General features: G+C 41.2%; 1 protein-coding gene across 4 annotated transcripts; it reads left to right on the top strand.

Annotated features, from left to right (window-relative positions):
- The first annotated feature begins 38214 nt into the window (after positions 1-38214).
- On the top strand, positions 38215-120245 carry ADGRL4 (adhesion G protein-coupled receptor L4). Of its 4 annotated transcripts, none has more exons than XM_083444887.1 (17): positions 38217-38396; positions 38682-38929; positions 40539-40703; positions 76267-76419; positions 82532-82687; positions 85758-85831; positions 86652-86831; positions 86940-87123; positions 89044-89160; positions 90252-90445; positions 93126-93302; positions 95852-96055; positions 96763-96983; positions 98497-98563; positions 116197-116288; positions 118746-118914; positions 119744-120245. In XM_083444887.1, the coding sequence occupies exons 2-17, from the start codon at positions 38803-38805 to the stop codon at positions 119804-119806; spliced, it is 2343 nt and encodes a 780-aa protein (XP_083301013.1). In that variant the 5' UTR covers positions 38217-38396; positions 38682-38802; the 3' UTR covers positions 119807-120245. The 4 variants fall into 4 exon arrangements, with proteins under 4 accessions (XP_083301015.1, XP_083301014.1, XP_083301013.1 ...); XM_083444886.1 differs by having other exon boundaries at positions 38217-38416; XM_083444889.1 differs by having other exon boundaries at positions 38215-38929; positions 85761-85831.
- The last annotated feature ends 23934 nt before the right edge of the window (positions 120246-144179 follow it).

Raw genomic sequence — 144179 nt, 5'->3', positions numbered from 1 at the left:
CATACATTCTTCTATTCCATCTTCAAAGAAACGTGCAAGGACAACTCACCATAGGTTTACGGAAATCAAGGAAATGCAAATAATCAAGGAAATATATTCACAAATGAAGTTCCCCAACATTAATGTGCTCATAAAAGGGAATTTATTTTGTATAGTGTTGTGTCGAAACTTGTCTTCTGATTTTCTCCACTGCAAAAGTGGTTACCATCTGTCTGTGTCATTCCAGGGCACAGATTTTCAAGGGTTTTCGATTACCTTACCCTAACGACATGCTCAGTTTTGTGGGGTGCACGTGCCTTTCTTTCCAATAAACGTTTCTGAAGCCTCCCCAACTGCCTGTGCTTCCTGATGTTGAAAAAGATTCGTGAGAGAAACTCCTGCATTATGTCTATCGGAGAATAATAGAATTTCAGAGTTGGAAAGCACCCAAAGGGTCAACTAGTCCAACCCCCTGCAATATCCCTGTGACGCGCCTGGAACCACTGTCAGAGGAGAAGGGGCAGTCATGCCTGTTAGAGTGGTGCCAGCATCAATGCCTCACAAACATCAGGACACCACCATACCCACTCCACTTGTGATCTCCATTCTGGAGTCGCAGGATGGCAAATCTGTTCCATACTGAATGTAGCTGAGTCCCAGTCACAGACTACCAAGATAGAGTTTGTATTGATTCCAGAGGGATATTTCTATAGTATCATTTGAACTGTATTATATCATTTCCATTATTACACAAAAAAGAGATAAGTAAGAGCATCATGTAACCCATGATAAGTGATGTTAAGTCGTATTGATTTCAACAGCACCTGCGCAGAGAGGGGATGTCTTGGGACTCACTGGAGATGAAAAGAAAGTTTGTCAGCTTCACTCTGCTTTTTCCAATTAGTGCTGAGCTTTCTATAACCAGCAGCTGGAGATGCAAACTGTTGCACAAGCAAATAAGGAAGAGAAAATACAGCTTTTCTGGCAGACACACAGACACATCAAGTTGTTTGAGAATTTTACAGGTGTCTGAGGTGCCCCTCAGGGTATCTGTCAATATCTGATAACATGGAATGGAATAGCGCAAAACTGCACAGAATAAAGGGACAGATTTGACTCTTCAATACATATATGAGAATGGAAATTACTTCTATATATTTCTTATCTCAGTCAAGCTACACCTTCTGTTGTCACTGAAGATGGTTAATATATTATAGAAAGAGTGAAGAGGTTCTTGGGGGGGAAATCACACAGATATTGCAACTACTGAGCATGAATCACCTCATCCCAGCTGAAGAATCTCCTCTACAGCTACACATACACACCCTTAATAACATAGCTTCTGGAATCCCAATACTAGCAAGATCAGGTTTTTTAAAAAACAAAAACACCAGTATGCCTTATAAGTTTAACATTCCAGTTATAAGTTATCCAAAAGCAAGCATGTAGATAACTGAAAAGATATAAACTAGCTCCCTTGAATTGTAATTTTGACCCAGCTTCACATGAGATTTGTCATGAGGGTGCTGCAGAACGACATCTTCAAGGCAATTTGTCTCTCTGTAACATTTAGGAACAATAACTCCATGATTTATATTGTTTCCTTCCTTGCACTCCATATCAGATAGGGTAAGTGTTACTAGGAGAAAGGAGAGAGCTCACAATGGGAATGCTATTTTTGACAGCATGTGGTCATCCAGAGAGGAGAAGGGAGTGAACAGTTCACCACTGCTCTTTGAAACTTTTGTGTGTAGACTAGGTAATCCACGATTAGTGATGGAGACATCAGAAGAGAGAGAGGAAGAGAGTGAGGCAGATGGGTGAAATCAGGAATGGGTCTTGGTGCACCTCTCCACTGATCTGCTGTCAAGAGAGAGATGGATGTGTGCAGTCTTCCCCACCAAAGGCTCATGGTCACAAGAACACCTCCCAAGTGCAATAAACACCAGGTATATGAAATCAGTGTTGTTATTATTTAAAATTCTATCTCATCCTTCTTTCCAGAGGAGCTTCATGAATCTATTTCCAGCAGTGTAACTTAGTGATCAATAATAATTCCTTATCAGCTTGATTGAGACATTTCAGGGAAAGTTCTGATTTTAAAAAACCAACCAACCAACCAACCAACCAACAAGCAAACAAACAAACAAACCACATATATCTAGATACATGTGCAAGAGAGTGGGTGGGGGTCCTGTTTAGGTTAAAACACTTAACATACTTAATATATAGGATGAAAATATTTATCATTGGCTTAGAGATCATTTTCTCCACGACATGAAAACAAGCTGAGAAGCAGGATGAAATCAAAACCATCAATGCAGTTTTGTTTTGTTTTAGGACCTGGTGGATTTGCTTCTTCTGTTATTTGAGTGACATTTATTTGTTAGGTTGAAGGGCAAGGAAGAAAGTTGAGCACTGACCTGAAGAAATGGAGGATGTCATCAGAAGCACATGAAACATAAAAGAACCCTTCTGACTTGGGAGGAATCAGAATAGATAATGGAAGTTTGAAGGAGAATGTGTCATAGAATCCAGTGACATGTTGAACAAAGGGAGGAAAAGAAATGAAAGACAAGAGACTCGATTTATTGTTGCTGGGTGTTCACATTTTTAGTTTCTAACAAAGAAAAGGTCATTGTTCAGGGTTCCCAACTACCTAACCAGATCTTTTATCTTTTCTACGCTTTCCTATAACTAGGGGGGGAGTAGCCTTCTTCAACTGAGAGAGGTTGCAAATGACCAGAAAGTGGATGGGAAACACAGGGACATCCCTCTGCATTATTCACTGAATGGAGTTGCTTTGCTGCTGGTGCTCAGTCTCAATGGCTCTGTCCTGCTGAGAATTCTATTATATATTGAGGAAAACAAAGTCATGATGGAGAACAAAAGTAGGTAATAATTTTAGGTCACTAAACATGGAAAGGAATGGTATTTAACTGAGATACTTAGAGACTGGATATTGTGAATCCTTCCTTTTTTAAAAAAAAAAAAAAAAAGCTAAATAACACTGAGATCCATTTTGCGTGTTCAGACCCAGAGACCTCCCCCTAAATAAAGACACATTTGACTCAAATTTTAGTTTTGTTTCTTTGGCAGAATTTAGGCCACAACTTTATTGATTATAGAAAGTGAGTGGTTGCATAGGCTCTGGTTCAACTAGCTCCCTGCACCCTTGCAGGTAGCGCCGACCCAGAGCTCTATCACAGGTCAGCCAAGGGTAAACACCTGAGGTAGGTGGAAAGCCTGGGAATGGACTATGTCCACTCCCCAGATGCTCGCCTGGACTCAGGCACAGGCACAACCCCCTCTTGGGGGTTGACCAAACCAAGTTGAGTCCCTGGATTCCTTTAATGGAATATCCTTCACATAGGGATGGTGAGACCGTTCCCCCATCCCTATTACCTGAACCAGTGCCTATCCGCAACCTTACATGTTGTGACGATTTGCTATGCAGCAGGCGAAACCCAAATGGCAACAGCCAATCAGCCAAGTGGGGAAAATTCCTGCCATGCCCCTGTCCCAATGACAGACGACGGCATAAGCAAGGTCAATTGCAAAATGCCCTAAATATAGGGAGAGGTGGGCGGGTGTTCCGATGCACAAGCCGAAAGAAGAAGCTCTGGGTCATGTGCATAGGTATTTATTGGTCCCTCGATCCATTTTGACAGCACCCCATTGGCCAGATTAAACCCAGCAATGAGGGACCTACTAATAGGGTGTTGTGGTTTGTCCAATATTCCCACCCACAACACAGGAGGTCAGTCTCCAGGTCTCACTGCAACACGTGCCCTCTTTTAGGGAGGACACGCTTTAAGTTATGACATTCATGTAACAGGTAAATGGCCACCTTGCAGCATGTGTGCTATATTTCTGGCGAGTTTAAATAGAACAGCTCCAATTTTTTCACCGTCCTGGACGAGCTGATCATTGGATTATGAATTATCCAGAATAAAACCCTCTTCCTCCCATGTTTACAATCGCATTGAAGTTAGCTGCAGTAAAGGCTAGCCAGTTTTCCTGCTTAATGGCTCGTCCGCACTTGCCTAGAAAGCATAGGTCTGAGAGGCTTTCCTCTTGTCCCATGCTATGGTTTTGCCTTTGCCACACTGTTTTCCTCCAGAAAAAAAACATTTTAGCATTAAATCAGAGCAAAACATTAATCCAAAGAAACCCAGTTGATTTTTGCTTCGAATCAGCAGTAAACAGTGGGTTTTCTTGGGGGAAAGCGGCAGGGCAAGGGGATTTCCATATTGTTGTCGAAAGCGGTAAGTAAGTATGTTCACCTATAAAAGAACCAATTCAGTTTCCCTCCCCCAACCAAGTAAGTTCCAGTGAGTTCAGTGAGATTTACTTCCTTTTCAGTGTTTAGGACTACAGCCTTATACACCTACACAAATTGGAACAAACCTGTTTTCACTGCAGTAAGTAGTAGACTTCAGTAAGTCTCAGCCTTTCCTGACTTCCACACCAGCACTGCTCCTTATAAACAGAAGGAACTGGAAATTTGGACATAATGTCTTTCCTCTTCTTTCATTAAAGGCTATTTCTGGGAGATTTATATTAGGTTGGGAGACTTGCATTAGCTAGCCTGGAAAATTGGGTTCCCAGTTCTTACAGTCATGCATGAGAACAGAAAGCTACTATTTACATATCTAATTTGAATTATATTGGGGGATCAATACTCCTACCGAAGCCCCTAGATTTAAATAAATCATATCACCAGTATAAAATTTCCTCAGCTTGTGAGGTGAAATACACTAAGAAGTAGGAATATTTAAGGACGGTAGGTTCAAAGAGTCACAGTAACATGCAATATTGCTTTTAATAAAATGAAATGTAAGCCTGGAAAATCTAACATGGCATAATACCAATAATATTTTTGATTAAATTTGACTTCTAATTGAAGATGAGACTAAGAGAGAGCTGGAAATACCAACTGAGCAAGATTCTCAATGTGTTTTTGATCATCTCTTCACTTTATAGACGAGCGGACGACTCCTGTTTTACTGCCATTTCTTCCTTTAAAAAATAATAAATAAAAAGATAAAGGAGTTTTGTTTTGTCTCTGTTAACCAAACTGTAATTCCATACTTGTGTCATGTGGGGAAAGGCTTGTATATAATTCCACTTCAGAAGGAAATATTATCAAGCTATCTGTACATTTCGACCATGGCACAGCAAAGACAAGAGTATTAGTGACTTGGCCAGAAAACGTTAAGAAATCTTTATTAGCCCATTTCTTAGTTTGTACATGGAAGCAGTTCAACCTGGCACCATTTTATTTTAAATGCTTTTACCTACTGCCAGATTTTTCTAAGACCGATGGAATTCCACAAAACCATTATGTCATATGAAGTGAGTGAAGTTTTACTATGCTGTGTTGCTTGTTTCAGTATATGCATTAATCCCTATTTTAACACCACATGATCCCGTTGAAAGATGCCAAAAGCAGTGGCTGCCAGGAATGTGCTTCACTGGTAGGAAGACTTCCTGTGTAATTGGGGTGTCCATATGGAGAGCCATTTCCAAGTTTTACAGCCCCACAAGGAGTATCACAGAAGCATTTTTCTGCAGCCACAATGTGCAGGCAACCATATTTGACATAGCCTTGGGGCAAATGATTCTTCAGCCCAATTAACACATTGCAAAGAACACAACTTGGCACCTGAAAGGGCACCCAGTGAATATCTTAGTGGATAGGTAACAAATAAGGAACATCCATCCCTTTCCTTTCTGTTCACATTTTACTGGATTTGGAACTCTCCCCAAGCTCTGACATTTTGAAAGCAGACATTACATAATCATCTAGTCCAGAAAACTCCTGAACGTGGCAAGTGTATGCCATTAATTTGGCATTTGCTTTTAATATCTTATTCAGAACGAGTTGGGGCGGGGGAATTGGTTTCTCTAACCGACATCCCAGCATTGTTCTTCTTGTTAAAGTGCTGAGGTGAAACTATTATAGGGTAAGTGCTTATGTTATCCAACCCAATATGTTTCAGTTCTTAGGGCAATTGGCATAGGACACTCAGACTGTTATTTGTGATTCACAGCTGGAAAAGCAATAGATTTATTTGTAATACAGCCATGAACCTCACCACAGGCCTTTCGAGCAAAGCTGAAGCATCTGTGAATCAAACTGTTCCCCAGCTGTTCATTCACTACCTGCAGATTCTTCTAGAATAAAGTTCCTATTAATACTGATGGCTACACTGCACCCCTGTTGAGCTCATACCACATTCTTCCTCTCCCACTACAGTTAAATGCATTAATTCAAAACTAGAACAACAGTGTTGATTCTTCCATATAAATGTTCTTGCCAGCTTTTGATGGTGTTCCTGTGGCAGCTCTCCATATTTCAGACGAAGCCCTTTTCTCTTGCATATGTATTTCCCCCTGAACACACATAGCACACAGAGAGCACAATCATCCTTCCAGACAGAAACACCCATGGTGCTTTTCTACACAAAGCATAGGAGGGGAAATTTCCATTGTAAAGGGAAAGAAAAGATTCCAGAGCTATAAAGAATTAATATAAGTGCCAGACTAATGTTGTTTTAGTGCTTATCTTCAAAAGCACCATTGCTTCAGGAGCCCTTAACAAACAGCCTTATTAATAAAACCATAAAAATGTTAATTTTTTTTTACAGTGGCATACATATTTTAGGTTTTAATTAAAAGCTCTTAGTGATACTAATTTGAATCATTGTGGCAAATTTTTTCCCTCCAAGAAACAAATTGCATTTACAAATCATTTGATATTTTATATATATATATGAGAGAATGAGCTGGGAGTGATGAAAGAAATGTATAGGCATATTTAAAAGCCAACAATACTTCAATACAGTGTTCACACATACAGCGATAACTTTTTTAAAATCACGTGTTAATTTTCATTTGGAGGGATCAGAAAACAATTTTGCTTTAATGGCTGGCTGCAGATATTATTCTGACTCTTCACGAACCACTATCAAAACGTTTGGGAGCTTGTGAGTCGAGGCCCTGCTCCCCGCTTGGTGATCAGATAGGATACATGGACAAAAGTATTTAGGTTAATGAGCTAAAAAAAGGCCACAACTCTATTGGTTACAGAATGTGAGTGGTATTGGCTTAGACAGTGCCAATCTGCCAAGTGGAAAAAATTCCTACCAGGCCCCTTGGACAACCAAGGCGTCCAACTGAGGTCCATAGCAAGGTCAGGAGCTGAAGCAAAACCTAGAGGGAGGGAGGGCAGGTAATCCATGAAAGCTAGAAAAGCAAGGGAGAGCTCATGGGCCCACGGCCATTTCAATCCAGCTAAACCATGCCCCCCAGTGAGCCGGATTGGCTAGCTGAGGGGCATGGTGTGGGCCCAGGGCTCCAGTAACACAGGGGACCTAGCCACGCCCCCTGCAACCGCGGGAAGAGATTTTCGCTCACAACCCCTCCCCTCTGGAAAGAGGAGAGGCTTTCTCAACAACTACCACCACCCTACCCCCAGAGCCAGCCCTATGATTAGGAAAAGTAAAATGGCTTCCTCACACAGCAGATGCTGGGAGATGGCCAGCATCAGCAAGGTTTGGGTGGATTTTAATTTTTTAATTTTTTTTTACTAACATCTCTTTATGTCTATGAAACATTTGTCCATTAGATGATTTTGATACATATGCTTCTTATTCATAACATATATTATATTTGCATAAGTAATCTCTTTTTTTAAAAAAAAATATTTATTACTTTTCCAACAATTTAGACACTACATAGAAGAAATAAAAATGGACAATACAATACAATACAAAACCACTACATAACACTAACACTAACACCTAACACTAACACATTAAACTAACAAAACAAAACAAAAACAATTTAAAACACATCAAACAATTTCAATATCTTGTCTTCCATTCACTTATTTCAACGACCTCCTCACACCTCCCTTTTTGTATTCCACTTCTATTAATTATTTCAGCAATTCCTTTCCATCTTCCTCTGTTTTCTATCCTATAATTATCTTAAGACATTCTAACCTTATTTTTTCCTTTAACACTCTATTAATCTATTTATACTTAATTCCTTATAACATTTCTACTAAAGCCATATAACTTCATTCCAACTTTGTTCTAACAGTCATTAATTTTACAGTATTTCTGTAGATAGTCTTTAAACTTTTTCCAGTCTTCTTCCATCGACTCTTCTCCCTGGTCTCGGATTCTGCCAGTCATTTCTGCCTGTTCCATATAGTCCATCAACATATTTGCATAAGTAATCTCTGTTAGATTGTGTTTCTTTTCCCTATTCCCCTGCCCTTGTCTGTCTTCCTGCTGGTAACTTCAAACTATTTCTAACTTCAAAGAGCCCCTTTTAAACAGTAGTGATTACGTACACGTGAGGCAGTAATTCACATGTAATCATTTTCTTCTTTCCAGTAATGATATTTTGCATCTTACCGTTCATTTCTTCTATCACTTATGCTACTCTTTGAAGTATTTTTTTAAGGTATGCTGATTGAAACTGAACATTTGGCATTTTTTTGTGCTTACTACTAAGCATCCTGTTTCATTTCTCTCCTCAATCCCCCAACTTTCTATCTTGTCATGATTTAGCATTGGTCAAGGGGCATTTGGGGCATGGAACATGGAAGTCTCCAGCCACTAAGGATACTTCTGCAGCTGCCACTAGTAACTAAAATAAAACAAACAAAATTTGCTGCTACCAAAGATAAGCTACTCTTTGCTTTGCTTTCTTGAGACATGCAACTCTATGCTGCTTTTACATGCTCTTGGAATAAAGCACAATAGACTGCTGTTATATACTGTTAGAGGACAGGCAGCTTTGGTCCTGTAGAGTCAGCCCAGGATGATACATTTACAAAATACACCAAAACATAGCATGCATAACATCAGGAAATTTAGTTTAGGGCCATATTCACACCATCCATTTAAAGCCTCGTGATTCCGCTTCAAGGAATCATGGTTTCCCAGAGTGGTTTAACAATCAATACCATTCATAGCAGGATCACCACCTTTGGTTGGGCAAAATACAGGACAGTTCAGGGGATGGGAATTGGGGGGATAAAAATTACTTTACTTGGTGCAGAAATGACTTCAAAGTAATTCATTACCATGGCACATGGGGGCTACAGTGGTTTATTCACCAGGTCTCTACCAGGGCTGTGCAAACCCCCTCTCTTGCTTTCCGAGTTTGAGCCACTCCTGCCCCCTCTGCTCAAGCTAAAACTCTCTCCTTCACTCGACCAGGCCCCTGCAACCCACCTCTCTCACTCTTTGACCCTTCTGCTGCCCGCTCTGCCCATGCAAAACCCGAGACTCCACTGTAGCAGCCCTCCTCTCTCAATCTCCGCAGCCCACTCTCTGCCCGCACAAAAAAATTCTCAAACTCCTCCTCCTGGTTCCACCTAACCATCTGCCCACACCCCCAGATAGCTCTCGCTGTCATTCTTGGCTCTCTTCCTCATGGACCCACCCTCTCCTCACACAAGCTCCTGCACGCAGGCTCCTGCTCTCCTCCTCCCACTGGACCCACCCTCTGGGCACACAGTTTTGAGAAGGAGGAGGATGAGCTTGAATATGTGAAAAAAGGTGTCCTGTTTGAAGTCCCAACAGAACAGGGAACCCTTTTCTCCAAGGGGAAAAAAAGGATTGTCATGTTTTTCGAGGGATGGGTGTCAACCTTATTTCCCAGGGAACTCTGGGAATTGTAGCTTTGTGAGGAGACTAACAACTCTCAGCACCTTTAACAAATTTCAGTTCCCATAATTCTTTGGAGGAAGCCATGTATCTTTAAAGTTGTACCAAAGTGTTTTAAATGGATGGTGTGAATGTAGCCAAGTCACATAAGGGCAACCCAGGACCACACATGCCCCTCAGAGGCTTTCACATAAATGTCACACATACATACACACGTCACCCAACCATTGTATATCATGCCCCCAAAGCCCACTAATTAAACTACTCTGGGAATTTTGGAATATGCGTAAGGGCCATTGGCCTGATCCGACAGACTCTTCTTATCTTCTTAAAAGATGTCTCTGTATGCAAAGCATTAAACAAAATGTAATGTGTAGTTTGGCCTTGAGTGGAATGCAAGCAAAGTGGAGCAGTCCATTTTTACCACCAGGCATGTTTTTAGCCTTCAGCTACCATTACCCATCCTCTAAATTCAACAATTGCCCAGTGCTTTGTCCCCTCCCTGGGCTCAGCCATTTTTAATGTTGTGTGGCTTTTCTGGCTCACCCTCTATGGTTTTTCTGTGTACCTTCTGAGTATCTCTTCCATAAAAAGGACCAACTCCTTTTCTCTCCCTAAACATATTTGCATGTGAGACAACCACTGTATTAACAAGAGATGCGTATGTTCCTCAAGCGGGCATTATAATTTCAGAACATTATGTCTGGTATGTTACTGTCTGTCCCTCCCTCCATCGCTAATCACCTTTATAATTATGAAAACTCCAAGAATAACATCTCTTAAACAACATAACAGTTTGAAATATTCATAACTAAGAGTGCAATTGCTAATGCTCATAAACAAAGTTGTTTGGAGACCCCTTTATTAATTTTTAATTTATTTTTTCCGTCAATTTCTTATTGCTTCCAAATTCCTGGAGGGGATTGTGTTAATTAGTCATGTGTAAAATATTCATTAAAATAGCTTCTTAATTTTTTTTCTTTTATTGAAATTTTACATTTCTAATCTCCTAACTGAAATAAATGCCACTGGGTAGAGGGAGTATATTAATTTTGATCAACTCCTCATAAAAAAAGGAAGCTGACACATTAAAGGATCAGGTAATGAAATGTTTGGGTGCTGCGTAGAGAGTGATGGGAACACAAGTCGCACACTGTTTCATTGTCAAGGAAATGAAAAGGAATAAAGATCAATTTGCATTATGGAAAACACATTAGGAAGGCCTGATCTGCGTGCCTTTTTTCTATTGTGTTGAATACAGCGGTTAAAGAGGAACGCATGGATAGTTTATGAATTAGGGATGAGCTGCTGGCTGAATGCAGTACTACAAACAGTTATTCATCATATCTGTGGATTAAGTAGACCTTTTTTCATATGCTCAAGATCTGGATCACCTGTCACTGTTGACCAACACCTAAATGCCACTTTCCATCTTTCTGATGGGGGCAGCTGTCAGAATGGGGCTGGCGCTGGTCTATAGACCTACCCCAAGGAATTTCCTTTTTCTTCTCTTCAGCATCCCAGCAGCCCACCCTGGGGCGTGAAGTATAAGCAGCCACTATCAACACAATGTTGTAGGGGCAGCATTGTTTTCCCAGCTTCAGAATACTACATAATGCTGTCAGTTACCAGGAAGGGGAGAGGAAAGTCAGCAGGGAGCATGGCAAGTTCAGGTGGTGAAGCTAATCCCATGCTCCTACTGCCATGCCCACACCACGCCATGCTTTCCACTTCCCATCCTCCCCAAGGGGGAGGCACCCGCCCATGCAAGAGTTGTCCCAATGGGGCGGCACCCACCTGATCGAGCATCCCAAGGGAGAGGTGCCCACCTGTGTGAGCCGTCATCCCAATTGGGTAGGCGCCCGCCCATGCGAGCATCGTCCCAATGAGGCAGCACCGCCTGCCCAAGCGTTCCAAGGGGGAGGCGCCCGCCCACGCAATGTCACACCCCCCCAGACTAGCACCCAGGGCAGACCTCCCCCCGCCCCCTTCCTCCTCCACTGCCTCCTGGAGAGAGGATTAGCACACATCCTTTTTCTTTGGTGCTTCCAAACAAAAAGCTCGTACAAAATGGGTGCCTACAGATTAACATATGCCTAGAGCTGTAATACAACCATTTTCACATGATGTAAGTTAAACATGTGACAGACCTAACAGAGACACCTTCCCACTAATCATTATTAGACTCTCTGCAGCTCTACCTTAGCACAATGGAAGTTTCCATGCTATGCTTTTAGCAGTGCACATACCTGTACAGACAGAGTTACCGTATTTCCCATTTCAACGTACAACTAAACAATAATACTTAACAGGGTATTTTTCTGTTTCTGTCCCATGCTGGTTTGTATGTGCACAAAAACACTGCTCCTGTGCATCCTGTTTGTGGGATTCACCCTTTTAAAAAAGTTATTATCATATGACCTGAGGGCTGCCTTTAACATTTTACAGCTGTTGAGCAAGCCTCCATGACCATGGAATAAAGTATTTTTTTTAATGTCTCCAGAAGATGACCGTACATCACAAGGTACAAACCCTTCCTTAGGAATTGTACTTATGGGGGCAGCCCTCTTTTCTTTTTACCATACTTATAAGGCTAACCAGGGCAGGGTAAAAACAACAACAGCAACAACAACAACAACAATAACAATTTATTATTTATACTCCGCCCATCTGTCTGGGTTTCCACAGACACTCTGGGTGGCTCCCAACTGAATATTAAAAACATGAGGAAAACACCAAACTTCCCAAAACACGGCTGCCAGAAATCATATAGTTGTTTATTTCCTTGAAATCTGATGGGAGGGTGTTCCACAGGATGGGCACCATTACCGAAAAGGCCCTCTGCCTGGTTCCCTGTAACCTCACATCTTGCAGTGAGAGAACTGCCAGAAGGCCCTTGGAGTTGGACCTCAGTGCCGGCCTGAACGATGGGGGTGGAGATGCTCCTTCAGGTATACTGTGCCGAGGCCGTTTAGTGTATGGTAAAGTACTATACATATCTACTTTCTAATGCACACTTTGGGACCATAGGTGGCATGGGGGTAGATCCATTCCAAGATGAGGAGCACTCTGGAGTTCTCCCCATCACTACTGTACTTGCAGAAAACAATAACAAATTTACTGATCTTCACTCTGTGCATGAAAAACTCATACAAAGTGCCAAAGGAATTTCATGGATATTGGCAGAGCACATGCAGGAGGCAGGTACAAGGGAAAGGTTAGTGCTATAGTAGTCAGCCTGTGTTGTCTGTACTTCGGTGGGGAAATGACTCCATTAAAACAACTGAATTCAAAGATGAATGCATATCCACATCAAAGTACATCATGCAGTGCCAACACCTTGGGGATACCTCTGAATCAACTCCAAAATCTTTTACAGAGCGTTTTACAAATGTAATGTAGGTTTGAATGAAGTTGTGTGTTAAACAAGGATAGCGTACTGAGTGTTCTAAAATGCATAATCTGAAGTGAATATGTCCTCCAAAAGCCCTTAGCAGTTTGGAAACTGGCCAGATTATCCGTCACAGTCACATTCTCCTAGTTTGCTCCTTAAGACAATTGAACCCAGACTGCATTTTTTCCTCTTTCACAGCAGCCTAGCTTCCAAAATGTGTCAAATATTACTGCTAATGGTTCTGCTAGTTCGTCAAGCAATTCTTTCAACTCCCTAGGTAGGAGACACGCTGAACCTAGAGTCTTCTTTTGTTGACTTCTCTGAAGAATTTACTGACACTTCCCTTACTATAAATTAGTTCTATTCTGCCCTGCTTTGGTTTCCTGAGTTTTCCTCCCAATGCATGTCTGCTTCCATTTTTTTTTTTCAATTAAACATATACCAGAAGTATTTATCTGAGCTTTCTGTGTCAGAATTCTTGCTACTTGTTCCACCTTTTATTATGTGGAGATTGTATTTTATCCTTTGGGTTTTCTTTTTCCTCTGTCCTTTGATATAGTTGAAAACTTTCCTTTCTTTACAACAGTTAACATGAATTGATTTCATTTTAAAGTTTTTCTTTTCTTTTTTTTCTTACAGTGCTTGACCGCTATCATATAATTTATTTTTTTCTTTGTTTCCCTTGAACAATATTTTATGCAAATCTTCCTAGCATTCCTTAAACTGCTTATTTCCCCCTCAGTAGGGAACATTTCATGTTTGGATTGAAATTATTCTGATGCAAAAACTAGAGAAAGTAACATAATGAACTGAACATAATGTATAATGAAAGTAGCAGCTTCACTATTAATCAGAGCTGGGGTTTCAAGAGAAGAGGAAGGGATGAATATCAAGTTCAGTTTATTTTGCTATTATTATTATTATTATTATTATTATTATTATTATTATTATTATTAAAATTTGTATACCACCATATACCCACAGGTCTCAGTGTGCTTCACAGTTATTGCAGTTGTCCAATCTTCAGTTCGGTTCCTCGCACTTGCAAATCAGTTTGTGATTTTTTAAATTTGTCACGATAATTTGCCAGCATTTTAGTGTTTGTTTCTTCTAATATACATTTCTGTGCAAAATCCCAGAATATAAACATTTTGCAAGCAATTACCCCAATAAACAATAACCCAAACTACTCTAGCAACTTTATAACGGTATGATACACTGTTGTAGGGACGCAGGTGGCGCTGTGGTCTAAACCACTGAGCCTCTTGGGCTTGCCAATCAGAAGGTCGGCGGTTTGAATCCCCGCAATGGGATGAGCTCCCGTTGCTCGGTCCCAGCTCCTGCCAAACTAGCAACTTGAAAGCACGCCCAAAAAGTGCAAGTAGATAAATAGGTACCACTCCTATGGGTAGGTAAACGGCATTTCCATGCGCTACTCTGGTTTCAGTGTTCTGTTGCGCTACAAGCGGTTTAGTCATACTGGCCACATGACCCGGAAAAACTGCCTGCAGACAAACGCCGGCTCCCTCGGCCTATAAAGCAAGATGAGCGCTGCAACCCCAGAGTCGTCTGCGGCTGGACTTAACTGTCACAGGTCCTTTACCTTTACCTTTTACACTGTTATGAGACACACAGAGAGACTGACTCCATAGCTCTGTCACCACAATCAGGTTTCACTGCTTCTGACCTATGTAATGACTGCCTGCAATGAAAAACCAGCCAAGCCTCAGAGACAGTTTAGTAATGCATTGCAGAAAGTGTGATTCACTGCTAACTATAAGCAGTGCCGCCTCATCCAATATGTTGTGACCCCCTGTCTCTGTCTCTCTCCATATGTGTGCATAGTAGCACACTTCCTTTTTCTCAACCCCCATTGTTCAGCTCGGACACTGAGGTCCAGCGCCAAGGGCCTTCTGGCAGTTCCCTCATTGCGAGAAGTGAATTTACAAGGAACCAGGCAGAGGGCCTTCTCAGTAGTGGCGCCTGCCCTGTGGAATGCCCTCCCATCAGATGTCAAAGAAATACAGTAAACAACTGACTTTTAGAAGACATCTGAAGGCAGCCTTGTTTAGGGAAGCAGTTTTCCTGACTCCTTTCCCATGGCTTTGCACACTACCACCAATCACCCTGGTGAGCTAATCTTATGAATTTAAGGATACAGGCCCATTGATAGGAACTAGCTATTAGATAGCTAAAAGCAGCAAAGAAATGCAGTTTGATGGGAGAGTACTAGACAACCCTCTGCAAGCAGTCGTCATACCTAAAATAAATGAACACAACAGCTATTCAAGAGCTGAGGAAGAGGAAATGTGAATTAACTATAAAATCCATGGATTTAAATGAGATAAAACATCCGTAAAATTGACAAAGGACACGGGATGCTTGATCATCTGTACCATCCATCCAGGGTTTACAAAGGGTATTGGCCCACATGAGGTATGTAAGATATATGACAGTTTTTAAGCACAATTATGTGTGAGATTAAGGAAAGTGGGTTGGTAAACCCACCCTTAATCTCATGCATAATTGTGCTCAAAAGCTGTGTCATATATCTAGTTCATTGTCATTCTCAAGACAGACCTCTGACAATCATGAAGGTGGTGTTTGTTCTCTAAATAGGGAAGCAAGAAAATAAGTGTGGTCTCTGTGCTCTTCCCTTAAGTAGCCCAACAGCCTTAGGATTCCCAGAAAAGATCACTGAGGCACAAACAAACAAACAAGCCACCCTGAAGCTATACAGACTGCATGCCATATAATAATCAACAACAGAGACTCAATCCCAAGACTTCCAATTAGATTAAATAACAAAGAAAGAGTGTCATAACCTTTGTTCTGCCTGATGCAATTTCAGTTGCGGTCCCCAGGATTAGGCATGGTTTGTACGGCATGGTGTTTAATGTCTCACGCATTAGCTCTTTAAACACTACCTTTCATCTTGAGCCTATCGATTTCAGCAAGTACAAACACACAGTTTCTGAGTCGTCTGCCTACTAGTTCCTGATGAAAAGAGGATGCTGGAATACTCAACAAGAGTGGAGCCGACACAGTATGAAAATAATGCCTCCAGCTTACTGGGTCTCATGTTTTCTCCTGCTGCCTTTCAGACCTGCCCCTTTCCTTTTCTTTGAGTATGCAAGTGAGGCTACAACTGCCAAAGGGAATTCTTATTACAGAAGCCTGTATTTCAGAACTGATTAAAAATAAATTCTCCATGCCCTTCTAAAACTTATTCCACAGAGGGCCTTGTTTTGTGTCCATGCAAGTAAGAGGATCAGGTACCCGGTAGTTAATTTGATTCACCTAAGTCTTACCTCAGCAGAGTTAAAACAAATCATAGTAAGGTTTTCATTATATTGCATGCTTTAGCCATTTTGGTAAGTTTCATCGGGAACAAACTACAAGGAGCACAGCTTTGAAGAGTTCCAACATCCCGACCCCTTCCCTCCTTCTTAAGTAAATCAGAAAGATCTTGGAACAGTTATGAGGAAGCTTATCTTTTTAACTGCTTTGTAACATTCAGTGTTTTGTCTCATTCTCCAATGGAAAAATGCTGAGGAGTGTTACAGAGTTTTTAAATTCTAGCTGTCCATGTGGGGATAGATCCTAGGAACCTGGGGGGGGAATGAAAGTTGGCAGAGTTTCCATGTGGAAATTCATTTCATCTGTTTTCGTTTTAAGACATCTGTCATGTTGTCTTATCAGTAAATGAAAAAGAAAAGTGAAATTCTGCCATATGCATTCTATAAATTTCAATTTTGCTCTCAGGTGTCACACTTGACATAACTACGCTATTTGCTGCATTTCAGACAACAGGCATAATCATTCGCTTGTGGTTCTGCATTGTTGCCTAGTGGGACATCATTTATGGAAGCATTTGCAATAAAGCTCACTAACTTCTATATACATAATACGCCTAGCGCTTGAAATATAGACAGTGGCATCAACCTCTCTATGGGAAACATATTGTATCAAGTTAATTAATTGGCAAAATTTATACCCTCTGCGCTTCAGCTGACATGTTTTGTGCCTTTAAAATTGACTGCTAAGACGTTTCGTAAGAACCCCCACAATACAGTTTATTGTCATTTTACTTTACATTCCATTGTGCACAGGAATCCTAGACTCTATACTTCATGGTCTTATGAGGACCTCTCTTGATAGTTAAGCACATTGTTTCAATCAAGGACATTGTAAATGAGTGGCTTGCAGAGGGGAAGCCAATGCCCAAGTGTTTTGCTGTGAGACCCAAATCACTTCTACCTCCCCCCACCTTTTAGACTTAAAAAAAGAAAAGGAAAACACTTTGCTTGTGGCAGTGGTAGAGAACCCAAGGGCACATTTCCTTCTGAGCACCTTCACCACATACATAGTGGTGGACGTGGCCAGAAGCAAAGGTGGGTGGAGCAATAGGTACAATAAGCTACAATCCAGCCATGCAACAGTCAGTGGATTCTAGAAACCTGTTCTCGTCTCCATCCAGGCAAACCAGAAACACTGTAACTGTTCAAAGTTATTTTCCTTTTATATATATATATATATATATATATATATATATATATATATATATTCTGTTTTATAATTTAAAATACTCATTTAAACATCCTTAAAATGTAAATGACTTCCCTTCTTCTCCTTCCATGGTTCATTTTGCATATCATTTCTTGTTGTTGTTTAGTCGTTTAGCCGTGTCTGACTCTTCGTGACCCCATGCACCAGAGCACGCCAGGCATCCCTGTCTTCCACTGCCTCCCGCAGTTTGGTCAGACTCATGTTTGTAGCTTCGAGAACACTGTCCAACCATTGCATATCATAAATCCCTGCATATTTTACAAAAACTAAAGCATTCAGTATTCCATTATTACATCCATCAAAACTTATTTATTTACTTACTTATACTGTTGAACTTAGGGGACGCTGGTGGCGCTGTGGGTAAAAGCCTCTAGAGTGAGATGAGTGCACAACCCTAGAGTCTGTCAAGACTGGCCCGTACAGGCAGGGGTACCTTTACCTTTACTGTTGAACTTATCTTAGTGCTGCCAACGTTTTCAAGTGTACATAATTTCCCCCCATGTATTCAATAAACCTTTTCCAATCCTCTCTAAACGTATGTTCTTCTTGTTCTCTTATTCTGTATGTTAAATCTGCAAGCTGCACATATTCTGTCAGCTTACGTTGCCATTCTTCTTTGGTTGGGACCTCGCTCGTTTTCCATTTGGGGACTAACGCAACACGGGCTGTAGTAGTAGCTTAAATAAATAACCTTTTATTTCTTTTCCAGCCAGGCAAAAGCCCTCAAGGTGGGTGTGGAACACAACCTCTTATGGCGTGGGGCCTGAGGCCCTCCAGGGAGGATTGCTACAGCTGGGCCACCTATACAGCCTCCCCACACAGCCACTGTGGAACAAATAGTTGTGTGTTCAGACCCAGAGACCTCCCCCTAAATAAAGACACATTTCACTCAAATTTTAGTTTTGGTTTTTGGCAGAATTTAGGCCACAACTTTATTGATTATAGAAAGTGAGTGGTTGCATGGGCTCTGGTTTGACTAGCTCCCTACACCCTTGCAGGTAGCGCTGAACCAGAGCTCTGTCATAGGTCAGCCAAGGGTGAACACCTGAGGCAGGTGAAAAGCCTGGGAATGGACTATATCCACTCCCCAGATGCTCACCTGGACTCAGGCACAGGCACAACCCCCCCCCCTCCTTGGGGGTTGACCAAACCAAGTTGAGTCCCTGGATTCCTTTAATGGAATACCCTTCACATAGGGATGGCGAGACCGTTTTCCCATCCCTGTCACCTGAACCAGTGCCTATCCACAACCTTACAAGTTGTGATGAATTGCTACGTGGAAGGCGAAACCCAAATGGCTACAGCCAATCAGCCAAGTGGGGAAAATTCCTGCCATGCCCCTGTCCCAACGACAGACAACACATGACGGAATAGCAAGGTCCAGCACGCAAGCCCTAAATATAGGGAGAGGTGGGCGGTTTTCCGATGCACAAGCAGAAGGAGGAAGCTCTGGGACACATGCATGGGTTTATATAGGTCCCTTGATCCTTTTAGACTGCAATCCATTGGCCAGATTAAACCCGGCAACGAGGGACCTACCAATCGGGTGTTGTGGCTATCCAATAGACCCACCCACAACCAGGAGGTCAGTCTCCAGGTCTCACCGCAACACGTGCCCTCTTTTAGGGAGGACACGATTTCTACAATTTGGAATTAATGTGGTAAAAACCTACTGGAGACTAAAGATGAACGTCCAGTTTACCCAACAGGAACCAGAAGTCCATGTGACCACTTTGTAAAAATGATTAGATGCTGTTTGGAAAGATGCTTTGCCCAGGATCTCTAAAACTGTTTTCAATACTAAATATTAACATTTTTCTGCTCTTCCCTCTGTTAGGAAAAAAATCTGCTTGTTCAAAGCATGAGAGCAATATGATTAATGGAGCTATTTATGAAAACTTCCTGTGATCTGTAAGCAAAAGAAGAATTGAAGATCAATGAGGACTTTTGACCATTAGCTTTCTGTGTGTATTAGGCTTTATGTGGTTTACTTGAGTGGCATTGTTTTGATATTTGGATAATGGTTTTATATATATCCCAAATAATCTGTTTTCTGTTTTATTGTTCTATAAGAGCTACTTTGGGTGGCTCTGCCTTCAAAGATGGCATACAAATGTCAGAATGAATGAAGAAGAAAACAAAGAAATGCCACACAGATAAATATGTGGTAGAATTCTTCTCAAGCCTTGGCAATATTGACCAGACTTCCAAGTCGCTATGTGCACTTTCACTTACAGTGAATAGTTTTTGCCTATTTTGTATATACAGGGAAATGTTCAGAAAGATCCATAAGAGTTTTTTTGCATGATGATTACAAAATATAAGCACCGGGTCTCCATCCCTCTGTGAAATCTAGCCGTTTCCAATAGAAACCGCAAGAAGCACACAAATGAACATCTGTAGGCTTTTCTGTCAAAGTCATATTTTGTATAGCATGGAAAGAATACATAAAGTGAGTGTTGAGAAAAGGCTGAAGACCTTAGCCACTTTATATATATTTTTACCTCATATCACTTCATTTCGTTTCTCACCATTTCAAATCCCATGCACTTGGTTACCTCATGTCTGACAAAGATAACAACTTTTAAAGGAAGCATTTGTTTGCTGTAATTCTTGCCAAGATAGGACATATTAGCACTTGTGTGTGAGAGTGTGTGTGCCTGTGTGTGCAGTATAAATGTTAAATGGTAGAAGAAGCATAAGCCTTAAGAAATGAATAAATATAAGGACAATGTTAAGTGCCAGCAACCTCTGTTTTTAGTAGATAAAGGGCTCAATCTGGAAATACCTCTGCATGAAAGGGCATGCCAGATGTCTATGGCCATGTGTGGTATTTTGATATGGACACACATTTGCATCTGCATTAAGATGCACGTAGTTATACAGATCCACCTGTGCAATGAGATATACACATACAACAGTGATATCCATACAATACAACGGTGTCCATTTTATTTCTCAGTGTGGAAAAGAACTGCAAATTCACCCTGCCTGTTTCCATGAAATGCATCTAAGACATTCATGCAGTGGCATTCTGTGTGGGCAGCCCTTTTTTTCCTCATGTGATGGGATCCAGTAAAAAATCTTAGTTCACAAAAGAGATTGCCTCCCCCAAACAACAACAACAACAACAGAGAGTTAGTTTGGGATTTGTGAATATATTATTCCTGGTGTGTGGAGGAACAAGTCTACATCAAAGGATTCCATCTCCACAGGTGAGTTTGCAAGGGAAGTACTTTTATTGAAAGGTAAGAGGTTCTGAGGGACGCAGGTGGCACTGTGGTCTAAACCACAGAGCCTAGGGCTTGCCGATCGGAAGGTCAGCAGTTCGAATTCCCTGCAACGGGGTGATCGCCTGTTGTTTGGTCCCAGCTCCTGCCCACCTAGCAGTTCAAAAGCACTTCAAGTGCAAGTAGATAAATAGGTACTGCTCCGGAGTTAAGGTAAACAGTGTTGCCATGTGCTGCTCTGGTTCGCCAGAAGCAGCTTTGTTATGCTGGCCACATGACATGGTAAGTATTCTTTAAAAATTCTCTATTCCTTATAGACTATTTGTTTTGTTTGGCCTCTTATCCTTCCTGTCGCCTTTGCTAGCTGCAGGTATTCTACCATTAGGATTTGCCAATCTGCCATGTTATGTGTTGTATTTTTCCAATGTCTTGCTACTAAAATCCTGGCTGCCGTTATCCCATACATGAACAAGGTTCTTTTCGATTTCCCTATTTCTTTTGGCAATTATGCTTAATAGAAATGTTTCTGGCCTTCTTCTTTTTTTGAATTTTTTGATTTTTTTAAAAAATGTATTTAAATATTTTTTTAAAGTTCTTCATATATAGTATTCCAAAATGCACAGATGTCTGTACAATTCCACCACATATGCAAGTAAGACCCTGTTTCTCTATTACATCTCCAAACTCCAGAAAAACTTGCTAAAATGTATAAAAATAGATCATCTATATGCCAGGGTAACATTTTTGATACCTACCCTGCACTGATCAGCCATGTAGCATAGCGACAAGGGCCCTTAAATAGGTTTCCTTACTAGTAATGACCACACAATTTATGTATTTATTTAAGCTGTAGAGCCCTTGCTACTATGGAAGCCCATTTTACAGCCCTTGTCCCTGTGTTATGTGGGTGATCTGTGAAGGTAGGTATCAAAAATGTTAGCCTAGACTTCAACCCAATTCTACTGTGCTACGAGGCTTTGTTTCTCCTTGTCTGCTCACAGGCACACTGAGGAGCTCTAATTCTTGCCATTTTATACTTATGAGCTTTATGAACCACCCTTCCTTTGTTTAAAAAAATGTCTGCTTCACGGAGCTATTCCATACATACAGTATAATGTGTGGGATTCCCAGAATAGTCACTGCATAGCTCTTAAAATCTTTTTTGTTCTACTGATGGCAAGCTTAAAAAGAAAAAGAAAAAAAGCACCATATGGCCTATCATTTGCGTATAAAATTAAATACTGCCTATTTGTGCTATGTCTCCAGCAAAGCCTAAGTGCCATGTGTCTATTAATAAAGTTGTCATACCAGTCAAGTATTTCTTAAGAGTATATCAGTTACACTCTTAAAAACCAATAAATGTTGTCTGTTAAACCTCAAAGCACCATTCAGTGGGCAGTGCTTGTGCTCAACATCCATTATAGAAAGTACTTCCTGTCACACTCTTAGAGAAGCCTGATTGGTAGTGTATTCTTCTGACTATCCTTAGGCTGCTTAGGCGTAAGTTTCATTACTTTATGGAGTTCAGCAGGCATATTGCAAGCTTCTTTGGTAATCTTAAGGACTTTTTATGTTTGTGTCATTCTTCTTAAATGTGTGCAAACTTCAGTGGCCTAAAAGTAAAATAAAAAAGTTATTAGTATATTTTCAGGTCTCTGGAAACAAAGCAGACTCTTTCTTCAATGCAATTATTCCATCTGATTTCATATTCTACAAAAGCAAGGAATGAACAATGGTTAAGAGCCAGTTGTCCTAGGTGTTATAGGGACGCGGGTAGCACTGTGGTCCAAACCACTGAGCCACTTGGGATTGCTGATCGGAAGTTTGGCGGTTCGAATCCCCACGATGGAGTGAGCTCCTGTTGCTCTATCCCTGCTCCTGCCAACCTTGCAGTTCAAAAACATACCAGTGCAAGTAAATAGATTAGGTACTACTTTGGTGGGAAGATAAACAGCGCTTCTGTGCACTCTGGCTTCCGTCACAGTGTTCTGTTGCGCCAGAAGTGGTTTAGTCATGCTGGCCACATGACCCAGAAAGCTGTCTGTGGACAAACGCCGGTTCCATTGGCCTGAAAGTAAGATGAGCGCCACACCCCATATTCACCTTTGACTGGACTTCACCATCCATGGGTCATTTACCTTTCCCTTACTATAGGTGTGCACAGTTCATCTCATTAGGGTGTGTACCTAGCTTTAAAAATTTTTGTTATTATTTAAATGAAGGAAGAAGGAAGAGGGGGATGACAAGACAAACAAGGAAGGCAGGAAGAAAGATGTAAAAAAGACAAAATAATTCACAAAACAACCACAACAGAGGGGATTAAGAAGCCAAAATGGGAGAGATTTTCTGCAGAGAAAAAGATTCATGCCAAACTGACTGCGGGGCTGAAAGCAGGATGTCTCGTCCACTTCCTTCCTTGCCACAAAAGAAGCCCCCTTATCTATCGCCACAATTCTTTGTCCACAGAATCATATGATTCTATGATTAAAGGCCAGTTTAGCTGTGTGGACTATATTGGCTCCACAGAGGGGCATCAGCTTCACCACGGTGCTGCCCTGAGTCATCATGTAACAATGCTGGTGTTGGGAGGGCAAATCTGTGTCCCTGCCCCACTGCAGGCTGCTACTGGGGGCAAGACTGCTGCCAGCATCCACACCGGCAAAATGTGGGGGGAATGTAATAGCTTGGCAAAACTCTTTGGGACAGTTGTTTTAAACCATTTCATTTAGAATTTTGAAGAGATGTTGTTTTGTCTGGCAAGAGATACCCATAGCATAATAATTTATTTCAAATCTATATTTGGAGCTTGTTTTCCTCAAAGGTTTGCAGCAGCATGTCCAAACACTTAAGACAATGTAAATTATGATGACACAGAACCTCTCATTTCCAAGCCATTTTATAACTTTGCACAAAGATCCATGTCAAGGGGATAAAAAAAAAAACCCAGTAACTTTCATTTCTTCTTCTTTGGGGTTTAAGTCAAATAATTCCCATTATTTTAACATTATTGTATATGCATGTGGTAAAGAATAATAGCCTTTCTAGATGGCAATTTTTACACAACAAATTGCTTGGGCAGCACTTGTGGAAAATTAAGCAATATTCCCCATTTCAGCTACGCTGACAAAACTTGCATTTTGCAAACAATTTTCTCCCAGTTTCAATGCGTAGGGTCTCAGAACCCACTGATAGGCTCATGTTTAAACTATTAATCACATGCCACGATTTGTCATTATCTTGTGTCAAAGGTCAAATCACAGCTTGTGTTCATGGGGTATGATCCAGCCAACCCACTCTTCTACGTGATCCAACCTAGCAATTCAAAAGCATGCCAGTGCAAGTAGATAAATAGGTACCACTGCGGTAGGAAGGTGAACAGTGTTTCCATATGCTCTGGTTTCCACTGTGCCAGAAGCGGTTTAAGTCATGCTGGCCACATGACCCGGAAAGATTTCTGTGGACAAACACTGACTCCCTTGGCCTGAAAAGAGAGATGAGCGCCACACTCCATAGTCATTTTGACTGGACCTAACTGTCCGGGGGTCCTTTACCTTTACCCTATGTAATAAAGAAGTGGAAAGGTGTCCAGCCAAATGCAGAGTGTTTACCTGAACTGATTTCACCAGATAAAAACTTTATCACTCCACCTTCCATTGGAGCTAATAAGGAAATTTCCACTGTTAGTAATGGAGCTTGATAAATTGTGCCCATTGACAATATCAATTCACCAGGTGTGTGAATAGTCCCCTTAGAATGACATTTGAAGCTGAAGTTTCTAATACATTATTTTTCTCCCTATTCTTCCTTGATTATATGAGGCATTGAGGGAAGACCATGAAATTATAATTTAAATATCCTGATAAGAATGGATTAGTTGTGTGCCATTTTTAGCTCTTATTACATTTTTGTCACTAGCCTAAGGCTGCAGATTGCGTATAAAGTATATTGGGCTTTAAATTCAATGATAAGTCATTCTTAGGAGAAAGAATTTTGTGATAACACAGGCACAAGATTAATCCACTCTGATGACAGCCTTACAAGTCTATCAGAAACAGAATAAGGTGTGAGATTTATCCATCCTATTGACAAGGACAGTGAAGGGAAGGGGAAATGGAACAAAATTAGTCTATTTGCATGACAACCTAAGACTATAATCATATGGTTCCACTCAAATCCTACAGTAATGGCCCACAAGGAAGCAGCATAAACAAGGCACATCACTTAAATCTGCAACGTACCCATCAACCTTTCCAGTCTTTCTACAGAAAGTTATCACCAGTGAATAAAAATTAATTGCAACTTTCCCAAATACATGATAAACACAGATGAATGTGTCCTACAACAACATTCTGTCTAGACTTCTTTTTACAAGTTTCAGAAAGGGAAAATCCTTGCAATGTCAGGAGGGGAAAGATGGCACCCTCTTTTCAATGGGCACAACTTAGGAGAGCTTTATCACTCTAATCAGCTTTTGGGCATAGCCCTAAATCTCCAGTAAGAGAAGCTTGGGCTACATGGAAATAAAACAAAGAACTTAGTTTATGAGGAGTATGAGAGAAAGAGAATCTTTCATATATGAACTAAACAGGTCACAGAAATGCAAACAATTTGAGAAAGTGAGTTTGACAATATGCTCTCCAAATCCCACCAAGCTATCAAGAAGGCTCTTAAATAAGGATAGAAGGGAAATTTGATTTGGTTCATGTTTAAAGACAAACATATCCAACTCACATTTTCTGAAACAGATGAACCGAGGAACAGTGGTACCTTGGGTTAAGAACTTAATTCGTTCTGGAGGTCTGTTCTTAACCTGAAACTGTTCTTAACCTGAAGCACCACTTTAGCTAATGGGGCCTCCCGCTGCCGCTGTGCCGCCGCGCAATTTCTGTTATCATCCTGAAGCAAAGTTCTTAGCCCAAGGTACTATTTCTGGGTTAGCGGAGTCTGTAACCTGAAGCGTCTGTAACCTGAAGTGTCTGTAACCCGAGGTACCGCTGTACAGCAGGCCTTAGTAATCTGCACTTCTCCGAATTTTGCAATGTGGTTCTCCAGCAAGATAATGTTTACAGAAATGCATAGACAAGGGTAAAGTAGCAAATGTTCATGAAAATAACATGGGAACATGCATTGCATTAGGGAGAAATTGCTTTACAAAAATGTTTATATTAGGAAAAATTGCATAAAGTTGCTGCTGAATTTTCATTAAGCTTTTTGCTTTTTGTAAAATAAATAAGTAAAGTAAGTCACAAACTGACATGGAAGTGTGGAGATCTGAATTTAAGATTGGAAAAATGAGAAGCTGAGGGAAATGAAAACTGACAGATTGCTCATCCCTAATCTTAAACACTTGGATAGTCCAGCTAATAATAATATCATTATGACTAAAAATATGATATAATTGCATTTATAATGCTTTCCTTGCAAGTTAGCATTTGTGATACTTTAAAGAATATGGGAACTTGACACTTGGTCCTAACTGGAGTTACTTGATATCACAAAGAGGCCTCTTAAATGGCTGAAACGGAAAGAGGCAGGAATAAATTAAAGCAGCATGAACAGTGCTCAGTACTAAATTCAAAAATGGAAAACTCAACTCTTATCAGCCAGGACAAATCTAGATAATTTTGGAGGCAGTGGTGCAGTTAGGTAATAACAGTCTCCGGACTTAATGGTCTCATGGGGGTGGAGATGTTCTCAGATAATTACTTGCATTACTTCACGTACTTCAAAATGTGGAAATCCAGCCCAGCTGCATTTGACAGCCCTCCTGCTAATTCTCGTGTGCGGTGCTCCATACCTCTGCACTGAAAGTCCTGCCACAATGCACACCTGCATGTTTGGGCAGCAGTTTTCCATCCTTGGCTACGGTTGGACTGGGACCATCTTGTTTTCCCTTAAAGCAAAGGGAAGGAAATTGGAGTATCTGGAGAAAGCGCATTCCACATAAAATTGTTTGCCACACCATTTTAAAGTGTGATGGCTGGTGAAGAATTTTGTACGCTATACAAATAAGAGTCGTTGTCACTGTTAATAAATACCAATGGCAACAACATATTCAAATGTAATATCACAGTGCAAATAGCTATCAGGGCAAGACTTCAGGAACTGTAAAACCAAAATATGTATTTATCAGGATCTTTATAAACAGCAGTGCAAGATTGAATCCAGTCAATAACAGACTATCCCTTGAGTGACTATAGGCTTTAAGTTACAATCCTATGCAGTGCTACTTGGGAGTAAGCTTCTGCTGCATATTCTTCAGGTCTGTCTCTCGAGAGGATACATTATTTAATAAGTAAAATTTAATAGCACCTCACACTATTTCTACATGGTTCTGTACGTCTGTCTGGCATTTCCTGTGTTCTTTTGTTGGGAGCTATAGCAACAGGCATGAAAAAGAAATTATTAAAATCACAACTTTTTTTCATAAATAGATGCTTATTTAATTTAAAACAGATCTTCTAGCTGAATGTCTACAAGATTTTACAACTTGAATTATAACTTTCTGAAACCTGGAGTTTCTTCTGGAAATGATGGCAGGCGCAACAATGCCAAAATTGTGGGTAATTGTTGTGCTGTTTGAGAGGTCAGAATGGCACAGTTAATAGGGGTAAAGGTAAATATTCCTGACACCTATTCACCTAATCAGTGAGGGGGAAATGGTGAGGTAAATGATGCTTTAAATAGAAAAGTAGTATGTTTGTTGAGAGGCTCTTTATGTGGGCAAGGAGCAATAAAACACAAAAGGGACTTTTAAAAAGCGCAAAAAAATACTGGGGCCTCTTGGATAGTTCACAGAAAACATCAGCTCAATAAGCTGTAGAAGTCGATATGGCAAATGGAATATGACAAACTATTAGAAAAGAAATTCAGAATATATAGCATCACTGTACAAATTTGCAGCTGTGCAAACTGCAAATCCAGTACCAAGTTAGATTGTGGTTGTCTAAATTTAAAGGTATGTGACACCCCTGGAAAGTTACAGGGGGGGGGGCTCTTGTAAAAAATCAGTCCCATGCCAACATCTTGTATACAAAAAAGCTAATACATCAAAGAGTAAAAGCTTATTTTAAACAACTAAGTACCACCACTTTTATGCTACATCCTTATGTACACTTGCTTCAAGACTAAGCCCATCAAAACAACTTATATTTACTTCTGAGCAAACATATGTAGGATTATGCTACTAAAGTACTATGAAAGGTACAAGAGTCATGTTTCTCTGGTAAAAATGACACATAGGATATGTTTGTAGATGTAAACGAGTTATAATTGTGGTTCGAGGACCCGACCCCCGCCAAGTGGAAAGAACACACACGGAGACGTGATATAAGGTTTATGGGCAAGTAAAGGCCACAACTTTATTGATTACAGCAGTGAAAAGGTATTGGCTTAGGCATTGGATGTCCAAAACAAGGGGGGTTTATTCACCAGTAGGTGGAGCCTGTTGATGCTAATCCAACTATAGGCTCTCCCCTGATGTCACCGAGGGTCGTGCCATGGCCTCCTGCCAAGCAGGCATCGGACAGAATACACGACCGCCAGATTCCTTTAACGGAATACCCAAAAACTGAAGGCATAGGCGATGGCCACACCTAGCACTTCGACACACCACAACACATTATTCCAATGCCTAACCTACCCACCAATACCACAAAAGTTGTGACGATTGCTACGAGGTAGGCGAAAAAACCAAAAAGCCTAATGCCAAATGGAAAAATTCCTACCAGGCCCCCCAGACAACCAGGGCGACCAACCTAAGGTCCATAGCAAGGCCAAGTAAACCTAACCCTAAGCTAAAGGGAGTGGAGGGTGGGTGACTTGCAACGGGTCAGCGAAGAGTGAGGGCGAGAGCGAGGCTGGCGCAGCGACATATGGTCCACTGAACACACCCCCCTCAGCGGCGCCCGATTGGGTGGCCGCCGGGGGGCGTGGGCGCCAGCCAGGTGAGGAGGAAGGTGGGCACTCGGATTCCCGCCCACAACCACTCCCCTCCCCTAACGGGAGGAGAGTCCTTATGGATCACAGAAATCTATTATGAGTGGTGTCCAATTGGCTTCACCCCGTCAATAGAAGGCAACAGTCAATGGGAAAATATGGCAGGCAATTTTCAGCAATTCCCCTTCACCCCTGCAACCCTCTATTTAAAAATGATTTCATCAAAGGTTCTTCTCAGAGGCAAGTGACATTAAATCCAGTACAGTCTTTAAACTAAGATCTCTTATACTGCTTTGTCCAAGGTAAACACAGACACTGCACATATAATTTCCTGCTTGTTCTTCTATAGATGTATATCCATGAAAAATGTTATCTAGCCTACAGTTTCAATTTCTATAATTCAGCAGTACTAACTGTGCCTTATCCAATAAATACTTATTTCTCTTATTTTTGGTATGAGTCCCTTTGCTCAGTAACGTGTTGTTGAAATTTGGTTCATTTAATATGCAGTTTCCTACATTGCAAAGCTAACAACAACAGCTACCAATGTTCATTCCTGTGTGAACAAAATTATGGATGTACAAATGTCATTGCAAATTCATGTTTAATTGGTATTTAAAAGTACCTGCTGTAAAAGTGATGTGTAATTCCCCCTTGAATAAAATCAATCAGTAGGGACTAACTTTATTCAAATGTCCAGGCACTCATTAAGAATTTGCTGTACAATTTTCAATAGTAAGCCTCTTTGTGATTAATAGGACTTGCTCCCAGATAGGTAGGTACCGGATAGAAGCTTATTCTCCTTTTTAAGATTGGTATTAGGGAAAACAAGGCTTTTGTGCCTTTAAAAGCTCTATTTCCAAAATCAGGACCACCAGGACATAGCTAACCTACCATGGTAAATATAAAGTTGTTTGGGGACAGCGGGTGACAAATTGGCAATAACTATATCTGAAACTTTAAGTTGTGTCATTATCCCTGGCAGCCATTTTGTTATGCCATGCTGGGGTTGCCACATGTCAGGGAAATCCCAGACATGGCCTCTTTTGGGAGGGCAACCCGGCTACTCAAGGGATTTTTTCCATTTTTAACAAAAAGGGGTTTGTTTGTTTGTTTGTTTGTTTTTTAAAAATGTGTGCAGGCAGCTCGGGCTTGAGAGCAGTGGCTGGGCTCTGACTCTGTATCGGCTCTGTTTTTTTGGTTTTTTACTTTTTTGGGCACCAGCGTCTTGGGTTTAGGCTTGGGCTCGGGCTCTGTATTGGGCTCTGGTGGCTCCAGTTGTGGGGGGGTTGTGGGAGGGCGATTTGGGTTCAGACTCTGGCTTGGGAGCAGGTGGTTGGGCTCTGGCTCCATATCATGGTCTGGCGTGGGCGGGTGATCACACACAAAAAATTCAACAAGTTAGGGGCTCAATAACTGGATTTTTTTGTGTTCAGACCCAGAGACCTCCCCCCTAAATAAATTCACACTTGACTCAAATTCTAGTTGGGTTTTGGCAGAATTTAGGCCACAACTTTATTGATTATAGAAAGTGAGTGGTTGCATAGGCTCCGGTTCGACTAGCTCCCTGCACCCTTGCAGGTAGCAGTGACCCAGGGCTCCAGCATAGGTCAGCCAAGGATGAACACCCAGATAGGCAGAAAGCCGGGAACAGACTATGTCCGCCACCCAGTTATCCCCCTGGACTCAGGCACGGGCACAACCCCCTCTCAGGGGTTGACCAAACCATTTGAGTCCCTGAATTCCTTTAACAGAATACCCTTCACATAGGGATGGTGAGAGTGTTCTCCCATCCCTGTCACCTGAAGCAGAGCCTATCCGCAACCTTACAACTTCTGACAATTTGCTACGCAGCAGGCGAAACCCAAATGGCAACAGGCAATCAGCCAAATGGGGGAAATTCCTGCCGTGCGCCTGTCCCAATGGCAGATGACACACAACGGCATAGCAAGGTCAAGCGCAAAAGCCCTAAAAGTAGGGAGAGGTGGGTGGGTGTTCCAAATGCACGCGCCAAAAAAGGAAGTTCTGGGTCAAGTGCATGGGTATATATAGGTTCCTCAATCCGTTTGGACTGTGCCCCATTGGCCAGATTGAACCCAACATCAAGGGACCTACCAATTGGGTGTTGTGGCTGACCAATCTTACCCACCCACAACACAAGAGGTCAGTCTCCAGGTCTCACCGCAACACGTGCCCTCTTTGAGGGAGGACGCGATTTACTTCTTGAAATATGGCAACCCTATCATGCCTCCATGACAGCCATTTTGTGACTGACTCCCTTTCTCACAATGTACCACCAGGTCCAAAATGGTTGGAAACCCCTGAAATAAACTTATAAATCAACAGAAAGCATAATTGAATGCACTACAAGCAATAACATTAACAATAACACTAACTGATGACAACCCAAAACAGATTGCTATGCTACATAGAGGGATGGACAGCTCTTTTTCTGGTCTGTATTTTTACACGATTCCATTATTTGCTACTTCCAGATTAATCTGCATTAAAAACAACAGCCCTCAAACTACTTTGAAACCCAAATTAAAATGAATTGTGAAGTGTGCATTCTTTCCAAATATATATTCAAATGTGTGTTTTCTCTCAAAATAAAGTTTTAAATTCATCTTTTGATACATTTAGACTGCTGACAACTGTTTTTCAACATTAGCTCAATTAGCTAAGTGACAATTGACACATTATTCTGAGATGTGTAAATCAGGTAATTTCATATGGGAATTTGCAAAGGCCAGATTCTGCATGTGTTGTGAGCTAAGTGAGTATCTCTCGTTGTTTGATAAATGGGATAGAAACTCTCCCTTGAGATTGTGAAATTTAGTTTATTGAAGCCTGGGCTTATTGGACAATCACCATCAAACATTTTCTCTGAGCTGGCCTTACTTTCTGAAGAATCTATACAGAGTCTCAAATTAAAGGTAGCAATGAAGTGGGCAAGAGACTAATGTGAACAGATGTTACTTTTGTTTTTCACAGAATTTCTACTGTCTCTGGCAATACAGTTGTCCCTTGCATTTCCTAATATATAATTAACCTTGAGACCATTTTTGCAAAAAATTACACAACTATTGGAAATAACTCTCTTTCTTTCTCTCTATACCCAAGTCTAAAGTTTTGCAGATTCTGACTGCATCAGGGACTTCCCCCCCCCCCCCATCAGCGGCTACTGAGATTTCACAGCAATAAGAAAGTCTTGGCAACATTGCAGATTTCGAAGGCATTTTCTCACATGGTCTACTGTTCCTTCTCATGTGTCACTCCACTCTTTATCCCTATATACTGGTAGATATTATCACTAAATCCAGGTGGTTTTATCTCCCAAATGTCTCTAAAATCTTCCATTTCCTCTTCATTCTCACCACAAAAAATATAAAACTTGTCAAGTCCATCATCCTCTTCATCCTTGATTACTGCGACCTCATTTTCTTCAGGCTCCAGCTGATACCCTCAACATTCAGTTTTACCACTAATCTGTTGTGAAAATAATCCTCCATTAAGATAGTGCTCTGACATTCCCTAAATTGTCATCTCTGCTGGCTCCCCGTTGCCTGCTAACATCTGATGTAAGCTTCTCATATTATCCTTAATGGTTTTATGAGCTGACCCCTTTCCTGCTCCTCTCTGCTTTTCACCTTTCATTCCTACCTTCTCAGCTCATCTAAGCTCCTCATCAAGATCTTCTCTCTTTTTTTTCTCCTTTTCACCTATGAGCTTCTTATGTGCTTTCCTCCTCTTTGTCGGTCCTCAAAAAATACTGTTGAAATACTACTGAAAATACACAGGGAACAGTTCCTGTGCATGTGTATATCTAACCAATATGGTAAGTTTCCCATTGCAAAAGAGATTAGAAATATGTCTGTCATGGAGCACAAGAATACGTGATTCCTTGGAGAAATCTTTTTGTGGAGAGACACAAGCCAATTCTAGAATCATAGAATCATAGAGTTGGAAGAGACCACAAGGGTCATCGAGTCCAACCCCCTGCCAAGCAGGAAACACCATCAGAGCACTCCTGACATATGGTTGTCAAGCCTCTGCTTAAAGACCTCCAAAGAAGGAGACTCCACCACACTCCTTGGCAGCAAATTCCACTGTCGAACAGCTCTTACTGTCAGGAAGTTCTTCCTAATGTTTAGGTGGAATCTTCTTTCTTGTAGTTTGTATCCATTGCTCCGTGTCCGCTTCTCTGGAGCAGCAGAAAACAACCTTTCTCCCTCCTCTATGTGACATCCTTTTATATATTTGAACATGGCTATCATATCACCCCTTAACCTCCTCTTCTCCAGGCTAAACATGCCCAGCTCCCTTAGCCGATCCTCATAAGGCATTGTTTCCAGGCCTTTGACCATTTTGGTTGCCCTCCTCTGTACACGTTCTAGTTTGTCAGTGTCCTTCTTGAACTGTGGTGCCCAGAACTGGACACAGTACTCCAGGTGAGGTCTGACCAGAGCAGAATACAGTGGCACTATAACTTCCCTTGATCTAGATGCTATACTCCTATTGATGCAGCCCAGAATTGCATTGGCTTTTTTAGCTGCCGCGTCACACTGTTGGCTCATGTTAAGTTTGTGGTCAACCAAGACTCCTAGATCCTTTTCACATGTACTGCTCTCAAGCCAGGTGTCACCCATCTTGTATTTGTGCCTCTCATTTTTTTTGCCCAAGTGCAATACTTTACATTTCTCCCTGTTAAAATTCATCTTGTTTGTTTTGGCCCAGTTCTCTAATCTGTCAAGGTCGTTTTGAAGTGTGATCCTGTCTTCTGGGGTGTTAGCCACCCCTCCCAGTTTGGTGTCATCTGCAAATTTGATCAGGATGCCCTTGAGTCCATCATCCAAGTCGTTGATAAAGATGTTGAATAAGACCGGGCCCAAGACAGAACCCTGTGGCACCCCACTAGTCACTCTTCTCCAGGATGAAGAGGAACCATTGATGAGCACCCTTTGGGTCCGGTCAGTCAGCCAGTTACAAATCCACTGAGTGGTAGCATAGTCAAGACCGCATTTTACCAGCTTCTTTACAAGAATATCATGGGGCACCTTGTCAAATGCCTTGCTGAAATCAAGGTAGACTACATCCACTGCGTTCCCTTCATCTACCAGGCTTGTAATTCTGTCAAAAAATGAGATCAGGTTAGTCTGACATGACTTATTTTTCAGAAATCCATGCTGACTATTGGTGATCACAGCATTCCTTTCTAGGTGCTCACAGATTGTTTGCTTAATGATCTGCTCCAGAATCTTCCCTGGTATTGATGTTAGACTGACTGGGCGGTAATTATTTGGGTCCTCTCTTTTCCCCTTTTTGAAAATAGGGACAACATTTGCCCTCCTCCAGTCTGCCGGGACTTCGCCTGTTCTCCAGGAATTCTCAAAGATGACTGCCAGTGGTTCTGAGATCACATCTGCCAGTTCTTTTAATACTCTTGGATGCAGTTCATCTGGCCCTGGAGACTTGAATACATCTAAACTAGCCAAGTATTCTTGTACTATCTCCTTAGTTATTCTGGGCTGTGTTTCCTCTGCTGAATCATTTCCTCCAAATTCTTCAGGTCGGGCATTGTTTTCTTTATCGGAGAAGACTGAGGCAAAGAAGGCATTGAGGAGTTCAGCCCTTTCTGTGTCCCCTGTTTGCATTTCACCATCTTCTCCTCTGAGTGACCCCACTGTTTCTTTGTTCTTCCTTTTGCTACGAACATACCCATAGAAGCCTTTTTTGTTGCTTTTAACCTCTCTAGCAAGCCTGAGTTCATTCTGTGCTTTAGCTTTTCTGACTTTGTGTCTACACGTGCTGGCTATTTGTTTGAATTCCTCTTTGGTGGTTTCCCCCCTTTTCCATTTTTTGTACACATCCTTTTTTAATCTTAACTCAGTTAAAAGTTCTTTAGATAGCCACCCTGGCTTCTTTAGGCACCTTCCATGTTTCCGTCTCATTGGTATTGCCTGAAGTTGTGCTTTTACTATCTCCCTCTTAACAAACTCCCAGCCATCATGAACTCCCTTTCCTTTTAGTATTACTGTCCATGGGATCTCACCCAGCACTTCCCTAAGTTTTATGAAGTCGGCTTTCTTAAAGTCAAGAAATTGAGTCCTAGTATGCTTGGCTGCTCCTTTCCGTTGTATAGTAAACTTCAGAAGAGCATGAATTAAACCTAATTCTTAGAAGGCTCGGAACAAGTAGCGTCAAAATTGATACAGTCTATTGAAATGGCACATCAGGCTAGCGATAGTTGGAGCTGTGGGTAGATTGGATATTAGTGCAACACCCACCCAGACAGGAAGCACCTATCAGAAAGTGCTTTTGTCATGGGCCAGCAGTCAGCTTCACCTGCTGAGCAGCAGCCTGAAGGAGCAGAAAGTGAAGTGCCTCCACCTGCTGCTAATCAGTCTTCTTGCTCTTGATGAGACCCACCTGGCTCCAGCTTTCTTAAGCAGGGTTTCCTACCTCAGTCAGTTGCTGGTAACAGCATTTTGATTCCATGCCAGACCTTGCTGCTTCTTGCTTCTTGTGATCTTGGCTCCTCAGCTTTTTTTGACCCCTGGATTGTCTGGCTACGTAAACCAAGATATTCCTGACCTTAGGACTGGACTGAACCTTGTATCCCAGGTGTAGGCAAACTCGACCCTCCAAATGTTTTGAGACTACAATTCCCATCTTCCCTGACTACTGGTCCTGTTAGCTAGGGAGTTGTAGTCCCAAAACATCTGGAGGACTCAGTTTGCCTATGCCTGTTGTATACAGACTCTGCCTCCAGGTGAATACCACCTGAGACTCGGCTGGTTGGCTGGCTTCTCCCTCCATTGAGCTCTGCTGTGGCTGGCTGCACAGGACTACCACAGCTTTCATCCCAGAAGTAGAACTTATTACAAAGAACAACTTCATGTCCTCTAAACTTCCTGGTAAAGTTGAGTCATTTCACTTCACATTTATTTGCTTCTGCAAGTTCCAGACAATCAAGCAAAGCAGGGATGGGAAACCTGGTGCAGAATGATGTCATGTCACATGAGTCACTATAGTCCCATCCTAGATCCCTCACTTGATGAGGAAGAGTTGGGATGAGCTAACTTCATCCTCCCAGGCTGTCTTCATCACCCATCCTGAGGTGTGTTGGGGGGGGGGGTTATGTTCTGTAGTTGGGAGGCTGCTTACCTATGTAGGTTACCTTTTCAATTTAGGGCCATGAAAGATCATGGTTCTAAAATGTGGAAGGAGCTTACACAAGCAGAAAGGCTCCCAATTTTAGATGTCCCCATCATGGTGAGAAATTTATAATGTCTCAAGGTTTATGTTATGAGAGGGGAAAGGGAAGGTGAGGTGTGAAGTTGCTGCTTTCAGCATCCTCCATAACCACACCCATGTACAGTTGGGATATTATGGTTGAGAAGATATTTTACACAATACTTTACACTATTGCCATAATAACTGCCAACAACAACCTTTCTGGTTCCTGGGGAAATAAGAACAGTTCACTGCTGCATGATGTGAGGACACATTAGTGCCTTGAGGGGGGTAGTGGCAGAGAATTAAGTACATGACAGCATGCCCAGCACCTGCCCAGTTGTGTGCTGTGGTGCAGGGGGACAACAGTGTGCCACCAGCAGATGCCGTCCCATCTTCTGGCTAAATAATTCAACCCTGGGTAACATGGCTGGTGTTGCAACCTCAGTAAATGGAAGTAGAAATGGCTTCTCTCCACTCTATGCCTGCAGACTACACTTTAGTCTGATGCAGGCAATGAGAGTTTTGCCTTCATAAAAATAAAGCTGAATTTAAAAATGGAGGGAAATGTGCTTGCAGCCTCCAGCCTACCAAGTAGGTGTGGAAAGAGGAAACACTGTTTTCATATTACTTTCTAATATTCTCTTGCAAAGAGAGATTTCCTGTCACTGTGGCTCTTGCCTGCTGTTACAGAGTTGGCAAACTTCCATGTGTAGTGACAGAATGGCTGCAGTTGTGAGATGTGTTTTGTCTCGCATAGCCTTTCAAAACATCTTTTTTCAGAGAAACAGTAGTGCCCTCCCAAATGGGCTCCTGTTTTCCATAAACGTAGGAGAGAAGGTCATGTAGATGGATCTGAGAGGCCTAAATTCTGTGGTGACCAGATGGATATGGCTCTCAGAGATCCAGAAGGAAGAACTCTTTCACCTCAGCAGGGAAAACTAACTAGGGATAAGTCAGGTTTAGGGGCATAAGCTATGGATGTTCCAGGAGAAAGTGACTCAGCGGATGGAGCCAAGCTTACCAAGACAAGCTGTTAGGTGAAGAGAGCACAGGTGTGGTATTTCAGGGTCTGCCTACCACACCTCACGTTCTGCTGCCTGAGGCGCAGATAACACTGGCAAGCTGTAAGAAGACAGAGCTGTGTGTACCATGTAGACCATAAATGCCCCATAAGCTAGCCTTCAGGTGCAATGGAAGAAGGCCTACAATGTTGAAGGCCTACAAAGTCTAAAGCCTGACCTGCCATCAGGACAGGAGCTTCCAGCAGTTCTTCTTTTGGAGTTATAACTAGTGTGGTTTTCACAATGCAAAGTCACCCATGACTGTGAAGCTGGTCCACACCTAGTTCCACACCCAGTTGATGCCTATCCTCAAAAGAAAAAGTTGTGTGGTTCTATTCTTGGGAACTGTGAACTCCCTGATAATAGCATTTATTGACTTCATACACTATTTTCACTTTGGATTTTTAAAAAATCCAACACAGTACAGAAAAATTCTGCATGTAGGAAAAAATAGTGTGTGTATATATATATGTGTGTGTGTGTGTATACACACACACACACACGCATATATATATATACACACACACACACACATATATATATATATATACACACACACACACACACACACACACACTACTATTTCAATAGATTGAGACACTCAAGTAATCCTAAATGTTCTAAGCATTTCTTTTCCACACATCATCTTACCTTGAGCACTGCATGTTTTTGCAGCTGAGTTCCAGTGAAATCAAAGGTCCAGAGATAATACTATAAGATAGCAGCAGCAGCAGCAAGGTCCTTTTCCACCATAAACAAGTGGGATAGAAATATATTTTCAATGATAGTAATAATAGAATACAAAATTTGAAAGAGGTGTATAGCAGGAAGCAAAATATATCCAAGTGAAAGAGAGTGGACATGTTCTTGCCTGCATTATGTTGCCATATCTCCCCCCCCCCCATTCTCTGTTAGGTGTAGCAAAATTCATCTTCTCCCCACCCCCAATAATCTTTGCCACTTATCCTCTAATTATGATTACATCACCCCTTTAGGGCCTTAACACGTACCTCCCTGCTTTGAGCCTCCCTGCTGGTCCTGAAATTCCTTGCTGCACATTTGGCTTCCTGCCTCCTTCCTCCCATGGCTTTATATCTTTGTTTTCCACACAAAAGAAATCTCAGTGGATTTCCTGTACCTCCTTCTCATGCTGCTGCTCTTAAAGTGACCGAATTTCAGCCAGTGATTGGGACATCTCTGGATAGCCAAGGAAAGCAGTCGACACGGAAGCAAACTACAGATTTCACCAACTCTTTTGGGGTGCTAGAATTCTGATTTGCTCAACCTACTTCAGGCAAGGCTGGTGGGATCCTGGTAACTGCCTCACCATTTCTTACTGCTCATTTTTCATTCCTGGTCTACTCCCCACAGCTTTCCAAGTCCATTGTGATCTCCATTCGCTGTGCTATCCTCAGTCTTTGGTTCTATCCCTGTAACTTTCTTAAATCTTCTTGTTGGTCCCTAACGCTCCATCTCCTCAAATTCTGTACTCATGCCTGTCTCCTGTGACTATCCACACTCATATTCATTCATCTGTTTGATCAAACTTTCTATACAGTTCCTTTACTTTGCTCTCCAGCTGATTTGCTGTTCAGCATTTTAGCTCACTTCATCCTTCCTTCAAAATATTTGAAGAAGCATACAGACAGGCAAATGGCAGAATAAAGAGCTTTGGCGTTTCGCCGCGATCCCCTCTTCTAATGGGCATGTGCAACCCTTTAGCCCACGATCATACATTTTCCAGCAGGACCAGATATTTTGTCACAAAGGGATTCAAGACTGAGCACTTCTTAGAAGCACCACCCATGAAACTTCTACTGGTCCTAGGTAGGTAATTTTATTTCATGAATGGTTAAGCTGGATGTAAGAGACAAAACTGGTGGGCAGGGTGTGGAAATAGGGAAGAGAAAGTTTGGGAGATCCATGTGGGGCAGCCAAAGCACAGTAATAGAATGGCCCCCGCATCTTTAAGTAGGACTGAGTGGACCAATGGTTTGAATCGCAAGTAGTTTCTCAGGTCCAGCTTTGGAAGTTACTAGATTTGTCAGACCCACCTTGGCAAAGAAACTCCAATGACTGCAGAAGACTGGCATGCATAGAAGTTGACGGCAATAATCCCGTGAGCTCAAATGAATTCTGACCTTGAGAAGACAGAAATGCTATTGCATTGGCAGCGGCAGTGGTGAATGTGAATATTATCCAGTTTGTTAAACCAAGGCCACATCTCACAGATGGCCAGATTCGGAAATAATAATAAGAGGTTTTCTGTAGGGAAGAAGCACATAAATAATGCATAATGTAATAGAGGAAGGGAACAGAATTATATATTTACAAAGTTGTATAATCATGACCTTTAAAATGTTTTTGGACATTATTATTCATAGAAAGCTACTTCTTGTTTTTCCTCCAGTAATTAATCTTGGACATAAAGCACTAAGATGGCGATTCAAATATTAGAAAGTAATATTAGGGTTAGGAGAGTATTGTCCAACAACTGCTTACTTTATGAAGTTTAGGCTGCAATCCTAAGCACCCTTAAAAGATAGTAAACTCCCCTGAAGTTACAGGGATTCCGTCTGAGTCAATGGCTTGGTCTGTGTTGTTTGCATTCTGTTTCCTTTTCCTTTGTGTTAATGCATTTATTTATTTATTCAGAAAATAGATTTGCCGCTCTTCAGGGGGAGAAAGGGAAGCTCAGAGTGGCTTATGTGAAATAGTAATAAAGGTTGCCATTATGGGGAAATGAATTTATACTTAATGTTTTCAAAAGCAAACTTTCATAATGCTGAAACTCGTTGCAATCAGCAGACGTAAGGAGAATTTGAAAATCGGCCTGGGCTCCATTATCACACTCAAGATGAAGCAAATAGCTCAGATAGTCATACTGTAGTCTTGAAAAACGGGGAAAGTGTTCCGAAATGATACTGCTATTGTGTGTAAATGTAATCTTCCATGAAGTTACATTGTTGGACTAGGGCTATTAAAAAGGAATGTTAAAATGCTTGTTGCAGGGAGGGGAGGTATCCTGCAGATGCACAATGTTTTTTGTCTCCTCTGTTGTGTTCTTTGGACTATGAACTATTTGCCACTTTTGCCCTGTGCAGGGAAACATGGTAGAATTAAACACTTATAGTTTATTCAAAAATACTGTGGAGCTTTGTTTGATGTGCAATATTTTTGTGTTTACTGAACGCGCTTGAAGGCTGACGCTTTTCAAGACAAATCCACATACTTGAAAGCCTAGATATTTGAGCTTAAATCATTCATTCAGCAGTTATAATTTTGTTTTCGAGCCTTGTTCAACAGGACTCTTTAGCAATAAGATTTTTCAACTTAATGCCAATTTTATTTTGTCCCAAATTTGTTTGCCTAAAACTGATTTCAGAACTCAACAACTACAAAGGCCAAACTCACATTTCTTTTAAATTCCATTTAGTGTTCATGTCCACACTGCTGGACAGTAGCTACTCCTCCCAGAACTGTACCATCCCATGTGATGAGCGTGCAAAATGTGAAGTTCGTAATGGACGCCAAGGCTGTTTTTGTAGCCCAGGATTCAGTGGGCCCGGCATAGAGAAACCAGACAGAAATGGATGTTATGGTAAGCAAGCTAATATTCATGGAGTTCCTTACAAATCATTATTTATTTTATTTTATTGGGTTATCCTTAGCAATCTCTTCTTCTGACAACCTTGTCATTCCAGCATGATTTGTAGATGTAGACACAGGAAGGTCACATGATTATTTTAGACTTTGTTCCTGGAATTCCTGTATTTTTGAATGACTTGTGGAAAACTAAATTTGTCACCAAAGTATCTCCCTTTGCTAGTGAGCTCAGGTAGTGAGTGCTGACAAGATTGGGACCCAGGTGGGGTCCATGAAAGAAAAAAGGCAGGGTGGAATGAGCATGCTCTGAGAAACCCTAGGGTTTGCAGAGTATGAGAAATATTTTAAAATATAATTAAGAGATTAATGTTCACACACATATACACCCAAACAAATCAATGAGGAATTAGCATGCTCAGTGGCCATGGGGGGGGGTAGAGTCACTTGGAAATGAAAAGCAGAAAAGATGGGTTGGGAATGGAATAGAGTATTCTGGTGTGGGCTCTGGCTAGCTGGCTGGATCCCTGAGGCTAAATGGCTAGGTAGCACAAAAGTCATGAGAGGAAGAAAGTGTGCAGTGGGGAGGGTTGCACAGCCTCTAAACTGTGCTTTAAAAAACTTTAACAAATGAAACCTGGGATAGCTCAGTTGGTAGAGACTTTTCACCTCAGAGTCATGGGTTCAAGCCCCACACTGGGTAAAAGATTTCTGCATTGCAGCGGGTAGCCCTTGTGGTCTCTTCCAACTGTGATTCTATACACAGCCATACCTTGGAAGTCTAACAGAATCTGTTCTGGAAGTCCAAAACATTCAGAAACCAACACACAGCTTCTGATTGGCTGCAGGAACTTCCTGCAGCCAATCAGAAGCCACAGAAGCCCTGTTGGACGTTTGGGTTCCAAAAAACGGAACACTCACTTCCGGGTTTGCAGCATTTGGGAGCCAAAACGTCTGAGAGCCAAGGTGTTCAGAATCCAAGGTATAACTGTAGTTTGTACAAAATACTGAAAGGCTTGAATTATTTCAATTGAAGATTGCTTTGGATATCCTACCGAGCCAACATCTCTCAAAAGAAATGCGGGGCTTTTTCAGTCTTCTATAATGACTCTCTTATTTGATGAAGTTTGATTGTTGGCATCATTTTGATGCATCTCCTCTTTCTTTGCTTCTTTCGAATAGAGCCCCGGATAGGAGGACTCAGGTTAGGAAGTCAGGATGGTCTCCGACTGTCGGTGTTGATCCCTCTCTCTTTCCCCTCACTTAAAGCATTAATTTTTGAGAGTTTGCCTTCATGTAGAATACCTGAGGGGATTTCACAGGAAGATCAAATGCAATGGATGAAAGTAGCTCACTTTCTTAGAGGGGTCCCACCAGGTTCTCACTGGATTTCACCTAAATAAAAATGGAAAGTGAAAAATGATGAGAGAAAATCCGCAGTGGGGGGTTCCATTCATACTTGCTCCACTGTTGTTTCCCTGCCAGAGCAAGCCTATTCTTTCTTACTCAGACAAAAGCCAAACCTTGTTCAATAAGGCCTGCTCCCAGAAAAGTGCCCAGCTTTTCTGTCCATGACTCCCGAAACCATATTGACCCATTTGTTTTAAAATGTCAGGTGTTTTAGTTCTTCAGTATCTGTGAATAATAAATATATGGGGAGCTACAGGGATCCATTCCGGACATTCAAATTAATGTGCATTGGTTGGGATAGAGGATGTTGCCCCTACACCCATTCCTTATCCATAAATACTGAAATAATTTCTATTTTCCATGAATACTAATACTCCACCATACATCCCTAAACAGACTTTTGCATGGACAAAAGAAAAGAGCCCCAAGGTGGACGAAATGGCCCTCCCAAAACACATTGAATCATAGAATTGTAGAGTTGGAAGGGACCCTGAGGATAATCTATTCCAACCCCCTGCAATGCAGGAATATGCAGCTGTCCTATACGGGGATCAAACCTGCAGTCAGGACCATATCCTAACCAACTGAGCTATCCAGACATGACAGGATCAAGGACAGAACAGTAAATCATCTAACTGTATTAATCCATCCCCTTGGGCCAAGTTTAGTCAATAGGCATACACACAAACACATGAAATAAAAATTATGGAAAGATAAATGAGTTTTAGGTTGCCTGGGTATTCATAGCTTCTAGAAATCTGATAGTGACAAAGGCATGTGGGGAAAAAATATTACACAAAATGATGCTGTTTCTAGTCAGCGTCATAGTCAGTCTAATCTCTGTTTATAATGGAAAAGGAGAGGACAATGACTATATTCGTGTCATAGCCTACATGGCTGACTGGAATGGATTTTACTGGAATGGAGTTACCCTGAAAGCAATTTTTCCTCTCATGTTCCTGTCACTGAGAAACGTGTTTATCAAGTGATGAGTCTTTAATTTTCATGTGATCACATGAATTTGTTACTACTCCAAATCCCTTATATTCACCACTGTGTGAAAGGAAAGGGGGAGGGGTCTTCTGTCACACAGCAAAGAACAAATGTGAGCCAAATACATGCTTAATTATTCCATGAAACCAGGAATGACTGAGCTGTGCCCCTCCCGTCAGCATGGCCAATGGTCAGAGATTATAGGAGTTGTAGAGCATTGAAATCTGAAGCTCCTGGATTGTGGGAAGTTTTAAACTAACATTAACAAATGTGATACATTACACACACACACACACACACACACAAAGGTGTTTTTTCCCTTAAAAAATGTTTAGGGGTACTGTCATTTTGATTCAAGAAAATCAACATTTTATAGTTCAAATCGGGGGAAATAAATACAGTAAATGAACAAAGGTACAAAGATTCACAAAATGTGTACCCCCCAGAAAAAAAGCACTGCATGCACACACACACACACACACACACACACACACTGCTAGTTTAAAATTTAAGCATACAAAATCTGGCCTTTGAAATTTGCTGTCTGTGGGCAAATGGACACCTCTGGTCATTTCAAACCCTCTGCTTTGCCCAAGTCTGGCATGACGGTGGTTGGGATTGCTCTGATAGTAGGTAGTGACTGGAGAAAAAGCCTTTTCAGTGGTGGCTGTGGGTACTTCCCCAAGGTTACTTGCTTTTAGGTGCTAGCTAGAGATTATTTCATTCTTCTCACACTACTTTAAAGGATGAATTGTGTGCACTTACCTGGGAGTAAATCCCATTGAACTGTTTCTGTTTGCCTAGCCTTTGTCTCTTTTATTTTGGATATACTGTATTTTTTGTTGTTTGGTCACTGCTTTATTGTGGTTTGTGGTCAAGAACATCTTCACTGGCTTTGGCAAGGTGAATCGTCTCCTGCATTAGAGAACTCCAGGACACCATTTTAAATTTCCCCACAGTACCCCATAGTGAGTTATATAGGTTGGTGGCTCCCAGGGCCCGCATCAATGGTGGTCCCTGGCAGAGTTCATGAGCCCCAGCAGTTGCCCAAGCTTTCTGGGTGAAGGTGGGTAAGATAGTAGAAAATTTCTTTAAATCGTTTTTACTGAAAAATTTTCAGGAAAAACAAAGCTACATATAGCGTATCTGTTTTCAATTCATAGTCTTTTCTACAGGTTGGTTACATTTGGTGTGAGACATTGTTATCGTAGGCATTGTGAGTTTGTGTAGGGAGAAGCAGAGGAAAGAAGGGGGTAATGTTATTTCCTCTTTTTGCATAGTGTATGTGTGAAATTTTGTGTCAGCATCATGTGGATGGGTTCTTTATCTATTCATTCGTTGGTTTTCATTGGTGGTGCAGGACATATTCTTGGGAAGCAAAAAAAGGGCATTTTTTTAAGGCAGTGGATCCCGCAACTCAGCTAATCTTCTTTGTAGTCTTCTAAGAACATATTTACCATCTGCTTTTAATTGGGTAAGATCTTAAAAGGATTAAAAGATAGTCAGGTTAGTTATTAGCTTGAAGCTAAAATAAGTGGAGCGATGCTGTGACTTAATGATATGTTAGATCTTGGAGTGTGAGTGTGTGTTTCTCCTCTACTTTTTTCCTAGGAAGGGCTTCTGGAGATAAATGCCTGTTACTCTTCAATTTATAATGTTTGCTTGCTAGTACAACAGTCCTTCTGTTATCATCAATGCAGATTCTCTTTCATGTACGCATATAAGCCGCAGCTCGCCAAATGACACACACAGTGCAAGCATGTTAGTTAGATAGGTGGCAACGCTCACTGTTGCTGTCATTAGCAGCAATTTAACAATTTTGCACCTGTTCAGTAATAGCTGGCTTTTAATGATATCCTTAATGATGTTATTTAAATACCTCCCTTCTCCACTCTTAACTCTGGAGCTTTGTGTTGATATAATCAAGGAAGCTGTAGTAGCTATTGGTTTCAGAAGTAACATTCAACCTTTTTTAAACAAAGGATCTGTATGATTTTTTTTTTGAAAGCAAAAAGAGGTTGAACTGACAGTTGTCAGTTTAATTCATTTAATGTGTATACTGCTATGTAACTGTTCTTTATTCTTTAAAGAGACAGTGATTCAATAACGCAATCTGTCTTCTCCAGATTGTCCATGAAAGGAACTTTGTCGAGTAGGATAACTCAAGCAGGGAATGGGTTCTAAAGATCAATGTGTTGTGTCCCATGTTAATCTCATTCAGAGCAGACTCAGTGAAATGAAAGGGCATGACTAACATAGGCCCATTCATTGCAATGAGTCTCCTCTGAGTAGAGATGGAAGGATCTGTCTTTTTTGTTTCTCCGAGATTCTCATTTTTCCAATCTTAAGAACAGATCTCAACATTTTTGCAGCTAATAGCAAATTTTATTTTTAAAATTCTTGTGCAAGTTCTGCAGCATCATGCTGCAAATTTTTAAAAAGCATTTTTAAAAAGGCAGTTATCAAAAATATAAAAGGAGCAGATGAAGCCAAAGACACCAGCAAAGGTCACATTTAAACAAATGTTGTAAGATGAGCCATGAATAAATATATCCTAATCTTATCATTATTCTTTTCATGTGGTGGTTGCTAAAGTTGCCAAATGCACCAGGAGCTATGGTTCAGTTTTCAGGATGGAAAGACTCCTGTTCAATGCTCTAGAAAGCCAACACTGCTCACAATATTGGGATAAATCAGGGGTGGAAAACCTTTGTCCTTCCAGACGTTGTTGGACTACAACTCTCATAATCCATTGCCACTGGCTGTGCTGATTGGGGTTTATGGGATTCGGAGTCCAACATAATCTGGAGGGCCACAGGTTCCCCATCCCTGTCACACATAGTGGGGAAAACAAGGCCACCCAAATCTCATAGGTGCACATTTTTAAGAGGATTGCTGTGGATAATGTGTGTGTTCGTGTGTGTGCTAAAAGCATGAAGAAAGCTGATGATGATGTTGGATGTGAAAGAGGATGGTAAGGAGTCAGATGATGAATTCAGATTAGAGGACTGAGCTGCTTCTTTAAATTGCAATTACAGCTTTAGGTATGAATATAAACCACATCTAAATTACAGAGAAATGGAACATCCGTGCAGCAGATAACCCAGATCCAGAAAAATAATTCAGACTCGACTGAATAACAGTAGGTGACAAAGAAGCCAATTGAAATGCAATGTTTGGGAATTTCCCCTCCTATATTAGGGATAAAACGGGCTGACATACTTGCAGCTTTCCGGTACTGTTGTATAGTTTTACTGCTGGTTGCCTGATGACTGCTGACTGCCAATTTGCTGTTTCGCTGGCACAATATTGAAGTAAACAGCGTGATCACAGTGTTTACTTTAACTTTCTAAAATATGGCAGGACAATGAAGCTGAGCTGTTTGTTCTGCACAGGCCGGCAGGCAGGAAGGGGAAGAGACAATAGCCACAAGAATCCCTTGTAAACGTCAGTCGCAATTTACACTCTGAGAGATGAATCAATCTCCACACTAGCAGCTCATCCAGCTATCGTGATGCTGCATAGTGCCATATAAAGTCGGGGCTCTGAAAAGCCATCAAGTCTCTCCTTTCCAACTGCACAGCAATTATATTTGCCAGAGTTTTTGAAGTAATTGTACAGCCTGTGTATATGTAACCACAGCTGTCCTGCTGCAATGATTTCCCAGACACAGCAAAGATATTTTGAAAAGCACAGGCTGCACATAATACATGAAAACTCAGAACTCCCCCCCCCTTCCAAATACCAATCAAGTCAGTTTAACTAACTTTAAGATCTCTCAAAACTCAGTGTTGGGTTTAGGGCAGTGTAGGCAGTTCCCACGTACAGGGTGCCTAGCCATGGAAGCACAAAAGTAGCAGGACTAATAATAATATTTATACAGGTACCTACTGAAAAGATCCATTAAAAAGCAACTGCACCCAAAGGAATGATTGTGAAAATAATAAATATTTAGGAGGGGAGCCACAAAATTTTGTCCTCACTCACATGCCATATTACCAAAGTCCGCCCCTGCAAAACTTAAAGTGTTAACTGATTCCACTGGAAGACAATGTGTTTTCAGCAGGTATTAAGATAGTGCTCTTCAAATTCCTGAAGGACTGTTGCCTTGTAAAAAGGCAAGGACTTGTTCTCTCCTGCTCCAGAAGGTAGGGCTATATATAATGGGCCCTAAGTTACAGGAAGGTCGATTTCAATTGAGCATTAGGATAAATTTATTGACAGTTTACACTACAGTGTAACCAATTAGTTGTAGGGGTGATAGCTTTGCCGTAGCTGGAACTTCAAAAAGCTGGATCTCTTTGCCCTAGCTTAGATCTTCAAACAGAGATGGATAGCCAACTGTTGGAGTCGCTCTGCATTAAGGAGGATGGCCTTCAAGACCCCACCCTACACTATGATCACATATACACCATATATTTTAAGCACCCGGCTTCCCCATATAATCCTGGGAACTGTAGTCTGTTAAGTGTGCTGAGAGTTGTGGGGCAAGCTATAGTTTTCAGAATTCTTTGGGGGCATGCCATGTATTGCATGGATGTGATCTATGTCAAAGTTATACATTTAATGCACATAAAATATATTTTTGAATGCATTGTATTTGGAATGCTCTAAAGAGGTTACCTTTAAAAAGTTTCACTCTGGCAGAAGCTGATCTGAGTTAAGCTAGCTGATGACTCATCACTGGAAACAGGAGCTGCAGAGCTCTCACAGAAGGAAGCTGAAACTTGAGAAGTCAGTGTGTGCTTGTTGGTGATGGCTAGTGTAGCTTTGCAGACAAGCTCTGCAATGCTGAACAAGCTTAGACTGCAACAAAATGGAGAATGGAAGAAGCTGAGAGCAAAAAAACAACAACACATAAACATGAAAGAGACCCAAAAAATTCAAGCAGATACTTTGCTTTTGTCCCTGGCATAACTATTTTGAGTATTAGGACCCAACTGAATCAATAAAAAATAAGTACAGTGGTACCTCGGGTTAAGAACTTAATTTGTTCTGGAGGGCCGTTCTTAACCTGAAACTGTTCTTAACCTGAAGCACCACTTTAGCTAATGGGGCCTCCTGCTGCCGCCGCACCGCCGAAACACGATTTCTGTTCTCATCCTGAAGCAAAGTTCTTAACCCAAGGTACTATTTCTGGGTTAGCGGAGTCTGTAACCTGAAGCGTATGTAACCTGAGGTACCACTGTATTTCAATAAGTTGACTAGTTATGATAGAAAACTCTCTCTGCATGACTTCCCTGGGAGAGCCTCTACCATGCAGCATAGATGATGCTAAGGTAGAAGGACCACACTGGTGTGACTCAGTATCAAGCAGCTCTTAATATCTTCTTTCTATGATATGTCTGGTCTTTCTCTTATGAGAAACATGTGGGCTGAATGTCTAACCTAGCTCACATCACCTTAGCCTGAGGTTACAAGCTGGTTCCTGCAAAGTCTGGCCCGAGGCATAGCTCCACAGCATGGAACTGTAAAAGCACTCCGAAATCTAGTGATTATGGAGGCTCTTCACACTAATTCTCTTCTCAACCTGAGTTCAGACAGACTCTTGTAAGGGTTCCCTGCATGCTTGGAATTTTATCAGCATCTACAAAAAGAGTTGCAGTTGAGAAGGCGGCCCTCAATAGGTCAATTAGAACATTCCCTTCTTGGAAAACAAAAAGGGGACAGTTTGATTTTATAGCAGTCTTCTGATTTTAACTCAATAACTGCTTACCAGTTAAGCAACACACAGCAAAGTGGTTTATTAAATATGAGGCAATAAGTCCTGCAAGATAACCAAGTGATACAAAGACTGACTCTCCCTTTCTTTCTTTCTTTCTTTCTTTCTCTCTCTCTCTCTCTCTGTGTGTGTGTGTTTATTTTACTTTTTTATAACCACATCTTCAGGAAGTTTAGTAGCAATGGTTCTTTTAGATAACATTGAAATAAAAACAGAGTTCTGAACTACATAAAGGCCTCTTATGATTTTTATCATAATAAAACACAGGACTTCCAAATTGCCAAAGTGCAGTAGTCGGTCCCACTCTCTTTCACTTCATTAAACAGCCTGACTAAGCCACAGCTCTGAGTTTCTTTGTCCCAAGTTCTTCTAGTTCTCATAGTTCTTAACCCAGGAAATGTTTTCAAGATGAGGCCTAGAGATGAGGAAGAAATTCAATTCAGTTTGAATAAATACATATACTAGAATAAAGATTGCATTAAAATGCATATATATATATGGTAAGAACATACAATGCATTTTTGTATCATGAAAAAACAGCTTAGTGAAAATATACGTTAAGCAAAATCGCATACAGAATTTTGTATATTTGGAGAGATTTGCACTAAAATGCTGGTTGATTTTCATGACAACTTTTTAAAACAAATGGCACAAACTGATGTGGAAATGTAGTGAACAGAGGGGAATCATAATTGACAGGGCCACTTATCCCTAAGAAGAGCACAGGAGTACCCCTTCAGGTTTAAGAATTTGGGTGATGTTTACTTTGGCAGAATAGGTGGACCAATCCAGTTTCCCTCATAGGAAGCTAGATAGGCTGAAAAAGTCAAGTTTATTTTTTGCGCTCACATTATTTATGAAGGGAGGCTTGCACAAAATTAGAAGCCAATGATAACTGCACAGTGAAAGTTGGTTCATTAGCCTTGCAACACAAAAGAAAAACAAGGTGTGTGAGTAAGGAACCTTCAGGCCTGGGAGCTGAATGTAGCCCCCCAAGCCTCTCCATCTGACCTGGGGTATTTGCCTCAGACCACACTCCCTTCCCAATCACTTCCTCTACTGGCCTGGCTTCACACCCTCTTTAAATGTTTCTGCTTGGCTGGAATGTGTCCTTGAAATTGGCTCCACTTTTTTGTGGGGACGGATTGCAGTCAGGCCTCCTGGCCACCCCACTCAGCGGGCGGGACGGCATCCCGCGTCATGCTGGGGGAGACCCCACCACACCATGTAGCCAGGTGGCCAATCAGGTCGCTTCGGGGGGGTGGCCGGGGCCGATTTAAGCTGTGGCGCGACTCTGAGGCTTCCCTTTCAGCCTCGTGCATTAACAATAACTTAAAATTCTGTGTCCTTGTGTCTTTATTCTCCTGGGGGTGGCTTGGGGGCTTTGACACGCAACTCTAATAATGCCTCTTGCTTCCAGATAGAAGACAGTCCATGTAGAAACTAGTCTACTGAATAAAAGGTATCAGGTGGATTTATGATTCTGCCCACTTTTGTCTCTGCCCCACACACTTCTGGCATGTGAAAGGTTTTCCATCTGAGAATGTGGCCCTCAGGATGAAAAAAGCTTTCCATATTCCTTATCCAATACTGCAGCTTATTCTTGAAGATATATTGCTTCTATTGAACTAAGAAGGAACAATGCTAAGAATAGTTGGATCTGCCTATTTTTGGCTATGGCTCCACCTACTGTTGGCCTTCCTCTCTCCTACCCTACCAGTCCCAATGGACACTAACTACCACTGCCTAAATGATAAGCAATGTCTGAGTACAGGTTGCAATTTAGACTCAGTAGCTACCATTAAATAAAATAGTTTTAGATTTGACTTTTAAAAAATGAATGACTTGCAATTTAGGGAATCCAGGGATGGGGAAGTAGATACTTTTCACTACATCCTCACTTTAGAAATTAAATGTTGTTTTTGAATGTTAATTTTCAGATGTCTTCGTTCCTCACACCTACCCCTTGCCAATTACTACAAACATTTCTGCTTTCTTCAATTTAACTTAATGTACTTACATTGCCACAACATGAGGGATTGCACATTTGCAATGCCATATGAATCCTGTTAGTCTTGTAGGATTGGCACAGTTCATCCACCTACAGGAGAAGCTAGTGTTGTTAAAGCATTCTTCACCTACAACTGCTTTTTCAGTTTGAGTATAGAGTGAAGTTGAAAAAGAGTCTTCCCTAAATTTGCCCTTTTAAGCTAAATACATTAACGGTCCTAAATACATTAACTAGGACAGGGGTAGCTACTATGCTTCCGCCTTCAGATGTTTTTGGGCTCCAATTCCCATCAACACCAGTCAACATGTTCAATGACCAAGATTGCTGAGAGCCACAGAACAACAACAACTGGATTCTGAAAGGCATCAGTGCTGACTTCCCCTGAACTAAGAAGTGAGTCATATAGAACACGGTAGGACTTCAAAACACAGGGATGCTCTGCTCATTATTCTGCTGCCATAGGAGCATTCTAAATTGTATAACAAGACATGATACAGAAAAGCCAGTTCCTGTTTCTTTGAAAAGAACCCACAATTTTCTATAATCGTTCTGCTATTCGTATAGATTCAGGCACATCTCTGTAATTCAACATCTTTAACCTTTTGCCAATTGTTGTTCCATTTCCGAAGGGAAGTGTCTGTTTTCTACTTCTTGAGTCAAGCAGATTAAGTTTAAAGAGGATGTTCTAGGATTGGCTTAAGAAATCATAAATGTATTAACCGAACATCCGGTTTATCTTGTACCTACCTGAGAAACATATTGTTCTATTGACAAATAGCAGTGAAAAGAAGAGCCATTACAATGTCCGTACGCAGAAAGTAGTACTATTTCCCTAGTTTCCAGATTTGAAATGAAGTCAATGGGTGTGTAAACAGAAGGTGTTGTGCATGCTCATTGGATTGTATGTGCAAGAATACAGTTTTCAAAATATCTATGAGCAATGAACTCATTCTCCAAATCCCTGTCCTGCTGCAGCCAAAATGGCAAAATTAACTCAGATGCCATTTTTACACCTGAAAATCAGGGCATGTCAGGAATTTTCCTGACATATGGCAAGCCTAACCATCCACATACAAAGAGAAGGCATCAGCATACTCAGGGGAACCCTGGTGTTTGCAGAAATGCAAAATAAAACAAAATAAAAATTGAGAAGGAAAAAAAATATGGGGGTGTTTAAAAACCCCAAAATCCTAATGATGACTAAGAATGCTGAGTGTCTACAGATTGCTAACTGTTTGTCAGGGAGAGAAAGGGGAAAATTGAGGGGCAGAAGGAATGGAGTTGAGTATTCTCAGAAAAGTGTGTGCTTGTCTGGAACCCTGAACAGGAGCACTGTTCCACTCTGAAACATATTCTTGAAGGTGCCACTTTTTTTTTCATAAAGCAACTTTTGATCTTGAAATATGACTGCCAGTTTCAAAAGGAGAATATAAATTTCTTAGCTAGCTGTACTCCACACTATACCACCCGAAGGCATTTTTCAAACCTGGATGCACTAGGTTCTTATGCTTTAAACAATGATCTAACACAGTGTTATTGGGCTACTGTACAGAGTACCACCACCTCTTTCTCTGATGCTCATGGTAGTCATTTTGTGCTGGCTTCCACATTACATTTATCAAGGTATGTGTACCAGCACACCGTCCCCCCCCCCCCAAAAAAAAGCACAGCCTATGCATGAGTGGTAATTGGAGTTTGCCCAAAACTTTTCCTAACTAATCCACTTAATGGCACTCCTTTTTCTTGTTTTGAGATGGGGCTTGATTTGGGGTTATGCATAGACTCTTCTTCTAAAAGCTCATTTCCAAGACCCTTTCTCTTTGCCACATCCTCTAGCCATCTCCCACTACAGCTTGAACATGCCACCTATCAGAACTTTGGAGAATTATAGCCTACGGTTTGAAAAGACAATACACAACTTGTGGAGTAGGCAGTGTCTAATACAAACTGATTCTGTGGCAATGGTAGCTGCAACAACGGGTTCTATGTATATTGGAAGGTCAAAGGAAACAATAGATGTTTGGAACAAATTTGTTCTTTCACCTTGAACTCTTCTCATAGTGTGGGAAGGAAACTGCTGGTTTTGTTTTGCTTGGAGGATGAGGAAACTTAATAATCTGCCTTCGTTGTTGAAAAGTGGGATCTTATGGGAATTACTTCAGTTGCATGATAGCCTATATAAGAGTTTGGAGTATTCATGTCATCACTTACGATAAACATAGAAGAACAGAAACTCAGGGCTGTATTTATTTTCAATAGGTTCAGTACAGATTTCCTTATATTGATATTAACGAAAATACACAACCCTCTACTGCATCCAGAATGCTTTATATTTCTTAATGGATTGAGTCATGCAACCACTGAGTTAAAAGGGTCTAAAAACTACCTCATCTTTTCATTGTGAAAGGGCAGCAGGTCTATCACCTGTCCTCCATCTCATCTGTCCTCATCCACCCTGGCTTAGCTGTGTCCTTAAATTTGGTTTATCCTGGCTATAGTTTCCTCCTCGGGAAGACTAACTGTCATGAATAAGGTTTATTGTGGCCATGCTGCTTTCAGTTTGGTCACATTTACCCCCACCCCCGCTGTATGGCAATAGCAAGAGAATAATTGGCTGTAACTTGTTTGATCCTCTCATTTTTTTGAGTACTTTAGTGACTCTTTTTGATAGCCACTGTAGATCCCTGCAGACTTCTGGAAAGAGATGCAAACAGTGGCTTGTTTGATTTACGCAAGGTTTTAATTAATTATATGGTTTTAAAAACACCTTTGCCTCCTCCATGTGTGTCGTTTCACCACTGCGGAGATGATTAATGGGTTCTTTTCCTTTTATGCTTGGAGTGGGTGTAATGTTGTCTGCATTTGGTGTAGGGCATAGATCACATGAAAACAGCATACGCACACACACAAATTTGTACACAAATAGTTCATGGAGGTCAAGGATGGAGCACGCTATCCCAAGCCCCATCCGCTCATTGATTGCATCAGGATTTTAGCCCTCTCTACAGGACTACAGTGGTACCTCGGGTTACATACACTTCAGGTTAAATACGCTTCAGGTTACACACTCCACTAAGCCAGAAATAGTGCTTCAGGTTAACAACTTTGCTTCAGGATAAGAACAGAATCCGGGCTCCAGTGGCACGGCGGCAGCAGGAGACCCCATTAGCTAAAGTGGTGCTTCAGGTTAAGAACAGTTTCAGGTTAAGTACAGACCTCCGGAACGAATTAAGTACTTAACCCGAGGTACCACTGTATATCCATTGCAAGATACGTATGGTCAGTCTTTGAACAGCCTGTTAAAAACAATGAAACTCAAGCTTAAATCCACATGTACAGAACAGTTTTGTACAAGCCAAAGTGAGAACTCAATTCTTTTTGTTATGATTTAATGTTGCACATTTGTTACCAAGACACAAAGATCTTGTTTTTGCAAGAAGGAAAATGAAACTTGCCCCCCAAACACACACCACAATAAATGGCTATTTTCTCCCAAACAGTTGAATCCAATCTTTGCTTATTTTAAAGGCAGCCATGTAATGGGTACTGCAATTTGAAAGAATAGCTCGAGTGGCTATGCAGCGGTTTTGATGCTTTATTCATAATGAAGGCTGTTCACATGGCCAGCCATCTAAACAAGTTATTTTGAGAGTGGACATAAGCTTCAGCAGTGACTAGCATATATCTTTATTTAATATATGTTTCTTGCAAAGAGCCTAGATTTCTTTGGAAAGAAAATGTGTCTCATACCAGCTTTGCTCAGAGAAGGGAAGAGGAATGACTCAGACAGCAAGGTCACATTGTTGCTCGCTCAAAAAAGTAGCAAGGGGAAGATTATTTCTGAAATCACATCCTGGACACTTAAGTGGAAGAACAGATGCTTTGCTATTCCACTGGCCCTGGCACATAACATTCATACAAAAAGGACAATTGTGCTGACATTGATCTATTCAAAAAGGAGTTCACCAAAACAGAATAATATAGCCTAGGTAATGTAACCTCTGATTACCTATAGCTCCTTCAATTCACTTCTATTACTAATGATATTCATAGTACTTTTTAATGTGCAGTGTTTTGCAGCTTTGGAGGGAGAGCTGCGTCTCAGTGGTAGAACATCTGCTATGAACACAGGTTCCAGTATCAACCCCCCAAAATATCCAGATAGAGCTGAGAGAAAGCCCTGTCTGAAATCTGGAGTGCTACTACAAGTCAGTATAGACAATATTGAGATAGATGGACGAATGGCCTGACTCAGCATTAGACAGATTCCTATGTTATGTCAAAGGTCCCGATTTCTTTACTGCTAAGCACTGGACACTTTGGCTATGGTAACATCTGGACCATGACTAGAGATTCAGTGCACATTTAAAGCCGAACATATCCAATTCAGACTTTCTGGAACAATATGTGAACCAAAACACAGCCATCCTTCAAAACACTCTTCTGTTTTGACTGTCTTGGCCAGCTTGGCTTGCCAGTTTTGTGTTCTTCTGCTTATAGATTTGTCTGCATTTTTAGTGCTGTTTATTTGTTTGGTGAGTGATATTGCTGGTGTATCTTTTTTAAAAAATGGATTATTGTGTTTTGTTTTTTTAATTTTGTCATACTGATGATTTTTCTTTTTATGGCCAGCAGCCTTGAACAATATTCCACTGGAAAGATAGGATACAAATATTCTTAACAAATAAAACTTAATAGTGATGTTATTTCCTTTGCTCTCAAGGTGCATTCAGATGCAGTCTTTGGTGTTCGTAGGATGACATACTGAAGTGATCCTTTAGGTATCTATATGAAGAAAATCTAGAGGGACAATGCATATAATGTCACCATAGACAACTAAGGATCTCATTATTCTAGCAGGACAATCCTCACACATCTCATGCAAGAGGTCATCAATTGAAATTGGTAGCCATCTCTCCATTATTCTGATGGGAATAAATGAGTGATCAACACTGGCTATGCATATTTAGCTTTATATTTAACATGCCAAATGTACTTTCCAGGGAGATTTTTATTTAGTACTGAACTTGGGATACAGAAAGCTACAGTCTAGGTATGAGCAGATATACCCTTCAATTCCATTATTTTTCCATAGATTCATTCTAGATTGATTTCGTTTATTATTATTTACGGCATTTGTATCCTGCCCTTCATCTGAAGTTCACAACATGAAAATACAATGACTGCTCCCCGCTTAAAACGGGGGGCACCCTTTGCGTGGACGCGCGCAGCCCCTAGATCTGGAGCGGCTCCAACAGCATAGGCTTGGCTTTGCCTTCCCTCAGGTGGGATACCTGGAGGTCTCCGCCTACCTCATGAAAATACAAAATGTACAAAACAAAATACATACCGGTAATAAAACAAAACCAAAAACATCTTATAACCCACTTTCCACAAATATTAGATGCCCTGCATTCAGCTTTTCCTCTTTCTGGTATATCTTGGACAATTTCTTAAAATAAATTTCAGTGCTTGCACATGAACAGCCTCTCATAGTTTTCAGTTCCCATCCTTTTCCTGTTACTTATTATACCCAATGTGCACAACTACCAATGCACCCTGATTGCAAACCAGTGCACAAAAGAAATCTTCAATGTGATGGAATGATTACATCAGTATTCCTCTTTCTGCAGTGTGTTAACTGAGGCCCAGATGTGCTTCTGCACATCAACCACAAGCAAGGGAGAAAAGGACATAACCAAAAACTGCCACAAAGCTTGCATGCGCAAAAGACCTGAACAAAACCTGCTAATGCATGGGAAACAACTTCAAAAAATAACTTCAAATCATTCAGAATCCTAACAACTGGGGAGACATTCAGATGAGGAGAATTTCAGTGTGATCCATCTTACAGTACAGATGTTCATTATATGTTTGCTAGAGTCATGCTCAGTATAAAATCAATGGGTTTTTTGTTCCTAGTGCATCACGAACATAATATTTTAATGATTGAAATTTAGATATTTATCCTTATTGCAGAGACAAGAGCAATGTGGTATAAATGTTTAATATATAAAGTTTAGTCAAATACGTGATATCGGTTCTGCAGTCTTATTGCGTAAGCAGTTCATAGTGCATGCAGAAAGAATCTTATTTCCATAACAACCACAGTGAAAATAGGAAAACAAATAGCTTCAAATGTGTATTGACTTGAAAGTCTATTCACAGGAACACTTTTCAAAGTTAATATGACTTTCCATCTGGAGTAGTCGGAGGCAGGAACGCAGGCAGTAGCTGTTAAGTGAAAAGGAAGCTCAGATCTATTTCTTTCTAAAGTGGACATCAAGTTGAGCTTGGAGAGATTTTGGGCAGTAATTGTGAAATAGTTTTAATTGACCTGATTTCTTATTATGATAAGTTTGCCGGTAGTAAGAACTGGCCTCCCACAGTGAACTCCACCCCAGCTTTTTCAAAGCAGAGCCAAACAACTGTGCAACATTTTTACCAAGAGTTCAGTCTTCATACCATGATAGATGTTTAGCATAGGACTACAAAAGGGTTAGAAAAGCCATATCCTGACTGGGGGGGTCTCTGTGTGCCCAGTCTAGGAAATAGATATGAAGGGGGTGGAACATGTAAACTGACACTATTTATACAGCTGCGTAGCGTAAAGGAAAGTCTCATTAGCTGAACATCGAGTACATCCTATTGTATAAACAGGTAGTTGGCTTATGCAAGCATGCCTTGTGCTTACATTGCCCTGGCAGATTCATATTGTCATTCCAAGTGTGCGTGCAGAAGAGATTATGTCCTCTTTTGGCATGTATTCTGACCTGCCTTTGGGAATAAAGTGGCAGAAATGTAAATAAATCTATAAATCAGACCAAGGCAAACAAAGCTTGACAGTCATGTAGATTGGTCCATGAAGTGCATGACAGCTCCCCTACCCCACAGGTTTAGCAGCCCTGCCCTCCACAAACCAGAGATTCTGCTGAGATATTTTACATGCCTGGAGAACTATCTTGGGTTTGGTGTATCTGCCAAAGCTCACATTCCATAAATGGACCACTAAAGACCTTCCCCAAGAGCCTTCTGGGTCTGCTTCTGCACTGTTTCTTTCTCTACATCTCCCTACCTTTAGGTGAGCCAAACTAGAAGCAGCTGATCTGGTGGAGTGGAACCACAACCATACCTTCCTGGCAGTGGTTTTCCATGAGGGGTGGAGCAGCATGGAGGGAGGTGTGCTGCTGGTGGATTGGCTCCACCAGTGCGCCAACATATAACCTTCCCTGATATTTTGCTGTCCCCAAATATGGGCCTCAGCGCTGCCAGACAAAGGTGCCCCATGTTTTTTGGCATGGTGCGAGGTGTATACTGCTTGATTGTAGGGGAAAACCTCGAATGAGAAGCAGCAGGCAGCAGGCAGGAGCCACCCACTTGCCTTACCTTCTACTTCTTGGCAATGGTGTGGACTTGACTCAGAGGGAGACCACATGAAAGTGCAGTGTCCAGTAGAAAGGAGAGGGGGCTCTACTCAGGGGAGGGGTCCAGTAAGGGTGACTTGTGATCCAAGGATTGCACAAAATCTGGAACTAATACTAGACCACAAATTGTGTAGTTCTGGTGCTAAATAAGTACCACATAACACCTGCCCCTTATCAATCCCAACTTTCTGCCAGTATTTGCCATTGCTTTTCTATTGCCAAGTGGGTCTTACAGCTATTATTAAGCAAAAGCACTTTAATGAGAAAGGGAAAATAATTCAGTAGACTTAGATCTGCTACTAGTAAAGCTTCCTCTGTCACAGGAGATTCAATAATTAAATAAGTAGGTAATATCCTCCTTATTGAGGAGATTTAGGAAATCGTAAGGACATTATCTTATTGCAGTGTTTAACATCAGTGAAGGGAGAAGAAAAGCATTATGGCTGGTTTTATTGGTTGCAATACCCATGGAGCTTTTTCTTATTTTGAGCAGCACAGTGCTTAAACAGCTTCTATGTCTGCCTTTGTTGCGGAAGTTCATTTCTTTGGTGGTTAAAATATACATGAAACTTGCTATTAAAATGGAAGCAGTAAAGAAGATCCAAAACATTGTTCTAAATATAATCATTCCAGTATTATTCATCTATGCTGTTTTGGTTGTGTTACTTTTTTTTTTAGTACGTATTTTAAAATAGTCTCCCTGTTGTTCAGTTACATTCCATATCTGGTAAATAGCCTCTACCTTAATGCAATTTGATTATTAAGAGAAAAGGATATATATTATCCATAGTAGCTAAAGAATAAACTTTATTCATTGTTCCATTCAGCTAAATTGCAAAAATAAGATAAACTGTGCACTTTGAGTGGAATTTATTGCTTCATACCCAAGACCACTTGCTTTTATTCTAGCCTTAAGAAACTATCCTCTGATTCCTAGTCCAATCATAGGCACACATCTGAAAAAGTTGGACATATCTCTCTCTTTAGAATGAAACTGTTATCTTAAATTTAAAAGGAGTGATCAATGTGCGTTAAGGGAAGTACTCCTTTATATGTGTGTGTCATTATGGGCCTTTTCAGCATCCTCGAGTGAATCATTCATTGCACAACTGCTGTGTAAATTAGGTATCTAGGGCCATGTGTGCCAACTCTAGGGAGTCAAGGTATCTTTGGCCCATCTATATTTGTTGGAAAGGGGCCAGTCCCCTCAACATTGAGGGGGTGAAGGAGGCCAAGAGCTGAGTTGTGGCACAGCTTTGGTGGCCAGCTCCTCCAGAGTACTTGACCTCCTCCAGACAATGTGACACACACGCACAACATGTGCCGGGCCCCCTCAATCATGGGGACAACTTGTCTGGGGCTGGCATATAGTGGCTGTGATAGTCGTCCTGAATTTCTTGCGTATACTCATCTTCAGAATAGGGCTGTATTCACAGTAACTCCCTTAGGGGCCTTTGGCTCCTCAGAGATATTTCAGCAGCCTTTCTGAATTTCTAGCTGTCTTTCTTAAGAAGTAAATTTCCACTCCCACAGAGCTGCAATTCCCAGAGTGGTTTAACAACCAATTCCTCTTCCTAGGGAGCTCTGGGAATTGTAGCTCTCTGAGGGCAATGAGGATCTTATAACAACTCCCAGCACACCCAACAAACTACAGTTCCCCTATTCTTTTTTTTTGGGGGGGGGGGAGCCATGACTGTTTACAGTGGCATGATATGGCTTTGAATGTCTAGTGAAGATGGGGCCTTAGATTACTTGCAGTCGTTTTAAGAAGACAACAGGATTTTATTTGATTTTACTAAGCATGCTTCTAGACATTCATTTTGATTTGTTTGCAAATATTTTGCTGACATTGCATCAAAGCAAGCATTATTCTGCACCTTCTGGTGCGTTTTATCAACATTTTCCTTATATAGTCCAATCTTTGGGGGAAGTGGGTTTGTTGCCAGATATCTCCCAATCAGCTATAATTTTGTAGCCTGGATTTGCTGGTATGTGATTCAGTCCCACCAGAAAATCATGACAGTCTGGAAGGGCCCCAAATGACAACAACACAGGGGAGATTTGGGTCTCTGCCACAGATGACTGTTATTTGCATTTCCTTCAGATTCATTAGCATTGCCGTGTGTTCTAAAAATCTGAAATTCAGGGCAGTGGGCAAAGGGCAATCTATTCACTGGAAGTGGATGCACTGAAAGAGCTTTATGAAGCAGAACGTATTTTCCTTGCAAACTCATCCTTCTGCATATTAGGCATGAAAGGCCTTATGCAACCTGTTTCTCTGACAAAGAAATAGAAGAAAATAGAGTCAAGAGCTCAAAAGCCAACTTTTTCTGAAAACGCTGCAGCGCACACAACAAGCATTGAAAATGGCCTCACATGCTGATCACCATGTATACAACTACTTAGCATTTGGATTCCTGCAGTCGCGTTTTGAGCCTCTAGTGGCTGCTGTTATCAGGGGCCTTGAAATAGCTGAGATCCCGCATGGGATGCAGTTCTATAAGTTTAGACTGAGGCAGAGGTCATTTATCACAGGGGAGCCATTTTTCAGCAGCACTCCAGGCTAGCTGTAATGTGTGTTACGTGAGAATAAAGAAATTACTGCTTAGCATGAGAAAATGTTGCAGGAAACAGGGAGCTGAGAGAGGCAGGAAATATTTTAAGTGTTTGCACTTCTGTACATTTGGTTCCGAATGGACAAATTAGTCTGTTTCAGACTTCTCCAACCTGACGCCCTCCAGATGTTTTTGACTACAAATTCCATCAGCTGGCTGGGGCTAATAGGAATTGAAGTCCAAAACACCTGGAGGGCACCTGAGACCTGAAGAAAGCTGGTCTCTTTCCAGGTCATCAATGCACGTATTCATTCCTGACCCTGTCTTTCATTGTGGAGGGATCCTGAAATTTATCGGTTGGCTTCTTCTCTGTTACGGAACTGTCTTGATTGAAGATTGACCTGAATAAAAGTAAAATCAACTTTAGGAAGTGTTGTGAGATCTATCATTGGAGGGGACTTTTAAGATCCGGGCTGTCAGTGATGGGTGGAATCTCTGGCATGATGTAGTTTGCTTGGTGCCATTTTTCTGGAGTTCTTTTCTTGCTCTAAGCCTTTGCGGGGGGAAGCTTCAAGAAGAGAGATTGAGAGAGATGAAGAGCAATCTCAAGTTTACTTAATACAATGGTATGATCAACTTTGTTTTGAATTGAGAACTAAAAACTGGGTGACACATTCAATGACCCACTTCAGCATATTCTGAATCCACATTATGTGAATTAGGGAGTGGTTTACAGATACAATATTTGGAGGACTTGAAGCAGAAAATTGCAGTTGTGTAAAAAGGTCAGTCTTTGTAGATTGGTCATAAAACCCCATGAGGATGGGAAGCAATGGCAAGCTTAGCAAGTAATCATACTTTATTTGTGTCCACTTCTGACAACCGTTCATACCACTACATTTGTCATTGTCTAATATTCCTTCCGCTTCTCCTGAATCAGGTCTACATTTTGTGAAGTTGCGCCCCCCCCCCCCGCCCCCTGTTTGAATGCAGCATAGATATCCAGAGATGGCCAAGTTGAACTTGTCACATTTCATGCAACTATGTAACTTTTAGGTACACAGGAACCTTTTCTGATAAACAGTGGTAGCAACTCTTGCAATGTCCCAGGGGCTTATGAACATGTTTCTAGCAGGCCTCAAACTTTCTTGCGGGGGGGGGGGTAAATGTGTGTGTTTGGAGTGGGTTAACTACAGGAAATAACATGCAGAATTGGAATCCAAACATTGGCTTGCTCCGTACCAACTTTGGCATGTCAACCAATTTTTTTCTCCCCCCCCCCCTTTTTTTTTTTAAGGAAACATGTTGAAAATACACTATCTTAACTTTCCTCCCCGCTCCCCATTGCCTGAATGCTCTGTTTTCTTTGGTTTCTAGCTTTAGTTTCTGGATTACATGCATCATAAGAAAGGTAGCAGCAATAGGTTTTACTTTGCATAGAAGTGCCTGTGGAAACAGTGATGTTGAAAAATATGGTTGACGTGAAAGGGCAATTTGATCATGTTACATAAATCCTGTTCTAGGTCCTGGAACAAAACATGAGCTCACACAGGAGGACCCTGTTTCTTCTAGCAATAGATGCCTTACATTTTTAAAAAGAAAAAGAAGACAATGTTTCCTATGGGAAGCAGATAATCAAAAGTGTTGATGTTGTCACTTCCACCCACTGGAATTAAGCTGTTCAATTAATTAAGATCATCTGTTTACATTATCAGCAAGAGATTCCACAGTAATTGTACAATTAGTAACTGTAAACATCTCCTACATAGACTTTTGTGTTCACTATGTTTGTGTTGTTCAGATTTATCTTTTCTTAGTGACAGACTCCTGATTTTCCCATTGTTTGAGGCCATAATCCTTGGGGAAATATGACTTAACACGTCAAGATCCTCTGCATTGTTTTAGTGAGTTATACTATGTCCCAAAGTACCACATAGAGGGACGTCATGTTCTTTTCTCAACCTAGCCCTCAAACTTTAAAATGGGAGCGTGGAAAACTAATGCAAATGTGCTCTTGGGAATGCAATCATGCAATCAGTTCAGTTCGTCTGGATTTCAGAATGCAGATAAAAATACTGTGTTGCTCACTTCCTGCATCTGACAAGCTAGTATGTCAGGGTAAAAAACTATGTGAAAACAGTTCTTCCTGATATGCTAGCTTTCCACAGGCAGGAATGGATTGAGTTGCTTTTTCCCCATCTGATAGCTTTCAAACATTTTATTCCTCATCCACATCGCAGGTGATAGTGGTACAGGAGGGTTTAACCATATATGCTTCAATGTCTTGTCATCTTGACTTTAACCAGAATTACCTGAGAGAAAACAAAAGCTTTTCACTTCATGAATCATTCCAATATATTAGTCTCTTCCTGCCAGAAGCATGTATCTATTCCTAATAACCAATAGCAGTAGTGTGGAGAAAAGATCACACACATTTGGGCCCATGATGAGTGTCATCCACACCACAGTGAGTGCCACTTGTGATCTTACTGTGGTATCGATAACATTTAAATTGGTCTTTAGCACTGCTTGTGGACAGATCCATATTCTTTCCTATGAGTAAGAAGAATACTATGTACACAAAGAGAGATCAGCCCATTGGAAAATGGTGTAGCTTGGCAGTAGAGCACATTGCTGGAGCCTTGGTTAGTTCCCTTGGAATCTCATGTACCAGATGGAGGAAAGGCCTTTGACTGATACCTTACAAAGTCACTGTAATCTGGACTAGATAATTTAGGGGGGGAATGACATGGTAAACCAGCATCTGCACAACGAATGCCTTCTTCGGCCCCAGCTGCAACAAAACACGCCTCTCCCATATTGGTGTCTACAGCCACAGCAGGCACTATAACTCTCCTACAGTTTGACTTAACCCCTGATGGCGCACTCTTCCATCGTCTCCTGAGACAGACAAATACCAACCAATTTAGTATAAGGCGGCTGCTCCTAATCATTGCATGTGCAGAAAATTAGCCTATTTGTGCAAAAGAGGAAGAAATTCTCTGCTATTGATCTTTAGAACTTATTGTGACCTCTGCATAGGTGCTGTTGGCCTGGCTTTCAGAGATTCCTTATCCGTTGCACAAAGCAAACAAATCACTATTAATATTAGTTCAGATTGAGTGACATGGATGCTTTGACATCACCTGAGTTCTTGTCAGTCCATTCTACACTCCACCGAAAGAGTTGTAACCCATTTCTAAAGTGTGATTCCTCCATGACACTGACATGGAAGCTTGTGTGACAATTCATCCCCAGCCAGTGTTTGCAAGCATGAGATTAAACAAAAAAGTGCTGAGCTTATCAATTTATTTCCAAGGTGATATTGTGGTAAGATACAGATAGAACAGTAATAAATTGACTGTTTTGGAATTCAGGAGGTATCCACCATGTCAGAACAGAATTTCAATGGAAAATTAAATGGGCTTTCATACTATTATTATTACACTAGTTGTTTCATACCGCAGAAATGGTTTTCTTTATTAGCTTTCAGTTTTTATACGATCTAGCCAGGCATGTGGAAATAAGATACATACTTGTGAAAGGTGAATAATTCATTGTGAAGAACAATGAATGTAGAAGGTAGTTGTTGCCTATCTCTGCAATTGCATTTTTATATATATATAAAAACTGGATTGGTTTTTAGAATTGGGATTTTTAAAAGTGGCTTGCGTTTCTCAATTAAATGTTTTCTCTGAAGGAACTCCTCTCTCCCTCCTTCTCTCTCCCTCTCTTTATCTACTTCCTCCACCCCGCCCCACCCTTGGGAAAGGAACACAGACAAACAAAATGACTCTACAATTATGTCTTGACAGGAAGAAACTGCAACATAAACCATGTGCCATTTTTCTCAAATAAAAGTATGATTATTACACTGGTTGTCATTGCCTGCAAACCACATAAACTGTTCCTGCATCCATTCCCAATTACGTTGTTGATAGTTCTGGTCCAGTAACGGAAAAGCCCAGAGCTGTAAAAGCAAAGTGGGGGGGGGGCACAATATAATTTTATCTGATGAGGACAGCAACACATCCGCTAATGAAATGCTTGTCATGACCAGCCACTGTCTAGGCAAAGAAGCTGGGAACTTGAGGATGCCCTTGGTGGGTCTGGCAACTTGCAATTATCTTGCAACTAGCACTTCTTCGTTGTGATTGATGGACAAAAGAATTTGAAAGAATCTTTCTGGCTGGAAAATATACTGTAACACTCTGATTAGGAACCGAGAACAGTACTTTTCAGGGAACAAGGAAGGAAAAGGTATTCGATTTGTTTATGCTGCCTTGGGTGTCCTTGCTCTGTAGCTTGTGTGTGTCGCATGTGGGAGCGTAAACAACTTAATTCTAAGGTTCATGCGTTGACCTTTTCCTTGCTTTGATCTAAGTGGTGTCTGAAATACAGATGAGAAACCTGGAATACTGTCAGTACCCTTTCGCAGAGGAAGAGATTTAAATGTGAAAGTGCACAGTGACGAAGGCTCTAGTCGCAGTAGGCTTTGAACGGCGTGTAGGAGAAATGTACAGACGAAGAATGATTATCTTGTGGGTTATGAATAAGGCCTACAACTAAGTATAGCTTTGGCCTTTGGATTGTCCTGCTTTCCTGAAGGTAGAAAGTAAGTTTTACCATATCACAGCAGAGCATGGAGCTTTTTGATCTGCTCTTCTGGGTCAAGAGATTAATTCATGAGAACCCACTCTACATTTCACATAATAACTAGAAATCTTTTGCTGCTGCTATATATCAAATAATGAGGTGATAAAGGGAAAGGAAATGTAGGTGACACGGTATTTAAAAATATGTGTCAAGTAACATCTTTAAAATGTGTTAATCTAAAATATATGTTGCCTGTTTAAATCTGACCAATAGATACTAGTCAAAATGGTTATACATTTGCTTTAGTGATGACATTCTGAGATTTTAAGTCCAAAGACAAATTGATCCATCTACAAGAATTTACACTGCCGTGTCTAGGAAATGATCTGTTCTGAATGAGTCTTAGCAAGCAAGCCAATAGCCAACCAAAGACCAGCTGAAGGGTTGTTAGAAGCAGCGCAAGAGTTGCTTCACAGATGCAGAAGGAATCCATGCATCCAGGGAATCCATGCATGGCTGGCCTATATCAAGAAGCATTTTATTCTGTTTCTGATGTTTTGCATAACTGCACAAAAAATGGAGGGCTTGTGAACAAAGTGCAACAAGTACATTTCCTATATTTACTGACAGAATTTCAGTTCAGACAAATATCTGTATTTTTCCTATTAAATCTGGAAAAATATGTCCTATGAAACAATTAAATTGTGCTTTCTTTGTAGCCTTTTATGTGCCTTTCTTTGCTGCATTGTCTGGGGCTCTCCAAGTCCTTTTTATTGGTAACTGCAGAGCAGGAACAGCTGTGTGCAATATGTAGCAGTGTAAATGGGATTTCTATGGGGATCATATAGAAAAGTCTCCCTGAAACAGTTTTCTAGAGAATTAACCAAGTAACATAACCATGCCTCTTATGCACAGGCAGGCAAATGATTAAGAGAATTTACTGTATCTCTAGATGTGTGAAAATTTCACATGTAGTTATTGTGATAGTACCAGGTTCTAATATCACGTTGGGAGCCTGCATGAGTAGAAGGGGCTTCTCACTTCAGACCTTCACCCTTAGACTTGTGGAGGCCTCTAAAATGTGCATGGTTTACTTACTGCAGGGGGGCAGAGATTGGCAATGTGCCCGTGATTCTCATACAGTTAGAGGATTAAGTGTGTGGAGGGGATGCAAGCCCTTTCCTGCTGGCCCCACCTCCAATTTCACATACGGTGTCACATGTGATATGCACATGTTCAGGAAAGACCTCTATCTATCTGCAGAGAGAGAGGCTTCCTTACTTATAATAAGCTGAATGCACATAAGCCCTCCATATAAGGCTCCCCAATAATGGAAGGGTCTCAGCTGGGTGTCTAAACCTACTTTGCTAAACACAAGCCCCCTTAAGTTCTCCCCCACCCCTCAAAAAAATTATTACTTAAGAAAAATGAATGAAAGATAAAGAGTATAAAGAAATGCCCCCCTTAAGTTATTATATTTTCTAATTATATATTCATTGTATTAAATGCCACTGGATAAGCTTATCAGCTATTTTAAATGTCAGCTGCATTAACGTTTGTATTCGTCCAATGATTTGTTTCTTTGTTTCTGTGACTGGTTAGGGCTGAGAACAATGTTGATTTCATGATTATTGTGGCTTCCTGAGTTGGGAACATTTGGTAGGGGAACATCTCAAATGTGACATCCCATTGTGAGGTCTTGCTCAACATGTTTTTTTCTGGGGGATGAGTCGTCACTTCTTGTAGCGTACAGGAAATGGGCTTGCTATGTGAAACTGTTATCGTTGATGTTCGAGATCTTGACTAGCTCATTCACACTTGCAAGTTATTATCTGTGCATATCACACACCCCCTCGGCCACTGCAGAGGCTCAAGGGTTCCCGCCAAACTCGCCAATTCAAATGCGCTAATTCACAATGGCCTCAGGGGGTGTGGCTTGGTGAGCAGACCTGAGTGAGGCAGGCTTCATTCAGGTCCACTTGCCAACAATAAAGGCTACCCTGCCCTCCTCATCCAGTCGGCCGGGAGCATCACCCACCCTTTCCCCAACCTTCATTTAAGTTGTTTGCTGCTTTAACCATGCCCAATTCCTATGCCAAGGCTTCCTACATCTGAAATCAATAAGGTTTTGGCCATTTTAAACCCCAGTCAGTTGTCTTGTCCAGTTATTTCACCCCCTTTAGCGGTTGGGTGTGCTGGGTGGGGGACTCTGTGGCTGGGCACGCAAGTTCAGTTTTCAGACCCCAGCCAGTAACCCATTCCCCAAAACCCCTTTCTAAATTGTAACATCGGGCTTCACAAAAGAAATAGCATGATTGGGATGAGTATTTCTCAAGAGGGAAATAATTTGGTTAGCCACAAAGAACAATTCAGCCTTGCTTAGGAAGTATTATCAGAAGAAAATCTTTCATTTGTAATCTTTCATTTGTACAACATAAAAAGAGGAAAACACATTAAAGCTCAACTCAGCTGTGAGTAAAGTATTCCGTCGGCCAGATATCAAGGTAAAACCCAAAAATAAAGAAGATGAGGAGCTAGATTAATCAAGTTAGATAATGAGAAATTATGGGCATGAATCCATGAGACAGGAGGGAACTGGGCAAATTATATATCAGCATGTATCTTCTTTCCAATCAAAATTGGAAATGTCTTTATAGGAACAGCTGGCAGAGCATAGGTGCTGCTTCCTTGGACAGTGTGGGGAGAGGCCGTGGCAAGGTCAGTGCTGCGCAAACGCATGGGCTGACGCAATATAGATGTGTGTCCACCAGTGCACCTATGCAGCCTCCACCTCATAGCTTCCATGCCCAGTTCCCACACCAGAAGTAAATCAGCAGTAATGTTGCCATTAAAAAGGGAGCTGTGGTTGATTTTAAGTTTGGTTTGTTAAAACAAGTTCCTAAACCATGCTTTGAAATTGGAATGCTCGAGTAAAGCATAGTTCAGACTAACCACAGTGATTTTGTGTGTGGTTAAACTCATAACAGTCTGATTTTTTTCTCTCCAGGTATTTGATGTGTTAAAGGATCCTTTTCAAATATAAAAGGATTCTGTGGGCAATAAGGAATTTATTCCCAAGTGAATTTTCAATACAATGTTCCCATGCTTCACAATTTGAGTAAACATGTCCATTTTCATGTGAATATACATGTCCTGATACAAATGATTATTCTGGTCTTCTACTTTTTTTTTAAGAGTTAACCTCACACTTATCCATATAGATTTAAAACTTTTATCCAAGGCACCACCTGAAAGAAAGGCAAGGTGAGGATTAATCCGGGCATTGCGGCCATGAACTTGTTTTGTCTTCTGTATAACTGGAGACTCAGCACAGCAGCACAAGGGGTAATATATGTCAGACTGCCCACTGTGCTGAGACCTCTACACAAGCTGAGCACAGCAGGGTGAATGTCGCTGGGATTTGTTTTACAGGAAGCCTTCATTTCCTTGCTTTGGAGGGGTTAAGTGAGCCACTTCAACCACTGCTTCCCTTTGGGGGCTACAGTACGTAAAGGCAGCTCCAGTTTTCTCCAGAGGCTATGCCAGCAGAGAGCCGCTGTCAGAGGAGAACAGCAGGATGCAATGAATCAATGTATTCCCCAGCTGCCTTGGCTCTGCTTACTTCCGAGGCAGGGCTGTCCAGTTTCATGCTGTGATGGCCCCTCAGTGGCCTCCAGCCTGAAGCTGTCAAATTCGCCCCCGACAGGTTTTGGCCACAGGGGACCTGGTGTCCAGGTTTATTCTGGACGGAATCAGGCTGAATTTCATCCTTTTGCCTGAACTGTCTCTCTTGTGGTAGTGGAGGAAAACTGACTATAGAAACTTTGGACAGAGTCTATCAAGAACTACTCCAGTAGAAGCTCCATTTAAGTGAATGTGGGCATTCAGTAAAATGAGTGTAATGTTTATTACCTGTTAGCTGATAATTTGGCTGTATGGGGTGACAAATGAAAGATTGGGCCGTCTCAGCAGCAGCCTTACTGGTGGGTGACTGAAAGCCAGCAGTCCATCCTCATCCCCATACCTCCTCAACAGCAGTTATGGACCATGTATCCCTATCCTTCCCAGGATGGCAGTGGCAACAACAGGCCAATGCTGTGATGGCATGAGAGTAGGAATTGCAAAAGAGGTGGGTCTGGAGACTGAGCAAGGAGCATTTGTGAGAAAGAAGACTCAAGTCATCTCTTGTAGAGCTGAGAGTAACCAAGGCTATGTCCTTGATTATATTGCTGACCACTCAGAATAACAGCCGAGACAGACTGTTTTAATGAAAAATGACTTCCATGAAAATATTTCCTCTTATCTCAGCTGGGTTAGATCATATTTTACTATACATCTTAAAACTTACTATGTAAGTAAGTACATACAAAGTACCTGCTCTATGTAGAATACTAACCATGAGCGCATTAATTTTCAATTATGGTTAAGGGTAAAGGCCAACAATTTGTTTTAAACAATTTGGGCTAGAATACAAGAAATAGGTTTACAACACTACGCAAATTAATCTATTTTTAGATTCATGTAGCTAGGATTTCTTAGCATATTTGTGTAGCTGTAAGTCCCACTATGTTAACTTGGACTCATTTTTAGTAAGTAGCCACAGAATTACAGTGTGTACTATTAACAACATAAACAACAACAATGCTGCCTTTATCAGAGGCAAGATTTGCCACACCCATGTGGGGAGCTCACGGGATGGCACTCACATGTGGGGGAAAGCCAGTAGAGTCTGGGAGGGCAGCACTGCTTACCTGGTTTCCCAACCCCAATGAAATCAATGGGACTTACTTCTGAGTGGATATTTATAGAATTGCACTGTAAATGTTATTCTATTTAAAAAATGTTGGGGGCGGGGTTTGAGTTGAGGATTGCTCTGCAACATTTGCAACTGCATAACCTAATGCAAAACTATGGTTTGTAGCCAATGCTACATGAGTAGATTTCTGCTTGCATAACATGACTTCCCCTTATCCTCTTTATGCATGCCCCCAAACTCTGCTCTGGAAGGTTTCCCAAATCTATGATGCAGGTGTTGAATATATGTAAGGGGCTGCAGGAGAGAGGAGAGGAAGGCAGAGTTCCACTGAGCAATGCTATATAGTTGCAATCAGCACGTTAGTCCAGAGTGCACAGATAACTTTGGGCCATATTGGAATTCACAAATATTGAATTTTTCAAACATCTCCAGGGTATGCATAACTCATCTTATGATCATTTAACCCTTTGGATCAAACCGTCAGATTATTGCACCGTTTAAACACTCGTCCTTGACATTTTGGCTTTTGTTTAACCACTCATGGCCACTCAATCAATTTCATTGGCTTCCACACACATTTAGAAGAATAATTCTTATAAATCTATACATATGTCGCCCTTAAGGGCAACCTGTGCACTGTCAACCCCCAGTCATATTCTCTGAAGAGCATCTAACCATGATGTAACCAATGGACTTGACTGCCTTGGCACAGATTTAGGCTTTCAGTCTACTTAATATACAGGTTCAGTGAATGAAAAATAGATATTCAGCGGTATGCCATATGATAGCAAACACATTATTTAATAGGGAGTTCTTCAAATGATGAAAAAGCTCTATCCATGATAGGTAGCAAGTGCCCAAGCCATCCCTTGATAACTTCTGACATCATGTAGAAAACTGTATTTGTATTAATCCATATGGATGATTCATGATTTCCTGGCATTGAGACATTTAATGGGAACAAGGAGGATGCAAACGATACACCATTGCCATCAAATAAAAATATGATGTTAATAATTTGCTGTACACTGTTAAAAATTGTATCTGAATTCCATTAGTCCCGTTGATGCCTTAAGCCCAATGGCATTTGACTGTAATGACTTTAGCATCCCTTTGAATGGAGGGAGCCAATCAATGTGTTCATGCCTTTTCATGTGTCTCAGGCAGAGCATCTGAGCAGCACAGAACTCCTGAAAGAACAAAAATGTAGAACTGATTTGAACATAGCTTTTTTCACTAGCAAGTCAATATTTACCGATCATTGCTTGTCCAGTAAAGTTTTCTTTTTTCCCTATTTAAAATAATAGTAATAACAACAGCATTTCAGTTATATCTGGACCTTTCACAAATTTCCAGTGCATTCCCCAAACGTTGTTTTGCAATGCTTGAGAGGTATCTTTGCCGGTGGTTATTTGGTTGTGCATAATTAACCCAGGTAGTAATGCAACCACAGAATGAATGCCTGATTGCTTTCAAGAATATCTGCTCTGGCCAAGATGAGAAAAACAAACTTGTTTACAAAGGTTCCAAAATTCCCGATCTATAAACCCTGCAGTTTGCTGCTTCCCTCAAACCATGCAGCATTCAATAGCATTGTAAATTATGATTAAAAAAATTGAAGAATAAATTTAAGCCCTTGGGTCCCAGAATTGATTTGTGTTATGCGTTTCAAGACTTTGATTTATTAAGAAGTATGTTGTTGACTAATATGTTTTGAATATATTGTAAGAAGTGAAGAGGACTATTTTAGGATAGATATTCACTGTCCTTATATAATTTTATTATCCTTTAAAAAAAAATTGGCTTAGAAAGGTCAGATTTGCTTATGCCAATAACAACAATGGTTATAAATGTAATGTTAAAAAAATATATGCTCGCACATCCCATTCACGGAATGACTTCTGCTTGCACAATGGAACAATTCCTCTTTGTCCTCTCATGCACCCCAATTTTTCTCTAGATTGGAGGAAAAGCCAGAGTATATTTAGAGGAGAAAGTAGAGGAAGAGGCAGTTCCATTGCACAAGCAGAAGTCCTTGTTCAAATGGGATTACATCAGTGGCCACAACCCACTCCTCCTGACTTTAGTACAACCATTCACACATGGCTGGTGGATGCTAAACCTAGGGGTGGTGCCTAGGAAGTCACATGAGTGGTACTCAGGAGGTCACATGGACAGTGCATGAGAGTTTCCCATTCTCCTCCTTCGAAAAAGAAACAATGCACACTTAAACAGTAAAGTTGCATAAGTACTTAGTACCTAAAGTGCTTTGCCTTACTTAAGAAGGCAAAGAAGCTGCTGTCACAGCTATTTCTAGGCCAGGGAAACTTGCTTGTGGCCTCTACATCTTCTGTTTCTCACCCTATCCTTCTTCTTGTTTGTAAAGAAACAAGAGACACTTAACAAGCACAAGAGTACAATTGTTTGCCATCTAACTACACTGAAAAGTGTCATACCTTGATTCCATAGAGGTTTAATCCTTATGTACACATACCATATGCGACAATAAGTTTTTCTTATTTTTCTTATTTTCTTATTTTCTGGCAGAAAAATAAATGATTTCATTAAAGAATAATTTTTAGGGTTAGGATTAGCATTTTGTCCCAGTCTTCAGCCTTAAATAATTCCCAGAGTTGCTTACAATAACCAGTAATATCCAAATAAGAGTAGGCAAAGCCTAGTCTATTCTCCTACCTGTGGGATGGCCCTCCAGATGAGAAGGGAAAGGTCTACCAGCTCCTTCTGAACATCACTAGCTACTAGTTGTTTCTATGTCAATTCAATCAATGCTTTAGACATGCAAATGTGACAGTCGTTTTTTGGCAAGCAATTTGTCCTAATGTAATGCAACTGTGTATGGTAATTTCACTAATTTATGCCCTTATTGTTATTATAATGCACACTTTTACCAATTTACTCATTTTTGTATGCATTATTGGTTAGACAGCTGCCTCATAAAATTTGGATAAGTGTGGATTTCAAGGATACCTACATTTAGGGTTATATATTATTTCAGGAAGTGCAAATAGCAGAGGTATATATCAAAATGTAAACCAAACTAAAAATTTCCGCGCACACCATTTTTATAGACCTACTTATTTCCTGTGAAAATAAATGGGTATTTGGAGACTGGGGGGCAGGTGGGTGAATTCTAATATTTTGAGGAGGGGGCAGATAGCTTACGATGATGGACAAAGCAGCAGAGGACTACATTTTGCTCAACCTAAAATTGCTGCCATTTCAAGGGGTGGTAGAGTTGAAATAAATGGCAGCTTGACAATGTTTGTTATTAACACCAGAATAGTTTAGTAGAAATGATACTGCATTATAGTATACAGAAAACGGGCATAATAATACTAATCCACCTTACTGGTTCAATATATATGAAGCACTTTGAGCACTATACAAATGCGAAGTATTATTGCTGCCTACATCCTTTGGTTTAGAATGTGAGTGTAAATTAAACTAAAAGGAAGAGATCATGATAAAGCATAGTTTTAAGGGGGGAACTGCTTTAACTTTTTCCAGGCACTTGATTACAGAAATCCTTTTTCTACCCTATTTATACAGAGCCTGAGGCTGACGCTGAAATAAATCAAGAGTAATATTGCTGGCGCAACTTCATTGGCTTCCTAGTATTAAATAAGAAGGCGCCTCTTAGAGCATGTCCATTTAAGTCCGTCATTCCTGCAGATGGTCATTGAGTGCAACTTAATTCCACAGGAATTTAGTCAGTCAGGCCCAGTGACTAAACACAAGCCAGCCTTGTAAGGAAACAATAAAAGGAGCTTGTTTCCTTTTAGAAAATGGAGGGAAATGGCAGCACTGGTCTAAAACGAATTTGTGAACAGGAGTGTGACCACTGTTTATGAGTCTCCAGTAAAATCTTTACAAGCATCTAGTTGAGGGAGTAATGCCAACACCATGATAAAGTTAATTAGCCAAAACTGTAAAAGTTTTTAATAGTGAACACCATACGAGACAATTTATACCACTTGGGAGTTTTCCTTGCACCCCTTGAGGGTTGTAATAAAATCATGTTTTCTACACTGTGCCACTTATATCTGAGGTTGAAGGTGGGGGGAAGCATGTTGCAACTTTTATACTTGAATCTTAGCAGAGGAGAGGGTTTGGAGGAGGTGGACACAATAATAAGCAGAGGGTTGAAAGCAGCCATGTATTCTTGAAATGAAATAAAGGCTCACATTTGCAGTGTTCTTGCTCATTCACTTAAGAATTGAAGCCCATCGTTTTCTTAAACAAAATGTCAATTGTCCTTCACATAAAGAACGATTAAGATTTTATCTTCTACTGTTTGATAAACCTCTCACATTCAGTGAGTGACTGAATGCTTCTCCCTTCAGTCAGCACAGTGCCAGGAATGGTTCCTTGCTTGAATAGGCTGACAGAAACTGTCTGTAACATGACAGTAAATGGGGAAAACCCGGCATGCATGTTCTGTAGGCACTTCAGTGCTTCTGTATATGCAAGCAACCTTGAATAAGCAAGCTGGTTATAAATGTTGTTGATTAATTGTCCCTTGGGCAACACTTTAAGTTTCGGGACTAATATTCAAAGGTGTGCTTCCCCCTTGCCAAAAAAAAAACTTATGGTACCCCAAAACTCCTACCATGTTCTTTGATTGCAATCTGAGGTGCACAAATGAAGGCAAACAAGGCCAATGAGAATATCAGCAGATTGCTGAAATATACAAACTATTTGGTGAGGGGACTAAGGGGGTGTAACTCATCTGGAGCAGCCCATTGGGAAACGGGTACACTAAATAGCTAAATATACACCACTAAGGTCCAACCACCAATTGCTAGAAACATATGTATGTTCCTACAAAAAAAAACTATATACTTTCATTCATTGTCCTCTTGCTATCTCACCATGTTGTTGTTTAGTCATCTTAGTCGTGTTCGACTCTCCATGACCCCATGAACCAGAACATGCCTTGGAAACTCTCAGTTTCTTCTCAAGGCTTCTCCTGTTTTATTTACATGGAGTTTTCTCGGCAAAATACTGGAGTGGTTTGCTAGTTCCTTCTCCAGGTGGATCACATTTAGTCTAAACTCTCGGCTATGACCTGTCGGTCTTGGGTGGCCCTGCACAGCATAACTCATAGCTTCTTGGAGTTATTCAAGCCCCTTCGCCATGACAAGGCAGTGATCCATGAAGGGGTATCTCACCATACTCAACTAGCAAATACCTCCTTTCTGTACCTTGCATAGCCCTGCTCTCTGCACATGTTCATCATCTCTATTTGTTTCCAGATTTTGAATTTATAAATTTCCTGGTAATTCAATTATTCTGAGTCTTCCATCAAATGAAATGTGAACTACATTATTTTCTTAAAACCTGTTATAAAAACCAATGAATCATTTACATAAAACCACCAAAAAAAACCCCAATGAGTAATGGCAAGCAAATTAATGTTGCAGTCCTATACGCGTGTCAGTGAGGCTAAGTTCCACTGAACACAACAGGGCTTACTTCTTTGGAGACATGTAGGATTGCAATGCAAAGAGCTGAATATGAAAAAGGGGGGGATGACGTATATCGACATAATGTGGGTTCAAATTATATAGCTTAGTATTTAGAGACCTCTGCAAATGTGAAAGTCTCAATTCTATTTTATTTTTAAAAGAAGGTGGTGGACTCCTGTTCCTAGGAGGTTTTTAAGCAGAGGTTGGATGGCCATGTATGAGCTAGTTGTGATTCCTGCATTGCATTGGGTCGCAGGAGGTTGGACTAGATGGCCCTCGGGATCCCTTCCAATTCTATGATTCTTTTTTTAAAAGCTGGTCACTGTGTGGGTTCTCCATTCTCACTGATGGCTATAGAGCAGCTGTAATAAAAAATTACAAGTAATGAGTATTTGCCATAAACCCACAAGCAAATCAATGTTTATTGAAGGATTCTAGTCTGGATAAATATTGAATCTGTTGTTTGGAAATGGATTCATCCTTTCTTCAAGCATTTCCATCCGTAGAAGACAGAGTCCTGTCCACGATATAATTTCCTGGAATTCTGAGGAGGAGAGAGATTTGAATAGAGAGCTTGGGAATGATTTGCTTTTGTTTCTTTTCAGATGACAATGAATGTACAAATGTCACACAACTTTGTGGAGAAAATGCCAACTGCACAAATACAGTAGGAAGTTACTACTGCATGTGCTTACCTGGATTCCGGTCGAGTAATCGTAATACCACCTTTGTGACCAATGATGGGACTTCTTGTGTAGGTAAGATACTAGGAGATATGCTTCTTTTGCTGCGTGTTTTCTCTGGTTCGATATAAACCACCAAAAATTGTGGAGCTTGAGTCTCTTGTTGCCAGTCATGACGCTTCTACTTAAATATTCCACTCTATTTTCATTCAGCTTCTGAATCATAAACTTGTAAATCCTGATATCCTCCCATAAACATGATTCAGTTAGCTTCAGCTAACCTTTTTCAGTCATCCCACAAAGAACACAGGACATTTCAAGCATAATACAGTGGTACCTCGCAAGACGAATGCCTCGGAAGACGAAAAACCCGCAAGACGAAAGAGTTTTTCGTTTTCTGAGTTGCTTCACAAGACGGATTTCCCTATGGGCTTGCTTCGCAAGACGAAACGTCTTGCGCCTTTTTTTTTAAACCGCCAATGCATTCCTATGGGAAACCATCAATACACAGTGGTGCTTCGCAAGACGAAAAGACTCGTAGAACGAAAAAACTCGCAGAACGAATTAATTTCGTCTTGCGAGGCACCACTGTAGTTCCACAAATAGTTTTTTCTGCCTTATCCTTTTTTGTCTACCATCCACTTGACTGGATAAGTAATAAGAAGGATTTCAACCTCACATTTCCTACCATGAATAGGAGAAAGAGGAGGCCGACCCCATGGCTGATGTTCTGAGGAAGTTAAATGGAGGTTTCATAATCACCCATCATTGACATACCCTGTCCTGCTGGAATTGGAGCTCTAGCAAAGAGAAGGAAAAAGTGGGGTTCAGGTATCTGATAAGGTTGCAGGGTAATATCGCTTACATTGCCCCATACCCGGGATTCACACATAGCAGCGGGTGTAGCAGCAGGGTCCATTCCTGAGAGATGAGCCTTTGGAAATGGTCCTCCCAGGCAAGCTTCTCAGAAGAACTGTGTTGACCAAGTTAACTTCATACGTTTTCATATTCACCTACTGCGTCTTCTCACTAGCTGAAGGATCCAGGAGATGTTCATTGAAACAGGAATATGGGAAGCTGCCTTATACCAAGTCAAACAATTGGTCCATGCATATCAGGATTGTATACACTGACTGGGTGTGGCTCTCCAGGGTTTGGGGCGAGATTCCCTCCCAGCCTTACCTTGGGAGGCTGAGGACTGAACCTGGAACGTACAGTAGTGCATGCAAGGCAGGTGCTTAACACTGAGCTATGGCTATGGTGTTTCAAAGGACTCCCCACTCACTGCTATATCAGGAACAGCTCTGTGCTCTTATTCATTTCAGATATGGATATCTGCTACCTTAAATTATAGTAAATGCAAAAGCTTGCCATGAACCCCATTTGTCTATTCAATATCCTATCAAGCTCAAACCACAGTTAACAAGTAAAATAAACATAATATACTGTAGTCTACCCTTCTACAATATGTTACGTACTCTTTGGAATTTACATCTCTGAAACAGAATATATTTAGGATATATATTGAATAAAAATATACTAGAAAAATGTATACTTTAACCTTTTTATAGACCCAATGGATTCCTCTTTTCTGGAAGAACTATATATTGTGTTGTTTTTTTCTTCTTCTGGGATTTTTTCTCATGATGCTGGGCTGCCCCCTCTGGGACTAGGGAAAACATCAATAAATCCACATTCTCTTCGCAAGTATATTATGCCTGTGTTGATTGCAGCTTGTTTGAGATACATCTCTCACACTTTCTCGTACTGGTTAATTAATTCTTCTCATTGTACACCTAATATAAGATAAATGCCTGCATTTTAGTCTATGGAGGTGACTGTTTAACTTTTTATTATTATTATTATTACTTCATACTTCTATGGAACTCTTTTTTATTAACACTGTTGAACCCAATGCCATAAGTATTTTGTTCTTGATTTTGAGAATGTGAGACCCTGTTGTCCATAAATGGGATTCATGGCTTGATAGGAGATCACACAGAGAAAGTGGTCATTATTATTATTATTATTAGTTGTTGTTGTTGTTGTTGTTGTTGCGTGGACAGGTGGAGACCCCCCAACCCCAGATGACACCTGGGTGAAATAATGATTCGTGTGCTATGGGATTGAAATTGGCCACAGCTTTATTAAAAGATTCAGATGTAGAGAGATCTTGGCTTAGGCATTGGGTGTTTATCCCTCCCAGTGCCCGGTCGGGGATCTGGGGAACATCAGGGTTATCCTAAAGTGTGGGAATTGGGCTGGCTCTGGAAAACGTATGTTTAAGCAGAGTGTCTTCCCCGCCCCCTCATTTTGCTGCAACACAGGGGAGAGCACTGACAACCTATTGGTGTATGGCCCATGACTTCCCTCAAAACAACCCCTTTAACGGGGAACCCTGGAATCGCCACTGTAGGGGGGGCGTAGGTCACCGCTACACACACACACACACACACACAGCCATTTAGGGAAGATAGACTAAAGGATTCCACCCAAGGCCTGAAACCGCCAAAGTCGTCACGTTTTGCTACAGGGAAGGCGAAACCTGCCAATGCAGGAAAATTCCTTCCTGGTCCTTTAACAGCAACCAATGACATAGCAGCGCCCGCATACCTGTGAAGAAGAGGTTAACCTGCAACAGAAGGCATAACTGAGGGAGGGCAGGGGGGGAGAAGGTCTGGAGCCGACTGAGGACTCCAATGTAAGTTCCATCCTCTATTGTGTGGGTAGGGTGGACCAACTTCCCTGACAACGCCTCCCCAGCTGGGATTGGTTAACTGTCTGAGGTTAGGTGGGAACATCCAGGTATCCAGCTTGGGGGGGGGGGGGCGAAGCCAGGCAGTATTTCCGCGGTTTATGTAGGATCAGGAGGGGCTAGGTGCAACCACGCAAAAAGTGCCCCCCCCCCTTTTAATGTGAGGAGCGGTTGTTGTTGTTGTTCTGCCCTTCGGCCAAAATTCTCAGGGCAGTTCAAAACATCAAATACAAAATGAGAATACAAAATACATAATAAAACAAACAAAAACAACCCAATAATTCCCCTTCCCACAAACACATTTAACAAGAATACATCTCTGGACTCAACAAAAAAATAGCAGTTTTGAGAAGTAAAGGTAAAAGGTAAAGGACCCCTGGATGGTTAAGTCCAGTCAAAGGCGACTATGGGGTTGTGGTGCTCATCTCGCTTTTGAGAAGTAGCAGAATATCAGTGGCAGACAAAATGGACACTGGCAGCACAATCCTATGTATGGTTAATCCCATTGTGTTCAATGGGGATTACTCTGTTTAAGATTGCCGTTTCAGATCCTACATTGATCTCGTAATTTTTGACCATCAGCCATGGCAGCACTTAATTGGGTAAGGGTATGGAAATGTGAACATGCTTGCTTAAAACCCATCTTCTCCACTTCCACCCTGCAAAAGATGATCAGAGCTGTCAGTGGTAGCCACCGGGTTGAGAGAGAAGAGATTATTGTGCAACCTGGCAACTTTCTATTTCACCTTAAACAGTCCTGGGCTAACTGCAATATTCCTGGACTGCCACAGTAGGTTTATCTCATCACTGCCCAAATTATCAGCTGCTGCTGCTGCTCCTCATCCTCTTCTTGGCTATCACTTTCTGATTGCTTGTCAGACAAGGCAACCAGGTAGTGGTATCTACTGCCCTTCCTTTTCTCCCCTATATAGTATGGGCTAGAGTGAGGAGCAGATAAACAAGCAGGGGAATGGGGAAGACAAAGAGTAGATCCAGGAGGTTCATGACAGTTTTCCCCCTGCTGGATGATGGGCATTTTGGCAGATGGCCCACATGCTTGGGCATCCTTGAAGCTCGCCTTAGATTTCCAAAGACAATCCAATGTATTTTCTCATTGGCCTCAACTGGCCAGTCCTTGTGTAAGCAGTTCTTGAACTACACCTTGAGTTTATTAAAATTACGAATTATATGTTGGGGTGGGGAAGAAACTTATAATAAATGATTTATGGTGGTGATTAACTTCTTCCTTTTGTGCTTATAATTTTGAACTACGCTGAATTATGTATAACTATCTTTGCACAGTGTTTATCGCATTTGGGGAGAAAGTGCTGTTAGTATTAATTTATGCATTAATTTTTAATACTCTATTTATAAGTGCACTTCTAAACCTGATCGATATGCAGTATATTATTTTGTCACTCAGCTTAAAAGGCATTGCGGACTGTTCCAAGTTTGTCTGTCCCTTGGTAGAAAGCCATTTATTTGCATTTAGGAATCCAGCTCCCCCTTTTTTTTGCAGCTGATATGAAGAGAAAAACCCTTGTAATAATAAACTGATCTCCGACTGATCTATTCAACCATTATGAAAAGGGATGTTTTGCCACGGTTTCCTTGTACTTGACACTTGCATTTTTTGACAAGTGAATCTATGTTGTAGCAGTGTGTTCTGCATTATCCTGCTTATCAAACTAGTCTTGTTTACAGTTTCCTACTATGCAGAGGTTACTTGGAGCCTATTCTTTTATCATGTCGAGAGAGGAAAAGGTGATGCTGCCTGTGGGAAATTTTAACAATGGTATTCCATGCAGCATGATAAATGGAATGACATTGAGCTTTATATTGTGCCCCCTATCCCGGGATAGGTAAAGAGTGCTGGCTGGAGATCAGGATTTCGAGTGAGGGCAAGGCTGGGATTGAAGGGCTTTGAATCCTTCTCACGCCGCCCTGCCAGCCCTGAGCCACTTTGCGAGCCTGGGATCATTCAATGTTCCCTGTGCACCAGCATACCACGCTACACCACTGCAATAAATAAAACATACAATGGTATCCCCTGAACATCAGCATAGTGCATTTCTGCCACACAGGGAAACCACAGCTAGTTCTCGGACAATCGATATTAGGGGGCAAGATTTCCTGTCAGGTACAGGTAGGTCCAGGGCCAGATTTAGGTTTGATGAGGCCCTAAGCTCCTGAAGGTAATGGGGCCCTTTATATGTCCAGCTGTCCTTTGTCAGCAACAAATTGTTGCTGTTTTTTTGTGTTGAATATATGCTATATGGTAATTTATGGACCTAATAGGTATCTAAAGCCATTTGCATATAACAAAATATGTATTTTATCAAAGTAATTGTTGGACTGAAATAAAATTAAGAGGTATATTAATAGTGAAATAATTATTAAGCTCTAACTTAATATGATTTTTTATTCATAACAAACTTAATACAGTCATACCTCATGTTACGTTTGCTTCAGGTTGAGCGTTATCAGGTTGCGTCCCACGGTGACCTGGAAGTACCAGAAAGGGTTACTTCCGGGTTTCGCCACTCGTGCATGCGCACAAAATGACATCACTCGCATGCGCAGAAGTGGCCAATCACAACCCGAGTGTGCGCAGATGCGGGTTGCATTCTTTTCAGGTTGCGAACGGGCCTCTGGAACAGATCTCATTCGCAGCCAGAGGTACCACTGTAATGCAAACACATTGGCATTTGGCAATAACAAAAGTTCCTTTAGAAACACAGTTTACAAAGACTCATAATCTAGTCTCTAGAAACTTGCTATAACATGAAATAATAATAGGTGTAAATATATGATCAAACTACTAATAATTATAAATAGCAGAATGTAGGCATGAGCAAACCAGTGATATCTTAGGGAGCAGGCTAGCAGGCAGGGCCCATTTCTTACATCATAGGGGCCTACACAACACAAAACACTATTGCTGTATATAGGTTTTATTTTGTTTTTTTATCTTATATTTTGGAATTGTACATCCAGGTGTTTTTTCCTTTAATTTTTTTTGGGGGCCCCAAGAGAGTGGGGCCCTAAGCTATAGCTTGTTTAGCTTATATGTACTGTATTCATTATATATGTATATGTATAGCTTATATGTATAGATTATATATGTAGGTCTACTTTTCAGTCTCACTTGAGCCACACTGCTATTTCCATTTTTTGAGATTTAGCCCTGCTCTCATTCCCTTGACTTTTATCCTACAAGGCACTATAATTGCCTAATTGCCACACGTGTTTCTGTTCCATTTGATCAATAGCTTAGCTTTCTGCTGCTGCTGCTTTTTTTAAAAAAAATAGATGTAGATGTGAAATTTCAATATGTGATTGCTTGCAGCACATCAGGCTACTACCAACAAAGCGGCAAGGTGTTAGTATGTAAAACCTTTTTTAAAATTCAATTTCTCACAATATTTGCAGATATAGATGAGTGCGCTGAACCAGTAACTGCTGCCTGTGGAGATCATGCGAAATGTGAAAATGTGTATGGAGGATATAACTGCTCCTGTAAGGAAGGTTATCAACCATCCACAGGAAAATTACAGTTTAAGCCAAATGATGGCACTTCCTGCCAAGGTAAATGATATTATAGAGCTTTATGTGTTATTATAAAACTATATCTTCTGAGAGGCCCACCGGTAACTCTTTATCTTCAGTTAGATTAATCAGCTGGATATAAAAAAGTGGCAAGATGTGAATACCTGCATTATTATTATGCTTTTTAAAAGAGGGAGAAAAGACTGATAGGTGTGTTTGCTGAAAAATAGAAGTAGCCTGTCGTATATTATAAAATACAGAACTGATTTTCTTCTATTACTTACCAACCAAAGTCCATTAACCGTTAAGGGGTCAAATACACTATATGACTGTTGCTTTGCTATTATCAATAGAGCCTTAGAGATATTCCAGAGTTGTGCTACACTTGAGTAAAGATTGGGCAAAACATGTAAACAGAAATGCTAACTTGGTACGATGAAATCACCTTTGCTTAATCTAGATTCATGCACGTGTCTTTTTGGTTCAGATTGAATTTTTCATCCAAGTCGGTTTAAATACAAGTGGCTTTTAAAATAAAAATTTAAAAATGCATTGACAAGTACCAATGCATTACAGTGAGTATGTGGCTGTCACACATTTAACTGCACCTGCCATATCATGCAGTATTGCTTACCTCATGCGGTGGCATCATATGATATACCGTGTTTTCCTCACCCTTACTCCACAGTAAGGTGCTACACTCAATATGCCAGCAAGTTTGGAAAACTCAGCAGTGGCCAGAAGATTGGAGAAGGTCAGTCTACATCCCAATCCCAAAGAAGGGCAGTGCTAAAGAATGCTCCAACTACCGCACAATTGCACTCATTTCACACGCCAGCAAGGTTATGCTTAAAATTCTTCAAGGAAGGCTCAAGCAGTATGTGGACCGAGAACTCCCAGAAGTGCAAGCTGGATTTAGAAGAGGCAGGGGAACCAGAGACCAAATTGCAAACATGCGCTGGATTATGGAGAAAGCTAGAGAGTTCCAGAAAGACATCTACTTCTGCTTCATTGACTATGCAAAAGCCTTTGACTGTGTCGATCACAGCAAACTATGGCAAGTTCTTAAAGAAATGGGAGTGCCTGATCACCTCATCTGTCTCCTGAGAAATCTCTATGTGGGACAAGAAGCTACAGTTAGAACTGGATATGGAACAACTGATTGGTTCAAAATTGGGAAAGGAGTACGACAAGGCTGTATTTTGTCTCCCTGCTTATTTAACTTATATGCAGAATTCATCATGCGAAAGGCTGGGCTGGATGACTCCCTAGCCGGAATTAAGATTGCTGGAAGAAATATCAACAACCTCAGATATGCAGATGACACAACCTTGATGGCAGAAAGTGAGGAGGAATTAAAGAACCTTTTATTGAGGGTGAAAGAGGAGAGCACAAAATATGGTCTGAAGCTCAACATCAAAAAAACGAAGATCATGGCCACTGGTCCCATCACCTCCTGGCAAATAGAAGGGGAGGAAATGGAGGCAGTGAGAGATTTTACTTTCTTGGGCTCCATGATCACTGCAGATGGTGACAGCAGCCACGAAATTAAGAGACGCCTGCTTCTTGGGAGGAAAGCAATGGCAAACCTAGATAGCATTTTAAAAAGTAGAGACATCACCTTGCCAACAAAGGTCCGTATAGTAAAAGCTATGGTTTTCCCAGTAGTGATGTATGGAAGTGAGAGCTGGACCATAAAGAAGGCTGATCGCCGAAGAATTGACGCTTTTGAATTATGGTGCTGGAGGAGACTCTTGAGAGTCCCATGGACTGCAAGAAGATCAAACGCATCCATTCTTAAGGAAATCAGCCCTGAGTGCTCACTGGAAGGACAGATCCTGAAGCTGAGGCTCCAATACTTTGGCCACCTCATGAGAAGAGAAGACTCCCTGGAAAAGACCCTGATGTTGGGAAAGATGGAGGGCACAAGGAGAAGAGGACGACAGAGGACGAGATGGTTAGACAGTGTTCTCGAAGCTACAAACATGAATCTGACCAAACTGCGGGTGGCAGTGAAAGACAGAAGTGCCTGGCGTGCTCTGGTCCATGGGGTCACGAAGAGTCGGACACGACTGAACGACTAAACAACAACAACTCCACAAAATTGGCTGCCGCTGATTGGGGCAGAGAAATGCAGAATGTTCTGATGTCACAGCATGGATAGCATGGAGTTACAGTGCTGTTACCTCATAGGGTAGCCACACTTGTCAGTTTTGACCATTCAACATCTATCCCTACAATCTAACCATACAATCAAATTTACAAAACCACAAAAGAGAAAGAATAAAGCCAGGCATGGCACTGATTTTTTTAAGAAGCTTCATAATTAATCAGATGAGCTCCCATCTATTATTAAAGGTAAAGGGACCCCTGACCATTAGGTCCAGTCGTGGCCGACTCTGGGGTTACGGCACTCATCTCACTTTATTGGCCGAGGGAGCCGGTGTACAGCTTCTGGGTCATGTGGCCCGCATGACTAAGCCGCTTCTGGCGAAACCAGAGCAGCACACGGAAACACTGCCTTCCCGCCAGAGCAGTACCTATTTATCTACTTGCACTTTTGACATGCTTTCGAACTGCTAGGTTGGCAGGAGCCCATCTATTATTATAGCTACATAAATCTTAACTTTCATAAAACATTCCTGAATATATAAGAGCATTCTTAAAAATAAAAACAAAAAGTTCGTAAAAGTCACAGCAGTAGCAGCAGCTTAGAAAGGGCATTCTGCCCTGTGTGTGAGAGGAGGAGAAATGCATCTTCTGAGAAGGTAGCTGCTATCCATGGCTTTGTAAATGCTTTTAAAATAGGAATGGGTGATATTTGTCTATTTTGAGTCCAATTCAATTTTGGGTACATGCTGAGCATATGTGGTTTGGTACATATCTCTCCGCAAAGAGATTACCCTGAGTTCAATCCTGCATCTCACAGTCAGCTATGAATGAATATATGTTGAGCCATTCACAATGCTGCATGCAAATCCAACCCAATTTAACAAAAAAAAGTATCTCTGGCTTTTAAAACATACCAAATGAGGAAGTCTGGAGCTTTAGTTATCAGCCAGACTGAAATGACTGTAGCCAAGACCTTAATATTCCCTTTTAATTTCAGCAGCAATCCCAGCGCCAAAGTGTGAACTAAGCCATGACTGCATAGCTGAAAATATTAACAGAACCTTAGCCAAAGTAAGTAAGACTCGCATGTTTATCTATTGTCAAATCTTATTTTTACTTTCCCTCTGTCCTGAAATGATACTGATAATATTTCTGGTACTACAATCTTAAGAAGATGGCAGCTGCAATGGCATACGTTACTCAGGCTGCGGGGCTGCCTGACAGTTGTGGTGCCATTACGGCCGCTTATTGCAGCATATCACACCAGCACCAGCCCACCTATGGTGCCACAACTGCCTCGGGCGGCAGGATCCACGGGGCAGTAGATCTGGCATTGCCCACTGCTGCTGCCACCGTTGTTCCTGATGTAGATCTTCACTTACCCCTTCTTTTCTGGTGGAGAGAGGCACCATTTTGCCATTCGTCTCAGGTGCCAAAATGTCTTGGACCAGCCCTGTATCTGGGACAGCCTATATTAGACACACCTACTTGTACACTGGGTTTTCCAGATTTATTTTTACAGCTACCCTATATGGTACAGTCTATATGGAAAGATGGGTACCTACATAAGGCTACCCAGTAAGCCAGGTCTGGGGAACCTGTGTGCTTCAAGATATTATTCAACTACAGCTCTCATCATTCCTTGGCCGTGCTGGGTGGGTCTGCTAGGAGCTGGAATGCAGTGACAACGGGATGATCACAGATTTAATACCCCTGCAGTAAGCCATGAATAGACTGAGACTTGAGCCTTCCAAGTCGACATCCAATATTCTATTCACTCTCTCATGTCGGCTCATCTTGTTAACTAATGTTGATAAATGAATATGAATGTATATGAATTTGACTGTAAATGTTAGGAATGTCATGCCTAATGATTTCAACTTTCTTTCAGATTAGAAAAATAAAAGAACCCCTGGCTGTATTACAAGAAATCAATCAAAACACTCTAGGGCAAATCTCACCTGTGGATGTGATTTCCTACATAGAAGCATTATCTGTATCTTCTCCCTTGCTAACCATCGTGAATAACACGATTTCTGACAATGAAATGCTCTATAATCTAACTCTTAATGTAAGTGAATCGAGCCGTGCAGCAGATTTGATCTATTTTTGCAGGGTGGGGAGCACTTATAAGATATAGTACATAACCTAAAGTACTTTTTTATTATTAATCTAACAGGAATTCATTAATACTGTGAACAATTTCGTTCAGAAGGATAAAACGGCAGCGTGGGAAGCTATCCCGGAAGTTAACAGAAAAAGAAGCCTCACTAAACTGATGCATGCTGCAGAAGAAACCACGGCACTCATGTCACAGAGCTTTCAAAAGACAACAGAAGTGGAGGTTAATGCCAGTGATTTAGGTATGCAAAAGGGAGCAAATGATATGAAAACTGTTCCCATTTTCCTTCCAGGACAGACTGTTGATATTGGAAGCAATGTTGTGTGAATGCCTTTCAGAGGCTGTTGTTGTAGAGACTCAATTAAGACATCTGTCTTCACACTACCCTTCTGCCCTGCTCTCTCTGTGTTTGGAAATCTAAAGGGTCTCTTCACTGTGCCTTCTGCATGTGTCTTCCAGGAGCTGCATCATGGCATCACAGGAACTCATATGAGATAGGTCAGCATCAGACACAAAACTGAGACAGAGAGTTTGCAGTTGCCCATGGCTAGTTAGTGAGTAGTAACCACAGCTGTGCCATGCCATTGCAGAACTCAGTCTATTAGCATACAGATAAAGGTTAAGGACCCCTGGACGGTTAAGCCCAGTCGAATTTGACTATGAGGTATGGTGCTCATCTCCGCTTTCAGGCTGAGGGAGCCGGTGTTTGTCCAGCTTCTCCAGGTCATGTGGCCAGCATGACTAAACCGCTTCTGGTGCAATGGGACACCGTGAAGCCTATTTATCTACCCACGTTGGTATGCTTTCGAACTGTTAGGTTGATGGGAGCTGGAATAGAGCAACGGGAGCTCACCCCATTGTGTGGATTCAAACTGCCGATCATGCGATCAGCAAGCCCAAGACGTTCAGTGGTTTAGACTACCAGTGCCACCTGCGTCCCATTAGCATACATCACCCAGCTTTTCACCTCAAAACTTCATCATAAAACTGCAACACTTCAACACAGAAGTGCATAAGCTGCAGGCTGCCCCAAGAGGAATTACTTTTTAGGCTCTGAAATGGCTGCACACCTTTTCCCAGATGGGTGAGGGTTTCAAAACCTCCCCCCCCCCATCCTAGCCACCATCCCTGGGCAGTCAGAGTTCATGTTGCCAGCTGGCTACTTGGGAATTTCTCTGGTTGGCCAGTCTGCTGGGCGTGATTGCCCACCCAAACCTGAAGTTTAAATGGGCCAGTCCAATCAGAGACTCTTATGGTTGGCCAGGCATTGTCTGCTTTCATGCCTGGCCAGCCTGTGATGCATATAAGTCAGCTGTGTGGGACAACCTTGGTAAGAGGACCTTTTTTTAATGCTCTCCAAAAACATTTGCTCATATTTGGTTTGCTGGAAACTTCAGATCACAAATGTGTGTGCTTTCTGTGCTATGAGTAACAGGCAGTCCAGTTAAGTAATTCCACCCCATTAGTCAAATGCTTGTTTTGCTTTGCTTTTAACTGTCTGATTGACCTTTCTGCTACCTTATGGGTGACTGAAGCACTACATTGATCAGAGCAAAGCAACAAAAAGGACTCTATGCCCTCTAATGTCATTTTCTTTGTCCAGGGTGGTTCATATTAGGTTGCTTTCTTTGGTTTCAGCAACAGACATCATTAAAGTGCAGTGCAGCTGTACTCTGTGTAGCTGTATCTTTGTGTAGTAATAACAAAATATTCATTTCTACCTCCAAATATTATAAAATAAAAACTGTTCAATGGTGCTGTGCTTTTAAAGATGGCAATTGATATTCCATTTCAGAAATGCATTCTTAATAAAAAGGTTGTTCCTTTGAAAGTAGTTTCCATTATTCTTTAGGAAATGCACTGAACGCAAAGCAAATTAGGGGCTGCATTTTTCCAAGGAAAGGTACAAAAATGGAAATAAAAGATTTGTGCCTACTAGAACTAACGAACCCCTGAACAAATATGAACCACACAATGGTGCATGTGTGCGTGTGTGTGCATGCGTCTTCGCTCTTAAATTACCTGGCTGGACTTTGTGCTGACATCTGTAATAAATGTTCAGCTGAGTGTAAACCTAATTGCAGAAGTGTGAGGTTTAGTAGGCTGGGATGTAATTGTGATTTCCAAAGGAGTTTTCCCCCTTTCTTCTTTTCTTTTGCAGCTTTCAAAGTTCTTGCCTTTGATATACAGCGCATGGAGCACATTCACCAGCATGTGCAGTTGGGAGGAGAGATTATAAAGGTCTCTGCAAAGAAAAAGGAAGCAACTACTTCTAAAGGTTAGGGAGAGAAATGTGACTCGAGGAATTAGGCTATAGAAGTGAAGTTCAATGGGGTTTTCCAGAAGCCTCCTCCTTTGCAAAATTCAGGAAAGTAAATCCTTCAGGAGTGTTTGGGATAGCCAATCCCAATGATTCAATTTCAATGATTTCTCAAAGGTATTTCACTAGAAATGCACCCTTGGCAAGGATCAAATGCCTGCTCTTGGAAATATTCAAAACATAATTGCAAAGCAACAACAAAACAAACCTCTGGAATAGATCCAGTTAACTCCCATGAATGGACCTGTACACAGAAGGAGCCAAGGTCCAGCAGGTGTTCCCTGCTGGGGAAAGTGGGGAGGTGATTTTCACTCATTTCCTCCTTCTCCCACCATCCCCCGAGCCACTTTTTCTCCATAGACTGCAAACTTCTCCCAAACTCTTCAGAACAGATTTTCACTAGCATGGGGTTGGATCCAGAGTTCACATGAGCAGATTTCTTCTCAAAGGCAGAAACATGGTAGCTCACTCAGTAGAGCATGAGACTCTCAGTCTCATGGTTGTGGGTTCAAGCCTAACATTGGACAAAAAGATTCCTGCATTGAAGAAGGTTGGAATAGATGGAGGGGAAGGTTTTGCTAATTTACTCCTCCCTGCAGCTTCCTGTTCCTCCTGAATATCTGCTCTGGAAGTTTGGGGGAGAGAACAGTGCAGGAAGTGGCACTGGGAGCTGCAGGAGCAATGGAGGAAATTGCCAACAGCAACAACAAAATATTCCTCCTCATTTCAGCAGGAGCCTCTGCTGGACTTCAATGCCTTCTCTGAATCAAAGGAGCCCTTCTAGTCACAATAGGGAAAGTTTGGACCCATCTGCTTAATTTTGCATCACAAACACTCATTTTTAATACTGGTGGCTTATATTGTCTTGAGAGGCAGACATTCTTCACTGTCTCTTAACCTTTTCAATAACTGTGTGGCAAAAAAATTTCTGTTATGCATATTTCATGCAAAATAAATACAGATATCTATTATTTGTCATTTCCTTATTATCTTCAGGGTTGTTAGGAAACAAGCTACAACCCACTAAGCACAGTTTGTTTGATTGATAGGCACCGTTGCAGTTGTGTTTCTGCGGTACAGCAATATTGGCTCTCTCTTCTCATCATCGCAGAACTTCTCACTGGAGGAAAATTCAGAGCATGGAGAGACAGTAGGGTCATCAGTTATAGCTGTCGCAATTCATTCCACGCCACCTATGCTGTACCCATTAGAGAAAATAACATTGACTTTAAAACATACACAGGTAGGTTTTCTTTCTAATGAACACCTGATTAAAAGTAAGCCTACAATTATGTTGTAACAAGGAGCCACTCTGTTTTCATTTGGTTGTTCACTCACACCTATGTCATTTGCTGATATGTGCATGTAATATGATTAGAGGGGAAATTACAATTCTGATTTCCGCTCAGCAAGTGCCAGGGAGGAAGTGTGTTAGCGCTGCAAAGTGTTGATGGGAATTGACAAGACTAATAACTGCATGTTGGTTCTACTACACAATTGTCAATAATTGGTTAGCATCATCCGAATCTCCTCCTCACCTCTCAACATCCTCCATTTACAAGCTGTGCATCTGTTGCATTTGCCACGTTTGCCTAGAGAGGCAAAAGCAGATGAGCAAAATTTAGCAGGGCACTGAAGTTAATGGTGCTGGTGCTGCATCGCACAAACAGGTGACATGGTGGGCAATCAGCAGTAGATTGCTGTAATCTGCTGTGTGTGGGCTGCCATTAAAGGCTATTTGGAAACTTCAGCTGGTATAGCATGTGGCAGTATGAATGCCTGAGGGGGACAAAGAATCAGATCACATCCCACCTACTGTATTGTGTATCAGTCACACTGGCTGCCTATTGTTTGCGGGTCCTATTTAAAGTGTTATTTATGACCCTAGATGGTTTGTAATCAGGTTTTCCAAAGGGCTACCTACATCAATATGAGAATGGGATATTGGGATAACTTGGATGGTGGAGCATGAGACTCTTAATCTTAGGGTTGTGGGTTCGAGCCCCAAGTTGGGCAAGAGATTCCTTTACTGCAGGGGTCAACCAAATGGCCCTCACGGTCCCTTCCAACTCTACAATTCTATGCTTGAGCTTGAAGCTTGAACTTGAAGCTTCTGGGGCTCTGCTCTCTAGCCTGATTGTTGTTCTGCGAGGTAATTAACGGCCTCCTGCCAACTCTCCACTCCCTTAATGAACTACAGCCATGATTGTTAAAGTGGCATGATGCTGATTTTAACGTATGGTGCAGATGGGGCCTAAAACAAGAAAGATGGGGCATTATTATTATTATTATTATCATTATTATTATTATGAGTTATAGACCGCCCTTCATCGCAAGATCTCAGGGCAGTTTACAGGATAAAAATATTAAGTAAACCGCTTCCACTTCTGAGTGGGGGCGGGTTGCAGTCTCGCTGCCAGGCCCACCCCCACCTCAGTATTGGGGCAGGACTGTGTCTCACGTTAAGCTGAGAGGGCCTGGCCATGCCAGGCAGTGAGCGGCCGATTGGGCAGGTCAGGGGGCATGGCCGGGGCAATTTAAACCCCGGCACATTGCTGAATCACCCCTGGGAAGAATTTTTGCTGATGGTGAAGGCCAGGGTGGCCACCCTCAGCACTGGTGGTGCAGCTGGGCAAGAACGACTTGCCCTTCAGGAAGGGCTTCAACTTGAGACTAAGCATTAAAAAGGACTTTGAGGACTTGTCAATAACCTTCCCCAAAATGGCTATTTTATGGTCACAACTCATAGAGAGACACATTTGGCATGACAGTCGCTGCCCAGCTTCCACTAACAAGGCCAGGAAACTCTTGGATCGTGCTGTAACATGGAAGTTGTTGGCACTGGGTTGCCATGTGATTTGCCACCCAGGAATTGTCTATAACAATGAGGCCCTCTATTGGGCAGGTGGCATTCATCTTTCCAGTGGCGGAAATGGCGCCTGGTTGGCTGATATTATCAAAGGAATAGGAGTTTGGTTGCAGGTGTGAGAGTATTGGCAGCGAGCTTTGGGCTCATGTGGCAGTTAGGCATTGGAATAGCTATATGGGGGGGGAGGTACGGCCATCACCTGCCCCTCCATGCTCAAGGGTATTCCGTTAAAGGAACCCAGGTGTCTGGATCTCATCCGAAGTCTGCGGAGGGGCTAGGGCCATGCCACGGCCCCATCGGGAACCCAGGAGATGCTTGAGTCAATCCACATCAGCGGGCTCCCCCTACTGGTGGTTTACCCCTACAGACTTCCTGCAAGGCGGGCAGGAAATCAGATATAGTCTGTTGGTGCCAATGCCTATACCAATATGGCTCACATTCCAATAAAGTTGTGGCCTAAATTTTGCCCATTAACATAAACCTAAAATTCCGTGTCCTAGTGTCTTTATTCTCCTGGGAGGGGGGGGGGTTTGACATGCAAGTAGTTAAAACAAAAACAACAAAACAATGACCTCTCCTCCCACAAACCCATTTCAAAGACTAGAAGGTCAGGTTGTGCAAAAAGTCCAAGGCCTGTAGTACAGTCATATACACTCTCTGGAGAGAGAGGAATTAGCAAGTGCTGGTCAAAATAAGGCCTCTAGAAATGGACAGGAGCAAACATATTAATTGTACAGACATTTTTAAATCCATTATTTGGACTGTTGATTTCTAAAACTCAGGAACAATGTTTGAAAAGAAGGAGAAAGCAGATGTAGTTTTCCTTCCTCTCTTTAGTCTACCTTCTTTTACCTATCTTGTTTCATCTTTCTGGTCTGATTTTCTTTGTTTTTATTCCTGTGTTTCTCCTGAACCTGAATTATGAACAGTTCAGATTCTGGGTTTTGTGGAATAAAGGCATTGTGATGAATCGCCTCTGCTAATGTAGCAGATACATCTTATTGAGTGGCTTTGTGCCTCTTGCCATCCATTAAAAATTTTCCTTCTGTTCCAGTCTGTAGACAAAAAAGATGTTAAGTGTGCATTTTGGAATTATTCAGAAGACACAATGGAAGGAAACTGGTCTACAGAAGGATGTGAACGAGCACATTTCAATAGCACCCATACCACATGCAGATGCAATCATCTTACCCCTTTTGCTGTTTTGATGTCCTCAAACAACTCTGAAGTTGTAAGTGCTCTTTTTAAATATAGTGTTTATTAATTTCTTTAAATAGTTTGTGTGTAGAATCATTTGGTCTCTGCCGTTAAATTGTTACTTCCTTCCTCGCTTGGTCTATCACTTTATTCTCACCGAGCAAATACACAATGGGATAATTCTTTAGCAGCAGTAGATATTTTCATGGTTAGGATGTCCCTGAATTTTACGCTGTGAATATTCCATTATAACAATGTAAAGGTAAAGGGACCCCTGATCATTAGGTCCAGTCGCGGACGACTCTGGGGTTGCGGTGCTCATCTCGCTTTACTGGCCGAGGGAGTCAGCATACAGCTTCCGGGTCATCTGGCCAGCATGACTAAGCCGCTTCTGGTGAACCAGAGAAGCGCACGGAAACGCCGTTTACCTTCCTGCCGGAGCAGTACCTATTTATCTACTTGCACTTTGTGCTTTCAAACTGCTAGGTTGGCAGAAGCAGGGGCCGAGCAACAGGAGCTCACCCAATTGCGGGGATTCGAACCACCAGCCTTCTGATCGGCAAGCCCTAGGCTCTGTGGTTTAACCCACAGCGCCACCAACATCCCTATAACAATGTAATGCACATGCTATCTTTTATATGGGTGCTAACTACTCTACTCTCCCCCCATTTATTATTTGTTTTTAACTACCATTGAGCATTTTTCAACTCCCATAATATTTATTATCCGTATATTATTCATGATTATCAATAACCCCAAGACTTAAGTCACTACTATCTTCTGTTTACAAACAGAAAACGGGGCAGAGAGACCATTCACGGTCACTGAGCAGCTGTAAAAGTACTATTTATACCACTAACAGTCACAGTTTCCCCCATGATTCCCAGGCACTGTTGCTTGTTAAAGGTGTTGAGAGTTTTTAGGCGACCCCTATTCCCCTCATAGAGGTACCATTCCCATAATGCTTTAACAATCAATCTTCCCAGGAAACCCTGGGAATTGTGAGGGGAATAGAGGCCTCCTAATAATTCTCAGCACCTTTAACAATCTACAGTTCCAAGGATTTTTTCGGCAAAGCAAGGTTGGTTAAAGTGGCATAAACTATGCTTTAAATGTAAGATGTGGATATGACCACAGAATATGCAATAGGCCTATTTTCCCCAGAAGTAAACCTGACTAAAAAAAATAAATGTATGAACAGACAGAACTTCAGACTTTTGAAAACCATAGTGCTTTTTATTTAAAGAAAAAGCAAATGTAGAATGATACAAAAAAGTGGAAATATTTTATTGTGGTGGCTGTGTACCCATTTCCAATATGCAGCACTTAGCATTCAACAAAAACAAGTGCTGTGTATAATAACATTAATATTAGACAAGCATATATGGAATTGTAGCCATTTGCATATATAGTGAAATAACATACCTTCTCCCCTCCTTTTAGATTTTTTATTCACTTTTTTATTTCTATTTTATTTTGTTCAGTTGAAATATTCTCAGTAAGAAATTAAAAAAGAAGCACATAGCTGAATATCAGATTAAAGGAAGATCGCCATAAAATGGGCATGGATTCTAAATACAGGCCAAGTGATCACAGAGAAAGAGAGAGAGAGAGAGAGAGAGAGAGAGTCAAAACACTTCCCCCAAAAACCCTCACATTTGAACTGAAATTGTAAGTTGCTTTTAGCAACTAAGAAGCAGAATCTGTCAGCATGAAGAGCCCAGCATGTGTCAATGCAATGTGTTTGTGCTAATACTCTCAAGTCGGCTAAATCCTCTGTCCAAAAATAAAAAGCTCCCTCCCTTGAGTTATACTTAGACTCCTTCACAGCTCATGAGGAGTCCTCAAATACAAGAGTGTGTTTTGCATCTGTAGGGTGTTTACTTAATTTGAGTTTAAAATATTAATCTGAAAGCAAGTGAGGCACAAGTTACAAGACAAGTCAAGAGTGAATTGTTTTCGTTTTCTAAAAATAAAATTAAAAAAAACCCCCAGGTTTATGCTCCATCTCTTCGAGTGGGATAATTTTCAAAGCACTTCAAATGATATCCATTACATTATTCTGTCATAAGGTATTAATGGACAGTTAAATTAATGACAGCTACTTGGAAAAGAAATATGCTGGGCTCTATGGCTATTGGTGACAGATAATTGCCAGTTCAATCTGACGATCTCTACAGTCCCTGAAGAAATCGATATCTATATTTATCCAGGCATACCAATGCAAAACCGATAACAGATAGCCTGCACCCCCACTGCACTCCCCCAAAACCTGTTCTGGGGTTTCCCCCAATCCTCCATAGCAAATTTAGAAGGCATAGGCAGAGGACGAGATAAATCCTATCGTCCAAGTTCTATTATTTCCCCCTGCACACTTCACTTCCTTGTACCAACTAGTACCTTAATAAAATCTATTAAAAATGTGTAAAGCATTTCAACCAATAACTTGGATGGGTATTTTAACAAGGAGTATGGAGGAGGGAAATGAAATAGAATCAGAACTCCATTATCAAATGAGGTTTTAAAGAAGCTATTCTTTAGCCATTCTCTCCAATATGTTATATTATTATTTCTCCCTCCCAGGATGACAAGAATTATTATATTCTCACAAGAATTACTCAGCTTGGAATAATTATCTCCTTGATCTGCCTCTCCATGTGCATTTTCACTTTCTGGTTCTTCAGCGAAATTCAAAGTACAAGAACAACAATTCACAAAAATCTCTGTTGCAGCCTTTTTCTGGCTGAGCTAATTTTTCTTGTTGGAATTAACATGAACAATAATAAGGTACGTGGCCTTTCCTCATGCCATTTCAAGTTGGTTAGGAAAGCAAATGTGTGCTCTAAAGTGCCTTTTTCAGAGGTGCAAGTAGCATTTCCCAGTTTCCCCGTGAATGTAGCTGTGGATATAAAACTCTCATTTAAGGATTCCAGGAAATCCCATTCAGAAAGTGTAAGCCTCATTGAAGAGAAGAAAGAGTCTTCTGCCAGAGGTCCACTCTGAGAATGGAAGCCTTAACTAAGACAAAATGGAAGCAGATTTTTAACTGAGTTTAAATTGACCATGTTCCAATAATATCAGAAGGTGTTAATGCCAATTTACTTCGGCAGGGGTTGTCCTGGTCTTGTTTCAGTGTAAAAAGGGGCTGCTTGTATACATGCCCATGTGGAGCAGGGGGTATATATAAGGTTGAACACATTCAGCGGAAAATATATATCATCTGCTTCATCAGTTTGTGTATTTCATGTGATTGTAGGCACACAGGCAAAAAGAAATGAGCATGAGGTCTGAGTTTTAAAATGAAATGGGTTTGGTGGTTTCCTGTGTACTTACAGAAAAGTAATGACAGGGCCTGGGCCATTTTCCTATCGAGACAAATTTCCAGTGGAAGAGGTTTTGCTGGTACTGTACTATGACAACATTTTTAACCTGCATTGCAAGATATGGAGTCTTTTATGTTATCCACTTACGCTTTTTTCTGTTTTCCCTTCTAGCTATTCTGTTCAATCACTGCTGGATTACTCCATTACTTCCTCTTAGCTGCTTTCGCGTGGATGTGTATCGAAGGCATTCACCTGTACCTTATAGTTGTTGGAGTAATCTACAATAAAGGATTCTTACACAAGAATTTCTATATCTTTGGCTACGTGAGCCCAGCAGTGGTGGTTGGCATTTCTGCTGCACTGGGATCGAAATACTACGAAAGAACTGATGTGTAATTCATTGTTTACATATTGACTTTAGTTATAGATAGTTCTGACATGACTTCTTCCTGCATCAGCCCACTGAGATGTGATCGTCTAAGCATGTTTCTGATAGGAAGCTATGTTCACATAACAGTGAGTTGCCTGCACACTCCTGTGTACATTATATTGGACTGCAACTACCCATTGAAGAAATGGTTGGCCCAGCCAGCTTTGACGACTATGGTGGTTATTTTTCAGAAAGAGATGTGTGGCCTCTCTGCAACTATGAAAGGTGTATGCAATCTCCTCTTCCCTCAAACAGATTATTGAAGCTAATGCTCACCACCCCTACCATTTTGTCAGTGCTGTGCACACTGCTATCAATCCAGTCTCTGGATATTCTAAGGCAGTTCTGAGTACTAGATGAAGGAATCTAGCCCCAGACAGATGCACGTTTGTGCATGAAAGCCACACCCACCAGGGTATGAATGCATAGACACTTGATTGCACACACCTGCTTCTTGGGTTGCAGGGAATACATAATGTGATACTTATGGAAATTTTCACTGTTAGGTTCTAGACGCAGATGATCCAGATGGGTTTTTATGCTTGTGGTAGCTCAGACGTGCAACCCAAGCTGCCATATCTATAAGGACATCATGTCTGTACAGAACTGCCCCCTTCCGTGAAATGAATGGTCTTCTTTTCCTTCTGTTGAAACCACACAAAATGGTTTCCCAGCATTGATAAAAGAATCTTGCAACGCTCAGAGGTTGGGGTGGCGTTCAACATTATTTTATGATGACTACTATTTTGGGTTTAACATGATATGTTGGGTGAAAAAGCATATCATGCAGGGTCACTAGTCTGGTAATTCAGACAATCAGGCTTGTGGCTTCCCTCAGCAATAGGCTTCCCACAATGAGGAATACCACATATCTAGTGGCCATAATGTAAGAACACAAAATGAGCCCGGTAGACTCAAAGCCTATCTAAGCCAGCATTTAGTTCCCTCAGAGGCCAACCCGATACTTATGGGAAGCCCACAAGCAGTGTCAGATTTATATATAAGCTAAAGAAGCTATAGCTTAGGCCCCCACTCTCTTGGGGGCCCCTAAAAAACTTAAAGGGAAAAAATGCATATACATTTCCAAAATATAAGATAAAAAACAAATAAAATAAAACCTACATACCTATTAGGTCCATAAATTACCATATAGCATATATTCAACACACACAAAAACAGTGACAATATGTTGTTGACAAAGGACAGCTGGACATATAAAGGGCCCCATTCAGTAGCTTAGGGCCTCATCAAACCTAAATCCGGCCCTACCCACAAGCAGGCCATGAACTCAATGGCACTCTTCCATTCATGTTCCCCAGCAACTGGTACTCAGAAGCATACTGATTCTGATACTGGAGGTAATATATAGTCATCACAACTAGTCATTTCCAGTCTTCAGAAACACCTGATTCCAAATACAGGATTGATTCATCTGTAAGCAAATTTGCAAACATTATGCACTGTTTACTTTTCAGATGTTGGCTCAGCACAAAGAACAACTTTATATGGAGTTTTATAGGACCAGCATGTCTAATCATTCTTGTAAGTATGGCTTTTTTATTATTGGGGTACATAAAATTGATAATAAAAGGTGTATAATAATCACTAACCCATCGCTGTCCCACCTGTGAGTGCTAATTATATGGTAAAATGAACTATTTTAGCTGTTTTTAAATAGCCACACTAAAATATGCTTATCTATTACGCGCCCAAGTACTTTGCCTGTCTCACAGACATATGTTTGATTAACTAATATTTCATTTGAGGGCCTGTTTCTTTCAACCTGACGGCCTGAGGGAACGGCATTCTCTGTAGCAATTCTGGTATGTAAGATGTAGCATCTTTACATGTCAGTGATATCTCTGCAGAACTCAGCAGGAGGGATACACAGACACTATGCCAGGAGACAGATAATCTGGTATTTCAAATGCTGAGTTACTTAATCTTTTATCTGTGATCGGTCATCTTTGAAGATTAGGCTGTCATCTTTATGATTTTATCATTCGCGTGTACCCTGCCATCATCAAGGCTATTTTAAACAAAATTGCGACATCAGAGACAAAAACCCACTATTTCACATGGGCAGGCAAGTCAAGAATTGATAGCCTCTATTTCTTCTGGGAAAAAGGAGCCTTTTTAATTCCTACTGGAAATGTTTTCAGGTTTGATCTTTCTGAAACTTTTGGTGTCCCATTATAAAAAACAGCAGCAAAAATATGGTGTGTTTTTTTAAAACAACCACAACAACACGCTTGAGTGCATGAAGATATTTTCAAAGTGCCGCTAAGTTACACATGTAAAAATGGATTGGGATCAAGTAAGAAATGTTAGAAGGCAAAGCGATAGAGCAGATGCTGTGAGTAGGCAATTAAGCTGTAGCTTCTGGTCCTTATTTATTTGTTAATAAAATGTGATTAAAGTAGCACACAATACTGCAACTATCAATCTATAAAGCACTTAGATAGATAGATAGATGATAGATAGATAGATAGATGATAGATGATTGATAGATAGATGATAGATAGATGATAGATAGATAGATAGATAGATAGATAGATAGATAGATAGATAGATAGATGATAGATAGATATAGATAGATAGATAGATAGATAGATAGATAGATAGATAGATAGATGATAGATAGATGATAGATGATCGATAGATAGATGATAGATAGATAGATAGATAGATAGCTAGAGATAGATAGATAGATAGATAGATAGATAGATAGATAGAGATAGATAGATAGATAGATAGATAGATAGATAGATGATAGATAGATAGATAGATAGATAGATAGATAGATGATAGATAGATAGATAGATAGATAGATAGACAGATAGATGATAGATAGATAGATAGAGGGCTGTTTCTAATAGGGATCTTTCTCATTTTTCCATTTAAAAAACTTCTCCTTTTAACCTTGTTTTTGGGGCCTTAATTTGAAGAATTTCAGGTATTTGTAGCCTACTTTAGTGAGGTGGGGTCTGTGAGACCTGTCTTTTATCAGTACAGTTGCATTGTGAGGTTTTCATGGTTGGTTGTTATACTTGCTTCTTACAGTAATATTGTTTTAGTAAGATGCTTTGAGCCACTTTTGTGAGGAAAGCAACTAATAAATAATCATAAGCATGATTGAATTTACCCACAATTTGCACTTTTAAAATAAATAAAAATCCCTCATTAAAAATCTGTCAACAATTCAGTGTGAATTTCTCCTAATAAACACAATGTTGTGTAGTTTTTGACTATCACTGACATCTCCTCCAGCAATTCCCCCTAATATAATGCATATAATATTCACAAATATATGCATAAATATATATGCATTCACAAATATATGTCATTTTCACAAATATATGCATGTCGAAGCACATATTTTCCCCAGTATATGCATTTTTGTACATATGGTTGGATAACTGCACTGCAAAGTTTAGAAAAGTGTGAATTTTCAAAGATATATGTGTTTCAGTTCATGTATTGGTTAAAGAAGTGTGAATTAAGTAGTTTCTCATGAAAAGGCAAGCAAAATAACACACACACCCATCTCTTGTATCCAATGGCATCCCTTACACAGACAGAAGGCAGTCTTTGATCCAACAAAGGATTCCATTAGTGGAAAGGGAAGGGTTTTTTTAACTGATCTCCAATCCATACTTCAGCTACTCTGTTCCTATGTGTTCCTTCAACCTTTCAGAGTGGATGGTGGTGGGGTCTTCATCAGGAAAAAAGAATCAAATCCTTATTCCACTAACAGAAACTTTGGTGAACCAATGTGCTGAACACCATTAGGACCAACGTACATACAAGTTCTTTCAGATTATAGGAATTTGTGGCCAAAGGATAAACTGATTTTTCCTGATCCAGGGACCCATAAGTCCCCACACATGCCCAGATGCCTGGAGTTCATGCACACATTCCTGAACACATCAGCAATGATGTTAACCTGACAATCAAAACATCTTGAAATATTCACAAGTAAATATGGCTTAGTACCCAATTGCAAACAAGAATTTCAGGTTGAGGAAGTGAAACGCAATCCAAAATATAATGGCAGCTGTCATTCATTGAGAGGCATTGGGTTATGGGTAACCCCTGCATATAGATTCCGTATAGCAACATTACAAATTTTGTTAACATAAATATTTGCAGTGTTCTGTTTCAGTAAGCTGCATTCCATTTTTATTTTTATTTTTTGCCTGGATGGAGTGAAGAAGCTATTTTGAACAAGATGGCAGGAGTTTTCAGAAATAGGGCACTGTGTTGTTTTATGGAGCAGGAATTAGAAGAATAACTGAAACCGCCAGAATGAAGCTGTACATGATTGTGGCTTTCAAGTACTAATGGGTTGATAGACTGGAAAGAGAAGTTGCTGAATTGCAACTTATTACCAAACTTAAAACCATGGAGAGACCTGGTCTGAATAGAGACATTGGATTCTTATCTCATTATACATGATAAAGCTATTTTAGCCATCTCACCCCTTGCTTTTCCCTGTAAGACCAATTGCAGTCGTTAACAGTCGTCAACAGGTTTACCACACCTATCAGCCAATCACCTGTTCCCACCACCCCTCCCCACCCTGTGTGGTGTAGTGGTTAAGAGCGGTAGACTCGTAATCTGGTGAACTGGGTTTTCATCTCTACTCCTCCACATGCAGCTGCTGGGTGACCTTGGGCTAGTCACACTTCTTTGGAGTCTCTCAGCCCCACTCACCTCACAGAGTGTTTGTTGTGGGGGAGGAAAGGAAAGGAGAATGTTAGCCGCTTTGAGACTCCTTCAGGTAGCAATAAAGTGGGATATCAAATACAAACTCTTCTTCTTCTTCTTCTCTCACTATATATAAGGGTCTGGTGACTTCTGTTTCGGTGTATCTGAAGAAGTATGCATGCACACGAAAGCTTATACCCAGAACAAACTTAGTTGGTCTCTAAAGTGCTACTGGAAGGATTTTTTTTTAATTTTGTTTCAGGTAGATGGCAACAATTTCATAGCCTTTTCAAAGCAGGCTTTTCTGGACTTCAGCTCTCAAGTAAAGCACACACAAATATGCCACAGCTTTACTGCTTTCTTAGAAACATGATACCTTTAGTGAGCAGGAAAACAGCCAAGATCCAAAGAACTCCTTGGGGTGCACCACAAGGATTAGACAATAGACATGGGCCTAGTGGGACTTTTTGTCTTACTCCATTTAGAGGCTGAGCCACAGAGCCTAGGGCTTGCTGATCAGAAGGTCGGCAGTTTGAATCCCCACAACGGGCTGAGCTCCCTTTGCTCAGTCCCTGCTCCTGCCAACCTAGCAGTTCGAAAGCACGTCAAAGTGCAAGTAGATAATTAGGTACCACTCTAGCGGGAAGGTAAACAACGTTTCCGTGCGCTGCTCTGGTTCGCCAGAAGTGGCTTAGTCATGCTGGCCACATGACCTGGAAGCTGTACGCCAGCTCCCTCGGCCAGTAAAGTGAGATGAGCGCCGCAACCCCAGAGTCGTTTGCGACTGGACACAATGGTCCCTTTACCTTTTTACCATGCCAAAACCCAACTGTTTTTGAACTATCTTTTCATTGCAAAAGAGAAGTGTTGAAGAAACACAAGTCCAAAGTTCTCTTGGGCAGACAGAACTAGTCACACAGTCCTGTGGATAGAAGGCGTATATTTTAAACACATCTTTTGGCTATTGCAAAGGACTGTGTTAGGGGAGTTTAGTGAGCTAGACTATGCTGTGATATTATTTGAAGGCTGCATATAACTTAATGAGTGCATGACTGGAGATTGCATTGGGTACTTCAGATACTTCTTTTGAGGCAAATCTGACATGTCTTCATAGAAAAGCCTAGTTCACCTAGGCATTTCTCTAAAAGCACTTGTTCTTCTCTGACTATATCAACACCTTTTCCCCTCTAACGTACATACTCATTAATACCAATCTGCCATTAGAATTCTGAAGTGCATGCCATTAGCCTCATTGATCATATCAAGCATTTTTTATTGTTATTCTCTGGGTAAGTATACATGAAAAGGACTGGGTCAGACATTTGATAGATTGAACTACAGGGGGAAAGGAGTATTTTAAACCTGCATAAAACAAGCTGCAAGCTAAAGATAATTTCCCCAACTTGTTTCTCTTAACAGCCTTTCCAGCACTGCAACCAATATATCTAAGGCTGTGTTTCAGATTAGATCAATGCACACAAGTCATGTAGGATGGGGGGGGGATGGTTTGCAATTATCTAATTTTAAAACAGAGTAACGAAGGTGGTGCAGGAGATTGGGAAATAAAGAAAAGCTGCCAGCATAAGTAGGCAAGAATAATTATGATCCATGGATAAGATGTGCTATAAAATGATAGGGTGAAATAATTATTATATTTATTTAGGGGTTAACCCAAACCTTTTCCAGCAACAACAGGGCTTAAGAGACATCACCATTTTTGCCGCCAGTGCAGAAAGTGGGGGCAGGGACAAATACACTTGAAGTTGAACAGACTTCAAGGCTGGTATGGTGAAGAGGCCTGGATCAGGCCCATAGACATCATGCAACAGCGGCAAAGGGTGCTGATCCAGTTCTGCCCCCAAAAATGCCCCATTTGTGGGTTTCTTAAATAACCTCCACTGTGGGAGGACTGGATTTCATCAGGACCATACACAGGGGAAAGGGTTAAACATAAAACTTTCCCCTGCACACAGTGTTGATGCTGAATGCCAACTATTTAAACTTGCAATCATGCAATTAATGTCATGTCTGTTTTGACCCCTGAAGCGCATGCATGTCTTACTCAAAAGCAAGTCCCATTGAGTTCAGTGGGATTTATTACTGGTATCTGTGTCTAGTTTTTCTACAATAATTTTTTTAAAAAAAAATTAGGCATACCCTTCACAGAACCTTTAATCTCTTCTCCCCTCTTTTCTTTCCCCCTCCCAGTATTTCTTCTTGTTGTTGTTCTTAAATATTTTCCAGTGCTGTGTCAAACTAGAGGAAATAACTAAAGCATTTGGGCAGGTGTATTCATCAGGGAGATGATAATGAGAGAAATCAGACAGCAAGACATACCTTTCATTGTTTGACTGCCAGCTTGTGTGCAATTTCAGGCAATTAATATGGCATACATTTTCGTTTTCCGGCTTAAGCTGTTGCATTGTTATCAGCTTAACTCCCTTCCATCCTGACTGAACAGCACCGAAGCAGCATCTTCACCCATCCGTTAGCCAGAAGACAGAAATCTGTCCTCATTCATGCCAGATTGCACATCAGAATTCAAGCTTGTTAATTCTAACATTGATAATAAGGGTCATTGGGGAGAATGATGCCTATGCAGCTGCTCCTGAACATCAGACGTTTTTGAAGGAGCCATATCTAATATGATATTTTTTTAAAGCAAGTATATAACTAAAAGAGCAGCAGGAGACATCTCTCTCCCCACCACCACCATCCCCGTTTTTCTAAGATTTGACATCAGCATATAGATGGTTTCATCAATTATTGAGCGAAAGCCTGAGAAAGTAGAAAAGATATGATTTGGGAGCTTCATTTTTGAAGTTTTGAATGTGAAGCACTCAACAGACTCAGAAGTAGTGTGTCAAAATCTTTAGAATTAGCTTTCCCTTTCCTAGGTTGTCTCTTTTTTTGTAGAAACAGAGAGCCGCAGAAGGTCTAATCCATGAGAAGCTTTGATACCAGACAGTTTTCAGTAGTCTTCTATCAGAAGGCGGGGGGGTGGTACAAAAGGGGATCGTCTCCCTTTGAATTTGCTTATATTCAGAATAGTTGCTTTTTGAATTGTTCAGCTACAGTACAGTTTGGTAAAGGATTGTTTTGATTGCACTTGCCCCCAAGCAGTTTAACCTTAATTATTTTTATAATGCTCCCCCCCCCTTTCTGCACTGTTCAGCTTCATATTTTTTCATGCAGCTACAAAAGTGTGTTGTTGCGCATTACGGAAAAGTAAGAATGGAGCCGAGTAAAATTGGAATGCTTTTGCCAATTAAGATCTGTATAAATTGCAATAATAATAACAGTCGCAAAACGTATAGGGCATAAAGATGCAAAAAAATTATAGCTTGCCTCAGTGGCAGGAGCAATTAAGACTTGGCCTAACAATGGACGTCGAAGTAATTCCTTTGGTCTCAATGGGATATTTACATTCATACATAATCCACTAACATCCTATGCCTATCAGAAGTCCTACTGAGTTCAGTGGGGCTTACTTCCAGGTAAATGAATATAAAATCACAGGCTAATTCAAGCAAATGTTGGGCAACATCTAATTGCATACTGGGGCAGGGGGTGGCTTCACCAGCTTCTGCAGGTCCTCAAACCAGTCATTTGAGATTGCTGCCTACATCTCCAGTTGCAAACATGCCACCCACAGTAGCCTTTCTGAAATCGTTGGGACTGCACAAGGAAAAACAGCAGGAACAATAGCACCTTGTAAGAGCAAGCACTCTTCTTACTATGTGAAGAAGAAGAATGGGGGGAGGGGGACACACCCCAATCTATGATTAATTGTTTGGATGGGTTCCACTGTGACTGTGACTCCAAGTCAACACAGAACTGTTGCATATGCATTAACAGAGTTTTGTGTATTTTAAAACCCTTAGCACTCAATTAAAAATTATGGTTGGTTATGCTAACTCTAGAATTATTTTACATAATATCAAGTACTAATATATGTACTCATAAGACAACATCAGGGCATTCTCCTGCTCTATGAAAAACATTGTGAAGACCTATCATCTCAATGACTAGCATTTTAACTGTACGAACAAGTGAAGGCTTTCTTCTGGGTTAACGGTGCATTATGTGCAAATGCACATATTGCAACCATGATAAAATTCCCCCCTTTCTTTTTCTTTCTTTTTAAAAAGCAGCTTCAGAGCAGGCAATTGAAAATGGAGAAGTTGTGCATTGTGTGAAGATAATTTCTTTTCCCACAAACTACCCTTCTGCTCCAAGTCCTGCCTTGCATCCTCCAAGCTATGTTTTCCCCTTGCGAGATTTAAAAATGTACCGGTATATTGTAAAGGTGCATTTGAAAGTGTGCAGGGAGAAAAGCCATTTTGTGAGGCCATTTAGGAGGAGGCAAATGAGACTTACCCATTTTGAGAAGAGGCAGCAGGAGATTCTCCAGTTTCTTTCCCATGACCAAACAAAGTGTTTGCTACCAGTTGAAGTACTGTCAGAGTTTCAGCCAGCAGCTTCACGGCACTGAAATGACCTACAGAATGGCCCAATGCAATTTACACACATTGTTCCAAGTGACTTTGCCGGTGGACTTCTGGTATGGATAGGATGGTGTTCTTGGTGAGTCATGTCTGAATTTAAATATCTCATTGTTCTTCCCAACAATGGCCAAGGGAACAATGTTACATCACGACATAGCATCATTCCCATTGGGTCTTTTTAGGACATTACAGCACTACTGATTGCAGTTTCACTGCTGCTCAAAGTGATGGTTAATGGAGAGAAACTGGAAGCCTTTTGTCATTGCTAAAGGAAATAAACTATAAAGCAATGTCATGCACCTGCCTTTCATTGAATGAGCTTCTATTGGGTTGTTAGTAACTTAAAGCAGAACACGTCATGTTTCCCATCCTGTTCCCAGTCATATCTTTAGAAAGCTGCCATTCATTTGTTTCAGTATAATTATATCCCATCTTAAAGACTATGGGCAGGTAAAAATAACAACTATTTTCTATCACAAACATTCACAATTATTATGCAGGCTGAATGAGAAAACAAAGGAAGGGGATCAAAAACATTAGTAAGTATACGCTTCCACTATCCCTGCCTAATTTAATGAATGCCAGAGACTGCAGAAGATTAACAGTAACTCTTTTATTGTTTAAAAGTTACTGCACAAGAACCGTAACAAACCCACTAAGGCAGAACATTGTAGTGCTTCCGTCTTAGTTCATTTGTAATTTTCCATGTCATACTATATAGGGCATTGCCTATCTGCTAAAAACCACATTTCACCTAGTGCAATGCCCACCAGATTGGGACAGGGGAGAAATCTGATCTACATTTATAGATGAAGCTATTTTTGAAACAATGTGTAAACCAAAACCCAGTCATCTTTTCAAATTCACACTTCTCTGAATTTTTCAATACAGTTGTCCGGCAAAATAATGTGTACAAAAGATGCATATATAAGGATAAAATCTGCATGGAAAGGCATATGTTTGTGAAAATAGCATTATATTGAGCAATATTGCTTTGCAAAGGTGTGTGTATTAAAAGATGTCTATCAGGAGAAATTCACAGTAAAAATGCTGCCGAATTTTCATGAGAACTTGTTCAAAATATTTGAAACTGATGTGGAAATGTGGAATGTTCAACTTAAGAGTGGAAAATGAGAATATGAGAGAAAGCAGAATTGACTGATTCAGCCATCCTTAACTACCAGTCAGCCAAGACAGTGTATTATGCCTATTCTAACACTATCCTTTCTTCTCCCTCATTCTTCAAACTGAGGTTTCCATCATCAAAATTTGTCTTCCTCTGCTAAATGCCACCCATTACCACAAAATTACAGCTGGTGGATTTAATTACTCTCCTCACAGCAATTTAACAGGCTTCACCCTCCTCCTGCCAACACCATCAGATTTCCCATAACCCACTATGAATAGGCAGGAGAAATTATTCTCCTTTGAAGCTGAGGTGACAAAATCTAAGTGAAGCATTCATATACATGTACACCAAAAATTGCTCTAGAAAACTATTAGATGCTCGTGGCCTTTCTTTGGATAATTCTGCAACAAAGTCTATGGCTAGACAAATCAAAATTCAGCTCTTCTTCCTGTATGCCAGCATAAGGCAAGAAACACATTCAAAGCCAGCTGTTTAAGCAAACTGCCAACAGAAGATGAAATAACTTGTATTCCTCAGATGTGTGCTCAATATGGAGCTGTCTGGATGTCTTACAACTCAGTCATGGATCCTAATGCAAAATCTAACACGCTAGGATATCATATGGTCTTGTAATTCTCTCTGAAGGAACTTAGAATTACAATGATTCATACTTGCTGTTTTTTCCATCTGTAAACAGGCACAATAGTGTTAGTACATTGGCGGGTTTCTTTGTATACTGTAGTGTTCAATAGCTTTTCATTTAAAAGATGTTTTACTTTTTTGTTGTTTACACAGAAAGCTGTGGAATCAGATATTGCTAAGAATATAAATAAGCTACAGTATGGGCAGCTATGCCTTGTCAAATACCTTTGGGATCAAGCAGTTTGAAATGGTTTCAGAGACAAATACAAATCGCTACCCCACAACAGGCTTGGCTGTAGCTGGGGACCACAAGAATGATCCAATATCCTTTGTACCTGGAAATAATCCAGATTCACGTTCTCATAACTTGAGAATCTTGATTCAGTCCATTCAGTGTTCCTGTAATGCTACCAGTACATCTTTCTCTATGACAGCTAGTAGAAAGAAAAAATGTTGCATGCTGAGACCCCGAGACCACCCCCTTGTTGATGAATAAGACACAAGGACATGGATATTAGGTTAATGTTATTGGGCAAATTTAGGCCACAACTTCATTGGTTACAGAATGTGAGCAGGATTGGCTTAGACATTGGAATTGACCTGACTGTATCTGACTCCTGCCCATCACGTTGGGAGTCCAGTAAGGTTCAACCACCAGTAGGGGGAGCCCTGTCAATTCAAACCAACTCGAGCTCCCCCTTGTTTCCCGATGGGGTCGTGGCATGGCCCTAGCCCTACCCCAGGCTTCGGACAAGATCCACACCCCCAGATTCCTTTAATGGAATACCCTTAAGCTTGGAGGGGCAGGTGATGGCCACACCTCCCCTCCCCCATCATAAGATCAACCAGTGCCTAACAATCGAGGAAGCGAGCCAAGAGGAAGCTCTCTGGTTCACGCCTCAGTTTAAATGGGGCCCATCCATGCCCGCCTGCCCCGCCCCCTACCAGCAGATTGGCTGCCTGGTGATTGATGTCGCCGGGAACCTCTGGGTGATGTGGGACTTCGTCTCCTGCTCCTGGAGGGGAGTGGGTGGCCACGTGATCCACCGCAACTCCTCCCCTCTGGGAAGTGGAGCGGCTTTGTAGGCTACGTATTCTGTCTGCATTCCCTGAAAAGCCAAGAAGCCTTTTCTTTCTGAATCTCCTTCCAGGAAGCAATCTCACAGTTGGACACTGAAAATGGGTTTCCCTGCTGTTTGAGAGTAGCCCTACTTTAATAAGTGTCCTTGGCTCTCATGGATATCTGTGCAAGACAAGTTTCTCAGCTTGTTAACCCAAAAGGATCATTTCACCACAGCATTGCCTGTTGAGCTACTAAACAATACTCAGCCATACCCCCTCCCCTTAATTCTTTGACTATGCACACACTCCCATTTAATCTGCATCCGGTGTGTTCCCACCACTGGTTTGGGAAGCAGTGTACACATGACATTAGCCACAGTCCACATCTATTTTGTCATTTCCTATGAAGCACTGCATTTTGATGTGTTTGCCCCCAAACCAACTTCAATGGGAAAAGAGAAAAAGAACAAACTAATTGCACTTTAAGCTGGTCATGTGTTCACAGCCTTTATCATGACATAACCCTTCTCTCTCCTTACCTCTCTCCTTGCTGTGTTTTTTTTATATATAAAAAAAATCATATGATGGATTCATATGACCTCAGTTGGTAGAGCATGAGACTCTACTAATCTCAGGGTCATGGGTTTGATCCCTATGTTGTGCAAAAAGATTCCTGCACTGCAGGCAGTTGGACTAGATGACTCTTCTGGTCCCTTCCAGCTCTCTGATTCTCTGATTCTGTGACCTTTTTTTGAGTATCTCCCATTTTGGAAAATGCAGTGTAGAGTTTTGCACTTGATTTTGAGACCCACACATATCTGACCCATCTAACCATGTATATGTGATAGATTAATTGAATCCCTTCTCCCAACTCAAAGGGGGGTAGCTTTGGAGGGGAAGTGCATTTGGGGGGATGTAGTGGAGAGTTGTGCTACCTAAACATAAAAAAAATTAGGCTAATTTCATTGCTGCCCGTTTAGATTTTGCATTCACATTACTGTTGAGGAGAAAGCATAAGCCTTTTCGTGTTAATTTAAGAATGCAAAAATTGCAGATTTCAGTCTCCTGTATAGCCTATCTTTTTACAGCAGCTCACTTTAGACATTTGTTACCACATATACTGATGTAAAGAGGTAATGAGAGCTATTATACAGGGCATTAAAATGACAGCAGGGCACATTTGACCATGCTCTTGCACATCTTCCACCTGTCATTTAATGTGTTCTTGAGGAATATGCATTGATTTCAATGGGACTTGTGCAGGAGATCTTTCCAGTGGATTGTGCCTCATGGGTCGCATCTCTGAACCATCCGCTATTAACATCATCCCATTATTAACAGCATTATTTGGACCCGACATGTCATTTCACCCAATGAAAAAGAAAACAATAAATACTAGTAGCCATTAATGTTAAACAGTACTAATCATGAACAGCACATAATGAAAGTGAATGATTATGCTAGTAGATCTCTCACAAGCAGAAAATTACACCATTAGGGCCAGAGTCATGTGGGTGGTTCTGGGTTGAAAGCTACATTCTTTTGTATATGAGAAGCCATGTATTTGTTTATTTAATTGTACAGGGAGTCCAAGGCTTTTCCTTTGTCAAGCAATAGGAATTATAGTTGGCTCTTGTCCAGAAACTTCTTACTTTTATGAGTGTTCTTGGTGTATTTAAAACTCAGACGATAGTTTCCAACTTTAATTCTCCCTCTAGTACACTTCAACTACTCACCCACTTACAGCAGATGGTGTAAGGCCACAAAATAAAAACAGGTGGGAAGGGGACCCACCTTTCTAAGAATATATTCAAAACTGTTACTTAAACACTTAAGAACTTTCAAAGGACATCTGTAAATTCCATACGAACTTAGAAACTTTGATAAATAGTGTATCTCAGGCACCAGGACTTTGGTGTGGCACAAAATATGGGGGGGGGGGGATGTGAGCATTACAATACTATCTCCAAATCTACGGAGAGATAGCATCCATTGTTACAGGAACATATCTTGATAATGCACTTAAAATGACATAATCACATTTTCAAAACAGAGGGAAGCAAATAAAGATGCATGGCAGAAGACAGAGAGGGATAGGGCATGGAAATTAAGGGAGATGATGACAGGTATGTTTAGCCAAATGGAGAAAAGAAGAATTAAACATACAACAGGAGGCATATTGGGTTAGATCCAATGGTGCCCTTCCACCTGTGGAAGCTCCTACCCATGAGTCGGGAAGCAATTTTCTGGATTCCCATTTCCTCTGGTAACCTCTCACACTACTTTTCACACTATGCTGGAGGGATCCTTACACTAAAAAGTAGATGGGAGGATGCATGGTGATGGGTAAATAGGGAATCAGTGAAATTCACCTCGTCTCTTCCATGAGTGCAAACCTGGAATGACCATTCCATGAGCAGATCTAAACTCCAAAACCAACCCATAATTAGGACAGAGACGCATGAAGTTGAAATTAAATTCCTAGTTTGCCACTTAGATGCCGCCTAGATGTCAAAGAGTATGAGAGCATTGTCTAGACTAGATGATTAGGCTGATGCCATTTACATTAGCTATCTAGTTTCCTAAAACTTCATGCATCCGCCAAGTATCACCCTTTTGTGTTCCAACTACATTTTGCCCCACTTATAATAAGAGCATTCCAAACTCACATTATGCCAGCTAGAGATAAAGTGAATAATTTCCTCTGTTATTCACCAGAATATGTATATTATATAAAAGCCTGCATATAATTATTATAAAGGTCAAATTAATTGTATAATTAACTTCAAGAACTGCTGGTTTCAGAAGTATTATGCATATCAGAATTTTAAATATTGGTGCTAATAGCAGATTCCCTCCAAACAGCATCTTTGGGGTTTGGTGTTAGGAATGCAGTCTGTATAGGAAAGGCCTTAGCCCCACTTTTCTATCTGCTCCTTTCATATTGACCTCCACATCTATTGTACATTAGCAAACATGTATTTAACAAAGTTAATATGTTAAATGTGTTAAATGCATGACATAAACTTCCTGGCCTGGACTTCTCTTCTTCCATCTCCCTTCTCCCCCACCCACCAAGACTTTCTTCAGGTCTTTTAAGTAGCCCCTGAAAAGATGGACTATCTCAGGTAGTTAATTGTTTCTTCATTAACTACCTAACAGTTATTACTAAGCACAAGGGGTTGTGAACTGTTAAATGTGATAATGCATCATAGAGCTGTTTTGCCCCCTCTTTGGGCATTATGCAGGTAGATGCTCCCATCAGATCTTCCTTGCTCAACACAGGAAGGTATGGCATAGAGAGATTGTACAGTCTGCACACAGAGAGATGTTGGAGGCAGGGCTGGCACACATAGCCCTGGGTCACGTACATGCAGGATTTTCTGTTCAGAAATAAAGCATATGTGTTTCTAAAATAATGCCTTTGCAGGGGTGCGTGTGATCAAACCCAAACTGTGGTTAAGACAAATTCTTAATTGTCCACCCCACCAAAATCTCCCATCTAGGCTTCCCATCATGTACCCTACAATGGGCTTCCAATTGCTGTTTTAAATATGAGTGGGTTTTTTTCCCCTCCTCTTGAAGCATATAGATGAGGAAACAAGTGGATGTTTCATTAATATTACTCAGTCAGCAGATGCAAATCCATAAGAACCAACTGGCACAATTGCAATCAAGAATTCACAGACAGAATGCAAAAAGCTAGCCAGCTGAAATGTAGCTCATTCAGTATATTTTTAGAATTTCACAAATCCAAGGGGAAAGATGAGGGGAAGGGGTAGGACACCAGCAATGACCCACAACAGCCGGAGTCCTCAGGCACTGCTCCACAGCAGGCTCTCTCTATGTGTCCACCTACCAGCACTTTTGGTCTGGTACAAACCCACTTAGGGTCACTGTGTAAACTGAGGTTTGTGGTGTTGGGTAAATGAAAAAGCAGGTAGGACTAAACTCAAAGGATGTTTTTCTTCAGAAAGGAGAATCAGGGTGGGGTAGGAAGTCAGGAAACAGCTAGGTAAGGCTTGGAGATGCATGTGCCTGCAACAGTTCCTGTTTATTATTGTGGTTCAAACACAATTTTCTCTCTGGGTTACTTACTTATTGGAAAGATATTTATTCCACTTTCCCACTATAAAAGCATTCAATGTAGTGTACAACACCAACAAATGAAAACAACGCATTTAAAACTAATTGAATAGTTTTATTGATAAAAAGGTGTCCCAACCAGTTAATATCAATTGATATTATTCGCCACCATTTTTACCAGCAGCACCTCCAATTAAAGCTGACAGTTCTCAAATTAAAGCTTTTGGCTTGCTCTTCAGTTATGCCACATGGATTTCTTTATATGAGGAACCAATTCCATGCATGCTGGGGAAATAAGGTGTGAACAAGTTTGTGGGCACGTACAAACGCTACTTATGTGGGCTTTGCCTGTACAGTTGTGGGCCCCTGAATAAGTAAACAAATCAAGCAAACAAAGTCTATTTGCATACCATTTAGATTGTGCAGGCCATAGTTTCCCCAACTTCCCCTCCCCCGACCATTTGCTTAGGGTCTTGCTGGACCACTTACCTCTTTCTGCGCATAGTAACACTTGAAATACACAGGCTAGATGCTGTGTGAGTTTTAGATGTAGTTTTTATTGTGTCTATTATTTGTTATATCATATTTAATTGCATTACAATCTGAATACCATAGAACTCTATAAAATTAAAATATTAAGTGTCCTTCACAGATATGTCAGAGACCACCTGAAGGAAAGTCAATGGCCACTGAATGTCCATGGACCATAGTTTGGGAACACCTGGTGTAGGATCTTTCACATTAACAAGGCGGGGGGGTGAAGCCCTGTGCATACAATTTGTTGTTGTTTAGGGTCTTGGTGGACTACTTACCTCTTTCTGCACATAGTAGCACGTTTAGTTTAGGGCACATTTAGTCGTGTCCGACTCTTCATGACCCCATGGACCAGAGCATGCCAGGCACTCCTGTCTTCCACTGCCTCCGCAGTTTGGTCAAACTCATGCTGGTAGCTTCGAGAACACTGTCCAACCATCTCATCCTCTGTCGTCCCCTTCTCCTTGTGCCCTCCATCTTTCCCAACATCAGGGTCTTTTCCAGGGAGTCTTCTCTTCTCATGAGGTGGCCAAAGTATTGGAGCCTCAGCTTCATGATCTTCCAGTGAGCACTCAGGGCTGATTTCCTTAAGAATGGAGAGGTTTGATCTTCTTGCAGTCCATGGGACTCTCAAGAGTCTCCTCCAGCACCATAATTCAAAAGCATCAATTTTTCGGCCTTCTTTATGGTCCAGCTCTCACTTCCATACATCACTACTGGAAAAACCATGGCTTTAACTATATGGACCTTTGTTGGCAAGGTGATGTCTCTGCTTTTTAAGCATACAAAGGACCATAGAAATACCGTATGGGGGATACTCAGGCACTGATTCTTCAACTAGAGAGAATTATATATATCCAAGTGTCCCTATTTTACTTTGTGGAGTATTGTACAGCTTTTATAAAGCACCAAAGACTACTTCAGAAGCTTTCTTCAGGCAAACTTTGTCCAAGGAATGTGCTGTTGTTATTGATAGAGGTGCAGATGGACTCCGCAATACAATTCTTTTAATACTGATATGCTGTTACTCAAGGATATTTTTGGTGAATAACTGCTGCTTGTGAATAGCTGATCAGACGCTTCCACTTACTTCAAACACTAACATAACTTTATTGAACAAACCTCACAGGTACCTAACCTAGCGCTTCCCTGCTACTTTCTAAGGAGCACTTCCTATGTGGGAGAGCTGCTTTCTTTCAAAGTGATAAGCACCTGATCTCTAAGATATACTGGTATAAGATATTATATCGGATACTATATTACATTATGCTGGGTATTGCATACATTTGGACCTTTTCTTTTCTTATTCCACATGATATATGCACTCAACAAACATCAGTGAGGTTCACAGCTACATTTTTTGTGGCTCACAGCATTCACGTCAAAGAAGATGTGAGCATTGCAGGCCCTGAATTCTTCTGGCTTAAGTAAAAATCCAAGCCATGGAGGAATTCCTGGTTTACCCCCCTTCCCACCTGTTCCACAACACCCTTTGTCTCCCTTTGGTTTAGACTCTACCTATAAATGCCAGCAATGCCAGCAATGGCATCAGCAGCAATAATGACATTCCAGTCACAGGGAGAGAGAAGAAGGTATGGTCTCTCCCTACCTTCTCCAGAGCCTGGAGAAGGAGAAAAGGTCCTGGAGGCTTTGGGGAAATGTACTGCACCTGAGGGCCATCAGCACCATTTTTCCTGGTGTGCCCTTTATATATTGCACCAGGCAAGGGAAGGTGTAAGTTGTGGGCTTACTATATGCTGCTACTGTTGTCACCAGCAGAAAATGGGACAGGAGGATTGGGGGATCAAAGGGCTGGGTGGCTAGCAGAAAGAGGGCTATGACCCAGAGATAAAGCAGGCTATTGCTCATTTTTGTGGAGGTAGCTCAGATTATTTCCAAGACAAAGCCATCACTGCTCAGTAGTATCATTTGTGGTTGGCTCGTATGTGGTTGGCTCTCTGATTTATGGTACACTGTTATTTTTTCCATGCCTCATTTCCATATTTTTCTGGCTTTTTCTTAGTCAAACAAATGCAAAGCTTAATACCAAGTCCATAGTATGTTATCCTTTGAAATTCAAAACTTTTCACTTGTATCTTTTACACCCAAAGATTTCAACGCACCCGTGATGTTGCTAATGTTACTTAGTAGGAAACAGTGGGTTTGTATTTTCAAATGAAATATCTGTATAATGCCTAACCGAGAATACATATTCCATACATCTACTTTGGGGGAGAATTCTGATCCAGAACCGAAAGACATTTGCCAATAAATTCAATAAACATTTGCAGACTGCTGTTAATTATACACTTGAAAGGATATAGAGTTACATTCGTCTTTGACCTAGGTTACTGTAGTACTCTTTGTTCTATTAAAAGGATCAGAATAGCTCTTTCCTTTCAACAGAAAGAAGGGGTTCGATTTGTTTGCTTTAAATATGAAATACAGATATAATTCCAACGTTCATCTTGTTAAACTGAATACATATATGTATATATTTCCAGGTTAATTTGATTGCTTTTGGTGTCATTATCTATAAAGTATTTCGACAAACAGCCATGCTAAAGCCAGAAGTTAGCTGCTATGAAAATATAAGGTAAATTTCAACTTTTACTCTTTTTAAAAAAACTAAAACCAGTTGATTTGAAAACAGCTACCCACTGATGCAATTCTATATTAACATCACTCCTGGAGGAAAGTGTACTTTGCACTGCATTAAGGCTTTTTTCTTGCTGACAAAAGCCTATGACTGTACTTGTGAGTCCATTTACCTGTGAGTAAGCCCCACAGAACTCAACAGGATATGTAGCGGAACTTCCCCACCTTCTCCTCTCCCTCCCCCACAACACCTAAATCTGCTCTGGGAATTCACAGGGCGTGCACAGTGTGTACAGGGAAAAGAGAGGGTGGGGAATACCTGCTGCTTAAAGTCCTTGCACCAGCTGAACTGTTTAGTTGGATGGCACCCTATTAAAATAGTTGGCAGTAAGGATGGGTTGGTAAGATTCTGGGGACTCTAAATTCTGCAGTTTTAAGAATCTGGGTCTTAAAACTGTGCTTCAAATGGAAATAGAAATCTTGTGAATGAATTAGGATTGCCATATGGTGGGGTGAGTGGCAGTTGTGGCAGGGCATGGCCGTCGCTGCCTCCACAGATTGGTTTGGCAGGGGTGATCGATGTCTCCCGGGCACAGGAGGGCCCGGCCACTCGGCCACCCTGCACCACGACTCACCTTTCCATACGATGTGATCCGTTGCCCCAGCACCGCTGCTCTCGGCACTTCTTCGGTGCCTGGAGAAGACACCTCACATGTGCATGGCAGGGAAGCAGGCAGAACTTCCCCCTCAGGGCTGCCAGCAACCACCCACCGCAGCTGATTCACACACACAACCTGTCACCCCAAAGCGGCCAAAACCCTGACCATCACTGCCACAACCCTGACCAACGAATGCCTTTGGGGGCAAAGTTGTTGAGTTTTTTTGAGGGGCAAAGTTATCCCCAAAAATTAAGTTTTTAGGCTTTGGGGGGATTTTAAAGAAAATCATCATACTTGTTGCCATATGTCCTTTACCCCCAATACATTTTGCTGGGGGAAAACTCCTAAGCCAAACTGGAGGCATAGTCCCAACTTACAGTGAAATCCTATGCATGCCAACACAGAAATAAGTTCTACTGAGTTCACACCCAGTAAGTGAGTATAGGATTGCAGTCAGGATGCCCATTTTTTCCACCAAGGGAGATCTCAGAATTTGTTTCACTCCCCCATTCAAATCAATGGGGTTGAAAAAACACTTCTCTTCTGTCTCCTTGCTTTCTGGGTGATGCACTCTGTTGGTGGAGGTGAGGGAAATGGGGGGGGGTCAACAAACCTGCCTTTTCATTTGTTTGTCTCTCGGGGTTGTTTAATTATTATTTTGTGTGCTGCTATGATTTCCCAATCAACTCATTTTCTTTAAAACTGATTTATAGAGACCTTGAAAACCGTTTGTGCTGGCAAGGCTGGAGTGTGTGTGTGTGTGTGTGTGTGTGTGTGTGCTACAGGGACCACTGAAAACAACTTACTGTTTTTGTTGCTTAGAAACACTCCTGCAGTTTCAACTCGCTGCGTTAGATTTATAGTTAGGATTTAGCAATTGTTTGATTGATCACTTTTCTCCTGTTCCTCGCCCTATCAGCTTCACACAGTGCACTGCTTCTAATGAAGTCAAAAAATTATTCATTTTTCTGGAAGCAGCACCAAAAAAGAAAAAGAAGAAAAGGGGGGGGGGAGAGAAAAGCCTTTCTTGTGGAAAGGAAGTCCAGCAACTGCTGGACTGAAAATGAAAAAGAAAAACTAATCAAGGAGCTCATTTGTGAGACAACATGGTGTAATTTGTCAGAGTCCATGAGCAGGGCTGGGTGTACTTAGTCTACAGTGTGTTAACAAAAAAAGAGGGTGGGGGAATCAGAGGCAATTGATTTGTATGCTATTAGGACATCAGTATTCTGACCCTGCCACAATTTAAAGTTCCCTTGCATTGTAAAAGCGAAATCCTTTTAATATAAAGAGAAAGTCTGGTTTTACAGCCAGCACTATCTCCGAGGCTGAAACTGAGAAACAGCCAAAAGATCCCTTTGATGTCATGCACATGTGCTGACCTAAGAGCATACTATACATTTTTTCCAAGGTTTCTTAGGGGGTATACTTCATAACAGACATATGTTTTACCTTGGGGAATTACACTAACAGTAGATTTAAAATCAAATCATATGGCTCTGCAATACACCAGAGAAAACAGATTTGAAGATTAAGACAGGCAGTGTTTTTAAAAAACCGTCCACTTTTTACTCTTTCTTCTGCGATTTTTGTTGCTGTTGGTTTTTTCCCCCCGTTTCGTTATGAGAGCAAGAGAATATCATTTCGGCAACAGCACCGCAGCACACCCTAAAGGAGGAACCATGTAACTGCCATGCAATGTTCAGGGATTTTTCAACTGCAAAAATCATTTCCTGCATATGGTGGGAAAGGGAAGGAGGGAGGGAGAGAATTTTAACTCTCTTGCTTCTACCTAGATCTTGTGCACGGGGGGCTCTTTCCCTCCTTTTCCTCCTTGGAGCGACGTGGATCTTTGGCGTGCTTCATGTCATCCAGGGATCAGTGGTCACTGCATACCTTTTTACAATCTTCAATGCATTTCAAGGACTGTTCATCTTCATATTTCTTTGTGTTTTGTCACGAAAAGTGAGTACTTCTTCTACCTTCATGTGGCACACCTGAGCCAAAGCCTCCCTTGAAATTTGTAAACCGAAAAGTCCCCTCCTTTTTAAACATCCCTCTCAGAAGTTTTTGCCCCCCCCCCCCCTTCCCTTTAACCTCAGAGATTGCTCTCACACAGGAGTCTGCAGTGGCTAAGTCATCCCAAAAGGTACAGGCATGGGAAAGCTCACCAGGTAGGGTATTTAAAGGGAAGTTGATTCAGCTGACCCCTTTTTTACCCCAGCTCGGGGATTGTGCTGCCCCTTAGCAGAAGGCAGCATGGTGTGCTCTGTGTCTGAGAAGCATCAACAGAGAGAAAAGGGTAAAAGATTGTCAGAGGCAGAGAAGCTAGAAGATTTACATTACTGTCCTATCCATATTAGCTGGGCAGTCCCATTTATTTAAATGGGCCATACTTAACAAGTAAGTGTATTAAGGATTGCAGCCGTAGATGAATAAAATAATTCGTGCACATACATAATTCACAATCATGTCCTAAGACTCTGAAATCTGATTTATGTCTCACAGATCTACAATTTAAGAAGCAATGCATTTCAGATTGTACAGCAATAATCCTATGAAATAATTAAAGAGGTTTACTAACTATAGTCATCTGATTCTGGATTGAAGCCTTTATGTAAGATCCTGCAGTCTGCATTCTGAAAACCCCTTCAGCATCGTACCTAATCCTCTCTGAGGCCAAATTATGTAAAAACCTTTATAACAGAATAAGCCACACTCTCTGGAAGATGCTTAAAATACATATATTTACCTGTTAATAAGCCACTGTGTTCATTCCATCTTTTCATTTCAGATCCAGGATGAATACTCTAGGTTGTTCAGAAACGTCCCTTGCTGTTTTGGATGCTTAAGGTAAATTGATGGAAAGCTAAGATGAGCAGCACCGTGGAAGAAAGGAGAAAACGAGAGGCTTTAGAAAAATTGCTATATTGTGAAAGTATGAAATGAGCTACTGAGCTGTCATCTCTCTTAAATCAATTACTTTCTCTCCAGTATAGATATTGTACTTAAATGTGCATTCAGGCACACTATATTGTGTACAAACAGCATATCTATACAAGACAGACTGGTTTATTGTGTAACAAATAAGGCTTCTAAAGGAGCTCAGGACTCTTCAGGGCTAATGGCTGTAGCTCAGAAGGGAGCAAGCCCAGTGTGCAAAGCTGTTTCTGAGAGTGGCTTTGCTATTAATGTCATACCTGCTGACTTGGAAATGAAAATAATTTAGCTTATTGCTGTTTAAAGAGAGTAAATTCCATTAGAGTGTTAATAAAAAGATTTTACTTTTATCAAAACTCAGTGTCCACTGTTGAAAACAGCTAGATTAAAACTAAGGTTTCTCTCTCTTTCTGTAGATATAATTGTGTGGTTCTGTGTGTGCATCAATGCCTCATTTACATGGAAACAATTAAGGGGCTTGCATCATGAAGGCGGTGCACACATTCCCATTTATTCCAGTTCCAGTACGCTCCCACCACTTCTGTTTGAAGCTGAGTACACAAGATGTTAGCCACAATCCATATATACCCCATAGTATGCCACATTAACATTGTACTTAAGCTGAGGTGTGGGGCAGATGGTCTCATCAACCTGTGAACATAGCCCATCTAAGATAAGGAAAACTCTTATCCTTAACCTCCACTGCCTTGCAGAACATCTTAAGTAGAAGAAAAGGCCAAGGAGTCCCTAAGATGGTTGGATGGAATCTTGTAACCTCCTTCTGGCAACTCCTGCAGCCAAGCTGGTGCCAAATGTATTGCTCTGCTTTCCTTTGGACTACATCGGCGAGGCTGAGAAGGGGAACCCCTGCCTGCCAGGTTTACGTCCTGCTAACACAGCTGCTTGCTTTCAGTCCCGGAATCACATTCCATCAACTCTCGAGACAGATGGGCTTCTTCTCTGAAACGCTGGAGCATAACTGCTAGTTTGTGTAGACAATACTGGAGTTGATGGACCAATGGTCTGACTCAGTGTAACACAATTTCCTGTGTCTCAGCAAAGTATCTTGCATAAAACAATCAAATTTGATTCCAATAACAGCTCTCCATGTCCAATTTAATCACTGACAGACTGATTTCAAGGAGTCAAAACTTATTTGAGATCCACAGATAGAGAGTCCTTCAGAAGCGCACGGTTCCTCCAGGAGGGTTTGGTAAAAAAAACAAAAAACTAAATTTACAGGACCATTCAAATGGCAGGTGAACATAAATGCTTAGATTTAAGTATTAAACTCTCCGCCTATTGAGTAAGAGTGCTGCAATACCAGAGTGGCTGCTAATAATGTTGATGATAATGATAATAGATCAGTGTTCAGAAAAGAAAACTTAGCTCTACTAAAAGTAATTTGCCCCCTCCCCGTCCACCATTCCATCCTGTATTTGGAACTGACTTTCAAAGACTCTGCAGTTACGTAGGGGACTAGGATTTAATTATGTTTACCGTAAACAAAACACTGGAAATTTCAAGCAGCAAGTGTAGTGTTGCAGAACAGACGCCCTGTTACCACTGTCTGATATGAAGAACATACCCCCAACATTCCTCTGATGAAAATAGGGACATCCTGTTCCATATTAATAATAATTTTACTATTTATACCACACCCACTTGACTGGGTGGTCCCAGCCACTTTGGGCGGCTTCCAACATGTATAAAACATTTTTTTAAAAAACCTTCCCTATACAGGGCTGCTTTCAGATGACTCGGCGTCCCATCCAACATTTCGTCGATGAAAATTAGGACATCCTAAGGAAAAGCAGGAGATTCCGGGATCAAATCAGAAACCGGAACAGCTTCTGAAAATTGCATAATTGAATGCTCCTCAATATAAAAACAAACAAACAAAACCACACATAGAAAAGGAGCATGTAGTGAGGAAATAGGCTGGAACTCTTTTCTCCAAAACCTACAGTTGCAGTATTTTTATGATTATTATTAATGAGCAACATACAGTCCCCACCAACAGTGTGAAGTTGTGCAGTCTAATCACAGGTTTTCTATCTCAGTGAAAACCACACCTTAAACACTGAATGCTGTTCTTTCTTGACTCTTCCATTTTCTGCTGAACAACCGCTTCCCATTGTGGCCATTCTAGCATTCAAACCACTTGGCAACCAGAGGATTATATTTATATTGTAATACTAATGTCAAATGTTTTTTTGTTTTTTGTTTTGTTTTTTGCTTTTAAAAAACCCCAAACACCTCTGGACACACTAATTATTTACTCACCTTGTAGTAATCACTCCTACTTTCCAATTCCAAGAACCATATCTTCTTTTAAACACATGTATTGTTTTTTCTTCACTGCACCTCACACATGATCCTTCCCACAGCCCCAAACTACACCACCATCCCTGGTGAAGCATGGGGAGCTCTTCAGGTGTCCAGAGGCCTTCCTTGACAGAGCTCTCCTTCTATGTAAGGGCATGTTATTTTTATGTAACATGCTAATATGCTAACTTGATGAAGGGTTGAAAACCCTTCTAGATTTCACGGTTTCAAAGCCGCATAAAGAAATCAAGGGCCTAGGATTCTGTTACACAGTTCAGCAGAAAACCAAAACAATCCAGAAGGGAGTCAACCGCTGTACAGTGGTACCTCGGTTAAGAACTTAATTAGTTCTGGAGGTCTGTTCTTAACCTGAAACTGTTCTTAACCTGAAGCACCACTTTAGCTAATGGGGCCTCCCGCTGCTGCTGTGCCGCTGGAGCACGATTTCTGTTCTCATCCTGAAGCAAAGTTCTTAACCCGAGGTAATATTTCTGGGTTAGTGGAGTCTGTAACCTGAAGCGTATGTAACCTAAAGTGTATGTAACCCGAGGTACCACTGTACCTCTGCCGAACCTGCTACACAAAGTCTGCTGTACTGTATATGCTTTCAGCTTATATGCACGTAGGCTCTTTGTGGAGACTTGGATCAACATACTGAGGACAATGGAGGGTCTGGCAGGTAGGATAACAACCACTTCTCACCTGTTCATTTCCCAAAGATTAGAGGTTCAGTTCTGAGCCAATAACACCAGCTGAGTTGGGGTTATTTAACCATTTTGGGGACAAAAGGAAATCCCTTGTGAAAATTGGGGGGAGATGGGATATTTGGCTTGTCTTTTGTTGTTGCTGTTGGTTTGGGCACTTAGCTTAGTCATCAATGGGTTGTATCCAATGCTAGTGCTATCCTCTTTGCTGTCATTGCTTGACTTCATTGACAGTAATGAGAAGGAGGAACTGCTTCCACTTGCCTCATCTACTGTTTGGACTTGCCTGAGGAAGCAGGATGAAAGAAAGAAAATGCACAGGGGTCACAAGGTGTTGGCACACTTCAGGAAGCTCAGCACTGTAGACATCTTGCCCCAAATCCCTACAGAACTTTGAGAAGGCACGGCCTGTTCTGTACAGAAAGTTCCTGTGTGGTTAATTAGTTCTCAGCTATCCTAATATATATATGGCTTATGCAAACTTGTCCCACCTAATGTAAGCATTGCACAAGGTCCCGAATATACCGTATAAGAAATACGAAGAGCTGCAAATGCACACATCTGGGGGAGATAAAATGTTAACCAACCTGTCAACTGCTAGACTTTTAGATTAGATCTACGTTAAGTCAAGACATAGCCACAGCCTGGGCCTGTCTGGAAAAGCTATTTATAAACAAAATGAATAGAAGGGGAAGCATAACATGTTCAGTACATTGACACTCCATTTAGCCTTGGCTAAAGTGTCAGATGCCAGCATAATAAAGTTGTTCGCAACATTCGGCTTTCTTCATGTTTCTCTGCCAAAAGGATATAAGCCACGCTGGTCTTATTTAGTCACTTACTGTAGCAGACTTCACCTAATCCACCTTGTACAAAACAATTTAGCCGTGGTAAAGTTACACACTCAATTTTCTAGTGAAATACAATGCTATCTCTTTCGAGAAGAGTATGCTCCATTCTGCTTCTAATCCAGTGATAATTCTTAGGAGCAGGAAATGTTTTGCGTTTCTTTCGAGTAATAAGAAATATGCACAGGGGGAATCAGGTGCACCTCCAAGCTGGCAAGAGCTGTTGAAATCAATTAGGGATGTCACCAACACTGATTTTTCCCAGCTTGAAAATATGGACCATGTCACTTTCAATGCATGCCTAAAGTGCAAGCCGGGCCCAATGGCCACAAAATTCTTTTTCATCTTTGCTTTAACTTGGAGAAGAAACTCCTTTGGTCTTTGCTTCCTTCCATCCACACGTGATCCTTCCAGATCTTCCCCTTCCAGAAGGGAGATCTTTTCACTTTTCTTATGCACTGGGCCTAAGGTAAGGTTACTAGATTTTTTTCAATAAATCCAGGGACACTTTTCAACTTCAATGGATTTCGTATGGGACTGATCCATAAATCTGGGGACTGTCCCCAGGAAACAGGGACGTCTGGTAACCTTAGCCTAAGGTAGACCTGTAAAATGAAATTTTCTGCAAGGGTTCCTGATATAAGCCAAATCAGGTTTTGCCTTGCATGCTTTTGGGCACAGTACAATATCCAAAGCCTTTTTTCCCAGCCAGAATTCACCAGAACTCAGTTCCGGCACCTCTCAGGCAGGTGCCATTGCCATTATAAGAGAACAAGGGAGGTGTTTGTGGTGGGTTCCGGCACCTCTTTTTCTAGAAAAATAGTACTGTGGTGGTATTCAACTAAGCTTTACTCAGAAAAGACCTGTTGAAATTAATGGCCCTATTGAGGTCCTATGCATTAATTTGAATGGGTCTAATTTGAATGAGTAAAACTTAATACCATCCTTGGGCACTAAAATTGGGGGAGAGATTGAAAATTTAAATTATTAGTAATGATTCAATAGCCAGTGTTTTTTTAAAAAATGAAAATGCATGAAACATACCTAATACTAAAAACCCTAAATGTCTACTCTTCATGAGACAAATATACTTCATTCATTCATTCATTTATATCCTACCTTTCGTAATACAGTGGTACCTCTGGATGTGAACGGGATCCATTCTAGAGCCCCGTTCGCATCCTGAAGCGAACACAACCCACGTCTGCGTAGGTTACGATTCGCCACTTCCGCGCATGCGTGTGATGTCATATTGAACGGCTGTGAATGTGCGAGCTGTGAAACCCAGAAGTAACGCGTTCCGTTACTTCCAGGTCGCCGCAGAGCATAACCCGAAAACGCTCAACCCGAAGCTACTTCAACCCAAGGTATGACTGTACAGTGGTACCTCGGGTTACATACGCTTCAGGTTACATAAGCTTCAGGTTACAGACTCCACTAACCCAGAAATAGCACCTTGAGTTAAGAACTTTGCTTCAGGATGAGGACAGAAATTGTGCTCCGGCAGCGCAGCAGCAGCAGGAGGCCCCATTAGCTAAAGTGGTGCTTCAAATTAAGAACAGTTTCAGGTTAAGAATCGACCTCCAGAACGAATTAAGTACTTAACCCAAGGTACCACTGTATTCCTATGATGTTTTGTGAAGCCTATTTATTTTTAAAGGAGTGAGTGCAGAAATATTTTTTAAGGTAAAAGGAAGAGCTACCCTTAAAAACAAAATCAATGGGAGCTCTGCTCTCAGGTGCTCAATAGTCCCCAACCCCCTTTCTTCCAACACTTCAATTAAATACCAGGGTAAAATGTCTGATGAGGCAATAAATGAGGCATTTTTGAAATCAAGAGGTCCAAGCAGCTGGTGAGGCTGCAAAGTTCTGGATCAATGTAAGAAAAGCACTCATCTAATCCACAGCCACTTGGTAATGATACCTTAAATTCAGTCTAAAGAAATTCTAAAGCATCATTCAAAAGAGGTTGAAAATAGAAGCCTCTTTCAAGGGTGAATACAACTTTTTAGGAAATTGGATGAAAGGTTTTGGCTAAGCACAAGTTTATTTGCAATCACATCACAAAATTTAAAGTGAGGATGCCAACACAGATTCTGGTAGCTATCCCTCACGGAATCCTGACAATCTGAATTAAATTTTATTTTTTTCCAAAGACCAGCTTCTAGCTTCCACATGGGCAGGCTGTGCAAAATGCTTTTAAACTAGAAAATATCCCTTAGCCAGAGTGTAGGACCTTTGCTCTGCATGGATCCTCGTTCCTTCCCCTGCCTTCTGTTCTCTATTCCCGCTGTCCCTAAACACTGCTGTTAACATTCACAGAGGCTTAAATGCATGCTAATTCCATGATGCAAAGTTTAATAGTGCAATGTAACTTGAATTTTCCAAGTCACAAAAAGAAGTTAACCTAACAGGAATTGCTGGGTCGTATCGTGCTTTGAAAAGGTAATGTTAACCTTTCCCTCCACAGATGCTGTGCGATGCACCCTTTGTCCCACTTCCCAAGAAAAAAGGCACGGCACATTGTTGGCCACAGGAAAAGTCACAGTTAGACTCTGTAGCCAACCTTTTTATATCTACCATCCACTAATGCATCTTTCTTGATGGTAAAATTTCCTTACCGCCCACCAGTGCTCAATGGAAGGAGGATTCAGCTTGTGCCCTAGAACCCTCTACAGCCCACCTAGAATCCTGAAATGCCCTCTAGTGGGCAGTAGAGACCAGGTGCTTCTAGGTGCTTCTTCATGGGGATAGCTCCTGTCCTGAACATTACAGTTCAGGTAGGGGACCGTAGGTTAGGGATTCTGGTGAGTCCCAAATTCTGCTATCCTAACCCTGCTTGGGACGCAGGCGGTGCTGTGGTCTAAACCACAGAGCCTAGGGCTTGCTGATCAGAAGGTCGGCAGTTCAATTCCCCACAACGGGGTGAGCTCCCGTTGCTTGGTCCCTGCTCCTGCCAACCTAGCAGTTCGAAAGCACATCAAAGTGCAAGTAGATAAATAGGTACTACTCTGGCAGGAAGCTAAACGGTGTTTCCATGCACTGCTCTGGTTCACCAGAAGTGGCTTAGTCATGCTGGCCACATGACCCGGAAGCTGTATGCCGGCTCCCTTAGCCAATAAAGCGAGATGAACGCCACAACCCCAGAGTCCGCAACCGGACCTAATGGTCAAGGGTCCCTTTACCTAACCCTGCTTACCTCTCAGTCTTACTGAATTCAATAGGAATTACTTGTGAGTAGATATGCTTAAGACTGTGCTGTAAAGTATTGTGGAAAAGAGAGCATTACCCAAATCGGTGCAAGGAAAAGGGGGATGGCCACTTCGCTTGGGCAATGGCTGCCTAGCTGATCTCAAAGACTGCATAAGCATAGGCTCTCTCTGTGCAATCAAAGTCCAGGCATTGCAGAGGGGCTTTGTTCCAGCCATGGGAACAAGGTCAGGAGCAAAGCCAGAGGATAGGGTCCCACTTCTCCACAAAACATATTAACACTATGTCTCCCTCAATCAAGGGCTCATTTAGTCACATTCTAACTAGCTTTAATTCCCCCCCCACACACACCCCTAGTGTCTTGGTGAGGGGGCTGGGATCTGGAATTATATCCAAAATCAAAGACTGCAGAATTATCTCATTTAGAAACACATGGTCTTTATTTGCACATGACAACACAAAAAGAAAAGCACTGGTGGTAGTGGAGGAAAGCAGATTTATGAATTATTGGGGAAATGAGAGATGCATTACATGATTGCAGTTTGAAGGGATATCTCCCCTGAAGCTAAGCAAAATTGAAAAGGCATAGGACTGAAGCTTAAAAGAAACTCCAGTGATATCACATATTCTACCTTTTTAATAGATGATTTGTATGCAACACTTCCAAGAGAGATGAGGGTATTAGAAGCTACTGAATCGGACACAATTGCCTTGTAGACACAGCATGAAAATATTTTGCAATAATGGGGAAAGTCTATGAGCCTAGATTCCAGCAAGCTGTCTTCAAAGCCACCATCTTTGCAAAGCTTTGGACTAATTAGATCTTCAACACATCTTCTAGTTGAGACCTTTGACCCCATTCCCTTTGCCACTGCTTTGTGAATATTGTCAACAATATGTTGGTCTGAGATGCCATCCTTTGAGACATAAATATCACATGGATTTACTACTGTATGGCTAGTGACTTTGTAGTGCAGAAACTAGCATGATTTTTAAGACTTGATCCTATTATCTGGTATGCCAGTTGTTAGGGTGTTGGAGTTGGCATAACAAAAATGATCTGTGGTTTTCGGATGTTATTGTTGCAAGCCAACAGAAGACACCACCACCAAGGGATTCAGGTGGATTAGGACAGTGCCAGATTTACATATGGGCTGAGCAAACTGCAGTCCATGGCCTCATAATCTTGGGGGAGGGGTTTTTTGGCCTCTTGCAATTTGTTTTTTTTTTTTTAACAGGCAGGTAATACTATCTAGGCCCAGTTGGTTAGTAACAGCAAAGAAGAGAACAAGGTTTTGTTTCTCATGATCAGATGCTATTAAGTTTGGGCCTCCCAAATTCTCCTAGCTCAGGCCCTCCTAGCTTTAATCTGGGCCTGGGTTGGGCCATAGAGCTAAGGGAAAGCTGTAGAGGTGCAGCTCCTGATAACCACCCACTCATATAATGTATTTAGTGCTATTTCAATCTGCACCAGTTCAAATCTAAATGCAAAACACAGAGCGACAAACTTCATGTTGTCGTTTTTTCAAGGGGAAATAGCGACCAAACTGATAACCACCTTGCTATTTCTTCATAATTCTATATGCAAAATGAAACCCCATAAAGAACAATACACCGTATTTTTCACTCTATAAGACACACCAGACCACAAGACGTACCTAGTTTTTGGAGGAGGAAAACAAGAAAAAAAATATTCTGAATGTCAGAAGCCAGAACAGCAAGAGGGATCGCTGCGCAGTGAAAGCAGCAATCCCTCTTGCTGTTCTGGCTTCTGGGATAGCTGCGCAGCCTGCATTCGCTCCATAAGACGCACACACATTTCCCCTTACTTTTTAGAAGGGGAAAAGTGAGTCTTATAGAGCAAAAAATACGGTAGTCATGGTGTTTTTGCTTTCCAGTTTTTAAAACTCATAACATAATAATATTTTTCCTTCATTTGCCAAATCTGTTTTGTGGCATTGCCTCGATCATCAATTCTGTTGCAAAATTCTTATAAACAGTTTGAAGTAGATTTAAAGCAGAGGAAGTTATAGGAAAGGGTAATTTGGTTTCCTTCATTCTGTTGAGGTTCCTTGTTTCAGTATTAAAAGAAAGACTTTGTAATTCTTTACCGCTGTCTCATGATAACTAGCAATTTAGTTTACTGGGATTTCACCATGACTAACGTTATTGGACCTAAAAGCCAAATTACAGCTCCCACATCTGTCATTTATCACGGCAGCAAATCTTCGGAGAATTCTGAAGGCCATCTGGAACCACGGTAACCATAGTCTCTGGAGACAAGTGTCCTATTAGAGCTGATGATAAACCTAACTAGAAGGGAGCCTTTGCATCAGAACCTCTGTAAATGAAGGATTTTATTTCAAGTAATGTATCTTTTCCTTCAGCAAGTTTCTGCTTTTAAAATCATGACTTACTAAAATATTATAAGCATAATGATTGAGTCATAGAATCATTGGGTGGGGTAGGATCTTTCATCTACCTTCTGGCTTCAGTGGACCACGACACTAAGCCAGCAAAAAGGAAATATTGATGTAACAATACCTTTGCACTGACAAGAGACTACCACTGGCATGGCTGAGGAAAAGTAGATGCTCTACAGAAAGTTTACTCAGAAGTCAGCCCCACCCCTAACAGCAGCATAATGGTAAACAGGTGGGTGTATGCAGTGGCATAGCATGGGTTGCCAGCATCCGGGGCAGCTCTGAGGGAGGGAAACAGATGGAATACGCATGCACATTCAACTGCCTTAGGTGTCTGCATCACCCAGGGCATTACAGCTGCAGAGATAAGAAACGAAAATTCATTCCATTGTCTGGTGTGGTCAATTCCTAGTTCGTGTGGAGAAGCTGTTTACAACGGAGCCTGGTGCCTGAAGCATGCAGCTGTATTGAGAACACACCAGGTGTTGAAATTTTGTGCCCCTAACAAATTTTGTGCCTGCGGCAACCACCCTGTTGCCCCACCACACAACGCCACGCCACTGGGTGTATGTTAAAATATTTCCAAATAAATCAATGGAGACCCCCCTGGTTGAACCTCCCCCAAATCTTCCCTCTCTGCCAAACAGGCACAACAGAGGATAAGATTGTGATTTACTGTACACTCAATCGTGGCACTCCAGTAAGGGTACATAAGAACCATCCAACAGATACAGTCACACAGTTGTAGCTTGGGGGGGAGGCAGTGCTGCTTACCTGGCTTCCCAACATGGAGGTCACTGCTAGTAACCAAGAGGGTAGGAATAAGGTTGCAAGGAAGTTGGTGTGGTGTCATCACAGTGGTAGGAGCATTGGGTTGCTTCTGCCACTGCAGCTACACCATGCCAATCTCCCCACTGTCTCTACTTGCTCTCCCTTGCCTTGCCATGACCTCTGCATTGGGAAGCCCACTCCACCTCATTCTGCCACACTGATCACTACTGCAGTCACTACAAACTGCATATGGGTGACGCAATCCTACACCACGCAGGGTCCAAGTCTAGACCAGGAGTGCATAAGTGAGCACAAGGATGATAGGTGACTGAGTACTTTGCTAGAAGGGAATGCTTTCCACAAGTGTCAAAACACCAAAAAGTGACAGAGACAAAAGAAAATGAAAGGCAGATGAATAATGATTGAGTTTTCAGAACCCTATTATGAAATCAAGTGAATTCTGATTAATTTTGACAAGGGTAGCCTGCATCAGCTGAATGAGGTTTCATTCCAGTAATAAATGGCGGGGGAGAGGCAGCTCTGCCATTACCTCAAGGCAGATCTCGTCTCAAGCAATAACCCCTGGCAGGTCTATTGTTCTCCACAACTTGCTCCCTAATGTCCTGTGCTCCTCTGGAAAAATCACCTTCTAAATTGAGAAATCATGCCTTAAGGCTCCTTCCTGCCTAGAAATTCCCCAGGAGTGTTGCTTCAGCTGAATGTTAATTTTTACCCTCCGTTGCTATCTCAGGAATAGGTAGGATTACTGGACATTTCAGGTAACTTACTCTCATTTATCAGAATCCTGATGGCTAGGAAGATAAGGTTTTTACTTTGCCTTTAAATTTTAAACCCAATTTGAGCGTAAAAGAGGTGATTGTCACATTACCAACTAGGCTCCCAAAGAGACACCATTTCACTCCAGAGGAACTCTCTGGTGGCCTTCCTCCTCCTCCATCACTTTCTGTTGGCTAAAGAGGTGCCACACCAAACCCCAGCCTCATAGAAATGGCAAGTACAAAACAGGTTTAAAGACTCTTTCAAGGCAAATCTTTAAAAATGTAGTATAAACACTGACAACAGGGAAACACTGGCCTGCGAGCGCTCCAGTTGGAGAACAGCCTTTACCAAAGGTGTCATGGACTTTGCAGACACTCGAACTCAGGATGAAAGGGAGAAACGTGCTAAGAGGAAGGCACACTGGGCAAACTCTCATTGTGATCAACTCCCATCAGGAGTCCCCACTGTGGAAGGACGTGTGGATCCAGAATCGGCCTCCACAGTCACTTACGGACTCACTGTAAAAACCATATTTATGGAAGACAATCTTACTCGGCTGCAAGTGATCGCCAAAGAAGAAGAAAGAAGAAGAGTATAGGAACATGACTGTTATGTTGAATTAGCCTGGTGTAGCAATAACCCAGCATACAGACACAATGGGATCCTCCTCTCTGAGTGCACCACTGGAGCAATAAAAGAAAACTGGATGTAGGTCTTTATCCACAGTAGTTGAAAGGACACTGCCTGTCTATTGTTTTGGGAAAGGCAGGGGCGTTGTGCTTCAAAGATCAATTCTCACAGCAGACGAGTGCTGGATGCCTCTGTTTAGTTATTAGCTTTTAGATGTTTTGGCTTGGCACTAGCAAAATCTATTCTTGTAAGAAAGATATGTCTCTATTACATATTTGTTTAAATGAGTTCAAAAGTTCTTTGCTTCCTGATGTTTCCCCCCCTCTTTTGTCTTATGTCAATCGGTGGCAATTTTCTAGCATCAGCCTCACTATCTTATCGTCAGATTTACACTGTCTGGTTCCCCAGTGCCTTTATCATCAGATCACAGTCAACTGAAACATGAAATGGAAGTGGTGGATGTTGGGTCATATAAGATACAATGGAGGGTTAGACAGGAACAATTTGAGAGCAGGCAGGCAGTACAGAGCTCTATCAGGTAGTTACATAATAAAACAAAGAGAAGCAAACCTATTATCTGGGCTACCTAACTTTTCTTCTTTGACTCTAGTTCAACATGCTTACCATATATACTTGGATCCAGGGCTTTTTTTCAGCTAGAACTCATCAGAACACAGTTCTGGCACCTCTCAGGTGGGCGCCATTGCCATTCTAAAAGAATGAGGGAGGGGTTCTTGGGGAGTTCCAGCACCTCTTTTTTTCTAGAAAAAGAGCACTGCTTGGATCCATCCCAGATGGGTGAAGGTATCACTCCTGAACCTGATTCATGTTCAGATGAACCCCACTATTCTAACATAAGCTCTGGTTTTGTAAGCACCCTGGTTAAAGAAATTTGGGAGCTCCTGTTGTAGCTTGTGCAGGACGTATGGATGAACAGATCACTTCTGGTTAATGCCACTTTCACATCTGTCCATGCATTAGCTCGTTTCATCCTTCTCAGATTTTTGAAAAACACAGCCTTAAAAAAAATGCATTTTTATATGCATAGTAACCTGCATTTCTTGGTAGTTGCACACCAACAGCTGCAACCATTTGAGCACTACTCAAAGTGATATGCAACTGGCAGCGCAGTGAGCAGACTGCTGCACTGGAGGAAGATAGCCTAGTCAAAGGTTTGAATCCAGGTAACTGGCTTATTTTTGAGTAAGCATGAATAGAATAGGAAATGGAATGGGTTGCCCCCCCCCCCCTTTGCAGATACGTTGGTTTTGTTTTGTTTATTGCTTTAGGATTTTCTTCCAATCTGTGCCAGGACTTACTTTAAATGAAAAGCAGAATACACATTTTAAAATAAATAAATTGAAATGCAATTAACTATCAAGGCAAATCTGCAAGTCAAATTAACAAGGTATTCCTGTTGTTGCCAACAAGAATATAATAGAATGGCCTTCCAATCTGAAGACGATTTTCTAATAATAAAATTGCTGCATTTGTGTTGTTGAATCCGGCTTTCAGCTTCTGCCAACCACTGTCAACAAACTCCTTGTTCCCCTTGGCAAAACAAATTATTGCAGCAATGCTGCAACAGCTTTTCACTGTGTTTTAAAGAATAAGAGAAATGTATTCTGTTTCAAAGTTTCATCTGGACTTCAGAAAAGGGGGGAAATATCCTATGCATGTATAGTCAATTGTAGATCTCATTGAATTCAAAAGCACTTACTTTCAGGTAAGTGTGTTTAGGATTCAGGACTCAGTTCCTGCTTCAAGAAGAATAGTGGTGAGGGGTAGTTGTTTTGGGGGGAACAGCCAAAGCAATGCAGTACTTGAGGAATTGCTTATGATGTGATGCCACAAGATGCAGATCAGTAACAAAGAGGCATAAAGAAGTCTAATAAGAAGAACAAAACTAACTTGGTTACTACTTCATTTCCGTCTGTTAGCAACCAATGGGTACCTGCAACTGTCTGGGCTGGCCCCTTCATGAGTTGGAATGAATCAATCATCTCAACCATCCCTCACTGCAATGAAACAACTAGCCACTCACTTACCAGAATGCCCCTTTGCACCATGCCATGTGTAGCTGTTGTGGCTCTGACATGGCCATGGTGGGGGCTGGACTTTGGCATGGTGGGAAAAGGCACTTCCACCTCCTCTTGCTGCGCCAATTGCAGAAGTCGCACCCGCATGGCCCTTTGGCCAATCATGGACATGTGATGTGGCAGGGCTTGGGAGCAGACCTCAGCGGGAACCTTTTCTCTCTGCCCCACTCCCTGGTCATATAAAGACGGCCATGCCAGGGCCCAGTCATCAATTTACACTGGATGCTCCACCCTCAATTTAGGGTTATGGGCCACCTGATACTTAGGAGCAATGGCCTTGTGGGACTTTGCTATGGATTACATTCGGGGCCAGGAAGGAATTTTCCTGTCTGAGAGTTTTGCTTGCCTCTTAGCAATCGTCACATCTTTTTGGCGGAAAAGGCATTGAGGTGGGCCAGTGTGGTGTAGTGGTTAAGAGTGGTAGACTCGTAATCTGGTGAACCGGGTTCGCATCTTCGCTCCTCCACAGGCAGCTGCTGAGGGACCTTGGGCTAGTCACACTTCTCTGAAGTCTCTCAGCCCCACTGACCTCACAGAGTGTTTGTTGTGGAGAAGGAAGGAAAAGGAGAATGTTAGCCACTTTGAGACTCCTTCGGGTAGTGATAAAGCAGGATATCAAATCCAAACTCTTTTCTTTTTCTTTTTCTTTTTCTTCTTCTTTTTCTTTTTCTTTTTCTTAGGCCACACAGGCAGGATGTGTGGCCACCCTGCTCTGCTGTCATGGAGTATCCCAATAAAGAAGCCTGGATGGATGCTTCATGTCGAAATATCCAGGTGAGGGGTGCATGGGTCTTATGGAAATACCCCCTCAGTGATCTTGGTGAGTCAGCCAGATGTGGCACATAGGCTGACTCTTAACCTTGGTCAAGCCTGTTTAACGCTCAACCAGGGGTGGCTGATATTGTGATACACACCCAATGCCTGTGTCAAACCACCTGACATCTGTAATCAAAGAAGTTGTGGCCATATATCCAGCCAACTGACCCGCCTGCCTGCCACTTATCTGCTGCTTGTCTGCAACTTGCCTGTTCCCTCCCTCCTACCCTCCCACTGTTGCTACTCTTCCCTTCTTGCCCGCCCAACCATGCACCCTCGCTGCTGCAGTACATGCATTCCTAGCATTGCTGAGAAAGGCATTGTGAGGTTGCCCAGTCAGTATCTGCCGCACTGCATCTGTAAACCACAACTTTATAGCACAATCTCCTTAAAACTTTGAAATTGCAAGGAATGTTCAAAGTGTTTTTTTAAGCTGTAGTTTGAGGTGGAGCAAAGTGCTGGATGGGGGCACCAGTGCTCCCAGGGTGACCTCACCCATAGTGCCTTGCTCTGAGCAAAGACCCTTTTTCTGAGCAAAGCTAGCAATGTGCAAAGTGCAGAGATGGCAGTAGCGGGGGGTGGGGAGATTGAGTAAATGGGGGGGGAGTTAAGGAGGAAGGAGACAGTGGATGAGGTGGTAGTGGTAGGAAGAGGGTCAGAAGGAGGAATGGTAGCCGCTTGGCTTGTCTAAGTAACCTAATGTCTTGCACTGACTCTGACTTAAGCAATTAACAATCACAGGCCTGCAAATAAGAGTTGTTCAGGGATTAAATCTACAACATCTGACCAAGAATGAACCAGAATATTTAAGAAGAGGAAGGATATCACTTTTCATGGAAGAACTCCCTCTGGTTTCTCATCAGAGAAGTGAATTCATGGAGAGGGGGAGACCAGAGGGAGATTTTGGGTCACATGACTGGTATTTTTATTTCCCTTCAAAAGAGGCTTGTCAGCTACGCAGATGTTTGTATAGCTCAGTCTATTTTCATCTTTCTACTTTTCTGTAAAACTTTCCTGCCTCAGGCAGTTAGCAAAGCAGATTCTCCTCTCCCCTTCATAAAGTATCAAGAAAATCAGCTACAGATGTAATCCTTAGAAGGCCTGCCTCACTCACATAGCCCTTCATGTGGCAATCTTTTCATGAAAAGAATGGATCTCTTCGTCTGATTAGTTTAAGTGAGTTTGCGCTGCTGGGAAGAATTTGTTGTCTTGCCTCTGTGGCAGGAGTTATCTCATGAGATTCAGGGATTTGCACATATAATTTGCATTAACACTAATAGGCCATGGAGTATGTGTATAATTCCTTCCTCCCCTTGTTTCAGGAAGAGAGATTCTCTTGCCCTGAGGATATTAATAAATATACTATTTTATTTCTGGTTCCATGCAGATTTTCTTTTATATCGTATTCACCCAGACATAACAAAGGACTCTTTTCAGAAAGCACACATTTACTCTCACCTCAACACATCCCTATGACACACCTTCTCTCTTCTTTCCCCATCTCTGTTGCATTTCTTTTCTTTCAAATAGGAAGGCCAGCTCAAGATAGTTACTGAAAGATCTTTAAAATACATATAGTGAAGGAGCCTTTGTTTGCAAGTACACCTTTTCCCCATCTTTACAGCCTTGTGACATTTGAGATGTCATGCCATATCATTTTACTGCCATCTGCTGGATAATCCTTGTGAAACAACCTAAACAGCAGAAACGGCTGCAGGTGGAGAGTTCTAAACCAAACATGGACCAAATATTGTCCCCCAGTTTTCAGGGAGGTGGTCTTGCCTTTAAATACGAGAAGACCAATGGTCTTTTTTAGTTGCTTTCATAACACAATAACAAAAATTTGAAATGACCCTGAGAAGACGAATTGTTGTTTTTCCTAAATCTACAGAATGGAATTTTGTCTAATATATACTGCATGCTTTTGTAAGCAATTTCCCCCTAGCGCGCGCACACACACACACACACATATTCTTTTCACTAATATATGTGCCTTTATGCCCACTTTATTTTAGTACATGCATTTTTGTACACAACTCTTGGCTGGAGAACTGCATTGCAAAATTCAGAAAAGTGCAAGTTTTGAACGGTGGCTGCATTTCAGTTCCTGTACTTACTGATTTAGGAAGCATGAATTTTGTATGTTTGTCTGATATGAATTTCTCCCTCATTTCTATTCTTATCCTATCCAGCACCCAACAATTCTGCTCTGTAAATACTTCCTCAATGCCGCTTATCCTCACTGCTGTATTTCTTGCCGTCTCAGACCCAGCTGGAGAGAGGGCAGCAAAAAATATTGGAAAAGAATCTGTGAATATAAGAGGGGCAAGTGCCCCTTGCTGACTTTCTCCAGAAAAGGTAATCCAATTATCGCAATGTTCTGCAAGGTGCTTTTGGGGAGCCTGCATGTTGGAAGAAGAAGAAGGAGAAGAGTTTGGATTTGATATCCCGCTTTATCACTACCCGAAGGAGTCTCAAAGCGGCTAACATTCTCCTTTCCCTTCCTCCCCCACCAACAAACACTCTGTGAGGTGAGTGGGGCTGAGAGACTTCAGAGATGTGTGACTGGCCCAAGGTCACCCAGCAGCTGCATGTGGAGGAGCGGGGATGCGAACCCGGTTCACCAGATTACGAGTCTACCGCTCTTAACCACTACACCACACTGGGTTGGACATGGGTTCAAAAGCACTCTGCCCACCTGTGATTCCCAGCAACTGGTATTCAGAGGCATAATGCATCTGACAGTCGAGGCAGAACACAGCCATTATGATTAGTAGCCATTTATAGCCTTGTCCCCCATGAATGTGTCAAATAAATAAATAAATAAATAAATGTCTGTCAGAGCTATCCAAACTGGTGGCCTTCACTGCCTACTGCAGGAGCAAGCTCCACAACTTAACTATGTACTGAGTGAAGACGTATACACCCAAATTAGAATTATGAGACAAACACGAGACAGAGAATCCAGTATATGCTTCAGAGTGTGTTAGGAACTACCCTATACCTATGTACTTGGAAGTAAGCCCCATTGAACTCAATGGGGCCTACTTCTGAGCAGTCATGTATAAGCCGATACTGTTAATGTGTTTGGGGACTGCAGTGTTTCGATAAAGGTGCTTTGTCATAAACACTTACATACCAGCCTTAGGAGCCATTGAGCTGACATAGCTTTAAAGGAAAAGATGGCCCAGAAAGGGAATGCAGCTGTTTCAGTAGAAAATAAACACTCTTGAGTTCTAGAAAAGACTCTCATATAAAGCATCCCCTGAGGTCAATAAAAGAAGAGGCTTAGAATCTGAGCTAAGCACCTTCCATCAAATAATATCTCAACAAAAGCATTATTTTAAGTGGTGCCTCTTGGGGAAAAGAAGGCCCGGAATCCATCAGTGTGGAGAAATAAAAAGCCAGCTTTCAGTAAATTTAGACACAATATTTCTGATCTTTGAAACCACAGCATGGAGGATCAGGAATGGGCTTGTAGTTTGCCAACTTCCAAACATGGTTTTCCACCCTGTGTAGAGTGCATGTTCAGACCACAATTTGCTGGTTCAGTTGTAATATAAAGCTATATCCCTATACAGGCATTGGTTAATTATATCTATGGAGGGGCTGCCTCTCCACCTTTGACCTTTTTGTATTGCTTGAGAAGATCTGAAGGGCAGCTGTACATTCAGTTGAACATTTCTGCAGTCTCTCCATGATGGAGAACCCCACACAATTGTAGGAATGTCCGAGGTAGAAGGGATGGGTCCTGTGCCATAATCCCTTTGTGGATACAGTTAACAATGACTGATCTGGATTTGCCTGAATTAGGAGAATACAAGTGTAGGAAGCGGGGACACATGAGCACAAATTTTCTCCTTGATATTCGTTTAGAATACTGGTAACATAATGTGTGAGAGAATGAAAAAGAGAATTCAGGTGGGCGGGTTCCGGTTTGAGTCGCGGACGGCGGAGGAAGCGCGGAAAAACCTCTCGAGGTTTTTCCAGCAACGTGGAGGCTTGGGGAAGCCGCAAGGGCACTGCGTACCCCAAAAATCCCAGGGGGGGTTTCCCCTGGGGGATAGGCTCCTGGCAGCGCGGGAGCGGTCGAGGACTTTCTCTCTCTTCCCTGTGGGAGGAGGCTGGGATCGACGAGACCGTGTGCGCAGACGGGAGAGCAGCGACTCCACGTTGTGATGCCTCTAGCTTCAGCCGAAAAGCGACGGACCTCTGAATAACAATACAACGGGCATCCTAGTGTGTGAAGAGCTGGAACAATTTGAAAAAATAGGAAATTAAACTAGGAGAGCCCCGGCAAAGTAAGATTTGAACAGAGGGGTTCATTCAGTCGAAGGCAGAAAATGGCGCGGGCGTTTGAATCGCGGAAGTGAATGATAATGGAGAAGTTAATCACGTCGGACTGAGTGAGTAAGAATGCCTGCTTGAACCTCGTCTCCCTTTGGAGAGTAAATGTAAGAACTTAAGAAAAGAGGTTAAACGTTTAAACTTAAGAGTTTAACTAACAAAGAAGGACGGAAACTCTCTTTCAAGACTTTCCTAAGGCATTAAGTGATTACAAGAGCTGCCACTTTAAACAGACATCTTATTTCTATATTGCTACATTTTACTTTAAGTGGCTATTTTATCTCCATATTATTGTACTTTCCACTCTGGCGTCTTCCCCAAGAAGGTTTTTGAGACTGTAAATAATCGAACTTGGCTTTCCCGGTGAAAATAAAAGTATATAGGAAGCTGAGTGTTCGAGAGGGAGAAACGCCGAGAGTGCAAACCGCCAAGGAACCAAAAGAGATAAAGGAAATTAAAGGAAATTTAAAGAGACATAATGGGGAAAATGGGAAAAAGGAAATAAAGGGAAGAAAGGGACTTGGACTTATTTGTGTAATAATACTATAAAAGTGCCTTTACAGAAGCAACTGATATAATAGACATTCGAAAATTGGAACTCTGGATTCTGCTTCTTCCGTTTATAATGAGGTCTTATAAAATATGATTTTTTGTCTTTTTTTTTTTCTTTCTCTTCTGCTTCTTCACCTGTGTAGTGAGAGAATAGTATCTGTAGTAATTTTTGACAACTTAGAAAATCTTGTTAAATTTTGATAAATGCCTCAGGTCTAATTGTTTATTGCCAACTCCTCTGGATAATATTGGAAGATATCGCAACATCTTTAAAGACAATACTGAGAGACATTGCAACATCTTTAATAGACAATAGTGAAAGACATTGCAACACCTTTTAAAGAATTTTGTTTTTTGATTAGTTAAATAACAAAAGGGTTGTAATTGGAAAATTGATAAAGGGGACTGTATTCTGTTAGCCAACTTCCCCCCTCTGGATAATTGTCGCTGGATTGAGCCGCCAAGTGGCTGAAGAGCGCAAGACTTTACGGATTGGACTGGTTTATCTTTAGTGAAACTTACTGGTGGACTATTGAGAAAATATTTTGGTTTTATTATTCTTGTTTAGTATTCGGCCAGGAAATTTACAACAGAAAGGTTATATCTGATACTGGGACATTATTGAGACAGTATCAGTCTGGAGCTGGCAGTATCAGTTTAATTGAATAGTAGAATAGTAGACACTAAAACTTAAACGTAAACTTAAAGCGTAACGGGTGAAAGGAAAAAATCCCCTCGGAATAGAAATATACTTTTAAGACAACTTATATACTTATTGTCTCTACAAATAGGAAGAGTGTGAGCCCTATTACGGGAGAGGATAAGGTATTTGGAAGGAAATTACAGTAGTGGTAAAGGCTGAAATGCAGGGGAAAAATGGTAAAAAGGGAGGGGGGGGATTAATGGAAAGAAGGACATCAAGACAGGAAGAGATTAAAGATTTAGATCTGTTATGGCTTAAAATCAAGGAAGAATTTAGACAAACAGAAACACACATGGAAAACAAACTAGCAGAAATGCAGGGGATGATCGATAAAAAAATAGAAGGAGCAGTAGGGGAATTATCCAATAAAATCCAGGAATTATCAATAAAATCCAAAGCAATAGAAGAGAATAATAGAAAGATCCAAAAAGAGATGAGAGAACAGAAAAAGGAAACAGGGAAAATAAAAGAAGAATTGAAAGAGGTCAGTAAAGTACAGGAACAAATCTGGGATAGTCTTGCGATGGCAGAAATGCGACAAAAACATCTTAATTTGAAATTTAGAGGAGTGGGAGAGGAGGCGAAGGAGGATATAAAGGGAAAGATGACCAGAGAGCTAGCCAGATGGCTAGAACTAGAAGAAGAGGAGTTGGCAAATATGATTGAAAATGCCTTTAGGATAAGAAGAAGCTCTCAACAAAATAAGCCTAAAAAATTGCTTGGGGACTGCCTGGTAATTTTTAATTCAGTAGAGATAAAAAATTTGATATTAAAATTAAGCTACCAAAAAAGATTAATAATTGACGGAAGGCCAATTATTATTCTAAAAGAAATACCAGTTAGACTGTTACGCAAAAGAGAAGGCTATAAACAAATAGTAGGCATCTTGAAAAAAAACAACATACAATATAGATGGGAGTTCCCGGAGGGGATCACCTTCTTCTTCAAAGATAAGAGATTCAAGTTGAAGGACACTCAGGAAGGGGAAAAATTCCTAAGAAGATACGAGAAAGAGCTTGACAAGGGGGAAGACAGGCTAGGAGACAGAGAAAGAGAAAGGGGTGAGAGAAGGGAAAGGAAGGAGAAGAAAGGAGTAAGGGAAGAGAAAGAGGAAGAAGAGGAGGAGAAGGTGGAAGAAGCGGAAGGAGGGGAAGAAGAAGAATTAGAAGAGGAGGAAGAGATAGGAAATAGGACAACTTAAAATAAAAACTTGTTAAAGTTTTTGAAATTTTTTTTTCCACTTTTTTAATAAATAAAAATCTAATTGTAATAATGTCCTTAAAAATCCTGTCTTGGAATGTAAATGGCCTGAATGAAAAATCTAAAAGGAATAAAATAGAAAGAGTGGTAAAGAACAAAAATTATGATGTAATTTGCTATCAAGAGACACATGTGGCTAAAAAGCACAAATATATATTGATGAATAAAAAGTTAGGTGTGGAATTCATTAACTCAGATGTAACTAAAAAAAAAGGAGTTGTGATATATGTGAAGGAAAAATGGGACCCGATATTGATATGCAAGGATGATGAGGGAAGAATCCTGGGAGTGCAAATTAATTATCAAGGTGAAAAATTTAATGTGGTGACTGTCTATGCCCCAAATACAAACAAAGCAGAATTTTTTAAAAAATTGGAACAAATATTACTAGAGTTAGAAAGTCATAAATTAATTCTGCTTGGAGATTTAAATGGGGTACCAACACCAGAGCTAGATAGAAGTGGAGGAAAAAAGAAATTAAATCAAGGGAAGCTCCCCAAAACATTTAACAATCTGGAGGAAAATCTAGATTTGATTGATATCTGGAGATATAAAAATCCAGTAGAAAAACAATTTACTTATTTTTCTGAACCCCATCATAGCTGGGGTAGGATCGACCAGATATGGATAACAAGAGAATTATCTTTAAGAACAACGAACTGTGAAATATTACCTAAAACCTTCTCTGATCATAATCCAATGATATTAGAGCTAAGATGTGAATTTGTGGGGACGTATAGATGGAGAATGAATGAATACCTTTTCGAAAATGAGGAGGTGATAGTGAAGGCAAAAAGTACCTTGAAAGAATACTTTGATATAAACCTGAATAAAGAGACTAAGTTAGAAACAGTTTGGGATGCCAGTAAGGCAGTCCTAAGAGGATTCTTGATTCAACAAAACAGCTATAGAAGGAAATTAAGAGAGACTAAAAAAGAAGAAATTATTAAACAATTGAGAGAATGTGAGAAAAAATTGGTAATAAATCCCAGGGATGAAAGGATTAGACAAACTTTGAAAACATTGCAATTACAATACTCAACTTTAATTAATCAGGAAGTAGAATGGAGAATTAAATGGATGAAGCAAAAATATTTTGAATCTGCGAACAAAACCGGGAAATTATTGGCGTGGCAACTCAGAAGGAGGAAAAAACAAAATTTAATTAACAAAATAAAAATAGGAGAACAGATCTTGGAAGATAGTAATAGGATAAGGGAAGAATTCCTTAAATTTTATGAAAAACTATATAAAAAGGAAGAGGAAAATAGAGAAGAAATAGGGAATTATTTGATAAAGAATGGAGGAGAATATTTGACAGATGAAGATAAAAAACATTTAAATAAACCCATAACAGAAGATGAGGTTAAAGATGCAATAAGAAAGATGAAACTGGGGAAAGCACCTGGTCCTGATGGCCTCTCAGCAAAATATTACAAAACATTAGAAGAATACTTAACTCCGGTGCTATGTAATGTGATGAACAGTATCATGAGAGAAGGAAAGCTACCAGATTCCTGGAAGGAAGCTCATATTGCATTAATAGCTAAGCCAGATTCGGACAAATTAGATATAAGGAATTATAGACCGATATCATTGCTTAACAATGATTATAAGATCTTTGCAGAGATAATGGCGACTAGACTAAAAAAACACCTAGCAAAAGTTATACATAAAGATCAAGCAGGGTTCCTCCCTAATAGACAATTGAAAGATAACGTCAGACATATAATTAATATTATCGAATACTTAGACCTTAGAATTGATATATCTGCAGCGTTGATTTTTATTGACGCTGAAAAGGCATTCGATAATGTATCGTGGGAATTCATGCTAAAGTGCATGGAGAGAGCAGGGATAGATGGACCCTTTCTGAAAGGAATAAAAAACATTTACTCAACACAAAGAGCTAAACTAATCATTAACAATAATCTATCCAAATCATTCACGATATCGAAGGGTACGAGACAGGGATGTCCTCTATCCCCTCTCTTATTTATAATGGTTCTAGAAGTACTGGCAAACAAGATAAGGAAAACACCTGAAGTAGGAGGAATTAAAGTTGGAGAAAAAGAATACAAATTAAAGGCCTATGCAGATGATTTAGTTATCTCTCTTGAAGATCCAGTAGAAGGTATCGGCAAAGTTATAGAGATATTAGAAGAATTTGGGAAAGTTTCTGGCTTCAAACTAAACAAAATTAAAACCAAGATCCTAACAAAGAACCTGGAAGAAGATCAAAGAAAACAGCTAGAGGTCCAAACAGGAATTAAGGTTGTGAAAAGGGTAAAATATCTGGGTATCTGGATTTCAACGAAAAACATAAAATTGATAGAAAATAATTATAATAAGACCTGGAGTGAGATAAAAAGAGATTTAGACACATGGAGCAGGATAAGGTTATCATGGTCAGGAAGGATGGCTGCAATTAAGATGTCTGTGCTGCCGAGATTGTTGTTTTTATTTCAAAACATCCCCGTGATTAGAGGCATTACTAGGTTTAAGGATTGGCAGAGAACCCTGTCCAGATTTATCTGGCAGGGGAAAAGAGCAAGAATTAAGTTCAAAATTCTTACCGACCGTAGAGAGAGAGGAGGGTTTGCTGTTCCAAACCTGCAATTGTATTACGATGCGTCGTGCCTGTGCTGGATCAAAGAATGGATTACCTTAAATAATACCGATTTGTTGGACCTAGAAGGATTCAACACTAGGTTCGGCTGGCACGCTTATCTATGGCAGGATAAAGGGAAGATACATAAGGGTTTTGTAAACCATATTATTAGAGGAGCATTATTAGAGGTTTGGGACAGAAACAAGAG

The sequence above is a fragment of the Podarcis tiliguerta genome (assembly GCF_965153285.1).
Source record: "Podarcis tiliguerta genome assembly, chromosome: 6".
NCBI lineage: Eukaryota > Metazoa > Chordata > Lepidosauria > Squamata > Lacertidae > Podarcis > Podarcis tiliguerta.
The sequence above is the reverse complement of the archived record's forward strand: the minus strand, read 5'-3'. Positions and strand labels throughout refer to the sequence as shown.

What these genes read in the sequence shown, in the direction of transcription:
- ADGRL4 (XM_083444888.1), top strand. Translation starts at nt 38,803, where the DNA reads ATGGGCATGTGCAACCCTTTAGCCCACGATCATACATTTTCCAGCAGG. An exon ending in GAAACTTCTACTGGTCCTAG is followed by an intron (nt 38,930 to 40,538) that starts GTAGGTAATTTT and finishes AATTCCATTTAG; the next exon opens with TGTTCATGTCCACACTGCTG. An exon ending in TTTGTGTTTTGTCACGAAAA is followed by an intron (nt 118,915 to 119,743) that starts GTGAGTACTTCT and finishes TTTTCATTTCAG; the next exon opens with ATCCAGGATGAATACTCTAG.